This window comes from Pelophylax lessonae (genome assembly GCF_965119305.1).
Source record: "Pelophylax lessonae genome assembly, chromosome: 1".
In the NCBI taxonomy this organism is placed as follows: domain Eukaryota; kingdom Metazoa; phylum Chordata; class Amphibia; order Anura; family Ranidae; genus Pelophylax; species Pelophylax lessonae.
Window position 1 is genome coordinate 888,032,240 of NC_138768.1, and position 144,179 is coordinate 888,176,418.

The 144,179-nt window shown below is 45.2% G+C and overlaps 1 protein-coding gene across 1 annotated transcript; it reads left to right on the forward strand.

Annotated features, from left to right (window-relative positions):
• Positions 1–63,692: 63,692 nt before the first annotated feature.
• LOC309544689 (killer cell lectin-like receptor subfamily B member 1B allele A) lies at positions 63,693–116,419 on the forward strand. The gene is made up of 6 exons (XM_082243601.1): positions 63,693–63,759; positions 80,426–80,641; positions 88,592–88,708; positions 100,005–100,153; positions 107,335–107,435; positions 116,250–116,419. Exons 1-6 carry the CDS (start codon positions 63,714–63,716, stop codon positions 116,353–116,355), a joined length of 735 nt encoding a protein of 244 aa, XP_082099727.1. The 5' UTR covers positions 63,693–63,713; the 3' UTR covers positions 116,356–116,419.
• Positions 116,420–144,179: the final 27,760 nt, after the last annotated feature.

The window sequence follows — 144,179 nt, forward strand, 5'->3', positions numbered from 1 at the left end:
ACATTGCGGCGAGCATATCGGACCCCTAACTGACATTTTTGACACTTTTGGGGGGACCAGTGACATTACTACAGTAATCAGTGCTAAAAATATGCACTGTCACTGTACTTATCACACTGGCAGGGAAGGGGTTAACCCTGTGGGTGATCAATGGGTTAAATGTGAGCCTAGGGGAGTGTTTCTAACTGTGGGGGGGTGGGGCTACTGAAATGATCATAAAGACATGTAATCCTATATAGAAGGATCACAGGCGCTCTGTGATCATTCCAGGAAGAAGAACCGTCAGCTGTGTTTACAATAGCCAACCGTCCTTCTCTTTCAGCGGGGAACGATCGTGGGTGTCAGGCGGCAATCGGAGCCGCCTGCCCACTGCATCGGCTTCCCCACTGATGAATGGGGGTGGGAGCGCGCTGGCAGCAGCGCGCGCTCGCCCCCTGGCCTCCTGCGAGCGCCGTACAGTTACGGCGATCCGCGCAGGAGCGGCTGCCTGCCGCAGTACATCTGCGGTGGGCAGTCGTAAACAAGTTAAGTGAACCTTAGCTGAGCGCCCAGCCACCGTCATGAGGGGGAGGAGCCTATCGGCACGCACGTAGGACGGAGGGGGAGAGGGCTACCTCCTGCTGAATGGAAGCACCAGGGATCCTGACCGCTCCCGACCCACCTCCGGCCAGGCTCTGAATGCCTAAGCTCCCGGGGATGAGCGCGGGCACTGCGAGCGGTGAACCTTGCTGACCCCCCCCCCACCCTCCCTGACGTCTCCCTCCACAGTTTGTAGCTACGACTCCACGCAGCATCAACACTCGAAGGAGTACTGCACGCCTACAGCAAACGGAGTCGGCGCTGGAGAGCCCTGTCTCCTGCACGGGAACGCAGGTGAGCAGCCATAGCGGAGACAGGAGAGACCTCCTTGCTAACCGCCAGCGCGGGGGGCCGGACACGGTCGGTAAACGTCCGTGGGTGAGCAGGTACCGAGGGAGCGGACCCCAAGAGAGCTGCCAGGCCCATCTGAGCCCACCCATCCGGAGACGCTGATGTCCTGATACCTGAGGGCTGGAAGCTAAGGAGACAGGAGAGTACACAGTCTAAAGACGAACGGAAAAAAACTTTTAAAAAGGGACAGTCTACAAAACCGTGAGTCATAGAGGAGTAAACCCTCTTTCTATATTATACCTACTGTCATTTTACTGTTCATTAGAAGGACTTATAAGACTTCCTAGAGACATATATCAAAGCAGTGTGGTAAAATATCAATGTCAGCACACCTGAGACTGACTCAGCTGCTCCCTGTTTAAACCAGCTACCTCATATAAAGTGTTTCTTAGTGGATTAATAGCCACAACAGTCTTTCAACACCTCAAATCAGCTCATGTTTATTCCACACGGTTCCTCAGCAACCGTACACAGAGACTTATAAGAAGATCACAGGTATAAATAAAGACATTGGGGCTATATAAAATATATAAAATGATTAACACTTTCTCTGTGAAATAACACCTGACATTACCCAAACACCTTGTTATGACATACAGTCTGAGTTTCTCCCTTGCTCTATTGTTTTTTTTCCCTCCCACTTCTTAAACATTTAAGGACGAGAGCCACCCTAGCCTGTATAAGGACCTGAGCAGGGAGGTGGGAGGCTGGAAGTGCCCCATGCCTCATACCTCTATAGCCGCCTGTGAACATTGATTCAAAATAGAGGCTACCCGGCTTGTCTGTGTCTCCCTTTGGCTTGAAGGTAGACAAAATCTTTTTCTGATTATCAATACGGTATACCTAATTTTTGGAGCACCATCATAGGAGGTTGCGAGACTTTATATAGGAACTGTGGAACAACTCTCTACATAATGAGGGGTAAATCTACAAGAGGAGGAGCCATTGCAAAATCACCAAGGGTGTCCTCAAGCCCTAACACAATAAGGAAATTTATGACACAAGAAAATGCCTTAGAAAAAAACATCCCAGGGAAAACAACAAGGAACAGACAAGAAGAAAGTAGAGAAAAATCAAAAAGCTGAAGTAGCTAAATCACCAATCAGTCCAGCAAATTCAGAATTAAGCATAAGGATTGAAAACGACGAGGAAGAAGAGGAAGAGCGGGGAGAAACAAAAGAACACGCCCCCACAAAAGGTGAAATGCGAGAAATGTTCGCAGGATTGGAAAAATCTTTAAAAATCGAATTGGTTAAAATCCACACCGACCTAGGACGGGTCCAGATGGACCTGGGACACGCCCTGGGACGGGTAGAAGAACTAGAAAAAAAACAAGAGGACCAAAGAAAAATAATACAGGGAATGAGAAAGGAAATAAATGAGACCAAGAAAAAAGCCAGAGATCTAGCTTACAAACTAGAGGATCAAGAAAACAGAGCTAGACGAAAAAATCTGAGGATCCGAGGATTAAGTGATACAACACAGGAAGAAAATTTAGGAGAAAAACTTCAAAAAATCCTAAACCCAGTATTAGGTAGAAGGGAAGAAGATCAATTGCTGATCGACAGAGTCCATCGCATAAGAAAACCGACAGGAGCCCCAGCAGAATCACCTAGAGATGTGATAATCAGGTTTCAAAACTACACAGATAAAGCACAAATATGGGAAAACCTAAAGAAGAATAAATCATTATTAAATGCAGTAAATACAGAAAATGACAAGATACAGATATTTACAGATCTGGCACCGGAAACACTGAGGAGGAGAAGAATTTTAAAACCCCTGACAGAAGAAATGCAAAAACAAGGAATCAGATATAATTGGGGGTTTCCAGCCAGTTTAATAGGAAAAAGAGATGGGCGATCAGCAAAACTCACTTTTCCAGAGGAAACTCAAGAATTTTGCAAAAAACTTGATATACAGGAACCAAACCTGCCTGGATGGTATGAAGGTGACAGGGAAGATGAACTGGGAAGAAACTCACAGACGGAAGAACAGCAATGGACATTGGCTAGAAAAAACAAAAGATAAAATATGTGGAAACACTGCCCAAATAATGCAAATCGGGAAAGAACCCCCCCCCCTTTTTTTTTTTTTTTCCCCTCTCCCGCTTTGCGTGGAGTGGCCTCTCTTACTGATGTGAACTGTGCGGGGGGACTGGGGGAGGGGGGGTCGGGGGGCGGGGGGAGGAGGGAGGGAGAGGGAGGGGAAGGGAGGTAAGCTATACAAAGGAAGCAGGATAGCCCCCCCCCCAAAGCCGGAACGTCCTTCCATTTGAGGAGGGAGGTATATCGTGCTAACCCACTAGAGCACCACCCCAAAGGAATGGGTATCAGGGAGAATGACCCAAAGAAACAACTAAATACCCTAAGATCAAAAATTGATCAAGAAAATATCAACATAAGACGGAAGGAGACGGAGGTGGGGGGGAGGGGAGGGGGGGGAGGGTGAGAGAGGGGGGGAAGGGTAGGGATAGGGAAACTCTCCATTGCCAAAAAAGAAAAGAAATCTTAAAAGCCTGCCACATTAACAACATTGGTAATATGCTGTCAGTAGAATTTAAATTGATCCGGTGCCCCCGTGTTCAAGGAGGAACTGGATCAAGTAGGAAAAAAAAAAATGAAAGATGAACAACTAAAAATAATAACGTACAATGTAAGAGGATTAAACTCCCATACAAAAAGGTATAAAATATTGGAAGAGCTGAGGAGAGAAGCAGCAAATATTGCTTTTCTACAGGAAACGCACATCTCTCTCCACTCGAATTTAAAACTTTTTTCTAAACACTTTCCTAAATGGTATTACGGAGACTCACCAATAGAACGTGCAAGAGGAGTAGCAATAGGAATAGCTGGAAATACAGAATTCTCCTTAGAAGAAATGAAAACAGACCCGAATGGTCGATACATTTTCCTTAAGGGACAAATAAGGGGGATGGAGCTGACATTGGCCAATATCTATAACCCAAACAAAAAACCAAGTGAATATCTGGGGAGAATCCTGTACGACCTAGAGAGCTTTAAAAAAGGCTACCTGATAATGGCAGGAGATATAAATTTTTGTTTAGATCCAAACGTCGACAGTACATCGGGAGTAAGGACGCTAGGAGACAAAAAACTGAGGAAAATTAGGGTAAAGTTACACCAGAGCCAATTAGTAGATGCATGGAGGGTTCAACATCCAAAAAAAAGAGACTATACTTACTACTCCTCAATACACTCGATGTACTCAAGACTGGATTACTTTTTTATTGACCATCGCCTGTTGGAATTGATAGGAACTACAGAAATAGGTACAATCACACTGTCAGACCATGCCCCCCTAACCCTAACAATCAAGACACCGACACACCACAAAAGTATGGGAATATGGAGGTTAAATGAAGAACTAATTCTAGATGAAGAAATAGGAAACAGACTAGAAAAAGAACTAGAGCTATACTTTCAAAAGAATGATACGCCAGAAATATCATCCGCTACACTCTGGGAAGCACACAAAGCGTATATCCGAGGAATATTAATAGCCAGTGCCTCAAAAAAAAAGAAAGAGAGGTCCAATCAAATCAATACACTCATAAGAGAAATATATGATCTAGAACAAAAACATAAAAAAGAATTTAAAAAAGAAATAGAGGAAAACCTTATAATTAAAAGAGATGAATTAAAAGATTTATTGGAAGAAGAATCTAGAAATTACTTCAATAAGATAGCTAGATACAGATACAACTTTGGAAATAAACCAGGGAAATCCCTAGCAAGATTACTGAGGAAGGAAAAATCAAAAAATTACATAGAAAAAATTAAAAACAGTAAAAATGAAACAGTAAACCCAACTACAGAAATAGCTAAAGCGTTCCATGCCTTCTATAGTACGTTATATAACGTCCGGAAGGAAGAAACCTCAAAAACAAGGCAGGAAAGAATAATAAACATCCAAAAATATATTAAGGAAGCAAACCTGCCCAAGATCCCAGAAGATAAATTGGAACTTCTTGAAGCGCCAATTACTGAAAATGAAATAAGAGAAGCATTAAAAACCACTCAAAATGGAAGGAGTCCAGGCCCGGATGGATACACAATAAAGTATTATAAAAGATTTAAAGATATATTAATACCAAAAATGCAAGAATATCTGAATAAAATAGGGAAGGAAGAACTAAGAGAAGAATCTCTAATGGCATATATAACGGTCATACCGAAAGAAGGGAAAGATCAAACCCTATGTTCTAGTTATAGGCCAATCGCGTTATTAAATACAGATACAAAATTATTCGCGAAAATTTTGGCAACGAGATTAAAAGATTTATTAAAAATGTGGATCCATCCGGACCAGACTGAAATCGTTCCAGGTCGAGAAGGTAAGGATAATGTTATACGCACCTTGCTACTCCTACAAAAAACAACAAAACATGAGGCCCCCTCCATCCTATTATCAATTGATGCCGAAAAGGCTTTTGATAGGGTAGATTGGGACTTCATGAAAGAAACAATAAAAAGTTTAGGGATTGGGCTAAGAATGAGGCAATGGATAGAAGCATTATATAACAACCCCACAGCAAAAATAAAAATAAACGGAAGCTTATCAGAGAAATTTGGAATGAGTAATGGGACAAGACAGGGGTGTCCCCTATCACCCCTATTGTTCGTGTTAACCCTGGAACCATTACTGGCAAAAATTAGACAAAATGTAGACATAAAAGGAGTGAAGGTAAATCAAGAAGAACACAAAGTCGCAGCATACGCTGACGACCTGCTATTCATTGTCACAAATCCAAGGATTACTCTCCCAAATATTCAAAAGGAGCTAAAAGATTATGGAAAGTTGTCAAACTTTAAAATAAATCCAATAAAATCAGAGATTCTGAATATAAGGTTAAATACTCAGGAAGAACAAAGTATAAAAACACACTTCCCATATACGTGGACAAAAGAAAAATTAAAATACTTAGGGATATATTTAACACCTCAAACTGAAAAATTATACCAAGCTAATTATATACCGTTACTGAACGAAATAAAAACAGAAATAAGAAAGAAATCAAATGGTCAAATCTCATGGATTGGAAGAAACAATGTTGTTAAGATGTTTATCTTGCCAAAAATCTTATATACTTTCTCTCTATTGCCAATAAACATCCCCGCAATTTTTTTTAGGGTAATTACAACCTTACTGACAAAGTATATATGGCAGTGGAAAAAACCCAGAGTACAGTACAAGACCCTGACAAGAAGCAAAGCACAGGGAGGATTAGCCACCCCAGACATAGAGAGGTACTATAAGGCGGTAATTATTTCACGAATGGTGGACTGGACAAAAATAGAAAAGAGAGAAAAAAGATGGGTAGAGATAGAATGTACACAAAATAATAATCAGTTACACAAAACAATTTGGATTCCACCAAAATATAGGGAAACGCAGGGAGCACATGAATTGACAAAGGTAGTTTATAAAATATGGGATGGAATAAATAAACATCTGAAATGGGAATACAACTCACCAATGATAGCATTAAATGGCACTAAATACTTCCCACCCGGGGAGGAAGAACAGGGGGGAAACTGGATAGGGAACACTCAATTAAAAGATATTTTACACAAAGGGCACATAAAAACACTTCAGAAATTAAAACAAGAAAATAATAATATTAAAATAGATAATTGGAGATATCTCCAGCTGAAACATTTTGTCAGCTCATTACCACAGCCGATTAGGTCGGAAAAAAATCTTAACAATATCGAGAAACTGAGTTACTCTCCTATGCAAAGGCATGGAGTGTCTCAGATTTACAAAATGCTGACGGAATGGCACAGTATGGAAAAACCTCCATATATAGGAAAATGGGAGAAAGAAATAGGAACACATTTGCAAGGACAGGAGCTTGGGACTGTACTAGGGATGGCTGGATCCACAGCCATAGATGTTAGTACTACAGAATTAAACTATAAATGTCTATATAGGTGGTACATCACCCCAGAAGTGATAAATAAATACCAACCAGGCAAGACAGATAAATGCTGGCGGGATTGCGGCAACATAGGTACAATTTATCATTTATTTTGGGATTGTCCCAAAATAAGAGATTTTTGGCTAGAGGTAAGACAACTGATTGAAGATATCACCGAAATAAAAGTGCCGGACGATCCATGGGCATGCCTATTTCACAAAACAACAATACCCTTAAAAAAATATAAAATGACTCTGGTCCCAACCATGCTGAATACAGCAAAAGGAACCATACCAAAAAAGTGGAGAGAAAAGGAGAGCCCGAAAATAAAGGAATGGTGTAAAAAGATAAATAATAACTATAATATGGAATACCTATGTAATACACAAGAGGAGATTCCAAGAAATATGAAAAGAAAATGGGGGAAATGGAAAGAATTTAAAAAATCAACTAAATATATTGAATTAAACAATTAAGCATATCTACCATGGGGAGGCATTCTGGAGTGAAACGGCTGGCAAGAAGGGGAGGAATCCTGGGAGGAAGGGGGAGGGTGGGAAGGGAAAAAATGTATGAAACTTAATGTAATTTTTTTTTTTTGCGTGCCTTTCTGATGCATAATTTAACTATGTAATTTGCGAATTTAAATCAAACTGGTGAATTTCTGTTATATTGAGATTTTATATGCAAATAAAAATAAAGTAAAAAAAAAAAAAAAAAGTGAACCTTAGCTGATGCTGTTGTTTTGTTATATAGAGTGATGAACTCAAACTCCAGATGAAGCACATATGCGAAACATGTTGAGTGTTCTAGCCCCAACTACATTAACCATATGTTCCTGCGATGGCCACACGTACAGATCCCTTCGGAGGACAGTTTTACCCATCTGCTCCCTCTGATGGATCCTTGTGATGTGGATCACATCACAGATAATTATCCATCTTTATTTGTGTGTTTATGTAATAATGTATTGTATCTTTGTTGTGTCTCTCACCAATTACACAACTGTTGGCATATTATGGCCTTATAGTTGGTGTTTTTGTTTTTAAACTTGTGACGGGACCCTTGCTCGCTCGCTTCCGCTCTCCCAACACTCCTCTGTTTCTAGTGAGTCAGCTTGCAGATCGTAACATCTGATGGTTCGGTCAACCAAGGATCCGGGATCCGAACTACAGCTATGTGCCGCCCGGAATCCATTAGAACAAACACCAAGCAGGCTGTATGTAAGTTCAAACAGGAAGACAATTTATTGGAAGAACACAGCACACTTTTATACAGAATTTGGAACATCCTGCCCCCAACAACCGCCCTCCCATTGGTCAATTGCAAAGTACCTGCAGTTCCCCTTCCGGTCCTCTCCAGCCATGCAAATGAGGACTTGAAAATGAGTCAGCAGGGATTGGTCAGATAACTTGAGTAGAAGGACTGTTATGTGTAATGAGACAGAAGCCCCAGGGGGCAATCAATTTACACAATAGCCAGAAACAGAACAATGGTTCCCTAATGAGCCCCCAATACACATTACTCTGAGTGTCAATACATCCCTTAGCAGACAGCAGGTGAGTTCATTAGCACACCCGACAATAGGTGAATGGAAAGCCACCTCAGACAAAAGCAACATTGTTTAGACAGTCCGTCTCCACATTGAACTTCCTGGAATGACCATATTAGGAGTTGTACTTCCTGGCCAGAGACCTCATGGTAAATGGGAACAAATGACCTTGCTGACAAATATGAAGCAATTCAAACCATCACCCATCTGCCCTTAAATTCCAGTGATGGTGAACACCGTCACAAAACTGTACAACAATAAAATGTTTATTTTTTTACTATATCCCTGTGCCAACAAAGTCCATGTTTTTTTGATTGGTATTTCTAGCTATTATAATAGGATGTGGCACGTTTTTACAATTTACATGCACCCAGTGAGCCACCACCTGGTAGTGCATTCCTCTATAGAGATAGGACAATGCTGAAAGAATACCACAATTAATGGAAGATGATGCAATGATCCTCAAATTCGGGCAATGGAGTATACTGAGTTGTAATTAGTTTCAATGATTCCTTAATAGCATTTTATGTTTAGTAATCCATTTGCCAAGTGCCCAGAGCTTCTCTTTAACATTATTCTTTGCTGTCTGCAGGTGCAAGGAAAGATGGATTTGTCACCAGTAACTTCTCCAATCTACATAGAAGTCTGCTGGAGGAAGAACTGGAGAAATGTCTCAAATTCCTCCTCGAGACCAATCAGACAAAACTAGGTAAAATGGACAATCTAACATTTCTAACTGACATTTGTTGCATCTTGCTGAGGATTCCAGCTGGACTCTGTTGAGAGCTGAGGATGGTTCGAGATCAGAATTAGATGATTGTTCTGCAATGTCTGCATTATCCAGCCTTTCAAACACCAACCAGAAGCAATCCTTCTTCCCCATCACCAAGCAGAAATCATTCTCCCTTCCCATCACCAAAGAGAAATCCTCCTCCCTTCCTATCACCAACCATAAATCATCCTCCCTTCCAATCACCCACCAGAAATCATCCTCCCTTCCCATCACCAACCATAAATCATCATCCCTTCTTATCACTAACCAGAAATCATCCTCCCTTCTTATCACCAACCAGAAATCATCATCCCTTCTTATCACCAACCAGAAATCATCCTCCCGTCTTATCTCCAACCAGAAATCATCCTCCCTTCCCATCACCTACCAGAAATCATTCTTCCTTCCCAATACCAACCAGAAATAATCCTTCCTTCCAATCACCAACCAGAAATCATTCCTCCTTCCCATCACCAACCAGAAATCATCCTCCCTTCCAATCACCAACCAGAAATCATCCTCCCTTTCCCGTCACCAACCAGAAATCATCCTCCCTTTGTATTACCAACCAGAAATCATCCTCCCTTCCCATCACCAAACAGAAATCATCCTCCCTTCCCGTCATCAACCAGAAATCATCCTCCCTTCTATTTACCAACCAGAAATCCTCCTCCCTTCTTATCACCAATCAGAAATCATCCTCCCTTCCCATCACCAACCAGAAATCCTCCTCCCTTCCCATCACCAACCAGAAATCATCCTCCCTTTTTATCACCAACCAGAAATCATCCTCCCTTCCCATCACCAACCAGAAAGCATAGTCCCTTCCCATCACCAATGAGAAATCATCCTCCCTTCTCATCACCAATGAGAAATCATCCTCCCTTCTTTTTACCAACCAGAAATCATCCTCCGTTCCCATCACCAACCAGAAATCATCCGTCCTTCCCAATACCAGCCAGAATTAAGCCTTCCTTCCAATAACCAACCAGAAATCATCCTTCCTTCCCATTACCAACCAGAAATCATCCTCCCTTCCCATCACCAACCAAAAATCATCCTCCCTTCCCGTCATCAACCAGAAATCATCCTCCCTTCCAATCACCAACCAGAAATCATCCTCCCTTCCCATCACCAACCAGAAATCACGCTCCCTTCCCATCACCAAGCAGGAATCCTTCTCCCTTCCAATCACCAACCAGAAATCATCCACCCTGCTTATCACCAACCAGAAATCATCCTCCCTTCTTATCACCAACCAGAAATCATTCTCCCTTATCACCAACCAGAAATCATTCTCCCTTATCACCAACCAGAAACCATCCTCCCTTCCCATCACCAACCAGAAATCATCCTCCCTTCTTATCACCAAACAGATATCATCCTCCCTTCTTATCACCAACCAGAAATCATCCTTCCTTCTTATCACCAACCAGATATCATCCTCCCTTCTCATTACCAACCAGAAATCATCCTTCCTTCCCATTACCAACCAGAAATCATCCTTCCTTCCCATTACCAACCAGAAATCATCCTCCCTTCCCATCACCAACCAGAAATCATCCTCCCTTCCAGTCACCAACCAGAAATCATCCTCCCTTCCAATCACCAACCAGATATCATCCTCCCTTCCCATCACCAACCAGAAATCACCCTCCCTTCCCATCACCAACCAAAAATCACCCTCCCTTCCCATCACCAAGCAGGAATCATTCTCCCTTCTTATAACCAACCAGAAATCATCCTCCCTTCCAATCACCAACCAGAAATCATCCACCCTGCTTATCACCAACCAAAAATCATCCTCCCTTCTTATCACCAACCAGAAATCATTCTCCCTTCTTATCACCAACCAGAAATCATCCTCCCTTCCCATCAACAACCAGAAATCATCCTCCCTTCTTATCACCAAACAGATATCATCCTCCCTTCTTATCACCAACCAGAAATCATCCTTCCTTCTTAACACTAACCAGAAATCATCCTTCCTTCCCAATACCAGCTAGAAAAAAATCCTTCCTTCCAATCACCAGCCAGAAATTATCATTCCTTCCCATTACCAACCAGAAATCATCCTCCCTTCCCATCACCAATCAGAAATCATCCTCCCTTCTCATCACCAACCAGAAATCACCCTCCCTTCCCATAATCAAGCAGGAATCCTTCTCCCTTCCAATCACCAACCAGAAATCATCCACCCTGCTTATCACCAACCAGAAATCATCCTCCCTTCTTATCACCAACCAGAAATCATTCTCCCTTATCACCAACCAGAAATAATTCTCCCTTCCCATCACCAACCAGAAATCATTCTCCCTTATCACCAACCAGAAATCATCCTCCCTTCCCATCACCAACCAGAAATCATCCTCCCTTCTTATCACCAAACAGATATCATCCTCCCTTCTTATCACCAACCAGAAATCATCCTTCCTTCTTATCACCAACCAGATATCATCCTCCCTTCTCATTACCAACCAGAAATCATCCTTCCTTCCCATTACCAACCAGAAATCATCCTTCCTTCCCATTACCAACCAGAAATCATCCTCCCTTCCCATCACCAACCAGAAATCATCCTCCCTTCCCATCACCAACCAGAAATCATCCTCCCTTCCAATCACCAACCAGAAATCATTCTCCCTTCCCATCACCAACCAGAAATCACCCTCCCTTCCCATCACCAACCAGAAATCACCCTCCCTTCCCATCACCAAGCAGGAATCATTCTCCCTTCTTATAACCAACCAGAAATCATCCTCCCTTCCAATCACCAACCAGAAATCATCCACCCTGCTTATCACCAACCAAAAATCATCCTCCCTTCTTATCACCAACCAGAAATCATTCTCCCTTCTTATCACCAACAAGAAATCATCCTCCCTTCCCATCAACAACCAGAAATCATCCTCCCTTCTTATCACCAAACAGATATCATCCTCCCTTCTTATCACCAACCAGAAATCATCCTTCCTTCTTATCACTAACCAGAAATCATCCTTCCTTCCCAATACCAGCTAGAAAAAATCCTTCCTTCCAATCACCAGCCAGAAATCATCATACCTTCCCATTACCAACCAGAAATCATCCTCCCTTCTCATCACCAACCAGAAATCATCCTCCTTTCCTATCACCAAGCAGAATTCATCCTCCCTTCTTATCGCCAACCAGAAATCATCCTCCCTTCCCATCACCAAGCAGAAATAATCCTCCCTTCCCATCACCAACCAAAAATCCTCCTCCCTTCTTATCACCAACCAGAAATCATCCTTCCTTCTCATCACCACCCAGAAATCATTCTCCCTTCTTATCACCAACCAGAAATCATCCTCCCTTCCCTTCTTATCACCAACCAGAAATCATTCTCCCTTCTTATCACCAACCAGAAATCATCCTCCCTTCCCATCACCAACCAGAAATCATCCTCCTTTCCAATCATCTACCAGAAATTTTCCTCCCTTCCTGACACCAACCAGAAATCATCCTCCCTTCCCATCACCAACCAGAAATCTTCCTCCCTTCTTATCACCAACCAGAAATCATCCTTCCTTCCCAATACCAACCAGAAATAAGCCTTCCATCCAATCACAGACCAGAAATCATCCTTCCTTCCCATTACCAACCAGAAATCATCCTCCCTTCCCATCACCAACCAGAAATCATCCTCCCTTCCAATCACCAACCAGAAATCATCCTTCCTTCCCATTACCAACCAGAAATCATCCTCCCTTCTCGTCACCAACTAGAAATCATCTTCCCTTTCTATCACCAACTAGAAATCATCTTCCCTTGTTATCACCAACCAGAAATCATCCTCCCTTGCCATCACCAACCAGAAATCATGCTTCCTTCCCATTACCAACCAGAAATCATCCTCCCTTCCCATCACTAACCAGAAATCATCCTCCCTTCTTATCACCAACCAGAAATCATCCTCCCTTCCCATCACCAACCAGAAATCATCCTTCCTTCTTATCACTAAACAGAAATCATCCTTCCTTCCCAATACCAGCTAGAAAAAATCCTTCCTTCCAATCACCAGCCAGAAATCATCATTCCTTCCCATTGCCAACCAGAAATCATCCTCCCTTCCCATCACCAATCAGAAATCATCCTCCCTTCTCATCACCAACCAGAAATCACCCTCCCTTCCCATCACCAAGCAGGAATCCTTCTCCCTTCCAATCACCAACCAGAAATCATCCACCCTGCTTATCACCAACCAGAAATCATCCTCCCTTCTTATCACCAACCAGAAATCATTCTCCCTTCCTATCACCAACCAGAAATCATTCTCCCTTATCACCAACCAGAAATCATCCTCCCTTCCTATCACCAACCAGAAATCATCCTCCCTTCTTTTCACCAAACAGATATCATCCTCCCTTCTTATCACCAACCAGAAATCATCCTTCCTTCTTATCACCAACCAGATATCATCCTCCCTTCTCATTACCAACCAGAAATCATCCTTCCTTCCCATTACCAACCAGAAATCATCCTTCCTTCCCATTACCAACCAGAAATCATCCTCCCTTCCCATCACCAACCAGAAATCATCCTCCCTTCCCATCACCAACCAGAAATCATCCTCCCTTCCAATCACCAACCAGAAATCATTCTCCCTTCCCATCACCAACCAGAAATCACCCTCCCTTCCCATCACCAACCAGAAATCACCCTCCCTTCCCATCACCAAGCAGGAATCATTCTCCCTTCTTATAACCAACCAGAAATCATCCTCCCTTCCAATCACCAACCAGAAATCATCCACCCTGCTTATCACCAACCAAAAATCATCCTCCTTTCCTATCACCAAGCAGAATTCATCCTCCCTTCTTATCGCCAACCAGAAATCATCCTCCCTTCCCATCACCAAGCAGAAATAATCCTCCCTTCCCATCACCAACCAAAAATCCTCCTCCCTTCTTATCACCAACCAGAAATCATCCTTCCTTCTCATCACCACCCAGAAATCATTCTCCCTTCTTATCACCAACCAGAAATCATCCTCCCTTCCCTTCTTATCACCAACCAGAAATCATTCTCCCTTCTTATCACCAACCAGAAATCATCCTCCCTTCCCATCACCAACCAGAAATCATCCTCCTTTCCAATCATCTACCAGAAATTTTCCTCCCTTCCTGACACCAACCAGAAATCATCCTCCCTTCCCATCACCAACCAGAAATCTTCCTCCCTTCTTATCACCAACCAGAAATCATCCTTCCTTCCCAATACCAACCAGAAATAAGCCTTCCATCCAATCACAGACCAGAAATCATCCTTCCTTCCCATTACCAACCAGAAATCATCCTCCCTTCCCATCACCAACCAGAAATCATCCTCCCTTCCAATCACCAACCAGAAATCATCCTTCCTTCCCATTACCAACCAGAAATCATCCTCCCTTCTCGTCACCAACTAGAAATCATCTTCCCTTTCTATCACCAACTAGAAATCATCTTCCCTTGTTATCACCAACCAGAAATCATCCTCCCTTGCCATCACCAACCAGAAATCATCCTTCCTTCCCATTACCAACCAGAAATCATCCTCCCTTCCCATCACTAACCAGAAATCATCCTCCCTTCTTATCACCAACCAGAAATCATCCTCCCTTCCCATCACCAACCAGAAATCATCCTTCCTTCTTATCACTAAACAGAAATCATCCTTCCTTCCCAATACCAGCTAGAAAAAATCCTTCCTTCCAATCACCAGCCAGAAATCATCATTCCTTCCCATTGCCAACCAGAAATCATCCTCCCTTCCCATCACCAATCAGAAATCATCCTCCCTTCTCATCACCAACCAGAAATCACCCTCCCTTCCCATCACCAAGCAGGAATCCTTCTCCCTTCCAATCACCAACCAGAAATCATCCACCCTGCTTATCACCAACCAGAAATCATCCTCTCTTCTTATCACCAACCAGAAATCATTCTCCCTTCCTATCACCAACCAGAAATCATTCTCCCTTATCACCAACCAGAAATCATCCTCCCTTCCTATCACCAACCAGAAATCATCCTCCCTTCTTTTCACCAAACAGATATCATCCTCCCTTCTTATCACCAACCAGAAATCATCCTTCCTTCTTATCACCAACCAGATATCATCCTCCCTTCTCATTACCAACCAGAAATCATCCTTCCTTCCCATTACCAACCAGAAATCATCCTTCCTTCCCATTACCAACCAGAAATCATCCTCCCTTCCCATCACCAACCAGAAATCATCCTCCCTTCCCATCACCAACCAGAAATCATCCTCCCTTCCAATCACCAACCAGAAATCATTCTCCCTTCCCATCACCAACCAGAAATCACCCTCCCTTCCCATCACCAACCAGAAATCACCCTCCCTTCCCATCACCAAGCAGGAATCATTCTCCCTTCTTATAACCAACCAGAAATCATCCTCCCTTCCAATCACCAACCAGAAATCATCCACCCTGCTTATCACCAACCAAAAATCATCCTCCCTTCTTATCACCAACCAGAAATCATTCTCCCTTCTTATCACCAACCAGAAATCATCCTCCCTTCCCATCAACAACCAGAAATCATCCTCCCTTCTTATCACCAAACAGATATCATCCTCCCTTCTTATCACCAACCAGAAATCATCCTTCCTTCTTATCACTAACCAGAAATCATCCTTCCTTCCCAATACCAGCTAGAAAAAATCCTTCCTTCCAATCACCAGCCAGAAATCATCATTCCTTCCCATTACCAACCAGAAATCATCCTCCCTTCTCATCACCAACCAGAAATCATCCTCCTTTCCTATCACCAAGCAGAATTCATCCTCCCTTCTTATCGCCAACCAGAAATCATCCTCCCTTCCCATCACCAAGCAGAAATAATCCTCCCTTCCCATCACCAACCAAAAATCCTCCTCCCTTCTTATCACCAACCAGAAATCATCCTTCCTTCTCATCACCACCCAGAAATCATTCTCCCTTCTTATCACCAACCAGAAATCATCCTCCCTTCCCTTCTTATCACCAACCAGAAATCATCCTCCCTTCCCATCACCAACCAGAAATCATCCTCCTTTCCAATCATCTACCAGAAATTTTCCTCCCTTCCTGACACCATCCAGAAATCATCCTTCCTTCCCATTACCAACCAGAAATCCTCCTCCCTTCCCATCACCAACCAGAAATCATCCTCCCTTCCCGTCACCAACCAGAAATCATCCTCCCTTCCAATCACCAACCAGAAATCATCCTCCCTTCCCATCACCAACCAGAAATCATCCTCCCTTCCCATCACCAACCAGAAATCACCCTCCCTTCCCATCACCAACCAGAAATCATTCTCCCTTCCCGTCACCAAGCAGGAATCATTCTCCCTTCTTATAACCAACCAGAAATCATCCTCCCTTCCAATCACCAACCAGAAATCATCCACCCTGCTTATCACCAACCAAAAATCATCCTCCCTTCTTATCACCAACCAGAAATCATTCTCCCTTCTTATCACCAACCAGAAATCATCCTCCCTTCCCATCAACAACCAGAAATCATCCTCCCTTCTTATCACCAAACAGATATCATCCTCCCTTCTTATCACCAACCAGAAATCATCCTTCCTTCTTATCACTAACCAGAAATCATCCTTCCTTCCCAATACCAGCTAGAAAAAATCCTTCCTTCCAATCACCAGCCAGAAATCATCATTCCTTCCCATTACCAAGCAGAAATAATCCTCCCTTCCCATCACCAACCAAAAATCCTCCTCCCTTCTTATCACCAACCAGAAATCATCCTTCCTTCTCATCACCACCCAGAAATCATTCTCCCTTCTTATCACCAACCAGAAATCATCCTCCCTTCCCTTCTTATCACCAACCAGAAATCATTCTCCCTTCTTATCACCAACCAGAAATCATCCTCCCTTCCCATCACCAACCAGAAATCATCCTCCTTTCCAATCATCTACCAGAAATTTTCCTCCCTTCCTGACACCAACCAGAAATCATCCTTCCTTCCCATCACCAACCAGAAATCATCCTCCCTTCCCGTCACCAACCAGAAATCATCCTCCCTTCCAATCACCAACCAGAAATCATCCTCCCTTCCCATCACCAACCAGAAATCATCCTCCCTTCCCATCACCAACCAGAAATCACCCTCCCTTCCCATCACCAACCAGAAATCATTCTCCCTTCCCGTCACCAAGCAGGAATCATTCTCCCTTCTTATAACCAACCAGAAATCATCCTCCCTTCCAATCACCAACCAGAAATCATCCACCCTGCTTATCACCAACCAAAAATCCTCCTCCCTTCTTATCACCAACCAGAAATCATTCTCCCTTCTTATCACCAACCAGAAATCATCCTCCCTTCCCATCAACAACCAGAAATCATCCTCCCTTCTTATCACCAAACAGATATCATCCTCCCTTCTTATCACCAACCAGAAATCATCCTTCCTTCTTATCACTAACCAGAAATCATCCTTCCTTCCCAATACCAGCTAGAAAAAATCCTTCCTTCCAATCACCAGCCAGAAATCATCATTCCTTCCCATTACCAACCAGAAATCATCCTCCCTTCCCATCACCAATCAGAAATCATCCTCCCTTCTCATCACCAACCAGAAATCATCCTCCTTTCCTATCACCAAGCAGAATTCATACTCCCTTCTTATCACCAACCAGAAATCATCCTCCCTTCCCATCACCAAGCAGAAATAATCCTCCCTTCCCATCACCAACCAAAAATCATCCTCCCTTCTCATCACCAACCAGAAATCATTCTCCCTTCTTATCACCACCCAGAAATCATTCTCCCTTCTTATCACCAACCAGAAATCATCCTCCCTTCCCTTCTTATCACCAACCAGAAATCATTCTCCCTTCTTATCACCAACCAGAAATCATCCTCCCTTCCCATCACTAACCAGAAATCATCCTCCCTTCCAATCACCTACCAGAAATTTTCCTCCCTTCCTGACACCAACCAGAAATCATCCTCCCTTCCCATCACCAACCAGAAATCTTCCTCCCTTCTTATCACCAACCAGAAATCATCCTTCCTTCCCAATACCAACCAGAAATAAGCCTTCCTTCCAATCACAGACCAGAAATCATCCTTCCTTCCCATTACCAACCAGAAATCATCCTCCCTTCCCATCACCAACCAGAAATCATCCTCCCTTCCAATCACCAACCAGAAATCATCCTTCCTTCCCATTACCAACCAGAAATCATCCTCCCTTCTCGTCACCAACTAGAAATCATCTTCCCTTTCTATCACCAACTAGAAATCATCTTCCCTTGTTATCACCAACCAGAAATCATCTTCCCTTGTTATCACCAACCAGAAATCATCCTCCCTTGCCATCACCAACCAGAAATCATCCTTCCTTCCCATTGCCAACCAGAAATCATCCTCCCTTCCCATCACCAACCAGAAATCATCCTCCCTTCTTATCACCAACCAGAAATCATCCTCCCTTCCCATCACCAACCAGAAATCATCCTCCCTTCCCATTACCAACCAGAAATCATCCTCCCTTCTCGTCACTAACTAGAAATCATCTTCCCTTTCTATCACCAACTAGAAATCATCCTCCCTTCTTATCACCAACCAAAAATCATTCTCCCTTCCCATCACCAACCAGAAATCATCCTCCCTTCCCATCACCAACCACAAATCATCCTCCCTGCTTATCCCCAACCAGAAATCGTCCTCCCTTTTTATCATCAACCAGAAATCATTCTCCCTTCCCATCACCAACCAGAAATCATCCTCCCTTCTTATCACCAACCAGAAATCATCCTCCCTTCTTATCACCAACCAGAAATAAGCCTTCCTTCCAATCACCAACCAGAAATAAGCCTTCCTTCCAATCACCAACCAGAAATCATTCTCCCTTATCACCAACCAGAAATCATTCTCCCTTCCCATCACCAACCAGAAATCATCCTCCCTTCTTATCACCAAACAGATATCATCCTCCCTTCTTATCACCAACCAGATATCATCCTCCCTTCTCATTACCAACCAGAAATCATCCTTCCTTCTTATCACCAACCAGAAATCATTCTCCCTTATCACCAACCATACATCATCCTCCCTTCCCATCACCAACCAGAAATCATCCTTCCTTCTTATCACCAACCAGATATCATCCTCCCTTCTCATTACCAACCAGAAATCCTCCTCCCTTCCCATCACCAACCAGAAATCATCCTCCCTTCCCGTCACCAACCAGAAATCATCCTCCCTTCCAATCAACAACCAGAAATCATCCTCCTTTCCCATCACCAACCAGAAATCATCCTCCCTTCCCATCACCAACCAGAAATCATCCTCCCTTCCCATCACCAACCAGAAATCATCCTCCCTTCCCATTACCAACCAGAAATCATCCTCCCTTCTCTTCACCAACTAGAAATCATCTTCCCTTTCTATCACCAACTAGAAATCATCCTCCCTTCTTATCACCAACCAAAAATCATTCTCCCTTCCCATCACCAACCAGAAATCATCCTCCCTTCTTATCACCAACCAGAAATCATCCTCCCTGCTTATCCCCAACCAGAAAGCGTCCTCCCTTTTTATCACCAACCAGAAATCATCCTCTCTTCTTATCACCAACCAGAAATAAGCCTTCCTTCCAATCACCAACCAGAAATAAGCCTTCCTTCCAATCACCAACCAGAAATAAGCCTTCCTTCCAATCACCAACCAGAAATAAGCCTTCCTTCTAATCACCAACCAGAAATCATCCTCCCTTCTCATTACCAACCAGAAATCATCCTTCCTTCCCAATACCAACCTGAAATAAGCCTTCTTTCCAATCACCATTCAGAAATCATCCTCCCTTCCCATTACCAACCAGAAATCATCCTCCCTTCCCATCACCAACCAGATATCATCCTCCCTTCTCATTACCAACCAGAAATCATCCTTCCTTCCCAATACCAACCTGAAATCATCCTTCCTTCCCATTACCAACCAGAAAATATCCTCCCTTCCAATCACCAACCAAAAATCATCCTCCATTCCAATTACCATGCAAAAATAATTTGCCCTTCCTACTACTATAGATAGAGAACATACCCCGGTTCGGTTCACACCAAACCTCCTAAACATGTAAAAAGTTTAGACCCGATCCGTGAACCCTATCTATCTATAACACCCAAACTTGTAAAAACAAAAGTGCCCATTTTAAAGGTCTATATGCAAGTTATTGACTGTAAAAAAATGGGTATGAGGACCGGGTACTTCCCGGGGGACACGTATCAATGCAAGAAATGTTTTTAAAAACAATCGTTTTTCAGGAGCAGTGATTTTAATGATGCTTAAAATGCAACGATAAAAATGAAAAATACCTTTAGTGTCTCGTGGGGGGGTCCCCTTAGGCCCCTTTCACACGGGCGTTCCGTATATCACCCCATCCGTTTGCGGGTGATATATACGGACATAACACATGTCAATGGGATTTGAACAAATCAGATTTGAACAAATGAAACAAATGTCATCCGTGCCCGTGAAAAAAAAAAAGTGCCGGAGCGGATCGCAATACGGTCCGCTCCGTGTGAAAGGAGCCTTAGTCTGCCTGAAAAGTGGCACATCTGTATTGTGTAAAGAACCTGTTGCAGCAAAAGTTACATTTAAATAGAAAAAGAATTTACATTTAAATTGCCTGCAATATAATACCTTTGCCAGGAACATAAAAAATGTTTTAAAAAAAAAAAAAAAAGGCGTGGGGGGTCCCCCGCAATCCATTCCAGGCTCTATGGGTCTGGTATGGATTTTAAGGGGGAACCAATGGCAGGCAAAATTAAACACCCCCCAAAATGCATAGCAGAACCTTATTCGAGCATGCAGCCTGGCAGGTCAGGAAAGGGGGAATGCGCGAGTGGAACCTCCCCTCCTTAACCATACCTGGCCACATGCTCTCAACATGGGGGGTGCTTTGGGCTTGGGGGGGTGCTGCGGTGCTTTGGTGTTATGGGGGTCTGTGGGCAGGGGGCTTATCAGAATCTGGAACCCCTCTTTAACAAGGGGGCTCCCAGATCCTACTCCCCCTCCCTATGTGAATGAGAATAGGGAACATGGTACCCCTACCCATTCACCAATAAAGTGTCAAAAAGCAAAAAAAACACAGACACAGTTTTTGGCAAGTCCTTTATTAAAAATAAAAACCATTGTCCATCGATGTACTGTGTATCCACCATCAATCACAATGCTTGCCGCCACCGCCGGTCCTGAAAAACAAAAATCACTCTTCTGTCGACTTAGGAAAACCGCAGAATGCCTGCTCCGCCATTTGACAGTTTTTATATAGGTAAGGGACGGGGCCACCTGTTGATGTCACCTGGTGGCACTGCCCCCTTGTGACATCACTGACCGGTGCATGCTGGATGGGTGATGTCACAAGGAGGCAGTGCCACCAGGTGACCTCACCAGGTGGCCCTGGCCCTTACCTATAAAAGAGCTGTCAAACAGTGGAGTAGGCATTTGCGGTTTGTGTTAGTCGACGCCGGAGCGTTCTTATTTTTTCAGGTCCTGCGGTGGCGGCGGGCACTATGATTGACGATATGGATCTACATCTGGGACATTGTTCTTTTACTTTTTAAAAGGAATTGTCAAAAATGTTGTCTATTTTTATTGCTTCTTGACACTTTTTTTGGTCAATGGGTAATGGTACAATGTACCCCATACCCATTCACATAGGGGGGCCCAGGATCTGGGGGCCCCCTTCTTAATGGGGGCTTCCAGATTCTGATAAGCCCCCTGGCCCCAGACCCCCACAACTACCGCCCAGGATTGTCAGGAAGAGGCTTGCTCGTCCCACCCTTTCCTGGGCTGTCAGGCTCCATGCATGGATAAGGGCCTGGTATTGATTAGGGGGAACCCCATGCCATTTTTTAAAACATATTTCTATTGCTGGAAAATCGGCAATGGCTTTTTTAAAATTCAGCTGTCAATGTGGAAGCCCGTTTACAGCTGATGACTCATCCGTTGTTAAGGATGCCGCTGCCGGCTTCTCAGTCAGGGCTTAGAATGCAACTTTTGCTTGGCCCGAACTGTTACCCCAACTCTACCCATTACCAACCAGAAATTGTCCTCCCTTCTCATCACCAACCAGAAATCATCCTCCCTTCCCATCACAATCCAGAAATCATCCCCCCTTCCAATCACCAACTAGAAATCATCCTCCCTTCCAATCACCAACCAGAAATCATCCTCCCTTCCAATCACCAACCAGAAATCATCCTCCCTTTCAATCACAATCCAGAAATCATCCCCCCTTCCAATCACCAACTAGAAATCATCCTCCCTTCCAATCACCAACTAGAAATCATCCTCCCTTCCAATCACCAACTAGAAATCATCCTCCCTTCCAATCACCAACTAGAAATCATCCTCCCTTCCAATCACCAACCAGAAATCATCCTCCCTTTCTAATCACCAACCAGAAATCATCCTCCCTTCCAATCACAATCCAGAAATCATCCCCCCTTCCAATCACCAACTAGAAATCATCCTCCCTTCCAATCACCAACTAGAAATCATCCTCCCTTCCCATCACAATCCAGAACTCATCCTTCCCTCCCATCACCATCTAGAAATCATCTTTCCCTTCCCATCACAATCCAGAAAGTCTAAAGGCAAGCTAGGTCATACACAGGTAAGCAGAAACAACTGATCAGGTCTCAGGAACACAGGAACAAGCTGAAGACAATTTAGCCCATCAATACAGCCTCACCAGTGTCCATCAATGCAGCCTCACCAGTGCCCATCAATGTAGCCTAATCAGTGCCCATCAATGCAATCTGATCATTGCCCATCAATGCACCCTCACCAGTGCCCATCAATGCAGCCTGATCAGTGCCCATCAATGCAGCCTCACCAGTGCCCATCAATGCAGCCTCATCAGTGCCCATCAGCTCAGCCTCATTAGTGCCCATCAATGCAGCCTGATCAGTGCCCATCAATGCAGCCTCACCAGTGCCCATCAATGCAGCCTCACCAGTGCTCATCGGTGCAGCCTATTAGTGCCCATCAGTGACCTTCAGTGCTGCCTATTAGTGCCCATCAGTGCCGCCTATCAGTGCCACATATCAGTGCAGCTTCATCAGTGCTGCCACATCCTCTGCCCTGCTAACCCCGTCCTATGTCCCACTGACTCCATCCTCTGCCCTCATGTCTCAGGGTCTGATGAGGAAGCTGTAGCCGTTTACTGTGAACAGCTGTGGCTTCCTCATCAGACCCTGAGAACATGAACAGTATACTGCGGCTGGGGTGGGACAAATTTAGATGGGGGGATGCCTAATTTTAGTCTTGCCAAGGGCAGCACAAAAATAAAATACACCACTGGCCACTTACGCATTAGTGACCAGTGGCAGTGATTAACCCCTTTGTGCTGCATTAGTGGCACCAGTGTCAGTGTTTATAAACCATTTCATGCTGCACCATACAAGGGTTAAATAACACTGCCACTGTTGCCACTGCCACTAATGCAGCACAAAGGGGTTATTTACTGCCACTGGCCACTAATGCATCAGTGGCAGTATATTAACCCCCTCCGTGCTGCATATTACAAATAGCATTGTAAATAAACCCCTCCCCCCCAAAGAGTCAATCCCTTCAGCCAGTTCACACAGCTAAGGCACTGACATAACAGTGCCTTGGGTAAGGACAGGTTATTAGCCTCTGCAAACTCACTTGCACGGGACTTCACTGGCTCCTCACAGGTCTTAGCAGCAGCACTCTGTACTTTCTTGCCTCCTCCCGGTCTCTGAATGACATCACCCTGGGCCGGGACTAGGAAGCTTCTGTTGGGCGGATATCACTCCACCTGACGGGAAAGTGACTGTGCCAGGTGCAGGAGCGCACACAGCATACAGTACTTGCACCACTCCCCTGCAGCTCTGCAAGTACAACACAATGTAGCGGCGGCCCGGCGGGTGACATGCCTGTCTGCAGTGGTGGAAGCGGTGTGGAGCAAGCAGCCTTTTTATGAGGCATCAGAGTGGCCTGGAGGGCAATCACCTCCCTGCCCCCCGGGCCAGTCTGCCCGTGCCCCAGGGGGACTGTCTCCAGGATCTTCCCCATCCTAATGCATCATAACTAGGGAAGAATTCTAGCAGAGTACCAGGCTTGTTGCTGCTCGCAGCTTTGACCAGAGCACAGTGATCAGAGAGACTGATGTGACTGTGGGGGGACATTAGAGCAATGTGCATAGTTATTACAACATGGTTTCTCCGGTGTCTGTCTGTCTCTTCATCATTACTGACTGTCTCTATTATCCCGCATTACAGGAAGGTCTCTCCTGTGTCCGGCTGTCTCTTCATCATTACTGACTGTCTCTATTATTCCATATTACAGGACAGTCTCTCCGGTGTCTGTCTGTCTCTTCATCATTACTGACTGTCTCTATTATCCCACATTACAGGACGGTCTCTCCTGTGTCCGTCTGTCTCTCTATTATTACTGACTGTCTCTATTATCCCACATTACAGGAAGGTCTCTCCTGTGTCAGGCTATCTCTTCATCATTACTGAATGTCTCTATTGTTCCATATTACAGGACGGTCTCTCCTGTGTCCGTCTGTCTCTTCATCATTACTGAATGTCTCTATTGTTCCATATTATAGGACGGTCTCTCCTGTGTCCGGCTGTCTCTCTATCATTACTGACTGTCTCTAATATTCCATATTACAGGATGGTCTCTCCTGTGTCCGGCTGTCTCTTTATCAGTACTAACTGTCTCTATTATTCCATATTACAGGACGGTCTCTCCTGTGTCCAGCTGTCTCTCTATCATTACTGACTGTCTCTATTATTCCATATTACAGGACGGTCTCTCCTGTGTCCGTCTGTCTCTCTATCATTACTGACTGTCTCTATTATTCCATATTACAGGACGGTCTCTCCTGTGTCCAGCTGTCTCTCTATCATTACTGACTGTCTCTATTATTCCATATTACAGGACGGTCTCTCCTGTGTCAGGCTATCTCTTCATCATTACCGACTGTCTCTATTATTCCATATTACAGGACGGTCTCTCCTGTGTCCGTCTGTCTCTTCATCATTACTGAATGTCTCTATTGTTCCATATTATAGGACGGTCTCTCCTGTGTCCGGCTGTCTCTCTATCATTACTGACTGTCTCTATTATTCCATATTACAGGACGGTCTCTCCAGTGTCCGTCTGTCTCTCTATCATTACTGACTGTCTCTATTATTCCATATTACAGGACGGTCTCTCCTGTGTCCAGCTGTCTCTCTATCATTACTGACTGTCTCTATTATTCCATATTACAGGACGGTCTCTCTTGTGTCAGGCTATCTCTTCATCATTACCGACTGTCTCTATTATTCCATATTACAGGACGGTCTCTCCTGTGTCCGGGTGTCTCTCTATCATTACTGACTGTCTCTATTATTCCATATTACAGGACGGTCTCTCCTGTGTCCGGCTGTCTCTTCATCATTACTGACTGTCTCTATTATTCCATATTACAGGACGGTCTCTCCTGTGTCCGTCTGTCTCTCTATCATTACTGACTGTTTCTATTATTCCATATTACAGGACGGTCTCTCCTGTGTCCGGCTGTCTTTTCATCATTACTGACTGTTTCTATTATTCCATATTACAGGATGGTCTCTCCTGTGTCCGTCTGTCTCTTCATCATTACTGAATGTCTCTATTGTTCCATATTATAGGACAGTCTCTCCTGTGTCCGTCTGTCTCTCTATTATTACTGACTGTCTCTATTATTCCATATTACAGGACGGTCTCTCCAGTGTCCATCTGTCTCTCTATCATTACTGACTGTCTCTATTATTCCATATTACAGGACGGTCTCACCTGTGTCCGGGTGTCTCTCTATCATTACTGACTGTCTCTATTATTCCATATTACAGGACGGTCTCTCCTGTGTCCAGCTGTCTCTCTATCATTACTGACTGTCTCTATTATTCCATATTACAGGATGGTCTCTCCTGTGTCCGTCTGTCTCTCTATTATTACTGACTGTCTCTATTATTCCATATTACAGGACGGTCTCACCTGTGTCCGGGTGTCTCTCTATCATTACTGACTGTCTCTATTATTCCATATTACAGGACGGTCTCACCTGTGTCCGGGTGTCTCTCTATCATTACTGACTGTCTCTATTATTCCATATTACAGGACGGTCTCTCCTGTGTCCAGCTGTCTCTCTATCATTACTGACTGTCTCTATTATTCCATATTACAGGACGGTCTCTCCAGTGTCCGTCTGTCTCTCTATCATTACTGACTGTCTCTATTATTCCATATTACAGGACGGTCTCACCTGTGTCTGGGTATCTCTCTATCATTACTGACTGTCTCTATTATTCCATATTACAGGACGGTCTCTCCTGTGTCCAGCTGTCTCTCTATCATTACTGACTGTCTCTATTATTCCATATTACAGGACGGTCTCTCCTGTGTCCGGCTGTCTCTTCATCATTACTGACTGTCTCTATTATTCCATATTACAGAACGGTCTCTCCTGTGTCCGGGTGTCTCTCTATCATTACTGACTGTCTCTATTATTCCATATTACAGGACGGTCTCTCCTGTGTCCGGCTGTCTCTTCATCATTACTGACTGTCTCTATTATTCCATATTACAGGACGGTCTCTCCTGTGTCCGGCTGTCTCTTCATCATTACTGACTGTCTCTATTATTCCATATTACAGGACGGCCTCTCCTGTGTCCGGCTGTCTCTTCATCATTACTGACTGTCTCTATTATTCCATATTACAGGATGGTCTCTCCTGTGTCCGGCTGTCTCTCTATCATTACTGACTGTCTCTATTATTCCATATTACAGGATGGTCTCTCCTGTGTCCGGCTGTCTCTCTATCATTACTGACTGTCTCTATTATTCCATATTACAGGATGGTCTCTCCTGTGTCCGGCTGTCTCTTCATCATTACTGACTGTCTCTATTATTCCATATTACAGGACGGTCTCTCCTGTGTCCGGCTGTCTCTCCATCATTACTGACTGTCTCTATTATTCCATATTACAGGACGGTCTCTCCTGTGTCCGGCTGTCTCTTCATCATTACTGACTGTCTCTATTATTCCATATTACAGAACTGTCTCTCCTGTGTCTGGCTGTCTCTCTATCATTACTGACTGTCTTTATTATTCCATATTACAGGACGGTCTCTTCTGTGTCTGTCTATCTCTCCATCATTACTGACTGTCTCTATTATTCTATATTACAGCACGGTCTCTCTTGTGTCCGTCTATCTCTCCATCATTACTGACTGTCTCTATTATTCTATATTACAGGACGGTCTCTCCTGTGTTTGGCTGTCTCTTCATCATTACTGACTGTCTCTATTATTCCATATTACAGGACGGTCTCTCCTGTGTTCGGCTGTCTCTCTATGATTACTGACTGTCTCTATTATTCCATATTACAGGACGGTCTCTCCTGTGTCCGGCTGTCTCTCTATGATTACTGACTGTCTCTATTATTCCATATTACAGGACGGTCTCTCCTGTGTCCGGCTGTCTCTTCATCATTACTGACTGTCTCTATTATTCCATATTACAGGACTGTGCTCTAGATGTCCAGACCTCTGGATCCCAATCCATGATAAATGTTATTTCTTCTCTGAAAACAAGAAGTCACATTCACTTAGTAATAAAGACTGTGGAGAACGTCACTCCAGACTGGCCACTGTGAAGAAGGAGACCATGCGGGTTAGTGTGGGGTCACTGGGTGTGGTGTGGGGTGGATATCACCTTGTGGTCCATATATTGGGCTCCTTTGTTGGAATAACTCTCCCTTATAAATTAGTGTTGCTCAGTCTATTCTATGGTGGGGTCCCAGGTATCAATGTGACTATTTTTCAGTACTTCTTGAACTACAGAAACACATTTTTACCAAAAACAAAAAAAAATTGGGGTCTGGACCAGTAGATTGTCCACTCCTGACCTAAATTACTGATAGAATAAAATTCATGAATTCATTCATCTCTGCTGCATATTGCTGAGACCTAAGTTCAGGGTGCAGACATCCAGAGCCACCTGGATGCAGAGCAGAAAGGGGACTATTAGCTGTGTGTGACTGTATGGTTAACTGCAATATCACTGGGACTGTTGGGCTGCTGCTGGGGAAATGTACTATCTGCAGATAGAGAGACTGAGACCTTAAAAAACAGACCATACAGCCTTATCGCTGCCTGTAGGCTTGACTGGGTCCATTCTCATGTGCACCAATGGTACAATTGGGCCCCAATGCTAACCGGCGGAAGAGTAAGGACTAAAGACTTCCCCTTTACAGCTGCTACACTGAGGCCTTCACCCATGGCTTATGCTAAGAGATACCCTTCAGGGGACATTGCACCATATCCTAGCCATGCTCCTAGAGTGCACTCTAGACTAGTTATATTATTGATGTTCACATTGCATCATTGTGTTCTCCTGGAAAAGATGGCTCCCCAAGTTCCCCACCCGGAGAACACAATAAACACACAGTAGGGATTGCCCCATCCACACTGACTGTGTTGATGGGGAAATAGAGCCATTCTCTTTCCTTTTCTTTGATTTGGTGGGGAGGGACAGAAGATGAAATTCCCATAGAGAGGTTCTACTCACAGAACACCCTGCTCTCACCACAGTGGAAAGAAAGAGCCAAAGTCCAGCTTCTGAGATATCTGGCAATGTTTTTGAGGAGAGATTTTTTTGTGGGGTGTGCAAATGTTTTTATGTGGGGCCAAGCACCAAATTTGTCTTCAGGAAGACACCCCATTCACAGAAAGAGCTTGACGGATTCCACTGAGTGATTTGGATGTTCTCTGTGAGCAACTGACAGAGGTGAAGAGGATGGGCATAATTTGAAAGTCACAAAGCCCTTATGCCTCCCCCATAGTGGTGGTAAGGAAGTATAAAAGGGGCACTTGGAAAATTACTTTAAATAGGACTGTGCTCAAAATATCAATACAGGAATGTATCGGGACGCATTCCTTCCTGATACGCGTATCGATACGGATGATTCTGTATTAATAGGGCAGAAAAACTGCACATGCCGGGATATTTACAATTATGTGCTGGGGGCTAGTTTCACCTCTAACACATGTGACTTAGGCAGACAGAAAATGTCATGTCCTTGTTCATACATGTATGAACAAGGACATGACATTTTATTATGACAGAACACAACTAGGTATTAAAAACATATTGCAACAGTTTACACACGCTAATGCACAGACCGATCATGTGAAAGGGGCCTAAGGCTGCTTTCACACGGATGCACTGGGGTTTACCTGCTGGCAGGTACTCCTGGCTGGTACTGCTGGTGGGTACTCCTGGCTGGTACTGCTGGTGGGTACTCCTGGCTGGTACTGCTGGGGGGTACTGCTGGCTGGTACTGCTGGTGGGCACTGCTGGTGGTTATTGCTGGCTGGTACTGCTGGTGGGAAATGCTGGCTCCTCTGAGACACATCAATGCCCGAGTATGGGGTGCGGCGCTGGAGGAAGCATGCAGAGCCGATGCTTCCTGTATCTCTCCTCTCACAGGCGGAGTGCATTTGATATCACTCCGTCTGTGACAGGACAGAGCCAGAATTATACAGGAAGCATCAGCTCGGGGATATGACTCGGGGATATGCTGACAGCTGTCAGGGAACCGCAGCCCAAATGTGGGAGACTCCTGCATCTCGCGGGAGACTTGGAATATGTGCCTTGACAAAAGGGCACTTTGGGCACCAAGGGGCAAAGGGGCAGGTGTTCAAGCACCCTCCACCCCCTCTGCATGTACCTGCATCTGGAAGACTGATAGAAGATAGCCTTCATCTGTCTGCTAGGGTTCCTCAAATTTAACAGAAAGCTCCAAGGTCTTTCAGGACTCCAGCAACCTTCCAGTTATTTATGGAGAAGACAGCAGGGCATTTGAACCCAATTGAAGTGTTGCTACTGTATACCTAGACGATATCCTTGTCTTTTGCGGAACCCTTGAAGATCATGAAGAGTGCCTGAAGAAGGTCCTGAAGAGACTACATGATGAGGGGTTGAAGCTGTTCCTAGAGAAGTGTCAGTTCTACTAGCCTGATGTCACTTAGCTTGGACATGTTGTCTCAGCTGAGGGACTGGCCACTGACCCCAAGAAACTGGAAGCTTTCACCCCCTGGCCAAGACCTACCAATGTGACCGAGGATAGGTTGTTCCTGGAATTCTACTCTTCAAACAAACTGGAGGACCCAGGAAGTCTTGGGAGTCAATCCAATACCAATGGACTGATCAGTGTGAGCAAGTCTTCAGTCATCTGAAGAGGAGCTTAACAATTGCCCCTCCAACCAAACTACTTGTCTATGCCAGTCAAGATGGGTTAGGCGGGGTGTTGTATCAAGAATATGATGGACACCTGTGGCCTGTTGCCTTGCCCCCATGGAGAACTATCCATCCCACAAGCTGAAGTTCCTTGCCCTGAAGTGAGCAATGGTGGATACATTGAAAGCTTACTTATGTGGTGCAGACTTCATGATCAAAACTAACAATAACCCGCTCACATATATAGTTACTACAGCCAAGCTGGAAGCGACTGGACATAGGTGGTTGGCCACCCTATTAGGGTTCCGCTTCACCCCGGCCACCCAAACTGCCTCTCAGAAATCACACCTAGTGACCAGGTCACAGTCTTTGCTACCAGGTGCAGACAAAAGAGAAATAAATGAGGAGGAAGATGTTTGCATAGACTGGTTGTGGCCATCTACAATGTCAAAGACTACTGATCCTCCTCTCAGTGAGACAAATACTGGAATCCTGAGGCCTGAGGCTCCAGAATTTATACCAACCCTTGCAAAATAAAGAAGACCCTCTAATTCCCTGACTGCAGAGGACACAGAATGTTTTTTTTTTTTTTCTTTAATTTTTTTTATCAACTTTATTGGTATCACAAGAAATGAACAACATCCCTTTTGATGTCTGGGCAGTAATAATGATGATATTAATGAAAAAACAAAAGTGCTCAAATAAACATAGATCTTACTTATTTATAAAGAGAAAACACTAATAAGTACACAAACAATTCTAAATGTTACAGAATAATTGCAATAAAGAAGCAAAGATAATAAAGTTATGTGGAACGTTAATCCTCTGATAGGACTTATCAGAAAGAGAGAAAAATTGCTGGGCTACTTCTTTTCTAACACACAATACACAGAGATGTTTCAACCACCTACAGAAACAGAGGGAGAGCCAGTTGGGGAAGGACCATCAGAGCTGAAAGAGCAAAGAGAAAAGCAAACTGTTCAGCCCCCCCAAAAGACTGACTTATGATATTTTACGTAAGGGGTTCTGAGGAAGCCATTGTCACTTCTCAAAGGACTAACAAAACTCCAACACTTCCTACTACATATTTAGTGAAAAGTGACTCAAACTTAACCCCTGGCACATCTAAGTGGGCAATCCCAATATTGGTGGCTTATGGACAAGATAACCTCGCTCCTTATGACAAATGTGGGAGGTTCCCCTGTCAAATACATATAATTATTAGAATTAATTGAGGATTTTGTATAAATGTTATCTTACATTTCATTTTAGTTTTTTATTTAGGTTAATCTAAAGTTTTGGAAATATGTGAATGGACCTTATGCCCCTCTTTTGGAGACCAAAGGTTCTCTGTCTGAAGTGTATAGCCAGGTGCTTGACTAAGAATGAGGGTGAGGGAGACACTGTGCTGCAGCTGCTCTCTATGCTTATACTAAACTGTTCATGCCTGACCGAACAACATTGTCTGCTTCCAGCCCATTGGGTGTGAGTGGGGGGGGGGGGGGGGGGCAGACAAGCCTAAATAATTTAAGAGATCTTGATGCTGACTGCAATATAATGAAGTTCTGCAAGGGAATAGAAGTTCAGGAAGGAGCCATGCTACGGATTTTTATGGACCATTGGACTCCAGTACCCAGAGAGATAGGTGGATAAAGCAGCTGTATTTCTCAGACTGGAGATTGAATCGCTCTCTCTCTGACCGAGAGGAAGATTTGTGAGTGCACATTGCTGTCTAGTGTGCACCATCACTGCTGCATATCGGCAGTCAGAACGGGATTAGGGATGCTGAATTTGAGGTGCAGACTCCCAGAGCTACCTGGGTGCAGAGCAGAGAGTGGACTAATTGCTGTTTGTAATCAGATGTTGAGCTGCAGCATCGCTGGGAGTGCTGAGCTGCTACTGTGGGGATTTACTATCTGCAGCTAGAGAGAATAAACCCTTTATGAACTGACCATACAGCCATCTAGCAGCTCAATTGCTGCCTACAGGCTTGGCTGGGACCATTCTCATGTGCATCACTGGTACGATTGGACCTCAACATTAGCCGGCTGAATACTTAGGACTAAAGACTGCCCTTTACAGATGCTACACTAAAACATTCACCTATTGCTTATGCTAAGAGTTACCTCTTAGGAAACATTGCGCCATATCCTAGCCATTCTCCTAGAGTGCACTCTAAATTAGTTATAGAATTCACATTGCAGTTATTGCTGCTATGTACTGCTTATTGTTGACTGTACACTGTACATACTGGTCATACATTTGTATCTCCAGGTGGAATACTGATGTCTGGATCCAGTGGTAGATGACTGGGGTAACGTTTATATTCTCTTGTGTATTGTTTTTTGTAGAGACTGGTGAACATCACAGGAAAGGAATTCTGGGTCGGATTTACCCGACATGACATCCATAGTACAGTGTGGACAGGAAAATGGACAGATGGCAGCACAGAGTAAGTATCACGGGACATTTATTTTTCCTAATCAGCAGACACGCACCACTCTAGTGTATGTAGGTATGATGTCATGCGTCTTTCTCCTTCCTCTTCCTCCACAAAGATTTGCAAACACTCTTACTGAATGACAAAACAGCTTCTTTCTCTTTACTGAACCCTGACAGCCAATGAGAAATTATTAGTACACATATTGTACGTAGGGGTATTAATTGTTAGCAGTTTAGAGGCATGACACATCTCCTACAGAGGAGCTCTTGTGGTAGCTCCCAAATGGCAACTTATACAAGACCTCCTATGACCTCTATCTTATGGCACCCCTTTTTTATCAACGCTCTTCTATTGCAGCTTTCTCCGATAGTTACTTTCTTAGGATAGCTCTCTGATGGTAGCTCCCTTTTGACATTCTTCCTAGGGCAGATCTCTAATCCTAGCTCTTTCATGTTATCTACCTTATGGCAGCTCTCCTATAGAAGCGCTCCTATGGCAAATCCCCTATGGAAGTCTTCTCATGCCAGGTCTCCTATGGCAGTTCTATTAGTGGGACTGTTATGGACACTGGTCACCCACCTGAAACAATCCTGTGACCCCATTCACCTGTAATGGGACTGGATATGTTATATCTGTGCAGTGTCCTTTATGGCACCTGATCACCAGACACTCAAGTGTAGCAGGCTGTGTGTGAACCAACACTACTACATAAGTAGAGGCCCATGGATATATTTTGTCCATGGTTTCCTCTATCGCCTTCCACCAACACCACTACATAAGTAGAGGCCCATGGATATATTTTGTCCATGGTTTCCTCTATCACCTTCCACCAAGACCACTACATAAGTAGAGGCCCATGGATATATTTTGTCCATGGTTTACTCTATCTCCTTCCACCAACACCACTACATAAGTAGAGGCCCATGGATATATTTTGTCCATGGTTTACTCTATCTCCTTCCACCAACACCACTACATAAGTAGAGGCCCATGGATATATTTTGCCCATGGTTTCCTCTATCTCCTTCCACCAACACCACTACATAAGTAGAGGCCCATGGATATATTTTGCCCATGGTTTCCTCTATCTCCTTCCACCAGCACCACTACATAAGTAGAGGCCCATGGATATATTTTGCCCATGGTTTCCTCTATCTCCTTCCACCAACACCACTACATAAGTAGAGGCCCATGGATATATTTTGTCCATGGTTTCCTCTATCTCCTTCCACCAACACCACTACATAAGTAGAGGCCCATGGATATATTTTGTCCATGGTTTCCTCTATCTCCTTCCACCAACACCACTACATAAGTAGAGGCCCATGGATATATTTTGTCCATGGTTTCCTCTATCGCCTTCCACCACCACTACATAAGTAGAGGCCCATGGATATATTTTGTCCATGGTTTACTCTATCTCCTTCCACCAACACCACTACATAAGTAGAGGCCCATGGATATATTTTGTCCATGGTTTCCTCTATCTCCTTCCACCAACACCACTACATAAGTAGAGGCCATGGATATATTTTGTGCATGGTTTCCTCTATCTCCTTCCACCAACACCACTACATAAGTAGAGGCCCATGGATATATTTTGTCCATGGTTTCCTCTATCTCCTTCCACCAACACCACTACATAAGTAGAGGCCCATGGATATATTTTGTCCATGGTTTCCTCTATCTCCTTCCACCAACACCACTACATAAGTAGAGGCCCATGGATATATTTTGTCCATGGTTTCCTCTATCTCCTTCCACCAACACCACTACATAAGTAGAGGCCCATGGATATATTTTGTCCATGGTTTACTCTATCTCCTTCCACCAACACCACTACATAAGTAGAGGCCCATGGATATATTTTGCCCATGGTTTCCTCTATCTCCTTCCACCAACACCACTACATAAGTAGAGGCCCATGGATATATTTTGCCCATGGTTTCCTCTATCTCCTTCCACCAGCACCACTACATAAGTAGAGGCCCATGGATATATTTTGCCCATGGTTTCCTCTATCTCCTTCCACCAACACCACTACATAAGTAGAGGCCCATGGATATATTTTGTCCATGGTTTCCTCTATCTCCTTCCACCAACACCACTACATAAGTAGAGGCCCATGGATATATTTTGTCCATGGTTTCCTCTATCTCCTTCCACCAACACCACTACATAAGTAGAGGCCCATGGATATATTTTGTCCATGGTTTCCTCTATCGCCTTCCACCACCACTACATAAGTAGAGGCCCATGGATATATTTTGTCCATGGTTTCCTCTATCTCCTTCCACCAACACCACTACATAAGTAGAGGCCATGGATATATTTTGTCCATGGTTTCCTCTATCTCCTTCCACCAACACCACTACATAAGTAGAGGCCCATGGATATATTTTGTCCATGGTTTCCTCTATCTCCTTCCACCAACACCACTACATAAGTAGAGGCCCATGGATATATTTTGTCCATGGTTTCCTCTATCTCCTTCCACCAACACCACTACATAAGTAGAGGCCCATGGATATATTTTGTCCATGGTTTCCTCTATCTCCTTCCACCAACACCACTACATAAGTAGAGGCCCATGGATATATTTTGTTCATGGTTTCCTCTATCGCCTTCCACCACCACTACATAAGTAGAGGCCCATGGATATATTTTGTTCATGGTCTTCTCTATATCCTTCCCTCCTCCCCTCCTTACTGCTCATCAACAATGTCTGTGGATATTCACTAACCTGATTGTATCCCTTATCTAGAACTCCCACTGAAGGCATTGGAAGCTGTGCCAAGCTTGGATCTCGTCTGAAATTGGAGAACTGTTATACCGAACTAAACTGGATCTGTGAGAGAGATGCTGTGTGACCGTATTGATCTGTGGAATGCCTCGTGAAGATTCTGGTCACTGAGATTATTCTGAACTGTAAATAAGATATATATTAAGTAATCAGAACCATCTATATGTACACCGACCAGCCATAACATTATGACCACTGACAGGTAAAGGGAATATCTTGTTACAATGGCATCTGAAAATTGTTGGGATATATTAGGCAGCAAGTGAACATGTTGTCCGTGAAGTTGATATGGTAAAAGTAGAAAAAAATAGGCATCGCAATTTGTTGTGTATGGTGCTGTGAAGCCCATGGTGACCCACGTCCACAGCCAAAAGTTTCTACAATGGTCACATGAACATCAGAACTGGACTACGGAGCAATGGAAGAAGGTGGCCTGGTCTGATGCATCACATTTTCTTTACATCATGTGGATGGCCGGGTGCGGGTGCGTCACTTACCTGGGGAAGAGATGCCAACATGATGTGGTATAAGAAGGCAAGTCGGCTGAGGCAGTGTGATGATTTGGGCAATGTTCTGCTGGAAAACCATTTTTTTTTATATATCTCTTTATTATATATAATAACAAAAAAAAAAAAAACATAACAACAACACATGCTGAGCATATCATATTAACCGCTTGCCGACTGCCGCACGACTATCTAAGGCGGCAGTCAGCCCCCTACAGGCAAAACGACGTAGTACTACGTCTAGTAAAGGGAGGATGACCAGCGCTATGGACTAAAGATATATGAGGGGACAAATAGATAAGTAAATAGAAGGTGTGAGCTGCCACCAATCAACCCTTAAGTGCAAGGGTGAAAGTGAAATATATTATGTGGCGATTGGTATCGGCGCTACCTTACAATATAAGACGTGACTTCCCCAAAGTGTAGGTGAAAAAATATATAAGGGTGTCAACAAAAAATGTTTTTTTGTGAGTAAATTAAATGAAATAAACAATCCGTGTGTTTATTGAATTTCAAATAAAAAACAAATATAGTGATACATGTGCAATATACATATCGAAATGGTGGAAAAAAAGGAAAATATTGGGGGGGGGAGGGGGGGGGAAAGGGGGGTGTTCCCACAACCACAAGTGTTATATCAGGTATATACTTTTTCTGATATAATTGTGCCACACAAGTATTGAAAATAAACAGGTGCTACTGTGCAGAGCTCGAAATGACCACAACCACAAGTGTTATATCAGGACTTTCCCTGATATATGTGCCACACATGTGCTAGAAATAAGCAAAAGCTGCTGTGCAGAGTCCAAAGTGTCCACTAGGTGGCGTCTGCAATACGACCTGTGCAGCTGTATGGGGGGTCTCTTCTTCGTATTTGGGGGAGCACTTCCGAGCCGGTGGTCTGGTGCCCTAAATGCTCATAACGAAAGAAGGCCCCAAAGTGAATAGATAATCCATACAATAGCGGCAAAAAAGCGCAGTACACTCACTGTTAAGATGATCTGGATCAGAGTAGACAAAAACAGTCCGCGCCGGGATGCTTCCGCGTTCCACGGCCGACAACCGGAAGTGACGTTGCACGTTCTAGACTCCGCCCTACGCGTTTCGTCAGAGGGACGTCAACTGGAGCGCCGCTCCAGTTGACGTCCCTCTGACGAAACGCGTAGGGCGGAGTCTAGAACGTGCAACGTCACTTCCGGTTGTCGGCCGTGGAACGCGGAAGCATCCCGGCGCGGACTGTTTTTGTCTACTCTGATCCAGATCATCTTAACAGTGAGTGTACTGCGCTTTTTTGCCGCTATTGTATGGATTATCTATTCACTTTGGGGCCTTCTTTCGTTATGAGCATTTAGGGCACCAGACCACCGGCTCGGAAGTGCTCCCCCAAATACGAAGAAGAGACCCCCCATACAGCTGCACAGGTCGTATTGCAGACGCCACCTAGTGGACACTTTGGACTCTGCACAGCAGCTTTTGCTTATTTCTAGCACATGTGTGGCACATATATCAGGGAAAGTCCTGATATAACACTTGTGGTTGTGGTCATTTCGAGCTCTGCACAGTAGCACCTGTTTATTTTCAATACTTGTGTGGCACAATTATATCAGAAAAAGTATATACCTGATATAACACTTGTGGTTGTGGGAACACCCCCCTTTCCCCCCCCCTCTCCCCCCCCCCCCCAATATTTTCCTTTTTTTCCACCATTTCGATATGTATATTGCACATGTATCACTATATTTGTTTTTTATTTGAAATTCAATAAACACACGGATTGTTTATTTCATTTAATTTACTCACAAAAAAACATTTTTTGTTGACACCCTTATATATTTTTTCACCTACACTTTGGGGAAGGCGTAGTACTACGTCGTTCGCCCACAAGCCTCTAGGGGACGAGCGCGCGCCGCCGGAGGTGCGCTCCCGCCCACGCTCGTTCCCTGCCTTCCCCGCGCGAGTGACCGGCGGCTCCAACGCCGGTCACTCGCGATCTCCCACTGGAGAGGGAGAAAGGCAGGCGGCTGATGTAAACAAAGCCGTCTGTCATTCTCCCTGATGTAACTGCAGAGATCATACGATCCTGCTATGTAGGATCATATGTCTCTGTGGTTACATAAAAAGACACGCCCCTTTACAGTTAGAATCACGCCCCTAGGGACACACTTAACCCCTTGATCTCTAATAAAGTTAACCCCTTCCCTGCCAGTGTCATTTTTACAGTAACAGTGCATATTTATAGCACTGATTACTGTAGTAATGTCACTGGTAACCCCAAAAGTGTCAAAAATGTCAGTCAAGGGTCCAATCTGTCTGCCGCAATGTCGCAGTCCCGCAAAAAAAATCGCAGATCGCCGCCATTACTAGTAAAAAAAAAAAACAATAAAAATTACATAAATCTTTCCCGTAGTTAGTAGACGCCATAACTTTTGCGCAAGCCAATCAAAATACGCTTATTGTGATTTTTTTTTACAAAACATATGTAGCAGAAAACAAATTGGCCTAAAATGTTAAAAAATTTGGATTTTTAAATTTTTTTGGGGGGAATTTCATATAAAAAAATGTGAAAAATATTGTTATTTTTTTCAAAATTGTCGCTCTTTTTTTGTTTATAGCGCAAAAAGTAAAAATCGCACAGGTGATAAAATACCACCAAAATAAAGCTCTGTTTGTGGGAAAAAAAAGACATCAATTTCATTTGGGTACAGCGTTGCACGACCGTGCAATTGTCCGTTAAAGTCACGCAGTGCCGAATTACAAAATAGGCCCTGGTCATTGAGCAGCCAAATCCTCCGGGGCTAAAGTGGTTAATGAGAAAACACATAGAGTTACAATTAGTACAGAACCATACATATAGTCAGATACCCGCTACACCATAACAAATATATTTCAATTCAATTCAAATCAAAAACATCATCCACTCTTAGGTAACGTCCTCTAAAAAATAAAATTGTTATGAGTTTGGATGTGTGGGGGTGCTCCAGGCCATAGAGGGCTCCGCCAACCATTTAGACCAAATCTTATTAAACTTACGAGGGCATCCCCTATTGGCATAGGTGTCCCTATATAATGGCAGGTTATTATTTTTCATTTGTTTCCACAATGCAAGTGGCGGAAGCGTAGGTTGTTTCCAATAGAGAGCAATGGCCTTTCTAGCGTAAAATAACGCAACATTTGCCAACAAATGCTCTGCCCATGTGGGCAAGATAGTATCTACCAACCCCAACAGGCATATAGACACCGAAACCTGCAAGGGGGGGGGGGTTCAAAAAGGCTACAACCTCCTCCCAAAATCCCACCACAAATGGACAAGTCCAAAAGATGCGTGAGAAATCCCCCCACCCCTCCAACACCCAGAAACACTGCTGGGAAACCTTGGGTCCTGCCATTCATGTGGATGGTACTTTGGTGTCCATGCCTCAATGGGTCAGGTCTATTTTAGCAAAAGGGGCCATACTCAATATTAGGTGGGTGGTCATAATGCTATGGCTGATCAGTGTATATTGTCTGGGTAGGCCCCATCATCCTTAAAATAACAATTGAGCAAAATAAAAATTCCTCAAACATAAAAAATTGTGCATATATCCAAAAGGAAAATTCCATCGCCCACCTAAAATTGTGTGAACAAGAATCGCCAAAGGGACGTTCCTTCAGGTTAACCCCTTGCCGGCCGCACGCCGCATATATACTGCGGCAGGCTGGCTCAGCAGTGTGAATCGCCGTACCTGTACGGCAATCCGCGGGAGTGCTCATGGGGGCGAGTGTGTGCCACCAGTGGCAGGCTGCCGACCCCACTAGACAGCGGGGATGCCGATCCACAGGACCGGCAGCACCGATTTCCACCGAGCACCCGAGATCGCTCCCCGCTGAGAGAGAGAAGGACAGTCAGCTGTTGTAAACTCCCACCCCTGCTTGACAGTGGGGACTCCGATGCATGGGGCAGGCGACTCCGATTGCCGCCGGGCACACACGATCGATCCCTACTGAGAGAGAAGGACGGTCAGCTATTGTAAACACAGCTGACCGTTGTTCTCTCTGAAATTATCACAAAGCGCCTGTGATCCTTCTACATAGGATCACAGGTCTCTATGGTCATTTCACAAGTCCCTCCCCCCACAGTTAGAAAACACCCTCTAGGCTCACAATTAACCCTTTGATCGCCCCTAGGTTAAAATGACCAGACCATTTTTTGCGATTTATTAACCTGAAGGGAGGCTGTGAAACATATTTATAAATCTCCATGCATTATATGTTTGCATTTAAAAAAAACGAAATGAAATCAGGAAAATATATGTTTTAATGTTTTACGAATGAAAAAAATAAAGAAATTTTACCAGTATCTATATAAATAAAAGCCCTGTGTCCCTGCGTCCGTCCGTATGTCCGTGGAAATGCACTACTGCGCATGTGCCCAGGGACAGCCGTTGGGACGCAGAGCCTTCGGGCGGCGCTGGGTGGGTGGGCGTGTACATGAGCGGATCCCTGCCCACCTTTCAGCATCCGCCTCAGGATTGGCGGATCTTCCGTTCCAGCTGGAGAGGGGGCGTAACTCTGTGGCGGAGAAGACCGCGGCTCCTGTCGGACTCGGACAATGCCTCCCGTGGTATGCAGTGTCAGCATGCCGGAGCCCGCACCGCCGACCGCACAGCCCGCCGGAGCCCGCACCGCCGACCGCACAGCCCGCCGGAGCCCTCACCGCCTACCGCACAGCCCGCCGGAGCCCGCACCGCCGACCGCACAGCCCGCCGGAGCCCGCACCGCCGACCGCACAGCCTGCCGGAGCCCGCACCGCCGACCGCACAGCCTGCCGGAGCCCGCACCGCCGACCGCACACTGAGCTGGAGACGGGACCCGGCTCCACCACAGGGACACTCCACATCGTTCTATGGGCTCCCAACTGACAGGCACCACCCGCACACAGGCTCACCTCCTCCTCAAAGACCGGCCATTTTACACCGTTTATTTCAATGCACAGTGACCAGCATGCACCCCTTTCAATGCACAGTGACCAGCGCTGCGTGCCCCCCTTTCAATGCACAGTGACCAGCGTGCCCCCTTTCAATGCACAGTGACCAGTGTGCCCCCTTTCAATGCACAGTGACCAGCATGCCCCCCTTTCAATGCACAGTGACCAGCGTGCCCCCCTTTCAATGCACAGTGACCAGCGTGCCCCCTTTCAATGCACAGTGACCAGCGTGCCCCCTTTCAATGCACAGTGACCAGCGTGCCCCCCTTTCAATGCACAGTGACCAGCGCTGCGTGCCCCCCTTTCAATGCACAGGGACCAGCGCTGCGTGCCCCCCTTTCAATGCACAGTGACCAGTGTGCCCCTGTTTCAATGCACAGTGACCAGTGTGCCCCCCTTTCAATGCACAGTGACCAGTGTGCCTCCCTTTCAATGCACAGTGACCAGCGTGCCCCCCTTTCAATACACAGTGACCAGCGTGCCCCCCTTTCAATGCACAGTGACCAGCGTGCCCCTTTCAATGCACAGTGACCAGCGTGCCCCCCTTTCAATGCACAGTGACCAGCATGTCCCCTTTGAATGCACAGTGACCAGTGCTGCGTGCCCCCCTTTCAATGTAGAGTAACCAGGGTGCCCCCTTTCAATGCACAGTGACCAGGATGCCCCCTTTCAATGCACAGTGACCAGCGTGCCCCCTTTCAATGCACAGTGACCAGCGTGCCCCCTTTCAATGCACAGTGACCAGCGTGCCCCCTTTCAATGCACAGTGACCAGCATGTCCCCTTTCAATGCACAGTGACCAGTGCTGCGTGCCCCCCTTTCAATGCACAGTGACCAGCGTGCCCCCCTTTTCAATGCACAGTGACCAGCGCTGCGTGCCTCCCTTTCAATGTAGAGTAACCAGCGTGCCCCCCTTTCAATGCACAGTGACCAGGGTGCCCCCTTTCAATGCACAGTGACCAGCGTGCCCCCCTTTCAATGCACAGTGATCAGCATGCCCCCCTTTCAATGCACAGTGACCAGCGTGCCCCCCTTTCAATGCACAGTGATGTTTTTTCATTTTTCACAGTATTCTTCTGTAACATTTCTAAAGAATAAATACAATAAGATATAAATCAACTGCATGGTTGTCCACTCTTTTTTGTACTGGAACAAGTCTGTTTTTACAAATGTTTGCCCACATATGTTCTAGCGCCCGTTAATTTAACGGGCTTAATGTCTAGTTGTATAAATATTGTTATAATAGGCACCTCTTAAGTCCCGCAAAAAAAGTTCCAAATGGTCCCCTGCATAGTGAGCTAATATGCATCGCATATTCAGATTTACCTTAGAACGAAGCCCTCCAGCAGCACACTATCACCGCTGCAGGGGCTTCCGTCTTCACCCGGTCTTCCTTTCGGGTTTGCGGGTTCGTTTGACTGGCCGAGCGGCGATGATGTCACTCCCAGACATGGCAGTAAGTCACACATGTGCAAGTCACAAGCAAGTCTCTAGTCTTAACCTTCAAGTCTCAAGCAAGTCCCAAGTTACTGTGGCGAAAAGCAAGCAAGTCGAGTCCCTGCTAGAAGTCAAGCAAGTCAAGTCATTTATTTTGGTCAAGTCACAAATCAAGTCAAAATACTGATCTACCCCAATTTTCACCTTTAAATCAGTTAACAGTCAGTGGTCAGGAAAGGTTTTGTTTTATTTTCAACATTAACAAAACTGCTTAGTGCTTTTTCCTTGGCATATTAAAGAAACACTTTGAATGCCCAAACAGCTCAAAATCCTTCATCCGGTCATCAACACCACAGTCAGTAAAAACATGTTAAAGTGGAGTTCCACCCATTTTAATAAGTTTAGATGTACGTAATCCCCTTTAAAAATACTTTTACCAATGGAAACTATTTTATTTATTTTTTGCAAGGAAATACCTTTTTTTGTTCTTTATTCGTCCGCACTTCCGGGTCTGGCCGCTTATAGGCGATTACGTCACTCGGCGATTCGCAAGGGCTGCTACGATGTATCCCAGCAGCCCTTGCGAATCGCCTAGTGACGAAATCTCGCATTATTACACCGGCACTAGCTGTACTCAGATGTATTGCATTGAGTCCGTGCTCCGCCCCGCCTCCGCCTCCTCTCAGTGAGCTCTACGGGATGTATTGCTTTGAGTCCGAGCTCTGCTCCACCTCCGCCCCACCTCCTCTCAGTAAGCGCGGACTGAAAGCATTACATCCCGTAGAGCTCACTGAGAGGAGGCGGGGCAGAGAACGGACTCAATGCAATACATCCCAGTACAGCTGGTGCCGGTGTAATAATGCGAGATTTAGTCACTAGGCAGCCCTTGCGAATTGCCGAGTGACGTAATCGCCTGTAGGCGGCCGGACCCGGAAGTGTGGATGAATAAAGAAAAAAGGGTATCTCCTTGAAAAAAAAAAAAAAAAAAAATAGTTTACATTGGTAAAAGTATTTTTAAAGGGGATTACATACATCTAAACTTATTAAAATGGGTGTAACTCCACTTTAAGTATTTCCATTGTTAAACAGCCAGTGTCCTAAAAATAAGAACACACTGAGGTGATTTAAGTGACTGTGGTGTCAGAAACATAACAGGCATTCATTTTGCTTTATCACATCTTGAGAAAATGCAAATATTTAATAACTTAAAAAGTAAAGTAATTTCGAGTCATATGTCTCAAGTCAAAGTCAAGTCTCAAGTCATGAATACCAAGTCAAAGTCAAGCCGAGTCTTTTATTAATTTTAGTCAAGCAAGTCTCAAGTCCTCAAGCTGGTGATTTAAGTCTGACTTAAGTCAAGTCATGTGACTCAAGTCCCCCACCTCTGGTCACTCCCACGTGCAGTCATGGCCGTGGCCCCGACCCTCTCAATGGAAGGCAGTGCACATGTGACGGTGACATCACCAGCTGATATTATAGCAAATATCTCCCAAATGATGCATGTTTAGGAGATATTTACTGTACCTACAGGTAAATCTTATTTTAGCCTTACCTGTAGAGTAAAATTAAACAAAAGGGACTCTACTACCACTTTAAGGAGATTTTTTTTTATACAGATGAAGTCAAAGTTGTATTTTGCTTTTTTTATGTTTATTTCTGTATTTCTCAAATAATAAACTGATTGATACCAGAATGTGTAGACAGTTATTTGTAAGATCAAATCTGGTTATAAATTGGAGTGGTTTCCATTTTTGTTTAGATTGCTGGAAATGGCTTGGGGTGACATTTAATGCCATCAGCTGCCTTCGTGCTCCGTAGGGTTTCCAGTGTGGTCCTTCAAATGTAATGAGGAATGGACTGACTCCAGTCATACCTACTCTCAATTTATCCATTGCCTTATATCAGGGGTCCTCAAACTTTTTAAACAGGGGGCCAGTTCATGGTCCCTCAGACACTGTTGGGGGCCGGACTATAGTTTGAAAAAAAATATGAAGGAATTCCAATGCGCATATTTTATTTGTAGTGCACAAAAAAACAGGAAAAACAATACAATATTTATTGTTTTATTTATATATATATATATATATATATATATATATATATATGACCACAGCGTGCCCCCTTTCAATGCAGAGTGACCACAGCGTGCCTCCATCAATGCAGAGTGACCACAGCGTGCCCCCTTTCAATGCAGAGTGACCACAGCCTGCCTCCATCAATGCAGAGTGACCACAGCGTGCCCCCTTTCAATGCAGAGTGACCACAGCCTGCCCCCTTTCAATGCAGCGAGACCACAGCGTGACCCCTTTCAATGCAGAGTGACCACAGCGTGCCCCTTTCAATGCAGGGTGACCACAGTGTGCCCCCATCAATGCAGAGTGACCACAGCGTGCCGTGCCCCCTTCAATGCAGAGTGACCACAGCGTGCCCCCTTTCAATGCAGAGTGACCACAGCGTGCCCCCTTTCAATGCAGAGTGACCACAGCGTGCCCCCTTTCAATGCAGAGTGACCACAGCGTGCCCCCTTTCAATGCAGAGTGACCACAGCGTGCCCTCTTTCAATGCAGAGTGACCACAGCGTGCCCTCTTTTAATGCAGAGTGACCACAGCGTGCCCCCTTCAATGCAGAGTGACCACAGCATGCCCCCTTTAAATGCCAGAGTAACCACAACATGCTCCCTTTCAATGCCAGAGTGACCCCCAGCGTGCCCCCTTTCAATGCCAGAGTAACCACAGCGTGCCCCCTTTCAATGCCAGAGTGACCCCAGCATGCCCCCTTTCAATGCCAGAGTAACCACAGCATGCTCCCTTTCAATGCCAGAGTGACCACAGCGTGCCCCCTTTCAATGCCAGAGTGACCACAGCATGCCCCTTTCAATGCCAGAGTAACCACAGTCTGCCCCCTTTCAATGCCAAAGTGACCACAGCGTGCCCCTTTCAATGCCAGAGTAACCACAGTGTGCCCCCTTTCAATGCAGAGTGGCCACAGCGTGCCCCCCCCCCCCCGAGCGGGCCGTAGTTTGAGGACCCCTGCCCTATATGCTTCAAAATAGGGACTCTAATAGATTAGAGAAGAATGTGAAGAGAGAGAAGAGGGGGTGGAAAGGAGGGAAGGATTGTGCTGGAACACTGGTGATGAGAGGAGAGAAAGTAGGAAGAAGGGAGATGAGGGGAAAAGGACGGGAGGGAAATGGAGAAGCGTAACGGGGTTGTGAGTGGAGAGATGGGGTGGGGATGGAACAAGAAGGTTATGAGAAAGGGTGTGGATAAGAAGGGAATGGTGGGAAAAAGACAAAAATGGTTGGGATGAGAGAGGGATGGTGGGGATAAGAGGGGGAATGGTGGGTATACAAGAGGGGGGTAATGACAAGAGGATAAAATAGTAATGGTGGGGATAATAGAAGAATAGTTTGAACAAGAGAAGAATGGTGGGGATAAGAGAGGAATGGTTGGAATAAACGAGCAATGGTGGGAATAAGAGAAGAATGGTTGCTATAAGAGAGGAATGCTGAAGATAAGAAATGAATGGTTGAAAAAAGAGAGGAATGGTGGGGATACAAGAAGAACGGTGGGGATACAAGAAGAATGGTATGGTGGGGATAAAAGAGGAATGGTCGTTATAATAGAATAAATGTGGGAGTAAAAGAAGAAAGGTGGTGATAAGAGAGGAATGGTTGGGATAAGAGAGGGATGGTTGGGATGAGAGAGGAATGGATAGGATGAGAGAGGAATGGTTGGCATAGGAGAGGAATGGTTGGCATAAGAGAAGAATGGTGTGGAGAAGAGAGGAATGGTTGGGATGAGAGAGGATTGGTTGGGATGAGAGAGGAATGGATGGGATGAGAGAGGAATGGTTGGAATAAAAGAAGAATGATGGTAGTAAAAAAAGAAAGGTGGGGGTAAAAGAAGAATGGAGGTGATAATAGTGAGAAAAATTGTGGTGATAAGAGAGGAATGGTTGGGATAGGAGAAGAATGGTTGGGATAGGAGAATAATTTTGGGGAAAAAAGAAGAATGGTATGGATGAAAGAGAAATGGTGGGGATAATAGAGGAATGGTGAGGATAAGAGAAGAAAGGTGGGGGTAAGGGAAGTAAGGTTGAGATAAGAGAAGAAAGGTGGGGGTAAGGGAAGTAAGGTTGAGATAAGAGAAGAAAGGTGGGGGTAAAAGAAGTAAGGTTGGGATAAGAGAAGAATAGTGGTGATAAGAGAGGAATAGTTGAGATAAGAGAGGAATGGTTGGGTTGGGATAGGAGAGGAATGGTTTAGATAAGAGAAGAAAGGTGGGGGTAAATTAAGTAAGGTGGGGATAAGAGAAGAATGGTAGTGTTAAGAGAGAAATAGTGGTAAAAAGAGAGGAATGGTTGGAATAGGAGAGGAATGGTGGGGATAAGAGAAGAATGGTTGGGATAAGAGAATAATGGTCAGGGGAGGACTGGCAAGGGGGGCAGGGTGGCAATTGCCCCCCAGGCCACTCTGAAAAGTGGTAAAAACTGGTAAAAAGGCCTCACTCAGGCCAGGGCTGGATTATTGTAGGGGCCAGACACTGTATACAGCTGCAAGTCCGAAACCAGGTGGGCATGGATGGTAAGCTGATTCGATGGTTCAAAGGGCCACTTGACTAGACTTGCCCCCCAGACCTAAGGCTGCCAGCCCTCCCCTGATAATGGTGGTGGTAAAAAAAGGAAAGGTGGAGATAAAAGAAGAATGATGAGAATAAGAGAAGAATGATGGTGATGACAGAGGAATAATGGGGATAAGAGCGGAATAGTAGGGATAAGAGAGGAATGGTTGGGATAAGAGAGGAATGGTTGGGATAAGAGAGGAATGGTTGGGATAAGAGAGGAATGGTTGGGATAAGAGAAAAATGGTGAGGAAAAGAGAGGAATGGTGGGGGTGAAAAACAAATGGTGGGGATAAGAGACGAACGGTGGGGATACAACAAGCGTGGTAGGGATAAGAGAGGAATGGTGTGTTACAATATTCATCAAGTTTTCTAACAAGATTAATTTTTTAACTATACGAATAAAGTTATAACATTTTAACTTTTCTTGCTCACTTTTTTACTGGTACCGGTAAAATCCCATTCAAATTGGTTTGACCAAGCCCTCTCCCTCCCTTCTCATCTATACGAGTACTCTGCAATTCAGAGTTTTACTTTTACACAAGTTAGGGATGTTGGTACCGTAGTGCTAAGTCTTACTTATATTGAGTCTATCTTAGACACACCTTAAATTCATTCAATACTGTATGTGTGTGTATCTATGAACGCAAATGAACAATAACAAATAGGCTAAATTGGCGTGGGTAGCCCGAAAACTAATTAAATAGCCACTGACTTACTATGTAGGTGCTACTGCCAAGACACAAGGGAGGGAACACCACAAAGGCAAAGGAAAAGAACAAGGCGCAAACACTTCATAGTGTAGTATGTAAAAAATATGTACATGTTATTAAAAGGTAAAAAATGCCCTCACAGGTGCGACAATATCCAGGCAGGTGGGCATATTATTATTATTATTATTATTATACAGGACTTATATAGCACCAACAGTTTATGCAGCGCTTTACAATATAAAAGGGAGACAATACAGTTAAAATACAATAAAATACAAGAGGATTAAGAGGGCCCTGCTCAGAAGAGCTTACAATCTAATAGGGTGGGGCAGGTGGTACAAAAGGTTGTAACTGTGGGGAATGAGCTGATGGAAGAGATCAACGATTAGTTGGCGGTGTGATAGGCTTCCCTGAGTTTTCAGGGATCGCCTGAAGGCAGCTAGAGAAGGAGATAGCCGGACAGGTTGAGGTAGAGCGTTCCAGAGGATGGGAGAGGCTCTGGAGAAATCCTGGAGACAAGAATGGGAGGGGGAGACAAAGGAGCTTGGGAGTGGGAAGTCTTGAGAGGAGTGGAGAGGACGGTTTGGGTGATATTTGGAGAAAACATTGGTGATGTAGCTCAATGCAGAGTTGTGAATGGCTTTGTATGTTGTGATTAGTATTTTGAATTTAATTTGCTGGGCGATTGGATGCCAGTGTAGGGATTGGCGGAGAGGGGTGGCAGACACTGAGAAGTTGGTAAGGTAGATAAGCCTGGCAGCAACATTCAGGTAGGCCTATGAGAAGGGAGTTGCAATAGTGGAGGCGAGAGATAACAAGGGAGTGAATGAGTAGCTTGGTGGTTTCATTTGTTAAAAAGGGGCGAATTTTAGAGATGTTGCGGAGGTGAAGTCTACAAGCTTTTGACAATGATTGGATTGGGGCTGAAAGGACAGGTCAGAGTCCAGGATCACAACTAGTACCCTGGCATGAGGGGAGGGATTGATGGTTGCATTATTGATTTTGATGGAAAAGTCATGGAGGGGGGCACGGATGGGGGGGGGGGATATTAACAGCTCAGTTTTAGAGAGATTTAGTTTGAGGTGATTCAACATCCATGCTGATATGTCAGTTAGTAAGTTAGTAATGTGAGAGGAATAATGAGAGAGGTGAGGAGTAGACAGATAGATTTGGGTGTCATCGGCGTATAGCTGGTATTGGAAGTCGTGGGCGGTTATCAAGTGACCAAGGGAGGAGGTGTAGATAGAGAAGAGAAGGGGTCCAAGAACAGAGCCTTGGGGGACCCCCACAGAAATGGGCAATGGAGAGGAGGAGACAGAGTTATAGGTAAAAGGAGCGCTGTAATAGGTAGGAGGAGAACCAAGATAGAGCAGAATCTTGGAGGCCAAGGGAACAGTGTTTATTGAGAAGGGGTGGTCAACGGTATCAAAGACCACAGAGAGGTCAAGTAATAGGAGTATGGAGTAGTGGCCATTGGTTTTAGCAGTTAAAAAATTGTCAGTTAGTTTTAGTAAGGCAGTTTCTGTGGAGTGCTGCGAGCGAAAGCCAGACTGTAAGGCAAGGGTGTCAAACTCAATTTAATCGTGGGCCGCATCAGCGTTATGGTTGCCCTCAAAGGACCGGTCAAATCTATAAGATTAGATGTCTAGAGCACCCCGCACCCCCCTTACACCCTTACATGGGTTGTCAAGAGTCACCCACCCTTCCTTACATCACAATGCACCCCCTTACCTTCTGCTGCTGCCAGGAAGAAGATGCGGGTGGATCTGGGAAGAAGAAAGTGCAGGGACAGGAGGAGAACCACAGGAGAGCTGGAGTCAGCTTCCAGAGTCTGTTGAATGCTGAGACCAAGGGAGGCAGAGGCAAGGTGGTGTTGTGGCTGCAGAGAGGGGTGCAGGATCTGTAGGAGGAGTTCTGCCCTCCTCTCTGCTGTGGACTGCTGAGAAGGAGGGGGGAGACAAGCCTTTCTGCAGCTGCACAGAGGAGTGCAGGATCTGGCAAAGGAGTTCTGTCCTCTCTGCGCTGACTACTGAGACAAGGTGGGGGCATAGGCAAGGGGGGTGCTGCAGCTGTAGGAGAGGTGCGAGGGCCAGTTGAAATGGCCTGGGGGGCCGCATTCGGCCCACGGGCCTTGTGTTTGACACCTGTGTTGTAAGGGATCCAGAAGGTTTTTTTCACTGAGGTAGGAGCTAAGATGGTTGTAGACTAAGCGCTCTAGAAGTTTAGAGGTGGATGGAAGCAGTGGGATGGGTCTTAGGTTGTTCAGGTTGGTGGGGTCCAGTAAGGGCTTTTTAGGTATGGGAGGGATCTGTGCATGTTTTAGAGGGGAGGGGAAGGTGCCATTAGAGAGGGAGAGATTGAAGACGTGAGTAATGGGGCATAGAATAGAATAAGAGGGTGACCATAGTAGTTGTGAGGGAACAGGATCCAGGGAACAATTGGTTAGGTGGGCACCTGAGAAAAGTTGTATAACCTCTTCAGTAGTAGCCAGTTCAAAAGAGGAGAGTGTTGACTGTGCTGTTAGGCAAGGTATATTGAGTGGGGAAGAAGTGCGCACAGTGGAGGTCTCCTCACATGTTGCATAAATCTTGTCTTTGAAGTGATTGGCAATCTCTTGGGCAGGGAGTGAGTTAGTGGTTAGAGGGGGTGAGGGACATAGCAGAAAGTCAAAGGTTAAGAAGAGCCAACGGGAACTGGATGACAAGGTAATGATGAGAGAGACAAAGTAGGCTTGTTCGGCAGCATGGAGGCAGGAATATTAAAGAAGGTAACCAAAAGACCATCAGTGCGGCATCAGTAAACCCCAGTTTTGGCCATGGGCATGGGGAAAAAACAGGACTTGGAAATACTACCCCTAAGGCACTTCTCCAGAGACTGGTGTGACAGGTGTACAGAACCTGGAATCAAAGCCGCAATGAGAGGACCTCCTCCACCCAACGTCACCAGTGGCACATGTGCAGTTTGAATGCTTTTTGAAGGATTCACACATCTTCATCAGCCTGCAACTGCCTGGGCTACCCATTACTCCTATATACATGGGAAGTGTGCGAGAAGGGCCCCTGGCAGCAGAAAAAAGTACCCGGAGCCGAGAAGGGTATATTGTGGGTAGACGCAGCTTTAAAATGTGCCAAAGGGCCGGGGTCTATTACATTTTTAACATTCCTAGATTTCCTGAAAACTACCGTGGGACAACCAGGTAGTCGAGGGCCAAGTTTTGGATTGCACTTCAATATTTCAATGTTTCTGAAGAGTCTATATGACGGACAAATAACTCATATTCAACCGAGTGCTGAAGATCGGGTCAGTCAAACTTGAATATGCTTTACTGGCACTTTTCCACTGCAAGTACCGGCTCGGCTCTACTCAGCCCTGCTTGGCCCTGCTTGGCCCGGTTTGGTTTTCCACTGCATGGTACCGCATGGTACGGTGTTGGAACGGTTCGGTATGGTTTGGTATGATTTGCTTTTCCACTAAAGTAGTACTAAAGTAAGTGGGTGGGATAACAACGATTCCTTGACCAATCAGTGGGTAGTAGTGACTGCATGCAAAGGATTGTGGGATATGGTACTGGTATGGTACCTCTTGGAACCACAATTGAGGTGGTACTGTTTTAGAGAGCCGTACCGTTCGGTTCCATGTAGTGGAAAAGCGCCGCCGTACCGTACCGCATCGAACCGTTCCTACACCGTACCATGCGGTACCAGCAGTGGAAAAGCACAAAATCGAGCCGAATCGTTCGGTTCCATGCAGTGGAAAAGTGACTGCTGGTACCTTGGAATATTCATGGTACCTGGCAAGATATTTCTCAAAAGCTAGGACGATGGATTCATTGCTATACCCCTTCTGTAGAAATGTTTCTTTTAGGATCTGCCCTTGGACTCTATAGTCTACTTCCAATGTGCCAATCCCCTAAAGCCTACAGAACTGACTGGCAAGGAAATCCCAATTCCAGGCTGGATGATGGTAACTCTTTTGATGCAGGTATGAATTAGCTGCAGTTGCCTTGAAATCATTTCTGTAAACAAATCTTGCCTGAGTCATCATGGAAAAAATCCACATCCGAGAAGGATAGTACTTTTTTATGTATAACCAAAGTGAATTGTATTCCAAAGGGGGGTTATTGTTGCAAAATTTGATGAACCGACATAGCGACTCTTTACATAATTGCCAGAGAATAATCAAATTGTCAATTTATCGGCATTACAGGACAATATGTTCAGCATTAGGATTATTGGACCGTATATAAACATCCTCCCAATACCCCATAAATGTATTGGCAAGTTGTAAACAATACTTGCCCCCATAGCTGTGCATACTGTCTGGCGGAACAGGTCACCCAGAAAGTTGAAGTAATTATGGTGGAGTACGAACTGCACTATAAAACTGGCCTGGAGACTGTGACGGTATCACTGTATCTCACCGCCTTGTAATTCCTTAATCCCCAATAGTTGAAGAATCCCCCAATTCGCCAAATAAGAAATCGCTGGTATCGCTGAATAATTCCACACATGAGCCAAAGCTGAATGCTGGAACAAGACTTTAATGGAAGCAACGACAACCATTCAAAAGAAAAACAATTTATTTTATGCCCTGCTCCCATGCAAGGGAGACACCCACAACAAATACACATTAACCAATAACACAAAGGTTACAACCCACATAAAATCCCCCCCCCCCCCTCTGTCTGTGATATAATTCTGGTACCCAATGGTTAACATAATTATCACAGGCAGGAAAAATGCAGTTTTACCTGAATGCTGTAACTTAAAAACTATACATCCAATCTTTATACAAATACATATTCACAATCAATCCATTCAGGGGAACAACATATTAAAAAATGGCACAAATCAGACCAGGGGTTCAAAAGTTAGTAAAAGTCTCTTTGGCCTGGCTGGACTCATGGCTTTTCTGCCCAAAACCGGTTCTACACAGTCTTTTGTTCTGGAGACAATTGAGAAGTGATCCACTCATCTCCCAAGGACAGAGGCAAGACTCCATTAGCCACATGGTAGCAAAAGACAGCAAAATACATGGAACTATATAACTATGCGGCTATTGCATAAAACAGGTACATTCGACATATCCCCAGATAGCTTAGATCTGAGCGCACATTATTACTGAATGGCGCTCAGATCACATACGTACAGATGCAACAGCAGGGGAAGAACAAGTGTTTCAACATGGGACCATAATCTCATGGTAAGAGGCTGGCAAGTAGTCCTCTCCAAGTACTCGTGGCAACTCAAAAGAGGGGAGTTTGTCACAGACATATAAACGAATACTCAATGTAGTCTTTTAAGCAGGGAGAGGAAACATGCGAACAGACATAGAAGGGCATCCTTCACAGAGACTATTAAAATCATTGTTCTTAGCCAGAAAGTTCCATAAAGCCCTTAGACCCACCTCATAAGGTTTGGAGGTGTAAATTGACATGAAATTGAGAGACACCCAACAATAATCAGGTTTCTATTGATACTAAGCAAGAATGTTCAATATGTAACCCATGTCTTTGATGCAAGCAGGTAGAGCTTTGAGGACTGATCGCAAAAAGAAGTCGACATAATCAGATAAACCACTTGTCAAACTATCCATCGAAGTCTTGATGGGACGGCCTATAGGGGTGGTCTTTTTGTGTCTTTTGGCAGGTGAAAATGTACACAGTGTTATAGTGATCACGGTATAATAAAGCTTTCTCCTTCTTTGAAAGGATGCTGTCAAAGGCTGCCTGATTGATAATGCTCCCAGGTTCCTACCTAAAGGTGAGTAAAAGATCCTTAAATAGTGGAGCATCCCCTAGGAGCCTCCCATAGATAGTCTTGATGGTCTTTAGCTACTACTCTGCCGCCCTTATCTGCTTGCCTAATGATAAGATCTTTCTGATGTTGAAGGACAGACAAGGCCTGTAGCTCTTTGGTGACCAGTACTGATGGTGCGACCTGGATTGACATATCTTTATCAGGTCTCTATACACCAGTTGATAGCAGGCTACAATGTAGGCTATGTACAATGTCATGCCTTTGACAATGTCCCTTTGGTGACGAAACGCATCAGGCATGCCCGCACGTCGACACGCCCATCTTGGCTCTTCTGTTATTCTATGCGCTGTCATATGGTTGGAATTGTGAGTTGCCAATTTATTTATCTTTTATTACTTAATAAAGAAGTTATACTATGCCATTGGAGTCTCCTCTTTATCTTTAAAGGTACATGGTTTATTTAAGCTGAGCACCTATTGGAGCTTTGGAATCGCTACCTGCATATACTCAAGTGACCGCTACTTTGGTGATTGGCCTGTTCCTGGGGATAACCATTTGGAAATACACCTGTTTTGACCTTCCTTAACCGGTGGTCAATATGTTTTGGTAAGCGGACATCTTTATCGATGCACGTGGTGATCCTCTTCTCCCTTTTTTGATCCCATTTTGGTGTTGGACTTCCCGGTTCTCTGCCTTTTGGGGTTCATAATATCATCCTTTTGTGGGACTCTTATATTGACCTGAATTGGACTTTTCTCACATTTAATGTTTGATATACTGTATGTTGGCGCTGTACTTTTTCTATTTTACAATGTAGGGACATTGAGCCTGATAGGGGTAGAAAATGGATTTTGGTTGAAAGGAAGTGTGGACTACCACATGATCATATATTCCAAAGGCATCCATATCTATCAATAAAAGATGACCAGAGTGATTGTTGACTCCGTAACAACAGAGTGCCTCCGGACCCATCTTATCCTCCTTATCCCAAGAAGGACTATCCATATGGGCTCCCTCTATCTGCGGAGTACGCACTTCTAATGCTCTCCTGCACCCATTGTTGATTTATTTGTCAACATAAACCCAGAGTGCCAGAGTGGGCCAGAGTGAGTGGTGATAGGTCCCCAAATTGTGTCCCCAGGTCATAAGGACCAGAAGTGAGAGGAGCCTAAAGAAGGTCAGTGGATGGTATAATTGTGACCTGCTCTGTCCTCCTCAATCCTCCCCACTGATAACTTATCCAGGGAAGGGCAACACTTCTCCTGTTGGTGTTGTTCAGTCATTTAGTCATGTCCGACTCTTCGTTAACCTCATGAGCTATAGCGCACAAGGCTTTTCTGTCCTCCACTGACTGCTTTTTCTGTCCTCTACTTAACTTCCTGTTCATTGTTTTGATGATGCTATCTATCCATCTAATTTTCTGTCATCCTCTTCTCCTTTTTCCTTCCATGTTTCCCAGCATCAGGGTCTTTTCCAATGAGTCCTCCCTTCGCATTAGGTGGCCAAAGTATTCAAGTTTCAGCTTCATGATCTGTCCTTCCAGTTAATATTCAGGGTTAATTTCCATCAGGATTGACTGGTTTGATCTTCTTGCCGTCCAAGTTCAAGAGGACCCACCTCTTTTTTCCTCCATGTCAGTTATCCTTTATGTCACTATGAAAGGGCTGTAAAAGGAGGGTAAACTTCCTTTTTTTTTATAAATCAGGCAATCAGAATTATAATGATAAAAATTTTGAAAGAGAAGAATCAATATTTTCAGTTGCAAAACTACAAAAAACTATTTCATAATTCAGTGAAATACGGACGTAATAAGGGTGGCAGAAAAAAGTATTAATATAGGGATGAAATGAGCTACCTGACCCCCAGGATCTTGTTCTATTAAGGTGATGGAGGCCCACAGCTCTGCTCTTTGCCTGGGCTCGGCAAAGTCTCAAAGTGTCCCCGACTATTACAATACAGACCCCCACATTGCTTTTTCCACTCATTGAAGGTGGCAGCTCCAAATCTTTATCTCACCAAGTATGGCGCAGGAGAATGATGAACACAGAGAATTACATTGCCCCTGATTTACTGAGGCTGATGTGTGGTGCGTCAGTCATGCAAGTCCTATCCTCAGAGTACTTACCTCCTGCAATGTACACACAGACTCCAGTATATGTACAGTGTGGTCTTCTATGGAGTGTATACCTCAGTGTGTGGACTGGATAAGTGGGGGTCTATGTGAACACTATTGTGCGATTTGTCTCTTTTTTTGTGTTTAGTTTATTTTATTTTCAAGTAAAATGTTGACTTGTTCCTTAGCAGAATAATGAGTAGTAGCCCCTCATAAAGTTAGAGGACATAAAAGCAGCATTATGTTCTACACACAGCAAACTAGGACCACTCCGTACACATTGGACATCAATGTACGAACGGCTCAGGGACGGATCCAGGGGGGGGGGGGGCAATGGGAAATTGCTCCCCCGAGAAAATATTACTGACTCCCCTGCTCTGGGATGGTGGGTCGGTAAGCCCAGGCTGCAGGTTCCTGACATGCCGTCCCTGAGCATTAGTGTGATCTGTGAAGAATGGAGCCGGCACTAGAGGAAGCAGAGCCAATGCTTCCAGTATAGCACCATCTCCTGTCCAAATGTACTCCGCCTCCGGCTGTGACAGGAGCTATACAGGAAGCATCGGCTCTGTTCTCTACTGCAGCCGCATGCTTCTTCCAGCGCCGCTCCTGTCACACTGATGCTCAGGAAGGGTGGGTCAGGAACCCACCAACAGTATCCGTCAGCACCAGCCAGCAATACCCACCAACAGTACCCACCAGCAGTACCCGCCAACAGTACCCACCAGCAGTACCCGCCAACAGTACCCCCCAGCAGTACCCGCCAGCACCAGTCAGCAGTACCCATCAGCAGTACCCACCAGCAGTACCCACCAGCACCAGCCTGCAGTACCCACCAACAGTACCCACCAGCAGTACTCGCCAACAGTACCCACCAGCACCAGCCAGCAGTATCCACCAAACAGTACCCGCCAGCAGTACTCATCAGCAGTACCCACCAGCAATACCCACCAGCAGTACCTGCCATCAGTACTCGACAGCAGTATCCACCAGCAGTTCCAGCTAGCAGTACCCTCCAGTAGTATCAGCCAGCAGTACCCACCAGTACCAGCCAGCAGTTACCACCAGCAGTACCAGCCAGCAGTACCCCCCAGCACCAGCCAACAGTACCCATCAGCAGTACCCACCAGCAGTACCTGCCAGCAGTACCCACCAGCACCAGCCAGCAGTACCCACCAACAGTACCTGCCAGCAGTACCCACCAGCCAGCAGTACCCACCAACAGTCCCCACCAGCACCAGCCAGAAGTGCCTGCCAGCAGTACCCACCAGCACCAGCCAGCAGTACCCACCAACAGTACCTGCCAGCAGTATCCACCAGCAGTACCCACCAGCACCAGCCAGCAGTACCCACCAGAAGTACCAACCAGCACCAGCCAGCAGTACCCACCAGGAGTAACCACCAGCAGTACCCACCAACAGTACCCACTAGCACCAGCCAGCAGTACCCACCAACAGTTACCGCCAGCAGTACCCACCAACAGTACCCGCCAGCAGTACCCACCAGCACCTACCAGAAATACCCACCAGCAGTACCCGCCAGCAGTACCCACCAGCACCAGCCAGCAGTACCCACCAGCAGCACTCACCAGCACCAGCCAGCAGTATCCACTAAGAGTACCCGCCAGCAGTACCCACCAGCAGTACCCACCAGAAGTACCTGCCAGCAGTATCAGCCAGCAGTACCCACAAGTACCAGTAAGAAGTACCCACCAGCAGTACCAGCCAGCAGTACCCACCAGCATCAGCCAGCAGTACCTGCCAACAATACCCACCAGCCACCAGCCAGCAGTACCCGCCAGCAGAACCCACCAGCAGTAAAAGCCAGCAGTACCCGCTAGCAGTACCAGCCAGCAGTACCCACCAGCACCAGCTAGCAGTACTCACCAGCAGTACCAGCGAGGAGAACCCACTATTAATACCAGTCAGCAGTACCCACCAGCAGTAAAAGCCAGCGGTACCCACTAGCAGTACTGGCCAGCAGTACCCACCAGTGCCAGCCAGAAGTACCCGCCAGCAGTACCAGCCAGCAGTACCCACCAGCAGTACCCACCAGCACCAGCCAGCAGTACCCACCAGCAGTACCCGTCAGTAGTACCGACCAGCCGTACCAGCAAGGAGAACCCACCAGCAATACCAGCCAGCAGTACCCACCAGCAGTACCAGCCAGCAGAATTCACCAGCAGTACCAGCCAGCAGAACCCACCAGCAGTACCAATCAGCAGTACCCACCAGAAGTACCCGCCAGCAGTACCCACCAGCACCCTCCAGCAGTACCCACCAGAAGTACCTGCCAACAGTATCAGCTAGCAGTACCCACCAGTGCCAAACAGAAGTAACCGCCAGAAGTACCGGCCAGCAGTACCCACCAGCAGTACCCACCAGCACCAGCCAGCAATACCCACCAGCAGTACCCACCAGCCACCAGCACAAGCCAGCAGAACCCACCAGCAGTAAAAGCCAGCAGTACCCGCTAGCAGTACCAACAGCAGTACCCATCAGCACCAGCCAGCAGTACTCACCAGCGGTACCAGCCAGGAGAACCCTAGCAATACCAGCCAGCAGGACCAGCCAGTAGTACCCACCAGCAGTACCAGCCAGAAGAATCCACCAGCAGTAGCAGCCAGAAGTACCAGCCAGTGGAACCCACCAGCAGTACCCACCAGTAGTACAAGCCAGCAGTACCCTCCAGCACCAGTCAGCTGTACCCACTATCACCAGCCAGCAGTACCCACCAGCAGTACCCACCAGTAGTACCGACCAGCAGTACCCACCAGCAGTACCCACCAGCACCAGCCAGCAGTACCAACCAACAGTACCCACCGGCAGTACCCACCAGCACCAGCCATCAGTACCCACCAACAGTACCCACCAGCACCAGCCAGCAGTACCCACCAACAGTACCCACCAGCAGTACCCACCAGCAGTAACCACCAGCACCAGCACCCACCAGCAGTACCTGCCAGCAGTTCCCACAAGCAGTACCAACCAGCAGTACCCGCCAGCAGTACCTGCCAGCAGTACCCACCAGCACCAGCCAGCAGTATCCACCAAGAGTATCCACCAGCAGTACCCACAAGCAGTACCCACCAATAGTACCTGTCAGCAGTACCCTCCAGCACCAGCCAGCAGTACCCACTAGCACCAGCCAGCAGTATCCACCAAGAGTACCCGCCAGCAGTACTCACCAGCAGTACTCACCAGCAGTACCCACCAGCACCAGCCAGAAGTACCAACCAATGGTACCCGCCAGCAGTACCCACTAGCACCAGCCATCAGTACCCACCAACAGTACCCACCAGCACCAGCCAGCAGTACCCACCAACAGTACCCACCAGCAGTACACACCAGCAATACTCACCAGCATTACCTGCCAGCAGTTCCCACAAGCAGTACCAGCCAGCAGTACCCACCAGCAGTACCCACCAGCAGTACCCACCAGCACCAGCCAGCAGTATCCACCAAGAGTATCCACCAGCAGTACCCACCAGCACCAGCCAGCAGTATCCACCAAGATTATCCACCAGCAGTACCTGTCAGCAGTACCCACCAGCACCAGCCAGCAGTACCCACCAGCAGTACCCACTAGCACCAGCAAGCAGTATCCACCAAGAGTACCCGCCAGCAGTACTCACCAACAGTACGCACCAGCAGTATCAGCCAGCAGTACTCACCAGTACCAGCCAGCAGTACCCACCAGCAGTACCCTCCATCAATACCCACCAGCACCAGCCAGCAGTACCCACCAGCAGTACCTTCCAGCAGTACCCACCAGCCACCAGCACCAGCCAGCAGTACCCACCAGCAGTACCCACCAACAGTACCCACCAGCAGTAACCACCAGCACCAGCACCCACCAGCAGTACCTGCCAGCAGTTCCCACAAGCAGTACCAGTCATCAGTACCCGCCAGCAGTACCTGCCAGCAGTACCCACCAGCACCAGCCAGCAGCATCCACCAAGAGTATCCACCAGCAGTACCCACCAGCAGTACCCACCAATAGTACCTGTCAGCAGTACCCTCCAGCACCAGCCAGCAGTACCCACTAGCACCAGCCAGCAGTATCCACCAAGAGTACCCGCCAGCAGTACTCACCAGCAGTACCCACCAGCACCAGCCAGAAGTACCAATCAATGGTACCCACCAGCAGTACCCACTAGCAGCAGCCATCAGTACCCACCAACAGTACCCACCAGCACCAGCCAGCAGTACCCACCAACAGTACCCACCAGCAGTACCCACCAGCAGTACTCACCAGCATTACCTGCCAGCAGTTCCCACAAGCAGTACCAGCCAGCAGTACCCACCAGCACCAGCCAGCAGTACCCACCAGCAGTACCCACCAGCATCCACCAAGAGTATCCACCAGCAGTACCCACCAGCACCAGCCAGCAGTATCCACCAAGATTATCCACCAGCAGTACCCACCAGCAGTACCCACCAGCAGTACCCACCAGCAGTACCTGTCAGCAGTACCCACCAGCACCAGCCAGCAGTACCCACCAGCAATACCCACTAGCACCAGCAAGCAGTATCCACCAAGAGTACCCGCCAGCAGTACTCACCAACAGTACGCACCAGCAGTATCAGCCAGCAGTACTCACCAGTACCAGCCAGCAGTACCCACCAGCAGTACCCTCCATCAATACCCACCAGCACCAGCCAGCAGTACCCACCAGAAGTACCTTCCAGCAGTACCCACCAGCCACCAGCACCAGACAGCAGTACAAGCCAGCAGTACCAGCCAGCAGAACCCACCAGCAGTACCAGCTAGCAGTACCTGCCAGCAGTACCAGCCAGGAGAACCCACCAGCAGTACCAGCCAGCAGGACCAGCCAGCAGTACCCACCAGCAGTACCAGCCAGCATAATCCACCAGCAGTACCATCCAGCAGTACTCGCCAGCAGTACCAGCCAGAAAAACCCACCAGCAGTACCTGCCAGCAGTACCCATCAGAAGTACCTGCCAGCAGTACCCACCAGCATCAGCCAGCAGTACTTACCAGCAGTACCAGCCAGCAATACCCACCAGCAGTACCAGCTAGCAGTACCAGCAAGCAGTACCCACAAGCAGTACCAGCCAGCAGTACTCACCAGCAGCACTAGCCAGCAGTATCCACCAGCAGTACCAGCCATGTAGGACAGCCAGCAGCAGCCACCAGCCATACTCGCCTGGGGGACAACAGCAGCCAGCGAACCCTTCAGGAATCCTAAGAAAGAAGTGAAGATTGAGGTCAGTTGAGGTGCAGGTAAACGGCAGTGCAACCATGTGAAAGCAGCCTTAGGCCCCTTTAACACAATCGGTCTAATTGGGTCCGCCTGTCTGTTTTCTCAGGTGGACCAAATTGGACTCTCCATTCACCTCTATAGTGGGTAAGATGTAAACGGACTTCTGTCCATTTACACCCGCCTATCTCCAATCCGATCCACTTAAAACACAGAAGGGGATCTGTCCCTTTCTGTCTGGGCGGATCAGATCAGGGGCCCATAGAGTAGATAGGGCTTTGTCCGTGTCTGCTCTGCATATGCTAAGTGGACACACACATGCCATCGGTCCGCTCTGCTTATTGTGGCCCACGACTGGTTACCAAGGCGCTAAAATGGCCCTCTCGCCTCAAAAGGTTGGGCACCCCTGCTGTAGGGGCATGAGTCCTGGGTGCAGAGATGCGCTGTAACAGCCTTCCCCCTTAGTTTTCCCACGGTGTGTGGAGGAGGAAAGTGTTCCCGGATGGAGAGGTGCCCTGTACTGTAGTGCAGTGCCCCTCCCGAGACTAGACTCTGGATCCACTCCTGGATGGCTAGATAGATTCAGTATAATGATTAATAGTTACATAGTTACACAGTTAGTCTGGTTAAAAAAAGACACAAGTCCATCTACTTTAACCAACAAAAATGATAATTCCCCGTGTCTCTTCTACATTTCTTGACCAGCACAGAGATCAAACTCTACCTGACCATTATCCCACTCCACCATTCTATAGCCCACCAAAGAAAACAGACTGCTCTATAGTGGAGTTAATATGGCCACAGCAGCCTTTTATTATAAATAGGGATGGGCGAACGGATCGACCCGAGCATGAGTTTGGGTCGAACATTTGTCTGTTTAGCCATTTGCAGAACACCCGAATTTACAGGATGTTTGCTGGGTGTTCAAACACCCTGCAATACACTTAGCGCTGCACAATCAGGGTGCACTGTAAGCTGGTTGTTAAGGAGCGGGGCCAGGAATCGGTTGACAGTTGAATAAATAAAAAAAAGTGCTGGTTAAAAAAAATAAAGAAAAAAATAGCGTGGGGTCCCCCCCCCCGTATGGATTTGGAAGGGAACCCCATGCCAAAATTTAAAAAAATAAATGGCGTGGTGCCCCCCCAAAAAAACCCATACCAGACCCCTATCCGGGCATGCAGCCTGGCAGGTCAGGAAAGGGGGAGGACGAGCAAGAGCCCCCACCCCCTCCTCCTGATCCATACCAGGGCACGTGCACTCTGCCCTCCCCACCCCAAAGCACCTTGTCCCCATGTTAGGGACAAGGTCCTCTTCCCGATAACCCTGGGCTATGGTAGTCGGGAGCCGGCAGGCAGGGTATCGGGTACATAGTACCCCTACCCATTCACCAAAAAAGTATACAAAGTAACAAACTGCACGAGACATTTTATGACACATTCCTTTATTGAAAAACCCGGTGGCACCACCACTTCTGTCAATATGAATATTTGATCCCACTTTACACTGTAAGACCTATAGACTGTTGCCATGAAGTCTGTGACACCTAAATAATCAAAGCAATGCTCAGAAGTGTATTCCATGTACTTCAATGTAGGAGACGGACAGACTGTCATTGGCAGGCTCTCCCTATTGTCTATCTATTGAGGTGTGATGTGGATTGTGATAAGTCTATCTGTTTCATTGTTAAATGTTAATGAACTCACATTGTTTCTGTCCAGATGGCTAGATAATTAGTTCAGGTTAATTCTATTTCTGTATACAATTTCATCTGCATATGATAATGTAATCAGGCAACCCCTGACTTGTGTGTGGTAATCTGATCAGGAGGGGGAGATCCATGCTGTATATAAATTCTGTGTGACTGTTTAATAAAGAGGACATTCCAGTACAAGCTAAGTTGTCGGCTAGCTTTGTATGGGGTGGCTGGGAAAATCTGATATCTATGTTCACGACTGGGAGGAAGCCGTATACTGATGGAAGTCCACAAGTTCAGCGTGGGTTGAGGTTCCGTTACATAAATAACATATTTAATTTTTACATAACATTATGATGAATCCTATCAGGTTGCAGGTGCTTGCAGGCACCATAAACCTTCTGTCCCTGACACCATCTCAGCTCACTTCAGACGTATACTACTGTCTACAACTACTCAGTCACTATGAGTTGATCAGACCAATTAGAGGACACCCCACCAAATATGGACCCCCCCCCCCCTTTTTCCAAAATCACCAAATTTAAACAACCCCTAAACTGCCACCTATTACTACAACCTAAATACAGACCATCCAGAGCTGGCAAATATGGTGGGAGGAAGCGACACTCACACAAAGTGAGCCCACTTCTTGTGACTAATCCAGTAAGTGCCTTTACTTATATATAATGTTTAAACAAATTAACTCCACACTGCCTGGTTCCCCTTCCGCCCAGTCATGTAGGCACTGTGCTCAATCCACTTCCCTCATAGCTCCAGGCCTGTCTTTAGTAAATCAGCCCCATTGTCTCTAATAGACGTCACACTCTTGTTTTTCCTGTCTCCATACATGGCTGACCACAATCTGACCGAGGAGCTCTCAGGTCTCACTACCTCTTCTCCTTCAGATGCAGAAACCACAGAACATCATATGAGAGCAGAGACAACATGGAGGAGGACGCCGAGTCTGCCCAGAGGAGCGCTCAGAAAGCAGGTAACCCGGGGAGGGATGGGGGAGAACACTGTGGGTACAGAGGACCCACAGCTGTATTGTATGATAGGGGACAATGATGTACTGAGCCCCAGAGTGACCAATCACAGATCAGCTACTGGGAGAGTTGAGTAGTTGATGAAGGTAATTGCTGAAGGTCATCTCTTCTACTTGTACTGTGCTATAACCAGAATTCTACTACTAGAGACTTTATATAAGCAAGAATTTATGTATACTTAATATCTGACCATCAAATTATTCAATTCTTTTCTGGGAATGCTGGATGTGAGGATTAAACTGAGTTTATAATTATTATCGTTTTTATAGTACTTTGGTATTAGGGTTAATTCTGATTTTGGGTAATGTTGGAGAAAGCGGTGTACTATTTGCATTTTGGGGAGTTTGATTTTCTGTTATTTTTCAATCCGTGTAATTTATTCTATTCTGCATTTTTATAGTATGGATGATTTATCTGAGTAAAGATTTAATTTAGATTTATTTGGTACTAACCCCTGTTATTGGTTTGTGTCATTGTATCTTGTTCCATTCATTATTGTGATCTTTTGTTGTCTTTGTTGAGTGTAACTGTATCTTAATAATTTCCTTTTGGGATTAATAAAGTAGTCTGAATCTGAATTGCAGAGGAACTAAAGGGAGGCACTTTCCTCTGTATGCTGGGCTTCATCCATCTACAATGGCCAGCTTGGGATGACGCACGGGCAGTAACTGGTCGTCCAGGGATACAGGATTGGCGTGGCCACTGTAAGCTGAGCTGCACATGCTCAGCTCAGTTTACAGTCCGGGGGATCACTGTGAGCAGGCAGGAAGGTATTATCACATACCTGGTGGAGACCAAGCTGTAGAGAGGGCTTCTCTTGCACCTCCTGTCCAACACCCCTGGTAGAAATGACAGGCGGTGTAGGACACAGAGTGGCACAAGGGCCGGTATATCAGGTGGTGCCTTGACAGGAGAATGATAGCTGTGGATCACCGGATGAGCACCTGGAACTGGAACTTGGTGATGCTGGATGAGAAGGCAGGAGCGAAGCCGGAACACAAGCCAAGGTGTCGTCAATAGCCGGGCAGCGCGAGTACAGGAACGTGAGACGGAAGAGGAGTCAGGAGACAAGCTGAAGTCGGTACACAGTCTGGCAGCGAGGTACAAAGGCATAAAGACAGGAGCAGGGTCAAACACAGGCCGGGGTCACAGGTAGGGATGATCGAACGGTTCGGGTCGACCATCGGTTCGACCCGAACATTGGCTGTTCGAAATTCGGCCGAATTCCGAACTTTTCGGCCACCAGAACCGCCCAAAATGCAATGGGACAGGAACTGGGCTTTAAAAGCCCGTGATTGGCCCAGAAACATCAGTCTAAGCCAATTGATGGGGCACGAGTCTGCTAAGAATGTGATTGGAGTGACTACGGGGTCCAGAGGCCAATCAGGAGTGAATACGCCCCCCCAGCATATAACATAGCCCCGCCAAATCGCTAGCACTGTAATACAGGGGCTGTGGAAGAGAGTGGAAGCATTTCTGTTACTCCTGCTGTATGGAACTGTTCTTTTAGTGTGAGGAAAGGGATATCTAGTGTAGTTAGGGTACTATATATCACAATAGTTAGATTCAATAATCTAGTTTCTGTAGGGATACCTGTAAGTGTCAGGGTGACCGTAGTGTAGTTTAGGTGACCTGACATGGCCGGGGTGACCATGTAAGGCTGCCCGTAATGAAGTTTAGCCTGCCATACCAGGGTGACCAAACTCTTCTATGTCAGGCTGACCCCACTATGCAGATTTTGGGTTAGGGGTATACATATATATATATATATATATATATATATAGGAAGAGCTGCGCTAGATTGATAATAGGCTAGGGTCAACCAGCATACAAAATAATATTATATCAGTATACTAGCATATATATTAGAGTACACCAACAATGATTAGGTGGTCATACATCCTGCAAGCATAAATATCAACATCAGCAGTGATCATATGGTTGTATATCTTGCAGGCATAGATTAAAGTCCATCAAAAAAAAGTCCATAAAGGAATAAGGGGGTGTCCAGTGAGAAGAGGAAACACACACCACTTCAACGTGCCTATTCCACAAACGGTGCCGCATGCAAAGAGCTCAAGTTAGGCTTACCAGAGCTCACTGGATTATGAGCATAATACACATATATCCACTAATCGGCCCTCCAGTCTCCAACGTGTAGTACCGCACTGCCACCACTGTATTGCTGAACAGATGACCCCGAGCAGATGTAAAGGCCCCTTGTAAAGTGTTGGAGAAGACTCTTGAAAGTCCCTTGGATGGCAAGAAGATCAAACCAGTCACTCCAGAAGGAAATCAACCCTGATTATTCACTGGAAGGACAGATCCTGAAGCTGAAACTTGAATACTTTGGCCACCTGTTAATATTAAGAAATCCTTGTGTGTTTGTCTGTGTCCGTCTGTATCCATGTGGTAAGGTAATCTCATTAGATTAGTATACTGATATAATATTTTTTTGTATGCTGGTTGACCCTAGCCTATTATCAATCTAGCGCAGCTCTTCCTATACATAATTTATCTAGTGATTCCCACTACAGCTGCTGCTTATTTCTTTGGCTTAGCGCGGTTATTTACTTTTATATATATATATATATATATATATATATATATATATATATATATATATATACCCCTATACAGAAGTTCAGATGTCATGCCTGCCTCCAAACGCCCAAAAAACGCCCAGGTGTGAAAGGAGGGTAACACCATCCCTGCACTACTGAAATTCTAAGAAAAATAATCTTTTTTTTTCTGGTTCTGGACATGCTACAGAGCTGAAACTTCACAGGCACACTTTTTAGACCCCCCAGATACTAAATCCAAAGAAATCTCATTTTTTTTTTTTAATAATTTTTTTTTAATAATTGGCTCTCTATCAAAAAACGACAATGGTTAAGAACTTTTTTTTGCCTGATTCATAGTCCATGGGGCATGACCCAGAACCCTAGGCAATTTTTAGGGGCATTTATTGGGTTTTAGGGCTTCAAAATTGTGTTTTTTTATTCCAGAAGTTCGGGTCCCATTAATTTCAGGATTTCTGGAATCCGAACCGAACATTCGGGAAGTTCGGGTGTTCTGGCCGAACCGAACTTTTCAAAAGTCCGATCATCCCTAGTCACAGGTAGGCAGGCAGGAATCCAGAGGAGAGTCAGAGGCAAGCCGGGTCGGTATGGGTAATCCAGAAGAAGGCCAGGGCACAGGCTAAACAGGAACAAGCTGAAAGACCACTCAGCAATATGCTCCTGTCACTGCTCAGTTTAAATAGGCCGTTTGGCAGCAAATACGTGCACACATTGCGTACGCGCACAAGCGCATACGCACATTTCTTCCTGTGTGCCTGGGCATGCGCACAAACGCCTGTTTGGGTCCAGCTAAACGTCTCCTACAGGTATTTTGCATTGCAGAAGTGACATTGCATATCTCTTTTGTATCTATTTTGTATCTCTTATAGTGTATCATAGTGGAACTTAACCACTTGCCGAATGGTTACCGCATATTTACTGCGGCAGTGTGGCTCTCCCTGGCAAACCAACGTAGGTCTACGTTGGTCACTTGGTGGCAGCTAGGGGGCTCCTACGAGCCACCGCTGGCACGCTCCCACTCCTGATCGTCAGCAGGGAAGCCGATGCATGGGTCAGGCCACTCAGATTGCCGCCTGACACCCGCGGTCACTCCCCGCTGAGAGAGAAGGACGGTTGGATGTTGTATACACAGCTGATCGTTCTTCTCCCTGGAATGATCACAGAGCCCATGTGATCCTTCTATATAGGATCACATGTCTCTATGGTCATTCCACAAGCCACGCCCCCCCACAGTTAAAAACATGCCCCTAGGTACCACAGTTAAAAACACGCCCCTAGGTACACATTTAACCCCTTGATCACCTATACTGTTAGCCCCTTCCCTGCCAGTGTCATTATTACAGTAACAGTTCATATTTTTAGCACTGATTACTGTAGTAATGTCTTTGGTCCCCCCCAAAAGTGTCAAAAATGTCAGTTAGGGGTCCGATCTGTCCACCGCAATGTCGCAGTCCCGCAAAAAAATTGCAGATCGCCACCATTACTAGTAAAAAAAAAAACAATAAAAATGACATAAATCTTTTCTGTAGTTAGTAGACGCAATAACATTTGCGCAAACCAATCAAAATACGCTTATTGCGATTTTTTTTTTAACAAAAATATGTAGCAGAAAACAAATTGGCCTAAAATGTTAAAAAATTTTGATTTTTAATTTTTTTTTTTTTTTTTTGGGGGGGGGGGGGGGGGGGAATGTTATATAGCAGAATGTGAAAAATATTGTTTTTTTTTTTTTCAGAATTGTCGCTCTTTTTTTGTTTCTAGCGTAAAAAATAAAAATCGCACAGGTGATCAAATGCCACCAAAAGAAATCTCTGTTTGTGGGGAAAAAAGGACATCAATTTTATTTGGATACAGCATCGCACGACCGCGCAATTGTCCGTTAAAGTAACGCAGTGCCGAATCGCAAAATAGGGCCTGGTCATTAAGGGGGCAAATCCTTCCGGTCTTGAAGTGGTTAAAATCCCACTATGAACGAGACTATCTGCAATCACCAGCAATCCCCATCACTTATATCATATGAGATCAGAGCAGCCGTATCTAGTATTCCTATAAGAACTGAAATACTCACAGAGATTTTTTTATTCCTTACACACTCAGCAATTTTAATATAATTTTACAGTGAAAAAAAAATACAGTAAAACCTTGGATTGCGAGCATAATTAGTTCCGGAAGCATGCTTGTAATCCAAAGCACTCTTATATCAAAGCGAATTTCCCCATAAGAAATAATGGGAACTCAGATGATTCGTTCCACAACCATTTATTCATAAGTCCTTCAGTCTATAGTCCATATAAAAAGATTCTAGCAATGTGATTGGTTGTGTAACCATAAAATGTCCATCCAAAAATGGCGCCTCCACAAAGATTAGAAGCAAAATCCAGCAGGAGCTCCAGAGTATAAAAGACAAGAGGGGTGCCTCTAAGTGTAGCAATATGGTTACATTTAATGAAGGTTAAACATTTATTAACTCACATGGTTATTAAAACAGACATATTTAAGTATGCAGACATCTGGAGTAAAGCTGTCCACATAGACCGCTCTCCTCACCGCCGGCTCTCACCACTGTCAGTCTGCAGTCGTGACCGGGAAGACTATCCTGCAGTAGAGTGATCTGAAAGCCAGGCTTGAAGTGCTCATGGAGCACAGCGTTAAAAGGATGACGTTGATGGTGGTGCGAAGGACGGTCTATGTGGACAGCTTTACCCCAGATGCCTGCATACTTAGATATGCCTATTTTAATCATCAACCATGTGAGTTGCTAAATGTTGAACCTTCATTAAATGTAACCATATTGCTACACTTAGAGGCTCCTCTCATCTCTCTTATACTCAGTTGTGACATGACTCTACCTGTATATCAAGACATTGATTGTTTATCAAGTCAAAATTTTTTTTAAAAAATGCTTGTCTTGCAAAAACGATCTCAAACCAAGTTACTCTCAATCCAAGGTTTTACTGTACATAATAACATATACTGTCTATATAAAACATCAACAAAGATATGAGTCCAATGTTTTTTTGTTTTTTTTTCTCTTCTTAGTAAAAAGAAGGTAAATGCAGTTCTAATATTTGTTAACATAAAAAAAAAAAAAAAAAATTCAATACTAGGTTGGATAGCGGTAGATTAACTTTTTATTTATTTATTTATTTTTTTTATTTACAATTTATTCAATTATAAATAATTTAACTATAAACTATAACTATAAATTATAGTTTTATATATATATATATATATATATATATCATAATATATTATTATAATTATATATTATATATAATTTATACATTTTTTCATTTATAATTTATAATTTATTTAATTATAAATAATTTAACTATAAATTATAATTATTATTTATAATTATATATATATATATATATATATATATATATATATATATATATATATATATATATATATATATATATATTATATATTATATTATTATAATTATTATATATTATATTAGAATTATTATTATAATTATTATTATTATATATATTATTATATATTATTTATACATATATATATATATATATATATATATATATATATATATATACATAAAAATTATAATTAAAAATTATTTAATTTATAATTTGTTTTATAATTTCATGCAGAGGGAAAATATCCTAAATGTTTTTTTGGATTTATATGTGATGTAATCCAAACACCATAAAAACCCTCACACATCACCTCAACCAATCAAAAGCCCTCATTGAATCCAACTATTTAGCCCTAAACACCATCATCCAGCCCAACATGCTCCCACTTTTCAGGTTTAGCTGAACTGCCTTGGGTTTAGTTCAAATGGGGGTTCGGCAAGCTTCAAAGAAGTTTGGATACCGGAGCACGAACGGCATTGAAGTTAACGGAAGCAGAATATGAAAAATCATAAATTTCAGTTTTCTTGGCCAATAGGCCAGGGGGGCGTCAAAACAATAGCACTGCCATGGGGACTGCTTTGTAATTTGGAAAAGAAAAACAAAAAGTTTGGGGGTACTCCTAAAAAATCTATACCACACACTTCATCTATGCAGCCTAGCTGGCCAGGAAAGGGGGGCATGCACCCCTCAAAACCCACCCAAGCCACATGCCCTCAGCATAGGGGTTGAGGGGCACCCTGGCAAAGCACCTTGTCCCCATGTTGATTCCCCACAACCCTGGCCAGGCTAGTTGAGGTGATTTGCGGGCAGTGGGCTTTTGGGAATCTGGAAGACCCCTTTAAAAATCAGCCAAAGCCAGATACCCCCCCCCACCCCCGTGTGAATGAGAAGGGGGTAAATAATAAAAAAAACTGTAACCTAGATATAAAGACACCCAAAAATTTGACAAGTCCTTTAATTAACCACTTTAAGGCCTATTTTTGACACATGGTATTTACAAGCTAAATCAGTTTTTTTTTTTTGCTAGAAAACTACTTAGAACCCCCAAACATTATATATTTTTTTTTAGCAGAGACCCTGGAGAATAAAATGGAGATCATTGCAATATTTGTTATCACACTGTATTCGTGCAGTGGTCTTCCAAACGCAATTTCTTTGGAAAAATTCACATTTTTTAATAAAAAAAAAAAAAAAACAGTAAAGTTAGCCCAATTTTTTTCCATAATGTGAAAGTATAATGTTATGCCGAGTAAACAGATACCTAACATGTCATGCTTAAAAATTACGCACACTCGTAGAATGGCGACAAACTATAATACTTAAAAATCCCCATAGGTGACAATTTAAAATTTTCTACAGGTTACCAGCTTAGAGTTACAGAGGAGGTCTAGGACTCAGATTATTGCTCTCACTCTAATGATCGCGGCAACACCTCACATGTCTGGTTTGAACACCGTTTACGTATGTGGGCGGGACTTGCCTATGTGTTTGCTTCTGCACGCGAGCTAACGGGTACAGGGAGTTTTCATTTTTATTTTTTTTCCTATTTATTTTATTTATTATTTTTTATTTTTACAGTTTTTTTTTTTTTATTTTGATCATTTTTATTCCTATTATTCCTATTTTATTCCTATTACAAGGAATGTAAACATCCCTTTAATAGAAATAAGCAGGACAGGACCTCTTTAACCACTTTACCACCGGAGGATTTTGCTGTCTTACGTCTGGGCCACTTTTTGTGATTCGGCACTGTGCGACTTTAACTGACAATTGCGCGGTCGTGCGACGCCGTACCCAAACGAAATTTACGTCCTTTTTTACCCACAAACAGAGCTTTCTTTTGGTGGTATTTGATCACCTGTTCGATTTTAATTTTTTTTGCGATATTAATAAAAAATTTGACAATTTTGAAAAAATAACAATATTTTTCTACTTTGACAGTTAAAAAATATCCAATATATTCAACTTTTGTCATATATTTAGGCCAAAATGTATTTAGCTCCATGTCTTTGACAAAAAAATTCTCAATGAGCGTATTTTTAACCGCTTTAAGTCCGGAAGATTTTACCCCATTCCTGACCTGGCTGTATTTTGCGATTCGGCACTGTGTTACTTTAACGGACCATTGCGCGGTCGTGCAAGGCTGTACCCAAATTAAATTTATGTAATTGTTTTCCCCACAAATAGAGCTTTATTTTGGTGGTATTTGATCACCTGTGCGATTTTTACTTTTTGCGCTATAAACAAAAAAAGAGCGAAAATTTTGAAAAAATAACAATATTTTTCACATTTTTTATATGAACCCCCCCCCCCCCAAAAAAAAAATGTAAAAATCAAAATCTTTTAACATTTTAGGCCAATTTGTTTTCTGCTACATATTTTTTGTAAAAAAAATCGCAATAAGTGTATTTTGATTGGTTTGAGCAAAAATTATCGCAGCTACAAACTACAGGAAATTTATGTCATTTTTATTTATTTTTTTTAACTAGTAATGGCGGCGATCTGCGATTTTTTTTTTGCGGTACTGCGACATTGGGGCGGACAGATCGGACCCTTGACTGACATTTTTGACACTTTTGGGGGTACCAGTGACATTACTACAGTAATCAGTGCTATACATATGCACTGTTACTGTAATAGTGACACTGGCAGGGAAAGGGTTAAATTTATTGGTGATCAAGGGGTTAATGTATGCCTGGTGCTTACTGACATGTGTGGGGGGAGGGGACTGAGTGACACAGGGACAGATCGGATGTTGAGCTATGCTGAACCCTGCAATCTGTCCCTGCCTGTCACTTAGGAGATCCACCTGCTTTGTTTACACAAGCGGGCGGATCTCCACACTCAATCCCCGATGATCGGGGAAGAGCAGCGGCGATCGCCATTGCTCCTCCCCTGGCCCGACTCCCGCTGTGACTGAATACAGCGGGAGCAAGTCCCCGGCGGCGCGCGCGTGCCACCCATGAGGGGAGGAGTCCAGCGACGTAGGTCTACGTCGCTGGACGATAACGAACCCCTTTGCCGCAGTAGGCTCAACGTGAGCGGTCGGCAAGTGGTTAATGTGAGATCTGGGCTCAAAAAGACCTCAGACCTCACAACTACACTAAAAAAAAAAAAAAAATTGTTGAAAAAAAATCGGTGGGTTCCGGTAAGCGAGGAAAACGGGACGGGACGCGGCGGGGGCACCTCTTCCGCCGCACTGTAAGGGTGATCCCGCGTTGAATCCGCCACTGGGACCACCCTTATCTGAAAGCCAATCGCCCGCCATTTTCAAAAATAATGGGGTTATGTTATAAGCTATCTGCTGCCATAACCCCGGTATTTTGAGTCAAACGACCGGCGGGCGGGCGGTAAGCGGTTAAAAGAATAAAAAATTAAAAGAAAAAATTCCTCATTGTGATGCTCACAGCCCAGCAACTCCCTGGGATTTAGAACCCAACAGACTTGTTGCACACAAATCTACTCTGTTAGCTGTCATCAGCTACATAAGGGAAGGGGTAGGGATAGTCATGACATCATTGGCCAAATATGGATAGGCCACCTGTCCCTTTTCTTACAGGGCCGGGGATACCTAGCCATGTAAGTCAGTGGTGTCAGTGACATCAGCAGTTGCTAGGGACACAAGAAGTACCACCACCTGCCACTTCCTTATCTACCATGGACAGTAGGAAGCTATCATATACGACTGCAGTAGAAATATTGCTTGTTTACATGATGTTCGGCTCCTGCAGTACAGTAGGTGGAACGGCAGAAGTTCAGTTGGTGTTCTGAATGCCCAAACAGCCAAAATTCAGTCTGCTGGCTCATATCCCTACTCACACAACTAAAATCTTGCACCAGGCCAAACTCCCTCATCCAAACCATAATCCTCACTCAAATTAAATTCCTCATCCTCATCCAAAGCTCTTAAACCCTCTTTACCAGTATAAATTAATCATCCATCACCACCTAACTCAAATCTTGTATTCGAGACTCCCTTATCCAAGCCAAACCTTTTCTCCAAGGCACCCTGACTCAAATATTATCCAAGGGACTCTTACCTAGCCCAGCCTCTGTCAGTCCAAACCATGTTCTCATCTCAAACACCGATATTTAACATCTGATTCAAAGAAAGTCACAATTATTCAATCTTCATGGCTTACACAACCAAATCTCCCCAACAAACTTACTGTAGCTGCCTCATTCAAACCACAGTCAGTTAAACCCATGTGAGCTAATTTTTGGGGCCTATACTGGCCGACACTTACTTCTGTATCCTGTGAACGCCTACTGTACCTCTAGCCATCAAATACACTACATTCTTAGCTGTCAGTTAAACCCATGTGGGCTAATTTTTGGGGCCTAATGTGTCAAATGTTTTTGTTATTTCTCCGGGTTATGGCTATTTTGCTGTTGCCTGCCTGTGCATTTTAACAACCCCAATACCGGACACTTTCCCCCCCTTCTTGCCCAGGCCAATTTTCAGTCCCACTTTGAATGTCAATTACTCAGTCATGCAAAACTGTACCCATATCAAATTGTTATATATATATTTTTTTTTTTAAGGCAGATAGAGCCATTATTTGGTAGTATTTAATAATCTTTTTATTTTTTTTTATTTTTTTTGCTAAATAAATGAAAAAGTCTAAAATTTTTAAAAGAAAATATGTTTTTCTTCGTTTCTGTTATATAATGTTGCAAATAAATAATCTTTCTTCATACATTAAGTGTCGGTTCACACTATGGCGACACGACTTCGGGGTGACTTAATGAAGTCGGCATGCACCACGACTTCGGCGCGACTTGCACTGACTTCACATAATGGAAGTCAATGCAAGTCGCTCCGACTTTGTCCAAAAGTAGTGCAGGAACCTTTTTCTAAGTCGGAGCGACTTGAATCGCTCCTATTAGAACGGTTCCAATTGCACAGCACGGTCCACGACTTGTCAGGCGAACAAGTCGCCTGACAAGTGGGAACAGTGTGAACCGGCACTTAGGCCACAATGTAATCTGCTACATTTCTTTGGTAAAAATAACCAAAATCAGTGTATATTATTGTAGCACCCTCCTGGATAGGTGCTAGTGTAGGTGTTTATAGTTTTTGGCTTCTCTGCTCAACAGGGAGATAGCCAGATAAATCTAGGAGCTATCTGCTTAACAGAGAGCTGTGATTGTTGGATAGAACCTACTCAGTGTGCTCTGATGTTGCTTATCCTGGCTTGATGTTTCACACTGATCCAATAATGATACAGTATATTGGACAGTGGGAGGAAACCAGGCAGATGAGAGCAGAGGATATCTGTACAGCACTGCCCAAGAGGCATGGGAGGTGCTCTGGTGCATGCTGGGTGTCTGTACTTATATCTGGGGCACTGGGGACTCCTGGTCTTCCGCTGGAGATTGAGTTCCAGGTGGGGAGGGGGCTGCTGCCTCTTTCCAGCAAAGGATGCCATGCGGCCTCAGGTGGTCAACCTGAGGACCAGAAACAGAGGTGTTGAAACCCAGGGATTCTTTTGAGAGCTGACTGAGGGAGGATGTCCATAGATCTTGTCTGATATCACAGAGGAAGGTGACCTGCAACCAGGGCCTTGTTAATACAGACTTTCCACAGGGATCCTAGAGACTGTTGCGGTTAAAATCCCCCCTCTGGGTGCTAGAAAGTCAGTGTGCTGGGTGTAAGCTAAAGAGGATACTGGCTGGTGTCCTGAAGAATCAGAGATCACTGAGTTAACACAAGCAAAGAACTTTTTCTTCCCATACAAGTGCTGTATGGTTCAGCAGAAGATCTGCTATTCAGTTCCACTAAGTGAGGCCAAGTAAGAGTTGTCCTCACCTGTACAAAGTTGAATTTGCAGTATTCCACCATTCCCTTCTCCTATCCAAGTTCTCCAATTAAACTACCAAAAACAAATCCCTTGGAGACAATGAGCCTAAGAGTGTGTGAGCACCTGGCAGTGTGTGAAAATTCCCGGTATCTGGCAACAGGATAATCAGAGGGAGACCCAAGTTGGATCTATGCTCAGAAACCCCTATGGGGGCAGTGCTACATTATTTAGTCTGTGTTAAAGTTATAGAGTCAACAAACTATGGGATATACAGTATATCTAATAATTAATCAATCCTGATGTATTGATTTTTTTTTGTTTACATACTGCGACCGCAGCAATACAGTGTTACCATAGTAACAATGTTCTATCCTGGGGAGGTGATCAGGATTTTATTTATTTTTTGCACAATATGATTGCTTATAACAATCAATGCTATAAGTAACCATTTTTAATGAATGAAATACATTCATTCAGTGTGTACTATTATGATTAGCTGTGATTGGCCACAGTTAGACACATGGTACAGATGTAATTGGCCCTGCCTTTATCATGTGACCACTGTGACCAACGACAGAGATCAACGCAATAGTACACAATGAATGCCATGAATGTAAGCCATCTATTGTGTACAATTGTGATGTGATCTGCTATGATTGGTCACAGCGATCACATGGTACTGGCAGCGGCCCAGTACACTGATCTGCCATCCGCTGTCATCTGTGACAGATTGAGCAGTAGCGTGGCTTGTGGAACGCATGCAAGGCACCAATGAGAGAGCTCCTGCCTGGCCCATTGTAATGTGATGGCAGGGAGGGAGCTCTCTCGTTCTCATTAAGCAGTTCAAGTACGGTTATTGTGTTGTTATTTGTGGTGGCCATGCTGAGGTGGTGGATCCTGAGAGGCAAGGGTTAATTCTCCTGGATAGGTTTTCCTGTGCTTTTGGGGTAATACCTCCCTCTGCAGATGTCACGTACCTGGTCTGAGGCCAATTTGACTAGAGGGCTTCCCTTGCGGCTAAGTGCCAAGCATCCCTGAAGGTGGCAACAGGGAGTGCCAGATTAAAAGAAGCACGGGTGACGTTTAGGTAGATCCACTGGAAGCTGTTTTCAGCAGAGGACTGGATAGCTGTCAGCTGGTCTGTCATGGCAGAAGGCAGGACCTCTGTAGCACTAGGTGTGTAGCTAAACTAGGGCAGTGACCACAGGCAAGGTGGCACCCGAAGAAGAAGTAGGAGCAGGCTGGCAGGACAGAACTGAAGAGGCGAAGTCAGGATGAGAGCCAAAGTCATACACAGGAAGGCAAGCCAGAGAGTGTGCAAAAGGGCAGTTAGGAGGAAGCCAAGGTCATACACGGTAAAGCAGGAGAAGCAGAGTCCTTAGAGCAAGTCAGGGTCAAAACCAGGGATCAGGCAGCAGAAGTCCAAAGGTAAGCCGGGTCGGTAACGAGTAATCCAAGAATACAAGAAACACAAGAGCGAGTAGAACTGGTAGCTGAAGATCATCCAGCCAAGTCTAAGTGTAGCCACTGACCTTATATAGGGTGCTTGGCACCAATTATGGCAGCAGGTGTGCGTGAACGTGTGCCAGTGTGAATGTTCATGTGCATGCGCGCAATTCTATGCAAACGAGCTTGGCCATATAAACTATTGGCAACTATGCCAGGTCTTTTCTTCAGCACTTGCACATCTTTATTCTTCTGATTCCTTTTCAGCACCTGCTCATTCTTATTTAGATTAGCACTTTCACAGCAGGTCACACTGCAGCGGCCGTCCCGATGGAAAGAGGGGTTTCGCCGCCAGAGATCTTCTCTTCCCCCTAGTGGGAGGGATGCTGTAGAGTAGAGCAGAAACCGCTCTTACCAGAGCTAGGGATTTAGCGATCCAAGCAGAAGAGAGATAGAGCTGGTATAGCCTTCTCCCACAAACATGAGATGAGACTCTATGTTGAGGGTAAGCAAGAAGAACTCTTTACTGAACCAACACACACACATTATATACGCTACCAGGTAAGGTGAGTCTGATTGCATTAGCATATGCAGATAGATTTGTATACAGAATAACCCTAAACTAATTATCTATCCACCTGGTCAGAACAATGTGGGGTCATTACCATTTAACAATGGGACAGGCAGACTTATCACAATCCACATTCCATCTCAAAACACAGACAGTATTAGCATATTTAACAATGTGTGGACGACAAGTGGCTGAGCCAATGACATTAGCAGTCTGCCATGAGTCTGACTGAGAAGATGAATAAAGTGAACATAAAATGAAATAAAAGGCAATGTCCCGAACTCATAGGAAAATGAAACAAAGGGGTTTACCATCCAGGGACAGGGTGATCCGTCACACAGACCTCATGGCAATTGTCTAGAACAGTCTAAGTCTCCCAGTGTAGGATTAAATCTTCACATCTCTATATGAAGACATTGCTGACATTGCAGTACAATACACGTTAGCATCACTTGTAAATACAGGCCCCATTTGAAGCAATCCAAACCAACAAGTATCTGATTTTTTTAAATCGTAATGATGGTTAGTACCGTCACACACACCATATAAATAGTCCTAGAGGTTTGGTTGGTCAAGATGCAGCCATCACCCTGCCGCTCAACGTCCCTTGCAAGAGCCCAGTAAATGCTGCACACTTGGAGAGGGGTAAAGTCTAACAGAAGTGTACATGTAGTGCACATGTATCCATGGATTACAAAGAGTTAACAATGCTCTCTCCGAGGAGACTTACTTTTAATCTAGAGTGCTGCTTTAACATTGAGTTCATGTGACCGTAGCCTTTACCCACCACTGGGGACAATAGCAGGATCTTTCTTCAGTTCCCCAACTGAATGTATTAAGCCCCATCCATAGCTGAACTATCCCACATGCTTTCATCAGCCAAGACATCCTCACAAACCCAACCTAAGCCTATCAGCGAGCAAATGTCATCCCTCAACTACTCATTCCCTATAACCATGTCAAAGCAATGGAATGTTATTGTAAAGATGGCAAGCAGAGCTCATTATTAGATCATTCTCATTGCTCTATGCTAAGTTCATTACAATATTCTTCTCAATGCTCCACCTACAGTGCCTTGTGAAAGTATTCGGCCCCCTTGAACTTTGTGACCTTTTGCCACATTTCAGGCTTCAAACATAAAGATATAAAACTGTATTTTTTTGTGAAGAATCAACAACAAGTGGGACACAATCATGAAATGGAACAAAATTTATTGGATATTTCAAACTTTGTTAACAAATAAAAAACTGAAAAATTGGGCGTGCAAAATTCTTCAGCCCCTTTATGTTCAGTGCAGCAAACTCTCTCCAGAAGTTCAGTGAGGATCTCTGAATGATCCAATGTTGACCTAAATGACTAATGATGATAAATAGAATCTACCTGTGTGTAATCAAGTCTCTGTATAAATGCACCTGCACTGTGATAGTCTCAGAGGTCCGTTTAAAGCGCAGAGAGCATCATGAAGAACAAGGAACACACCAGGCAGGTCCGAGATACTGTTGTGGAGAAGTTTAAAGCCGGATATGGATACAAAAAGATTTCCCAAGCTTTAAACATCCCAAGGAGCACTGTGCAAGCGATAATATTGAAATGGAAGGAGTATCAGACCACTGCAAATCTACGAAGACCTGGCCGTCCCTCTAAACTTTCAGCTCATACAAGGAGAAGACTGATCAGAGATGCAGCCAAGAGGCCCATGATCACTCTGCATGAACTGCAGAGATCTACAGCTGAGGTGGGAGACTCTGTCCATAGGACAACAATCAGTCGTATACTGCATAAATCTGGCCTTTATGGAAGAGTGGCAAGAAGAAAGACATTTCTTAAAGATATCCATAAAAAGGATATCTTTAAGAAATGGCTTAAAAGCAACACAACTCATCACCCTGAACACACCATCCCCACTGTCAAACATGGTGGTGGCAGCATCATGGTTTGGGCCTGCTTTTCTTCAGCAGGGACAGGGAAGATGGATGGAGCCAAATACAGGACCATTCTGGAAGAAAACCTGATGGAGTCTGCAAAAGACCTGAGACTGGGACGGAGATTTGTCTTCCAACAAGACAATGATCCAAAACATAAAGCAAAATCTACAATGGAATGGTTCACAAATAAACATATCCAGGTGTTAGAATGGCCAAGTCAAAGTCCAGACCGGAATACAATTGAGAATCTGTGGAAAGAACTGAAAACTGCTGTTCACAAACGCTCTCCATCCAACCTCACTGAGCTCGAGCTGTTTTGCAAGGAGGAATGGGCAAAAATGTCAGTCTCTCGATGTGCAAAACTGATAGAGACATACCCCAAGCGACTTACAGCTGTAATCGCAGCAAAAGGTGGCGCTACAAAGTATTAACTTAAGGGGGCTGAATAATTTTGCACGCCCAATTTTTCAGTTTTTTATTTGTTAAAAAAGTTTGAAATATCCAATAAATTTCGTTCAACTTCATGATTGTGTCCCACTCGTTTTTGATTCTTCACAAAAAAATTACAGTTCTATATCTTTATGTTTGAAGCCTGAAATGTGGCAAAAGGTCAAATAGTTCAAGGGGGCCGAATACTTTCGCAAGGCACTGTATTTGAGACATTATATGGATGTGGCTCTTGGTGATGTTGAGAATTCCCGGAAATGACCACTACTCTCCATCACTGTGAAATACTTCCACACAAGGCAGATCTCCATATTGTCTATAGTTGTTCATTGCTCCCAACTGACTTTTACAATACTATAAATAGAGGATTTGGAAAGATCCATAACCTAACATACATGTTCAGAATGTATCATGACCATCATTCACAGTTCTATGTTCTCTGTGTATTTCCAGGACCTTCTTCTGGGCTCGTGACCCCTGATATTTCCAGCTGCCACCAGGAGGCTCCAAAGGAATCAAATTTTTTGCATTTTGGCCCTACATCATCCCGAGATAAGAATGTGGCCCCTGGACTATCCTACAGTAATTGCCTAGTCCCTGCGCTGCTCATGGCATTGCTGTTGATGTGTGCCACTCTGCAGTCAGCATTGATAATTCTCAGAGTCTCAGGTAAAGGACTCCTCGGGGGTGGGGCTATTGTATATACTGTCTATATTGAAAGAGGCCATTGGGTAAAAATTCAGAGACCTTGGGCTGTAAATATAACCCAATCTTGGATAATAGATTTCTGTTGGCTCTCATAGCTCATTTCAGAAATTAGAAATCAGTTTATCACAAACCCCTTTACAGTTTGCAGATTTCATGCTGCACTTATTTTAGTGTTCATGTTTTTTTTTTTTTTAATCTGATTGGAAGTGTTTTAGCAAATGTAACTTTATGCAAATTTGCTGGTATTTTGAGAATGGCTGGTACATAATGGCAATCTCATCAGGTGAACCATGGAGGAGACAGGGACTTCCAGGAACATTTCAGGTAGCTTGGTCCTGCACTTTAACTCAGCTAGAAAGCAAACTAGGATAGAAAAAGAGGGAGACTATGAGAGGCAGGGGGCTTTAAAGGTACGATAAAGTAAAGATATCAGATCATAAAAACATGGAAATGTATTAAATCAAATTCATAAAAAAGAGAAGCACAAATACAAATACATATAATGGTACATTAAAAGCAAACATAACTTGAATAACAGACTCTCATGCTACCACTATCAACATAATGTGTAGGTCTTGCCCAACATGTTTAGCGGTATTTCTAAAGCTGGTGCAGCTATGAACCAAGCGACGTGCATATTAAAAAAGAATAGCGCACACATGCAAAAGAAATGACTATAAAATATGAAGACAATCCATAAATAAAAATGGGGATTTGGTCCCACCATATGGCCATATCGTGCTCAAGCCCACCACTGCGTCAAAGTACCCCATTATCAGTGGGTCCTACACTATCCATAAAAAAGGGGTGAATCCAGCCTCTCTAACCCTTGGAGACCACAATCCTTGCTGGGAAAGATGTGTTAATGCACTACAAGGGACTCCTCCTATATCTACTTGATAGTGGACACTGATAGAGTACAGGTGTGTGTGGGGTGCTCGACCCCAGAAGTCTGGTCAGACCGAATACATAATAAACAAGCAAAAAGTTGGGGGAGCAAACCCTGAACATGTATTTCTACATGCATAGTCAAAAAGAATAGCGCACACATGCAAAAGAACTGACTATCAAATATGAAGACAATCCATAAATAAAAATGGGGATTTGGTCCCTCCTTTTTTTTATGGATAGTGTAGGACCCACTGACAATGGGGTACTTTGACGTAGTGGTGGGCTTGAGCTTCATATTTTATAGTCATTTCTTTTGCATGTGTGCGCTATTCTTTTTTAATATGCATGTTTCGCGGTATGTCGTCCGCTTCTTCAGGGGTCTTATCCTGACAGAGAGTTTGTTTCACAATTATAGAGAACTTGTGTTCATATCTATTAAGAAGAGATATAATCATAAATACAATAAGAGGCGTTTTTTGATATTCATCTAGGCTAAACCAGAAGGCTCATCTCCCCATTTCACCTCTGGGACCAATCTGGCCATCTGGGAAAACTGTGGATACCAGGATCATCTTTAGGCTATGTATGTATCTAATACATAACAATATTTGGCCGGAGATCCTTTCCTCCTTGGCCGCTGAACCTCTTTTGTCTTATATATATTATTGTATTTATGATTATATCTCTTCTTAATAGATATGAACACAAGTTCTCTATAATTGTGAAACAAACTCTCTGTCAGTATAAGAACCCTGAAGAAGCGGACAACATACCGCAAAACATGTTGGGCAAGACCTACACATTATGTTGATAGTGGTAGCATGAGAGTCTGTTATTCAAGTTATGCTTGATGTTAACCGCTTGCCGACCGCTGCACGACTATTTACGTCGGCGGTCAGCCCCTCACAGGCAAAGCGACGTAGGGCTATGTCGCTAGCCTGTGAGGCTCTAGGGAGCGAGCACGCACCGCCGAAAGGCACGCTCCCGCGCATTCACAGACCCCCCCGCGCGTGTGCCCAGCGGACCCGATGTCTGCTGGGCACTCGCGATCTTCCGTTACACCGGAAGAAAGGCAGGCGGCTAATGTAAACAAAGCCGCCTGTCATTCTCCCCTGTGTAAGAATGGAGATCATACAGTTCTACTATGTAGGACCATTGCTCTCTGTTCTTACACTAGTAGCCACAGCCAATCACAGTTAGAAACACGCCCCTAGGACACACTTAACCTCCCTCTCCATTAAAGTTAACTCCTTCCCTGCCAGTGTCATTTTTACAGTAACAGTGCATATGTATAGCACTGATTATTGTAGTAATGTCGCTGGTAACCCCAAAAGTGTCAAGAATGTCAGTCAAGGGTCCGATCTGTCCGCCGCAATGTCGCAGTCCTGCAAAAAAAAATTGCAGATTGCCGCCATTACGCGTAAAAAAAAAAAACAACAAAAATGACAAAAAATTTTCCCTTTGTTAGAAAACGCAATAACATTTGCGCAAACCAATCAAAATACACTTTTTGCGATTTTTTTTTACCAAACATATGGTAAAAAAAAAAAAATTGGCCCAAAATGTTAAAAAAAATTTATTTTTAAATTTTTTTGGGGGGGAATTTCATATAAAAAAATTTGAAAAATATTGTTATTTTTGCAAAATTGTCGCTCTTTTTTTGTTTATAGCGCATGATCAAAAAAGCGCACAGGTGATCAAATACCACCAAAAGAAAGCTCTGTTTGTGGGAAAAAAAGGACGTCAAATTCGTTTAGGTACAGTGTCGCACGACCGCGCAATTGTCCGTTAAAGTCACGCAGTGGCGAATCGCAAAATACCCCCTGGTCAGGAAGGGGGTAAAATCTTCCGGGGCTTAAGTGGTTAATGTACCATTATATGTATTTGTATTTGTGCTTCTCTTTTTTATGAATTTGATTAATAAATTTCTATGTTTTTATGATCTGATATCTTTACTTTATCGTACCTTCAAAGTCCCCCTGCCTCTCATAGTCTCCCTCTTTTTCTATCCAATTTATTTGGGACGGGGGTACACTTCTTTATTTGTTATCAATACTGACACCCCAACCATTAATTTAGAAAGCAAACTAACACATTTCCAATGCAGGGGGGCAATGTACAAGTCCAGAAAAAATACAAACAACACCTGATCATCTGAGATACTAATTAACTCACAAACATTAAATTGGCCAGGTATTTCTGAAGACACCTTTTCATTTTTTTTCTCTGGTGATACTTTAGGGTCCATCTGTGCTAAGAGAGCCTTGCAGGCCTTACAGGGTTGTGTTAGGTTAAGCACTTAAGCCCCGGAAGATTTTACCCCCTTCCTGACCAGGGGGTATTTTGCGATTCGGCACTGCGTGACTTTAACGGACAATTGCGCGGTCGTGCGACGCTGTACCCAAACAAATTTGACGTCCTTTTTTTCCCACAAACAGAGCTTTCTTTTGGTGGTATTTGATCTCCTGTGCGATTTTTTGATCATGCGATATGATCAAAAAAAGAGCGACAATTTTGCAAAAATAACAATATTTTTCACATTTTTTATATGAAATTTCCCCCCCCCCCCCCAAAAAAAAATGTAAAAATCAAAATGTTTTTAAATTTTTGGCCAATTTGTTTTCTGCTACATATGTCTGGTAAAAAAAAAATCACAATAAGCGTATTTTGATTGGTTTTCGCAAAAGTTATCGCGTTTACTAACTAAGGGAAAGATTTTTGTCATTTTTGTTGTTTTTTTTTTATAACGAGTAATGGCGGCGATCTGCGTTTTTTTTTTTTTTGCGGGACTGCAACATTGCGGCGGACAGATCGGACCCTTGACTGACATTTTTGACACTTTTGGGGGTACCAGTGACATTACTGCAGTAATCAGTGCTATACATATGCACTGTTACTATAAAAATGACACTGGCAGGGAAGGGGTTAACTTTTTTGGGGAAGGAGGGGTTAAGTGTGTCCCTGGGGGCGTGTTTCTAACTGTGATTGGACATGGCTACTGGTGTAAGAACAGAGATCAACGGTCCTACATAGTAGAACCGTGTGATCTCCATTTTTACACAGGGGAGAATGACAGGCGGCTTTGTTTACATTAGCCGCCTGCCTTTCTCCCTTCACGGTGGACGATCGCGAGTGACCGGCGGACATCGGGTCCACCGGTCACACGCACGGACTTCTTAGGGAACGAGCCGGGGCGGGAGCGCGCCTCCGCCTGCTATTGGCTCACAAGCTAGTGACAGGCTAGTGACGTACCCCTACGTCACTTTGCCTGGCCGGGGCTGACCGCCGCAGTAAGTAGTCGTGCGGCGGTCGGCAACCGGTTAACATTGTATATTTGGGGAAGTATTCTCTGATCGGACTTGTATTCTTTCTAATCTCATAGAGACCTCCCCACTTTGCCAGAAATGTACTCTCTACACAGTGAGCACCAAAACTTAGACATCATCTCCTTGGTCAATGGTTCTGATCTAGCAGAGTGGTCATAAGCTACTTTGCTGAGGGTAATTAGGATCTGGCTACCAGATATGATGTGGACCTAGAACTGCAGGCTTTTTCTACCTAAAGCTCTATAAAGCCTCTGCACTCCAGGACTCAGAAGTGAACTTATTGAGATCTGATTTTTTTTGTTAATTTCAGTCACAAATCCTGGATCCCTTTACCATGTGTAGGTGAGAAATCTAGTTGACACATACTGTATACATTGTGCATAGTCCTGCCAGCCAGTGGCTTACAATGGATACACAAACCCAGACAATTCAAATCTTGCCTGATTTATGTCTTCATCACTAGGGATGGGTGAACGGTTCCACCCAAGTATGAGTTCGGGCCAAACATTTGCCTGTTCAGCCGTTCACCGAACACCTGAATTTGCAGGGTGTTCGCCCCGACAAACACCCTGCAATGCACTGAGTACTGCACAGTGCATTCTGAACCCTGATTGGGCAAAGCTTTGCCCAATCAGGGTGCAGTGTAAGCTGGTTGTTAAGGAGCAGGACCGGGAAGCTGGCCGCGGCGTTCTTTCAGCGGAGTTCCACCCAAAAGCGGAACTTCCGCTTTATATACACCTGACCCCCTGACATGCCACATTTGGCATGTCATTTTTTTGGGGGGGAGTGAGTACCTAGATTTGACAGGTACCCGCACCCACTTATGCTCAGGCCGCCTAGGCAGTTCGAGTGGAATTTCTCCTCTCCCCCTCCCTCCCTGCAATCTTCTGGGACACGTCTGTGAAGCCGCTGTCACAGCCGGGTGCCCACACTAGAGATGCTGGCACCGCCGAGAGGAGAGGGAGAGGATTGAGGCTTCGGGCGGCTGCATCGCTGGATCATGGAACAGGTGAGTGTGTGTTTATTAAAAGTCAGCAGCTACACTTTTTTGTAGCTGCTGACTTTTAATGAACACAAAAATGAGTGGAACACCGCTTTAACAAATGATGAATCATCAGCTGTCAATGGGGTTTCCCTCTGACAGCTAAATGAAAAAAAGAAAAGACAGCATGCCAAAATTAAAAAGAAAAAAATGGCATAGGGTCCCCCCAAAATCCATACCAGACCCTTATCCGAGCATGCAGCCTTGCAGGTCAGGAAAGGGGAGGGAAAGAGCGAGCGAACTCCCCTCCTTAACCATATCAGGCCAGGGCACATGCCCTCAACATGGGGGGTGGGTGCTTTGGGGGGGAAACATGTTGATGGGGACAAGGGCCTCTTCCAGGCAACCCTGGACTGTGGTTGTGAGGGTCTGTGGGCAGGGGGCTTATCAGAATCTGGAAGCTCCCTTTAACAAGGGGGCCCCCAGATCCCGGCCCCCCCTATGTGAATCGGTATTGGGTTCATCATGCCCCTACCCGTTCACCAAAAAAGTGTCAAAAAGTAATAACCACAAGAAACAGATTTTGACAAATCCTTTATTAAAAAATAACAAAATAGTGTCCCTCGATGTAAATTCATCTTCAATCACGACGTCCGCCAGATCTGAAAAAGTCACGTGATGTCAAAAGGGGCAGTGCCACTGGGTGACTTAGGCTCCTCCCCATGCCCGTATAAGAACTGTCAAAGCGCAGAGCAGGCAGGCGGTGGGAGGCCTCCCAAGAGACAAGAGCATTTTTAATTTTTTCATTTTTCTGGTCTGGCAGGCGTCATGATTGACGATGAATTTACATCGAGAGACACTATTTTTTAATTTTTTAATAAAGGACTTGTCAAAAACAGTTTCTTGTGGTTATTACTTTTTGACACTTTACGATATACCAGATACCCATTCACATAGAGGGGGGAGCGGGATCTGGGGGCCCCCTTTTTAAAAGGGACTTCAAGATTCCAATAAGCCCCCTGCCCGCAGACCCCGACAACCACAGCCCAGGGTTGTCGGGAAAAGGGCCCTTGTCCCCATCAACATGGGGAAAAGATGCTTTGGAGTGGGGGGGGCAGAGCCCCCCCCCCGCCCCAAAGCGCTCATCCCCCATATTGAGGACATGTGACCTGGTATGGTTTAGGAGTAGGGGGCAGCTCGCTCGTGCCCTCCCCTTTCCTGACCTGCCAGGCTGCGTGCTCGGATAAGGGTTTGGTATGGATTTTGGGGGGGGAACCCCATTCTGTTTATTTCTTTATTTTTTTTAATTGCTGAGTGCCAGTAATTGTAACTGCAAGTCATTTTAAATGGGATTTGATTCCTTTTTTTTTTTTCTTGAGAAATCTCATTTTTGCTGTAGGATGTTTTATGCATGTTACAGATGCACCACTTTAAATACTATATTTAAAGGAATTTTTCATTTTTTGTGTGGTCCTGTAAGTATAATTAAAATCACTGCTTTTAATTTTTGACCCCCATATCACTCTTATGGCCAATTACTTGCATATAAGCCTTCAAAATGGGCACTTTTGATTTTTCCTGTTCGGCTCCCATAGACTTCAATGGGGTTTGGGACTTCTGCTGCGAACCAATGGGGTGCTCGGCCCATCTCTATTCATTACCTGCACTTTTTACTCCAGGTTTGTATTAACTGAATAGCTTGTCTTTTGCTGGGGATACTGGAGATGCTGCCTGTCCGGGACTCACTAACCGTCGAACGCCTATGCGCATGCGCTGATGCTACCATGGGTAGTTCATGGCTATCTTGCGTTTGCGCGAATGCGCATGCGCACGCAATCCGCTTTTGCCGCCAAACGGCCTATTTAAAGCCAGTGATCACTCTGAGTCATTGCTGTGTGATCATCAGCTCTCCTGTACCCTGTGTCTGTTTATTATCTGTTGTTCCTGTTTGCCTGACCCGGCTTGTCTTTGGATTCTGATTACCTGCTGCCCGCCCTGACCTTGGCTTGTCCTGACTATTCTCCTGCCTTATCCTGATCTGTTTATCTGCCACCGGCTATTGGTCCAGGACCTGCTCCTGGCTCAACCAGGGAATCCAGGTGACCATGACCTGGTGTTAGCAAGCAGCCAAGTCCATTCCCACCATCTGGGGCCCTGGTGAAAACTGGCTAACACTTAGACTCTGCGCCTCTGGTGAACCTGTGCCACGCCAGTTACCCGGTAAGCCACTCCTCTTACGTCAGGCTCTGCCACGTTACCCCGTGACAGTATCACACAGCAATGACTCAGAGTGATCACTGGCTATAAATAGGTCATTTGGCGCCAAAAGCGGATTGCGTGCGCGTTCACGCGAACGCAAGATAGCTGCGAACTACCCATGGTAGCCTCAGCGCATGCGCATAGGCGTTCGCCGGTTAGCGGCGCCAGTGCGCCTGCGCGGGGTATTGAGTCCCTGACACTGCCACACAGGAAAAGACAGGGTTGGGGGCATTTGCTACCTCGGCCAGTCTTATGATTAAGTTGGGCTAGTAGCCTTTTAGTAGATATACTTCATTATTCTGACATCAATCACATTGGGACCCAAAATCAGTGGATATGGGGGAGCTGTCCCCAAGCACTAACTTCCTTTGTAGCACTTCATGTGGTTGAATGAAGTGGCCAGAGTTGCTTTTTAAATGTATTATTTTTAACATTATTGTATACTGTCTGCAGGTACAAGGGAAGATGGATTTGTCACCAGTAACTTCTCCGATCTGCAAAAAAGTTTGTCGATGAAAGAATGGAAGAAATGTCTTGAATTCCTCCTCGTAACCAATCAGACAAAACTAGGTAAAAAATGGCAAGATTTACCTTTAATATTTCTGACTGAAGCCTGTAGTATCTGGTGATGATTCTAGCAGGGTGAGAACTGAGGAGGGTTAGAGATCAGTATCAGAAGAATGTTCCACAATGTCCTCATCATCCTCCCTTCCCATCATCAACCAGAAATCATCCATCTATCCCATCAGCAACCAGAAATCATCCTCCCTTCCCATCACTAACCATAAATCATCCTCCCCTCCCACCACCAACCAGAAATCATCCATCCATTCCACCACCAACCAACCAGAAATCATCCATCCATCCAGTGGTGGGATTCAAAAATTTTAGTAACCAGTTCCGACTTTCCCAGCAGAATGACCAGCGTGCCCCCTTTCAATGCACAGTGACCAGCGTGCCACCTTTTAATGCAGAATGACCAGCGTGCCCCTTTTCAATGCACAGTGACCAGCGTGCCCCCCTTTCAATGCAGAGAGACCAGCGTGCCCCCTTTCAATGTACAGTGACCAGCGTGCCCCCTTTCAATGCACAGTGACCAGTGTGCCCCCTTTTAATGCAGAATGACCAGCGTGCCCCCTTTCAATGCACAGTGACCAGCGTGCCCCCCTTTCAATGCAGAGACCAGCGTGCCCCCTTTCAATGTACAGTGACCAGCATGCCCCTTTTTAATGCAGAATGACCAGCGTGCCCCCTTTCAATGCACAGTGACCAGCGTGCCCCCCTTTCAATGCACAGTGACCAGCGTGCCCCCCTTTCAATGCAGAGAGACCAGCGTGCCCCCCTTTCAATGCAGAGAGACCAGCGTGCCCCCTTTCAATGCACAGTGACCAGCATGCCCCACTTCCAATGCACAGTGACCAGCGCTGCGTGCCCCCCTTTCAAGGCACAGTGAACAGCGTGCCCCCCTTTCAATGCACAGTGACCAGCGTAACCCCCTTTCAATGCAGAGAGACCAGCGTGCCCCCCTTTCAATGCACAGTGACCACAGCATTGCCCCCAATCATTGCAGAGTGCCACAGCATTGCCCCCAATCATTGCAGAGCGCCACAGCATTGCCCCCAATCATTGCAAAGTGCCCAAAGCATTGTCCCCAATGATCATTGCAGAGCGCCACAGCATTGCCCCCAATCATTGCAGAGCGCCACAGCATTTCCCCCAATCATTGCAGAGCGCCACAGCATTGCCCCCAATCATTGCAGAGTGCCACAGCATTGCCCCCAATAATTGCAGAGCGCCACAGCATTGCCCCCAATAATTGCAGAGCGCCACAGAATTGTCCCCAATCACTGCAGAGCGCCACAGCATTACCCGGAATCATTGCAGAGTGCCACAGCGTTGCCCCCAATAATTGCAGAGCGCCACAGCATTGCCCCCAATGATCATTGCAGAGCGCCCACAGCATTGCCCGGAATCATTGCAGAGTGCCAGCGATCCCCCCGTGAGACCCATTTACTTACCTCACAGACAGTCATCACTGCAGCTTCTCTTCAGTCCCGGCTCCCCGTGTCTCCTCAGTCCTCCCGCCTCCTCGGCCAATGGCACAGAGTTTGCCTTTCGGCCAATCAGGAAGCGGGAGGACCCGCTCCCTGATTGGCCAGGAGGAGGATCCTTGTGACAATAACGAATTTTCATTCCCTATTGTCACAGAATGGGCGGGCTCGGGCTCGGGGCGTACTGCTCTGCTGCTCCCCGGCCGCCAGCTTAGAGGGATCAGCCGGTTCTGCAAACTTGCAGAAAGTTTGCAACAGTTCCATAGAACCGGTGCGAACCGGCTGAATCCCACCACTGCATCCATCCTATTAGCAACCAAAAATCATCCTCCCTTCCCATCACCAACCAGAAATCATCCTCCCTTCCCATCACCAATAGAGATGTACCGAACTGTTCGCCGGCGGACAGTTCCCGGCGAACTTAGCATGTTCGCGTTCGCCGCTGCGGGCGAACATATGCGATGTTCGGTCCGCCCCCCATAATACATCATTGAGGCAAACTTTGACCCTGAACTTTACAGTCAGAAGGCACATTTCCAGCCAATCAGCATACCTCCCTCCCACACCCTCCCACCTCCTATAAATAAGCAAGGGCAGCATCCATCTTAGATCATTCTGAAGCAGTGTGTGTAGTGAGAGTAGGGAGAGCTGCTGCTGCTGCTGCTGCTGCTGTTAAGCTAGGGACAGTTAGTCAGTGTTCCTGGTCTTGCAGTGTTCTTGGTCCACTACTGCTGTAAGGACAGCACCCCAAAAAGTCCTTCTAAGGGCTGGTATTTGTGTAATTTTTATATATATATATATATATATATATATATATCTAGCGTCCCCAAAAGCCCTTTTAAGGGCTGGTAAGGTAATAGAGTTTTTTCTTTATATATATATATATATATCTATTGTACACTGTGACTGCAGTTGCCTGCCCGCTGTGTGTGAGAGGCCACAGACCTACCACAGACTGTACTGTGTGCACACCACACTCATTTCGGGTGGCACAGGCACAGTACCTTGCATTTTAAAAAATATTTTTTTTCCTCTGTCATAATTGCAGTGAGTGCTGTGTCAGGTCCACAGAGTGCACTGTACCCACTGCAGTGCACTGCCCACCACTGATATATATACGGTGGCACAGCATCTTGTTGCAATAAATTGAAAAAAAAAATATTTTTTATTATTGCAGTTGCCTGGGCTGCCAGTGACTGTCAGGTCCACAGAGTGTACTGTGTCCACTGCAGTGCCACTGTGTGCCCACCCACCACTGATATATAAGGTGGCACAGCAGCTTGCAAAGTAAAAAAATATATATATTTTTTAAATTGCAGTTGCCTGGGTGCCAGTGACTGCTGTCAGGTCCACAGAGAGTGTACTGTGCCACTGCCCACCCACCACTGATATATAAGGTGGCACAGCACCTTGCACTCATAGTACAACAGTAACAACACATTAAAAAAAAAAATGACAGGCAGAAGCAGGCCACCCCGCAAGGGCCGTCGTGGTCGTGGTGCTGTGATTTCCTTAGGCCCTAGAATAATGCCCAGTGTTCAGAGGCCACCACAGACCCTGAACTCAAAAAATTCTGAGGCCATAGTTGACTGGCTTACATAGGACACCCAATCGTCTACAGCTTCCGCTCGGAACCTTAATGCACCATCCTCCTCCAGCTCAGCTTCGGGCACCTCTCAATTTACCACTCGCCAGCCCGCCGGCACCACCACCAACACTAGCACCACAGCCGCTTCACTTGATCCGTCAGAGGAGTTATTTTCACATCAGTTGGAAGAAATAAGTGATGCGCAACTATTAGTGCCAGAGGATGTAGATAACGGGGATATGTCTCAGTCAGGCAGCATTATACACATGGACGTACATTGTGATGATGATGATGTTGTACCTGCTGCTGCTGCCTTTGCTGAGTTGTCAAGTGAAGCGGCTGATGATGACGATGTGTCTGTGGATGTCACCTGGGTGCCTGCTCGAAGAGCAGAAGAAGAGGAGGAAAGTTCAGATGGGGAGACAGAGAGGAGGAGGAGGAGACGAGTTGGAAGCAGGGGGAGGAGGTCATCGCAAGGAGCTAGTAGCGCAGTCAGACAGCATGTAGATTCGGCACCCGGGGTCAGCCAGACAGCACGCCAATCAACGCAAGCTGTTGCCACCACCAGAATGCCGTCCTTGCAAAGCTCAGCAGTGTGGCATTTTTTTTGTGTGTCTGCCTCTGATATCAGCGATGCCATTTGTAACCTGTGCCAAAAGAAACTGAGTCATGGGAAGTCCAACACCCACCTAGGTACAACTGCTTTGCGAAGGCACATGATCTCACATCACAAACGCCTATGGGATCAACACATGAGTAAAAGCAGCACACAAACTGAAAGCCACCATCCTCCTCCTTTTCCAGCATCTTCAGCCACGTCAACCACTGCTGTCCTCCATGCCCCCTATCAACAACCCGCCCCTCCGCCTCTCACCTTCAGCAGTTCCTGCTCACCTGCCCACAGTCAGGTGTCTGTCAAGGAAATGTTTAAGCGTAAGAAGTCAATCTCACAGAGTCACCCCCTTTCCCCTGCGTCTGACAGCTGGCTTGTCGGAACTCTTAGTAGCCCGCCAGCTTTTACCATACAAGCTGGTGGAGTCCAGTGGCGTACCTAGAGCATTTGGCACCCGGGGCGGATCCTATATCTGGCACCCCCCCCCCCCCCCCGACTTTAAAATGTAAAAACACCCACAAAAAAATGTAATGTTTTCAAGAATATTTTTTGCACAAATTTCACAGCCCCCATCACAGTGCCCCTTGTGGTCTGCCCTCCGTCTCTCTAATCACAGTTCCCCCTTTTGCACTCTCTGCCTCCCCTGCACAGTCCTACCTTCAGCATAGATAGATAGCTAATATTATTAGCAATGTGTTTAAGTTTGAGTAAGAGATTGTAGACTTGATAAAGGAGATATTCAGAGACTACAGACATGATACAGTAGATGATCAGAGATTGAAGACATGATACAGGAGATGGTCAGAGACTACAGTCATGATACAAGAGATGGTCAGAGACTACAGTCATGATACAAGAGATGGTCAGAGACTACAGTCATGATACAAGAGATGGTCAGAGGCTGCAGACAGGATACAGTAGATGGTCAGAGACTGCAGACAGGATACAGGAGATGTTCAGAGACTGCAGACATGATAAAGTAGATGGTTAGAGACTGAGGTCATGATACAGTAGATGGTCAGACTGCAGACGTGATACAGGAGATGGTCAGAGACTGCAGACGTGATACAGAAGATGGCCAGAGACTGCAGACATGATACAGGAGATGCTCAGAGACTGCAGACATGATACAGGAGATGGTCAGAGACTGAGGACATGATACAGTAGATGATCAGAGATTGAAGACATGATACAGTAGATGGTCAGAGACTACAGACATGATACAGGAGATGGTCAGAGACTGCAGACATGATACAGGAGATGGTCAGAGACTGAGGACATTAAACAGTAGATGATCAGAGACTGAAGACATGATACAGGAGATGGTCAGAGACTGCAGACATGATACAGGATATTTTCAGAGACTGCGGACATGATACAGGAGATGGTCAGAGACTGAGGGCATGATACAGTAGATGGTCAGAGACTACAGACATGATACAGGAGATGCTCAGAGACTGAGGACATGATAGAAGATAGAAGAGCACTAGGGGGGCCGGAGAGCACAGACGAAGCAGAGAGCACTGGAGGTGCTGAAGGGCACGGTGGGGGGGGGGGACTGGAGAGAATTAAGAGGGGGTTTGGAAAGCATTGTAGGGGGGTTGGAAGGTGCAGGGGTGGATTGCACTGGGGGGGACAGGGAGCACTTGGGGGGCGAGCAGGGAAAACCAGGGGGGTGGAGAGCACTGGGGGGGACAGGGAGCACTTAGGGGGGTGGGCAAGGAAAATCGGGGGGTGGAGAGCACTGGGGGGGACAGGGAGTACATGGGGAGCAAGCAGGGAAAATCAGGGGGGTGAAGAGCACTGGGGGGGACAGGGAACACTTGGGGGGGTGGGCAGGGAAAATCAGGGGGGTGGAGAGCACTGGGGGGACAGGGAGCACTTGGGGGGCGGGCAGGGAAAACCAGGGGGGTGGAGAGCACTAGGGGGGACAGGGAGAACTTGGGGGGTGGGCAGGGAAAATCAGGGGGTTGGAGAGCACTGGGGGGGACAGGGAGCACTTGGGGGGCGGGCAGGGAAAACCAGGGGGGTGGAGAGCACTGGAGGGGGGCAGGGAGCACTTGGGGGGCGGGCAGGGAAAACCAGGGGGGTGGAGAGCACTGGGGGCAGACAGGGAGCACTTGGTGGGCAGGCAAGGAAAACCAGGGGGTGGAGAGCACTGGGGGGGGACAGGGAGCACTTGGGGGGCGGGCAGGGAAAACCAGGGGGTGGAGAGCACAGGGGGGGACAGGGAGCACTGGGTGGGGGACAGGGAGCACTGGATGGGGGACAGGGAGCACTTGGGGGCGGGCAGGGAAAACCAGGGGGTGGAGAGCACAGGGGGGGACAGGGAGCACTGGGTGGGGGACAGGGAGCACTGGGTGGGGGACAGGGAGCACTTGGGGGCGGGCAGGGAAAACCAGGGGGTGGAGAGCACAGGGGGGGGACAGGGAGCACTGGGTGGGGGACAGGGAGCACTTGGGGGCGGGCAGGGAAAACCAGGGGGGTGGAGAGCACTGGGGGGGGCAGCGAGCACTTGGGGGGAGGGAGAAAGCACTGTGGGGAGCTGAAGAGCATGGGGGGGCTAAAGAACAGGGGGGGTCTAGTGCACTGGGGGTGGGGCTAAAAGCACTGAGGGAGGGATTAGGAGCACTGGAGGAGGTTAAGAACTTTGGGGGGCCAGCAAAAGAAGTTGTATAGGAGGGGATGGGGCAGCTGCATATAGATGAGTTGATCTTTCCCTATTCTTCCTGCAGGAGGGAGAGGAGGAGAATCAGTTATTCAGCAGGAAGCTGCAGGAAGAATAGAGAAAGATAAATTCCTCTATATGCAGCAGCCCCATCCCCCTATCCAGCACACACTTTTGCAAATTGCAATGGGCACTCACCTTCTTCCCGCCGAGGCTCCGTCCCTTCTTCCCGCCGAGGCTCCGCCCCTTTATTCCCGCCGAGGCCCCGCCCCCTTATTCCCCCCGCGGCTCCGCACGGACTGAAGGAGCTGCCACTGCAGCTGCCTTCACACTGCGGGATCTGTCTGAACACACCGGCTGACACCCCCCAGTGAGTGGCACCCGGGGCGGGCCGCCCCCCCGCCCCCCCCATTGGTACGCCACTGGTGGAGTCTGAGGCCTTCAAAAAATTTGTTGCTATTGGGACACCGCAGTGGAAGGTACCCGGCCGAAATTATTTTTCACAAAAGGCAATCCCAAACCTGTACTCTATTGTGGAAAAGGAAGTCATGTCATGTCTGGCACACAGTGTTGGGGCAAGGGTCCATCTGACCACTGATAGCTGGTCTGCAAAGCACGGTCAGGGCAGGTATATAACTTACACTGCGCATTGGGTAAACCTGCTGGCGGCTGCCAAGCATGGAATGCGTGGCTCTGCTGCAGAGGAGTTGGTGACACCGCCACGACTTGCAGGCAGGCCTGCTGCCACCTCCTCTACTCCTCCTACTCCATCCTCTTTGCTAACCTCCTCGGCTGAGTCCTCTTCTGCTGTTGCGTCTTGCTCCACACCAACTGCACCCCCCCAGCTCCCCAGGGGCTATTCCACATGCCGGATACGACAGTGTCACGCTGTCTTGGGGTTGACTTGCCTGAAAGCAGAGAGTCACACCGGACCAGCACTACTGTCCGCCCTGAACGCACAGGTGGATCAGTGGCTGACCCCACACCAACTGGAGATTGGCAAAGTGGTGTGTGACAACGGCAGCAATTTGTTGGCGGCATTGAATTTGGGCAAGTTGACACATGTGCCGTGCATGGCACATGTGTTGAATCTGATTGTGCAACGTTTTGTGCAGAAGTACCAAGGCTTACAAGACGTCCTCAAGCAGGCCAGGAAGGTGTGTGGCCATTTCAGGCGTTCCTACATGGCCATGGCGCACTTTTCAGATATTCAGCGGCGAAACAACATGCCTGTGAGGTGCTTGATTTGCGACAGCCCGACACGTTGGAATTCAACACTGCTAATGTTCGACCGCCTGCTCCAACAAGAAAAAGCGGTCAACCGGTATTTGTATGACCGGGGTGCTAGGACAGCCTCTGCGGAGCTGGGTATTTTTTTGCCACGTTACTGGACGCTCATGCGCAATGCCTGTAGGCTCATGCATCCTTTTGAGGAGGTGACAAACCTAGTGAGTCGCACCGAAGGCACCATCAGCGACATCATCCCATATGTTTTTTTCCTGGAGCGTGCCCTGCGAAGAGTGCTGGATCAGGCCGTAGATGAGCGTGAAGAGGAAGAGTTGTGGTCACCATCACCACCAGAAACAGCCTTACCATCGCTTGCTGGACCTGCGGCAACACTGGAAGAGGAGTGTGAGGAAGAGGAGTCAGAGGAGGAATGTGGCTTTAAGGAGGAGGAACACCAACCACAGCAGGCATCCCAGGGTGCTCGTTGTCACCTATCTAGTACCCGTGGTGTTGTACGTGGCTGGGGGGAAGAACACACCTTCAATGACATCAGTGAGGATGAGGAATTGGACATGAGTAGCTCGGCATCCAACCTTGTGCAAATGGGGTCTTTCATGCTCTCATGCCTGTTGAGGGACCCTCGTATAAAAAGGCTGAAGGAGAACGACCTGTACTGGGTGGTTACGCTACTAGACCCCCGGTATAAGCAGAAAGTCTCTGATATGTTACCCAATTGCCGGCAGTCGCAAAGGATGCAGCAGCTACAAAATAAGTTGAAAAGTATGCTTTACACAGCATATAAGGGTGATGTCACAGCACAACGGGAATCCAACAGGGGAAGAGGTGAAAGTAATCCTCCTCCTACCACCACAACCACGCCGGCAAGGACAGGACGCTTTACAGACGTCTTGTTGATGGAGGACATGCGGAGCTTTTTTAGTCCTATGCATCGCCACAGCCCTTCGGGGTCCACCCTCAGAGAACGACTCGACCAACAGGTAGCAGACTACCTTGCCTTAACTGCAGATATCGACACTCTGAGGAGCGATGAACCCCTTGACTACTGGGTGTGCAGGCTTGACCTGTGGCCTGAGCTATCCCAATTTGCCATTGAACTTCTGGCCTGCCCCGTTTCAAGTGTGCTGTCAGAAAGGACCTTCGGCGCAGCAGAAGGTATTGTCACTGAGAAGAGAAGTCGCCTAGGTCAAAAAAGTCTTGATTACCTCACGTTTATTAAGATGAATGAGGCATGGATCCCGAAGGGACTGACAGTGGGGGATGCATTTGACTAAAAAAGGCCTGGTGATGACTGAGATGCCTTGGCCTAAAAATGGTCCACACGCTGCTGTATATAATCATTCTCTGCATGCCGGATGACTTACGTGACGTCTCCGCCACCAACTACGGTTCAAGCCGCAATGTTTTAGTGCACTTTCTGCCTTGAAAACCTCAATTTTTCAGGCCGCTGCTACAGCAGTGGCTGCAACAATATCTACTTTTTCATGCATGTGTACATGCTTAATTTTTCTGGCCTCTGGTGCTACACTGTGGCTGCAAAAAAAACAAAAAACAAAAAAAAAAAGGCACATACATGTGTCAATTCCCCTTCGTGATCGTTACCTTGTCGTGGTGAAGGGGCTTGCGTATCACAATGAAGCGATCACCTCTAGGATTGTGTTGGCACACCCCAGATGATAAGGTCGTTGCTTCATTGTGTACAGACCAAAAGCGATCCGCAGGATAATTTTTCATAGAAAAAACATTCATTTTCTTTCATTCTTTCTGCGGAGCTGGGTATTTTTTGGCCGCATTACTGAATGCTCATGAACAATGGCTGTAGGCTCATGCGTCCTTTCCTTTTGCGGAGGTGACAACCCTGGTGGTCAGTCGAACCCAAGGCAACATCATCGACCTCATCCCATATGCGTTTTTTCTGGAGCGTGCCCTGCGAAGAGTACTGGATCAGGCTGTAGATGAGCATGAAGAGGAAGAGTTGTGGTCCACTCCCCACCACCAGAAGCAGCCTTGTCGTTGTCAATTGCTGGACCTGTGGCAACGCAGAGAGAGGAGTCTGAAGAAGAGAAGTCAGAGGAGGAAGGTGGCTTTGAGGAGGTGGAATACCAGCCACAGCAGGCGTCCCAGGGGGCTTGTTCTCACCTTTCGGGGACCCTTGGTGTTGTACGTGGCTGGGTGGAGGAAGAGACCTTCAATGATGTCAGTGAGGACAAGGAACGGGACATGGCTAGCTTGGTATCCAACCTTGTGCAAATGGGGAGTTTGCGGTTGTGCAAATGGACTGACTGACAGTTGTTAAACGGGGAGTTTGGTCTGTCAGAGTTTGGTCTGTCACTGTGAAGCGGGCGTAACCCTTACACTACTTGACCGATAAAACATCATACCTGATCGTATTCACACACTGGATGTTTTAAAGCACGTTATTCCAAACAATTTAGGAATGTTAGGTGATTTATGCCCTTTATGGATCAAAACCCGACTCTGCGTCAACTACGTAATTTTCCATGGGAGTTTTGCCATGGATCCCCCTCCGGCATGCCACAGTCCAGGTGTTAGTCCCCTTGAAACAACTTTTCCATCACTATTGTGGCCAGAAAGAGTCCCTGTGTGTTTTAAAATTCGCCTGCCTATTGAACTCTATGGTGGTTCGCCCGGTTCGCGAACATTTGCCGATGTTCGCGTTCGCCGTTCGCGAACGGCGAATTTTAGGTTCGCGACATCACTAATCACCAACCAGATATCATTCTCCCTTCCCATCACCATCCAGAAATCATCCTCCCTTCCCATCACCAACCAGATATCATTCTCCCTTCCCATCACCAACCAGAAACCATCCTCCCTTCCCATCACCAACCAGAAACCATCCTTCCTTCCCATCACCATCCAGATATCATTCTCCCTTCCCATCACCAACCAGATATCATTCTCCCTTCCCATCACCAACCAGATATCATTCTCCCTTCCCATCACCAACCAGAAATCATCCTCACCTTAGGTCCCCATCCAGGAATTGCCCTTCTCATCATCATGCAAAAATGTCCCTCATTTCCCATAAGCATAACCAACCAGAAACTATTCTCCCATCCCATTATCAACCAGGAATCATCTTCTCGTCACTATCCCAAAATGTTCCTCCCTTCCCATCACCAAACAGAAATTGTTTTCCCTTCTAATCATCAACTAGAAATTGTCCTCCTATTCCATTACCAGTGGCAAATAATCCTCCCATCATTGTCCCATCCAATCAGCATCCAGAAATCATCCTCCCTTCTCAATACCATCCAGACTGAAAGACCAGATAATTATTGTCCTTGTGATAGACAGAGCCCAGATATGTTGAGTAAAAAAAAATAAAAGCAAATAGAAATACCTGCAGAAAGAAGAGGAAACATACTTACCATTCTGGCCACCTACACTTATTCTGTCCCCATATACTGTATATACAGTGCCAGTGGGAGGAACGAATGCTTGTTTGATAAGGGAAAAGGGTAATCACTTCGTCCACCCAGTCAAATACTTTTAGTGGATAGATGAGCAGCATTGCAGCAGTATTTCAGGACATAGACCCCCACTATACAAAGTTTATTGCCTCCACTTTTTGCTGATATTTTCTTTTAACTTTGTTGTGATAAAGATTTTATTTGTCTGAAGATCTATACAGTTTGGTTACTCAGTGACGGCACACTCTCTATTCCATGTCACAGGAACGTCACCTAGATGTCCAGATCTTTGGATCAGCATTGATGATAAGTGTTATTTCTTCTCTGAGAACCAGAAATACCATGAAGACAGCATTAAAGACTGCGCAGAACGTGGGTCCAGACTGGCTCAAGTGAGGGAGAAAAACATACGGGTCAGTGTCTATTGGGTTGTGGGGTGGAGAACTGTTGATGGCATCAAGCAATCAATATATATACATACATATACTATATATTGTGAAAAGTATTGGGACGCCTGCCTTTACACGCACATGAACTTTAATGGCATCCCAGTCTTAGTCCGTAGGGTTCAATATTGGGTTGGCCCACCCTTTGCAGCTATAACAGCTTCAACTCTTCTGGGAAGGCTGTCCACAAGGTTTAAGAGTGTGTGACAAGACCAATCTCGCCACTGGGCGTTGGAGAAGCCTGGTTGCTCGCCTCCTGCAATGTGACTATGGACCCTCTCATCAGCCCATGCTAAACGTAAACCCCATGGCGATTTTACTGTGTTTGTGGCATCTGAGCGCTGTTTGGATATGTTGAGCGCTCAGATCCAGGCTATCCGGGGATGGGTTGAATGTGGGCGTTCTGTTCAGTAGACTGGGAGTTATGCATTTTTGTGTCTTTTTGTGTTTCTTTAACCATGTGGCTAATGGAGTCTTGCCTCTATCCTGGAAGCTAAACCTAATTATATTTTCCATTGTCTCCAGGATAGAGGTCTCTGTGAAAACTAGTTTGAGGCAGAGGGGAGGACTTTGTGTGGGTTGTAACCATTGTTTGATTGGACCGTGTTATCTGTATGTGATTGGTTAATGCAGCAGTCCAGGGGCTGTCCCTCTGGGTAATAAAAAGAGTCTGTATGTGCTTGCACGGGCGGACTACTGCTTGAACCTCAACACGGAGCCTTGTCTCATTATTGGGGGGGATTTATTGTATGCTGTTCCAGTTTGACTGCTAGGAGTGTAAACCCTTCATATGGTTTTTCCTATTCAGTTGTATGCAGCATTCCTGTGGTTCCAGCTACACTGTTTGCATCCTTCCTTGGTTTCCAGTTCGGGAGTTTGGTGTCCTGCAAGTAGCTATGCCTGTAGCTCAGGAAGGGAAAGATCTCCTAAACGGTTTTAACCCTTTTGTGTCCGGGGTGCCGTAACAGAGTGTCTATGGGAATGTTTCACCATTTTTCCAGAAGCACATTTTTGATGTGAGGCACTAATGTTGGCCTGGCTCGCAGTCTCCGCTCTAATTCATACCAAAGGTGTTCTATCGGGTTGAGGTCAGGACTCTGTGCAGGCCAGTCAAGTTCCTCCACCCCAAACTCGCTCATCCATGTCTTTATGGACCTTGCTTTGTGCACTGGTCATGTTGGAACAGGAGGGGGCTGTCCCTAAACTGTTCCCACAAAGTTGGGAGCATGAAATTGTCCAAAATGTCTTGGTATGCTGATACCTTAATAATTCCCTTCACTGGAACTAAGGGGCCAAGCCCAACCCCTGAAAAAAACAACCCCACACCATATGATTTGGACCAGTGCACAAAGCAAGGTCCATAAAGATATAGATGAGTGAGTTTGGGGTGGAGGAACTTGACTGGCCTGCACAGAGTCCTGACCTCAACCCTGCAGGGGTATCCAAAACATTGGATCATCAATCTCCTGGCTTACACATACATCACTGCAACTCTGATCTTACCCTTCAGGTCCTTGTCTATCTCCCACAGACCATCTTATCAAAAACTCTTCATCCAAACCCTTAGGAGCCACTTGCTGCTCTGGCTCCCACCTCTCTCCTAGGTGGAGCTCTCCTGACTGCTTGGCACTGATCTCCTCTACCAGCCCAGCCCAGGCACCGTCCCAAATCTTTGTTGGATCTCTGAGCTTCAGGTTTCCAATTTCCTCTTAATGACACATACACCCTGCAACCCCTTAACTCAGTGGTCCTCAACCCTTGTCCACTAACAGGCCAGGTTTGCAAGATAACTAAATTACATCACAGGTGATCTCATTTGCTGCTCAGTGATTGCAGTATTCTAGTCTGCATCTCCCCAAGGTAATACTTAAAACCTGGCCTGTTAGTGGGCCCCGAGGACCGGAGTTGAGGACCACTGCCTTAACTTGCCTGGGTGAGAATCCTGGCTGATACCAAACCCTTCGTACACCATGGCAGGGCACAGCACTGTCGCAATATATAAACTTTTATTTATCGTAATATTATTGATGCCCCAAAATATTAGATGCCCCATGATTCTGACCCTAGTTCAGCTACAAGATTAGAAGCAGCATCAGAACCATAGCAGGAATGATCCCCCATAGCTGCAATGGGACCACAGATAAAGGAGCTGATTGCGAAAATTGGGCTTGGCAGAGAAGTGGATAATTTTCCAGGTACTGGATGTACATGAATCTTTTAGTCTGATCTAGCTTAGATCTGGTGGAAGATAAGCACCTGTTGTTTTGGTGAATTGAAGAAATTCCGTCAGACTGACTACAGCTTCTTGCTTTAAGTCAGGGGTGTCAAACCCATATTCATTGCGGGCCGCATCGGCATTATGGTTGCCCTCAAGGGGCCGGTTAGATCTGTAAGAATAGATGTCCAGAGCACCCCACACCCCCTTACACCCTTACATGAGATGTCAAGAGCCCCCCCCCACCATCAGAAGTCAAGAGTCACTCACCCTTCCTTACATCACAATGCACCCCCTTACCTTGTGCTGCTGCCAGGAAGAAGTTGTGGGTGGATCTGGGAAGAAGTACAGGGTCTGGAGGAGAACCAGGGGAGGGCTGGAGTCAGCTTCCAGAGTCTGGTGAATGCTGAGACCAGGGGAGGCAGAGGCAAGGTGGTGTTGCGGCTGCACAGAGAGGTGCAGGATCTGTAGGAGGAGTTCTGCCCTCCTCTCTGCTGCTGACTGCTGAAAAGAGGGCGTGGGCAAAGACGAGCCTTTCTTCAGCTGCACAGAGGAGTGCCAGATCTGGCAAAGGAGTTCTGTCCTCTCTGCTGCTGACTACAGAGACAAGGTGGGGGCAGAGATGAGTGGGGGGGTGCCGCAGCTGCGGGGGAGGTGCGAGGGCCACATGAAATGGCCTGGGGAGCCGCATTCGGCCCGCGGGCCTTGTGTTTGACACCTGTGCTTTAAGTTGATGTCGCTTGAGTCCTGTTAGTTTTCACCAATGGCAGGGTCTCAAGTGGGACATGGGCCTTGGACTACAGTTGCCTCATACATAAATAGGGGTTTAGTATAGGCCATCCGTTACTGGTTTGGGGGCCTATTAAAAATGTTTGCTTAATGAATCCTAGATACACTTCTGGTAAGAAAGTGTCATCCAGGTCACAGAACACAGGCAGGTGGAAAATTCTATTGAGTTCTGCTACAATCTGAATAGCATAGGCCTCCTCTACATGAACTCCTGAGGCTATGGAATATAAATTCTGGGGTTCTTCCCCATTCAGATAGCCCAGGCACTGCATACAGGTACTGCATACAGCCTCCCATAGATAAAAATAGAAGTGTGTTCATACGTACTAGAGCCATACCTGCCAACTGTTCCGTTTTTCCCGGGACAATACCGGCAAATAGGAGCCTGTCCCGGGTGTTTTAGAGTGTCCCTGTTAATCAGGGACATTGTAAATCATTTTTTTTTTTAATTTTGTGCCACACAGTGTCGCTCTCACCCCAGGAAGGAGTTGTAGTTCTGGCAGCAGGTTGTCTCTCTCTCTGTGCCCACTCACTCTTCCCGCCTGTCGCAAATTTATCGTGTCACCGAAGGCAGGGTGTCAGCATGGTGCACTTTCCAAAATCCGCCAGCAGGGGGAGGCAGAGCACCTTCCGACAAGCTGGAGGCCTCACACTCCATTAATTACTACTATCAATAATGTTTTTTTATAGATATAATTTATACACCTGTTAATTGATACATATATATAGTTTTCTAGCTCTAGATAAATGTGTGTACATATCCGTGTATGTGTATGTGTGTGCATATATATATATATATATATATATATATATATTGCTCAAAAAAATGAAAACAGACCTCAATCCTAATTGGTAAAAATCTCATGCTGGATATCTATACTGGTATGGACTTGGTATGTGTTAGGATCTATACTGGTATGGACTGGGTAATGTGTTAGGATCTATACTGGTGTGAACTGGGTAATGTGTTAGGATCTATACTGGTATGGACTGGGTAATGTGTAGGATGATATGGACTGGGTAATGTGTTAGGATCTATACTGGTATGGACTGGGTAATGTGTTAGGATCTATACTGGTGTGAACTGGGTAATGTGTTAGGATCTATACTGGTATGGACTGGGTAATGTGTAGGATGATATGGACTGGGTAATGTGTTAGGATCTATACTGGTGTGAACTGGGTATTGTGTTAGGATCTATACTGGTATGGACTGGGTAATGTGTTAGGATCTATACTGGTATGGACTGGGTAATGTGTTAGAATCTATACTGGTATGGACTGGATAATGTGTTAGAATCTATACTGGTATGGACTGGGTAATGTGTTAGAATCTATACTGGTATGGACTGGGTAATGTGTTAGAATCTATACTGGTATGGACTGGGTAATGTGTTAGAATCTATACTGGTATGGACTGGGTAATGTGTTAGGAAGGAAAGGATGCCACATTGTTTTATGTAAATGAAAATTATCACCCTACGGAGGGCTGAATTCAAAGACAGGTGAATAAAGTGTGAAATGTGCTTATTATATAATATTAATATATTAGGATGTGACTTGCCTCCGCTATGAAGATGAGGTCTGAGTATGGAACTGCATATGGAAACAATGTAACCCATATAGAAGTCCAGGTTAAGGACACAGGGATGTAGATGATATAAATAGCAGATAACTGGGATTATGGGAAAAAAAGCAATAGCCTTCTATCAGTTTATCATGTACAGTGCATCCAGAAGATATTTACAGCACTTCGCTTCTTCCACATTTTGTTATGTTACAGCCTTATTCCAAAAATGGATTCAATTCATTATTTTCCTCAAAATTCTACAAATAATACCTCGCAATGAAAACGTGAAAAAATGTTTGTTTGTAATCTTTGCAAATTTATTAAAAATAAAAAAAAATAAAAAAATCCCATGTACATACATAAGTATTCACACCCTTTGCTCAATACTTTGGTGAAGCTCCTTTGGCACCAATTACAGCCTCCAGTATTTCTGAGTATGATGCTACAAGCTTGGCACATCAATTTTTTGGCAGTTTCTCCCATTCTTCTTTTGTAGGACCTCTCAAGCTTCATCAGATTGGATGGGGAGCGTCGGAGCACAGCCATTTTCAGATCTCTCCAGAGATGTTCAATCGGGTTCAAGTCTGGGCTCTGGCTGGGCCACTCAAGCACATTCACAGAATTATCCTTTAGCCACTCCTTTGTTATCTTGGCTGTGTGGGTCTTAGGGTCGTTGTCCTGTTGGAAGATGAACCTTCGCCCCAGTCTGAGGTCCAGAGCGTTCTGGAGAAGGTTTTCATCAATGATGTCTCTGTACATTGTTGCATTCATCTTTTCCTTGAATCTGACTAGTGTTCCAGTTCCTGCCACTGAAAAACCCCTACAGCATGATGCTGCCACCACCATGCTTCACAGTAAGGATGGTATTGGCCAGGTGATGGGCGGTGCCTGGTTTCCTCCAGACATGACGCTTGCCGTTCAGGCCAAAGAGTTCAAACTTAGTTTCATCAGAGCAGAGAATTTTATTTCTCATGGTCTGAGAGTTCTTCAGATGCCTTTTGGCAAACCCCAGGCGGGCTGTTATGTGCCTTTTACTGAGGAGTGGCTTCCGTCTGGCCACTCTACCCATGCAGGCCTGATTGGTGGAGTGCTGCAGAGTTGGTTGTTCTTCTTGAAGGTTCTCCTTTCTCCACAGAGAAACTCTGGAGCTCTGTCAGAATGACCATTGGTTTCTTGGTCACTTCCCTGACTAAGGCCATTCTCCTCGAATTGCTCAGTTTGGCCGGGTGCCCCACTCTAGGAGAGTCCTGGTGGTTCCAAACTTCTTACATTTACGGATGATGGAGGCCACTGTGCTCATTGGGAAATTTTTCTGTACCCTTCCCCAGATCTGTGTCTTGATACATTCCTATCTCAGAGGTCTACAGACAATTCCTTGGACTTCATGGCTTGGTTTGTGCTCTGACATGCACTGTTAACTGTGGGACTTTGGAACTGTGCCTTTCTAAATCATGTCCAATAACCTGAATTTACCACAGGTGGACTCCAATCAAGTTGAAGAAACATCTCAAGGATGATCAGTGGAAACAGGACGCACCTGAGCTCAATATTGAGTGTCATGGCAAAGGCTGTGAATACTGTATTTACATGAAATATTTTTATTTTTTTTTTATTTTTATTAAATGTGCAAAGATTTCAAACAAACTTCTTTCACATTGTCATTATGGGGGATTGTTTGTAGAATTTTGAGGATATTAACCACTTTAGGACCGGAGGATTTTCCTGCTTTACCTCCAGGCCACTTTTTGCGATTCGGCACTGTGCAACTTTAACTGACAATTGCGCGGTCCTGCAACGCCGTACCCAAACTAAATTTGCGTCCTTTTTTTCCCCACAAACAGAGCTTTCTTTTGGTGGTATTTGATCACCTGTGCGATTTTGCGATATTAATAAAAAAATGCGACAATTTTGAAAAAATAACAATATTTTTCTGCTTTGACAGTTAAAAAATATCCAATATATTCAATTTTTGTCATATATTTAGACCAAAATGTATTTAGCTGCATGTCTTTGACAAAAAAATTCTCAATGAGCATATTTTTAACCACTTTAAGACTGGAAGATTTTACCCCATTCCTGACTAGGCCATATTTTGCTATTCGGCACTGCGTTATTTTAACGAAAAATTGCGCGGTCGTGCAATGCTGTACCTAAATTAAATTTATGTCCTTTTTTCCCCACAAATGGAGCTTTCTTTTGGTGGTATTTGATCACCTGTGCGATTTTTACTTTTTGCGCTATAAACAAAAGAACCGCAACAATTTTGAAAAAATAACAATATTTTTCAAATTTTTTTTTTTTTTTTTCAATCAATAGTTTTTATTAAGATTCAAATATAGATGAGAAACAAAAAAATCACATTAACAGAATGTGAAATAAGACAGGTTTATTGTCCCAACCTGTTTAAGACATGTAAAGGCTGTAACATAAAATGTGGAAAAAGTGAGGCGCTGTGAATACTTTCCGGATGCCCTGTATATCTCCAGCTGGTACACTGTTGGCTGAAGCCAGTAGAGGATTCTGGGAGTACAGATGATCAGATGCTGAATAATCTGTTGTATTTTGTCTTATTCAGAGACTGGTGACCATCATAGGAAAGGAATTCTGGATTGGATTAGCCCAATATAACACCCATGGTGCAGTGTGGGTAGGAAGGTGGGCAGACGGCACTACAGTGTAAGTAGAATTCTTCTTGTAGTAAATATCCTCAAAAGATATTTTGGTTTTCAAAATAGAACAAAGAAATAACACAAAGAAACATAACAATAACAAAATAACAAAGAAATAGAACAAAAAAAAAAAAAAGAAATAAAGCATCAGAAGAAGTCTCTGTCGCTGGCGAGAATATCTCACTTGGATAATGCAGGCATCTAATTGACATCATCAAACCAGTTTAGGTGATCCAGGAATCTGCCTTCATCAGGGGCTTCCTCTTGATGTTGGTTCCCATGACCTGCTCCTGGTGTTCCTTGATAGTGTAGCCACCCTGTCATCAGAGGTGTGTAGTAAGATTAGTTCTCCTGGGTAGTAGTTTCCCTAGGGCAGTGATGGCGAACCTTGGCACCTCAGTTGTTTTGGAACTTCATTTCCCATGATGCTCAACTACACTGTAGAGTGCGTGAGCATCATGGGAAATGTAGTTCCAAAACAACTGGGGTGCCAAGGTTCGCCATCACTGCCCTAGGGGATATTTGTTGTCTTTTCACATTTGGCTTCTCCCCTAGGTTAACCACTTGCCGACTGCCGCACGACTATTTACGTCGGCAGTCAGCCCCTCACAGGCAGAGCGACGTAGGGCTACGTCGCTAGCCTGTGAGGGTCTAGGGAGTGAGCGTGCGCCGCCGGAGGCGCACTCCCGCGTGGTCACGGACCCCCCTGCGCGTGTGACCGGCGGACCCGATGTCCGCCGGTCACTCGCCGATCGTCGGTGCAGAGGGAGAAAGGCAGGCGGCTAATGTAAACAAGCCGCCTGTCATTCTCCCCTGTGTAAGAATGGTGATCATACAGTTCTACTATGTAGGACCGTTGATCACTGTTCCTACATCTCAAGCCACAGCCAATCACAGTTAGAAGCACGCCCCTAGGGACACACATAACCCCTCCCTCTCAAAAAAAGTTAACCCCTTCACTGCCAGTGTAATTTTACAGTAACAGTGCATATGTATAGCACTGATTACTGTAGTAATGTCACTGGTAACCCCCAAAGTGTCAAAAATGTCAGTCAAGGGTCCAATCTGTCCACCGCAATGTCGCAGTCCCGCAAAAAACATCGCAGATCGCTGCCATTACGCGTTAAAAAAAAAACAACAAAAATGACAGAAATCTTTCCCTTAGTTAGTAAACGCGATAACTTTTGCGCAAACCAATCAAAATACGCTTTTGTGATTTTTTTTTTACCAAACATATGGTAAAAAAAAAAAAATTGGCCAAAAATGTTAAAAAATTTAGATTTTTACTTTTTTTGGGGGGGGAATTTCATATAAAAAAATGTAAAAATATTGTTATTTTTGCAAAATTGACGCTCTTTTTTTGCTTATAGCGCATGATCAAAAAAATCGCACAGGTGATCAAATACCACCAAAAGAAAGCTCTGTTTGTGGGGAAAAAAAGGACATCAAATTAGTTTAGGTACAGCGTCGCACGACCGCGTAATTGTCCGTTAAAGTCACGCAATGCAGAATCGCAAAATAGGCCTTGGTCAGGAAGGGGGTAAAATCTTCCGGGGCTTAAGTGGTTAAGGTTGCTGTGTTTCCCTGTTTCTACCACTGGGTGTCACTGGCACCCAGGGCAGTAGTCATTGGGGCAGTGACAACCCCCCTGAACATTTATGACCCTCCTGCATGCTGGGGGAAAATATAAATGCTTGGGGTGGCCTAGTGACACCCCCCTCCCCCTCCCCCCGGGCTGCAGCCTAGGAAAGTGTGTTCAGTGATTTGCGCTGAGAAGGCCGCAACCCTATTGGGGGCCTAGCACAGATTTTCTCAAGCTACCTGGTCAAGGAAGGTACAGCACCCAAGGGGGATGATAATCTTGCTGGCAGGGAGATGGTGTCCACCCTCAGAGTATCCCGGCACTCCCTTGGAAGGAGGAGAAGTCTGGCAGAATCTGGATCCTTGTTGCCCGAGAAGGCAAAGACCCCAACCCTCCCTCTCTGTGAACCAAAGCAATAACCTTAACAAAGAATAAAGTGACTGGAACCCTTCATTGTTGTGACCATGGCTTTTTTTCAGCTGGAACTTGGTGGAATTCAGTTCCACCACCTCTGGCTCAGGCCCTCAGCAACCTGCTCACCACTATCACTATTAAACACAGAAGTGCAGGATGGGGGCAAGAGAGATGCAGGTGCATTTTTGTCTAGGGTGCATTTTGGATTTTGATGATCTCCCTGCAAGTGAGAGAGGCAGAGCCACCTACAGTGGGGAGGTACGAGAGCCAGTTGGGTGTTTTAGCTTAATACAGCAACAAAAGTAAGATATGTGGAAGATGGTGGAGCTTTTAAGGGGGGGGCAGTGGAGGGGGGTTCATATGCAGAGGTCAGAGCTGAAGAGGGGTGAAAGTGAGATGTGGATGGGGGTTACAGAGGTAAGCAGCTGTGGATGAAGGCTGAACTCTGCACTCTGTGTGTAGCGCACCCCCAAACTCTGCACTCTGTGTGTAGCACACCCCCAAACTCTGCACTCTTTACGTAATGCCTTCCTGGTATTTAATACCCCTTTAAGACCCTCACACTGGTTGTGAAATTTGAACACACCCACTATCTGATTGGTTTGGGGGGGGGTGTAAAGAGGAGAAACGGGTTTTGGGGGGGGTCGTGGTTGAGTTCCTGCACCTATTTTCTGAGGAAAAAAGCCCTGGTTGTGACTATCTCTACTGTGGCTTGGATCCACGCTGGGGTAACTCATCCCTCTCCCTACATTGGAGGCATGTTTGCCTTGCTTCCAGCCAGGAGGGGCATTACATTAGATATTCCTATATTACACATACTGCCTTCTCTTTCAGGATAGGGATTGTGTCATCCGACCATTCCCTTGTATGTACCCAGGAACTTGGTGGCTTTTGGCTGGAAAGGCCAGCTACTCATATGGTTTACTGGCTATTTTCAAGCTAAATGTCCAGTTTGCTGTATATTTTGCATGCTGTATAGATAAGAAGGGCAAGGCAGGGTGTGGTGAATGCAGCGATTCCTTCCTTCAGGGGCCACCCAGAAACATATCCTAGAATTCCCCATGATGGCAGTTGCAGCTCTATTACCCTGGAGATCTAAGAATAGGACCCAATCAGGTGAGAAAACAGAGGTCAGCCAACCTTAGATAGCCAAACAAGACAGAGTACACAGTGTAGGTAAACTCTGGGGAGCCAATAGAAAATCAGGATGGAGGATTTTGAAAACCCATTGGGTGAGAGACCAGTAGAGCTCAAGGCACACATAGACTGTGGGGCAGAGAAATGAAATGCGTAGTGAGTGCAGCCAATCAGGAGAGAGTTGGGAGAGCAAACAAGAGGGGCAAGTAAATGCTGAACTTCCACTTTTATCCCCTTTCTCAATCATCCTCATCCTCTGTGTACTTGGCTGTCCCACGGGATGAGATTGGAGTGTCAATTAGAGTGTCTGTGCTGGGAGCTGGGTGTCAGGTCACCTGTGGCCAGGTGACAACTGCACCCTGTAGGAGGCAGGGGTGCAGCGCAAGGTAGTGAACCCTATAGCAGACTGCTGCAGATGGACCAGAACATGAGCCCAAGATTCCCCAGGGCGCGGAGTCTAAGACCCAGCAGGTGTTCACCAGAGCCTCTAGTGGTGTGGATGGACATGGCTGCAGCTGGGCCCAGGTCGCGGCCCCTGGGGTCCCTCGGGTCACGCTCCGTAGGGAGAGAGGGGAAGCAGCCAGTCAGGACACATGGAATGGTGATGGGTAAGCCGAGGTCGGGGAAACAGGCAGACGAGGGTAACCAAGGGACAGGCCGAAGGTCAGGGTCACAGGCAAACAGGAATAGTCAGAGATAAGCCAAAGTCGGTACACAGAAAGGTAGATCACGCACATGGCAGACAGGAAGACAACTAACAAGCGATGTTGAACAGCAAAGCAGACCTGCAGTGCACTGGTTAATATAGACTTCCTGTGATGACCTGGGGTGGGGCTGAACAGGGAGGAGAGGTGATAAAAAGGAACCAGAAGTGAAGTCTGGCCTCTAATACAGACATGAAGGAACAGGTAAGCTGCCAAACACTATCGCAAGTCCATGACACTGGGTGTCCACCTGTGTCAGTATGACATGATGGTATGCTGCCTTTTCTGCCTCACCACCACCATCCACCTCTCCATCAATGTTAATCTCAGACATACAAAAGCTCCCGGGTATGCCCAGGTAGAGCATTGCATAGTGCTGCATTCCCACCCTCTACATGTAGCTGGACACTTCAGCAATAATGTGAATATAAAGACAAAATGCCCTTAATCCCTTTAACAAAATACAAAAATAACATGATGCGACTGTCCCTTAAAGAGTGCCACAAGTGACGAATTAAAAAAGCCGAATATGATGACACTGGTCTCAGCTCAACGTGTTTCGCACACTAGCGTCTTCATGAAGCACACTGATGACCTTTCCTTCCTTTACTCCTTGAGGTGGTGCAGAAGAAGACACATTTACTTCATCACTATTGGCCCGGTGTTGGGATGTGACTTATTAAAGCATAAACATAAGTAAATTTGTTAAACTCTTTGAAAAGTTTCATGTTTAAATATATGTATCTGAAGATTTGTAGCCAATTTGAATGTTGACATTGTACAATGCATCCAGAAAGTATTCACAGCGTCTCACTTCTTCCACATTTTGCTATGTTACAGCCTTATTCCAAAATGGATTAACCACTTAAGCCCTGGAAGATTTTACCCCCATTCCGAACAGGTTTTTTTTTGTGATTCGGCACTGCGTGATTTTAACGGACAATTGCGCGGTCGTGCAACGCTGTACCAAAACGAATTTGATGTCCTTTTTTTCCCACAAACAGAGCTTTCTTTTGGTGGTATTTGATCACCTGTGCGATTTTTACTTTTTGTGCTATGAACAAAAAAAGAGCGTCAATTTTGCAAAAATAACAATATTTTTCACATTTTTTTATATGAAATTCCCCAAAAAAATGTAAAAATCAAAATTTTTTAACATTTCTGGCCAATTTGTTTTCTGCTACATATGTTTGGTAAAAAAAACCCTCAATAAGCGTATTCTGATTGGTTTGCGCAAAAGTTATTGCGTTTACTAACTAAGGGAAAGATTTTTGTCATTTTTATTGTTTTTTTTAACTAGTAATGGCGGAGATCTTTGATTTTTTTTTTTTTTGCGGGACTGCGACATTGTGGCAGACAGATTGGACCCTTGACTGATATTTTTGACACTTTTGGGGTTACCAGTGACATTACTACAGTAATCAGTGCTATAAATATGCACTGTTACTGTAAAAATTACACTGGCAGGGAAGGGGTTAACTTTATTAGAGAGCAAGGGGTTAAGTGTGTCCCTAGGGGCGTGCTTCTAACTGTAAAGGGGCATGGCTAGTGATGTAACCACAGAGACATACGATCCTACATATGTTTTGTAAAAAAAAATCGCAAAAAGCGTATTTTGATTGGTTTGCGCAAAAGTTATCGCGTTTACTAACAAAGGGAAAGATTTTTGTCATTTTTGTTGTTTTTTTTTTTAACGCGTAATGGCGGCGATCTGCGATTTTTTTGCGGTACTGCGACATTTCGGCGGACAGATCGGACCCTTGACTGACATTTTTGACACTTTTGGGGTTACCAGTGACATTACTGCAGTAATCAGTGCTATACATATGCACTGTTACTGTAAAATTACACTGGCAGTGAAGGGGTTAACTTTTTTTGAGAGGAAGGGGTGGTGTGTGTCCCTAGGGGCGTGATTCTAACTGTGATTGGCTGTGGCTTGAGGTGTAGGAACAATGATCAACGGTCCTACATAGTAGAACTGTATGATCACTGTTCCTACACAGGGGAGAATGACAGGCGGCTTGTTTACATCAGCCGCCTGTCATAGAACATACTACACTATCGGAGTTTCCTTATCTTTTTTTCCCATACCATACCACCCTGGAAATACTTGGAGTTCCTTGTGCGAGCTGAGCCATATTAAGGGACCTGAAGGATAGCTTGGAGGCATTTTGTGGACCTTATATGCTGTTTTAGACCCCCTGTAATTAAGGGGTCCACCAGCTTCGGTAAGAAGTATTTACCCTGAGCACTGGGTGGAGAAAGTCCCTATGGTGGAGGTCCCTCACTTGAAGCTAAAGTGATTTTCAGTCATTGCTGAGAGATCCGTATTGCACTGGGCACTTTAAGGACTGTTGATATATTTCACTAAGGACTTTTTCACAACATATATTTATTTATCTATCTATTTATTCATATATATTTATTCACTAGTATATATTTATTTATTTATTTATATGTTTATGCACACAAGCACTTTTTTTGGTTGTGTTTTAAGTGTTTAAGCGCAATATATTCACCCTTTTTCACTGTTTACATCAGCCGCCTGCCTTTCTCCCTCTGCACCGACAATCGCCGAGTCACACGCGCGGGGGGGGGGGTCCGTGACTGCGGGGGAGCGCGCCTCCGGCGTCACGCACTCGCTCCCTAGACCCTCACAGGCTAGCGTCGTAGTACTACGTTGCTCTGCCTGTGAGGGGCTGACCGCCACAGTAAATAGTCGTGCGGCGGTCGGCAAGCGGTTAAATTCATTATTTTCCTCAAAATTCTACAAACAATCCCCCATAATGACAACATGAAAGAAGTTTGTTTAAAATCTTTGAAAATATAATAAAAATATAAAAAAAAAATGAAAAAATCCCGTGTACATAAGTCTTCACAGCCTTTGCCATGACACTCAAAATTGAGCTCAGGTGCATCCTGTCTCCACTGATCCTCCTTGAGATGTTTCTAAGATTGATAGGAATCCACCTGTGGTAAATTCAGTTGATTGGACATGATTAGGAAAGGCACACACCTGTCTATATAAGGTTCCACAATTAACAATGCATGTCAGAGCACAAACCAAGCCATGAACTCCAAGGATATGTCTGTAGACCTCTGAGACAGGATTGTATCAAGACACAGATCTGGGGAAGGGTACAGAAAAATGTCTGCGTCATTGAAGCACAGTGGCCTCCATCATCTGTCAATGGAAGAATTTTGGAACCACCAGGACTCTTCCTAGAGCGGGTCACCCGACCAAACTGAGCGACCGGGGGAGAAGGGCCTTAGTCAGGGTGGTGATCAAGAACCTAATGGTCACTCTGACAGAGCTCCAGCGTTTCTCTGTGGAGAGAGGAGAACCTTCCAGAAGAACAACCATCTCTGTAACACTCCATCAATCAGGCCTGTATGGTAGAGTGGCCAGACGGAAGCCACTCCTCAGTAAAAGTCACATGACAGCCCGCCTGGAGTTTGCCAAAAGGCATCTGAAGGACTCTCAGACCATGAGAAACAAAATTCTCTGGTCTGATGAAACAAAGATTGAACTTTTTGGCCTGAATGGACAGCGTCATATCTGGAAGAAACCAGGCACCGCTCATCACCTAGCCAATACCATCCCTACAGTGAAGCATGGTGGTGGCAGCATTATGCTTACCAGCAGTTGTATATGTATTACCATTATATCATTATGTGTACACTGGCCACACCTCATACAAACTCCCAAGTTTTTAGTTTGAACACCACGTGTTCCCCATGCTTTATGTTTATCATATTAGGGATGGAGACTCCATTGCACGGGTCTGATATAAAGTCCCATCCCCCCTTCTTTTTCCCTATTGTCCAATCCCCTTCCCTTCCCATCTTTTCCATTTATCCCCTTTAATATCATGCTGTAGCGGATGTTTTTTAGTGGGAGGAACTGGGAGACTAGTCAGGATCGAGGGAAAGGTTTATCTTCCAACAGAACAACAACCCTAAACACACAGCCAAGATAACAAAGAAGTAGCTATGGGACAACTCTGTGAATGTCCTTGAATGGCCCAGCCAGAACCCAGACTTGAACCTGATTGAACATTTCTAGAGAGATCTGAAAATGGCTGAGCACCGACGATCCCCATCCAACCTGATGGAGCTTGAGAGGTCCTACAAAGAAGAATGGGAGAAATTGCCCAAAAATAAGTGTGCCAAGCTTGTAGCATCATACTCAAAAAGACTTCATTTTGTTATTGGTGAAAAAGGTACATGTGATTTTTTTTTTCATTTTATATTTTTAATAAATATGCAAAAATTTCAAACAAATTTCTTCTATGTTGTCATTATGGGGGATTGTTTTTAGAATTTTGAGGAAAATAATGAATTTAATCCATTTTGGAATAAGGCTGTAACATAACGAAATGTGGAAAAAGTGAAGTGCTGTGAATACTTTCCGGGTGCGCTGTATGTACATTAACAGAGTTGTTTGTCGCCTTACTTTTTTAATTATTCACTTCAGTAATAATAATAATAATAATAATAATAATATTCGTCTTCATTTTGTAATTATTATTATTATTGTTATTAATATTATCATCATCCTCTTCTAATAAAGATAAAAGTAGTAATAATAATCATCATTATCTTCATCATCATCATCATCACCATCATCATAACAACATTTTTATTGATGTTATTGTTATTCATCTTCTTTTAAAAATAATAAATATAATAATTAATTGAAAAAAAAAATTATATTATTATTATTTTTGAAAGAAGAAAAATAACAACAACATCAACAAAACTGTTGTTATAATGATGATGATAATTATTATTACTATTTTTATTATTATTATTATTAGAAGATGATGTTGATGATAATAACAATCTTTTTTCTTATTATTATTCCTATCATCTTCTACTTCTATTATTACTGCTACTGCTATTAATTATTCATAATATGAATATTTATGTTGTTATTATTGTTGCTGGTAATATTATTCATTTGGTTTTATCTCTTATCCAGAAATGTTACAGAAGGAACTGGAAGCTGTGCCAAGCTTGGATCGACATTTATCTGGGAGAACTGTTATACTGCACTGAGCTGGATCTGTGAGAGAGAAGCTTTCTGACTGCACTGATCTGGAGAATGCTGTGTGACTGTTCTGATCCTTGTATGATTATTCTAAATTGTAAAAAAAAAAATATATATATATATATACAACCCCGATTCCAAAAAAGTTGGGACACTGTACAAATTGTGAATAAAAACAGAATGCAATGATGTGGAAGTTTCAGATTTCAATATTTTATTCAGAATACAACATAGATGACATCAAATGTTTAAACTGAAAAAATGTATTGTTTTAAGGGAAAAATAAATTGATTTTAAATTTTATGGCATCAACACATCTCAAAAAAGTTGGGACAAGGCCATGTTTACCACTGTGTGGCCTCCCCTTTTCTTTTTATAACAGTCTGCAAACGTCTGGGGACTGAGGAGAAGTTGCTCAAGTTTAGGAATAGGAATGTTGTCCCATTCTTGTCTAATACAGGCTTCTAGTTGCTCAACTGTCTTAGGTCTTCTTTGTTGCGTTTTCCTCTTTATGATGCGCCAAATGTTTTCTATAGGTGAAAGGTCTGGACTGCAGGCTGGCCATTTCAGTACCCGGATCCTTCTTCTACGCAGCCATGATGTTGTAATTGATGCAGTATGTGGTCTGGCATTGTCATGTTGGAAAATGCAAGGTTTTCCCTGAAAGAGACGACGTCTGGATGGGAGCATATGATGTTCTAGAACTTGGATATACCTTTCAGCATTGATGGTGCCTTTCCAGATGTGTAAGCTGCCCATGCCACACGCACTCATGCACAGGGCCGGTGCAAGGATTTTTGCCGCCCTAGGCAAAATAAAAATTGCCGCCCCCCCCCCCCCCCCATATGACCTACCTTCACTACATCAGCCAAGAGCCAGAAGATCTCTGCATTACGCAAGTGTGAGCGCAGTGGTTGATGTAGTGAGGTGGGAAGCAGTTTAAAGGAACACTGATGGGGGGTAATTTCTGCTGTGACCTGTGTACAGTCCCCACCAACCTCAGCTTCTCCTCCCGGTTGGTGGTTGGTAATAATGCAGCTTCACCGCCATCCATGTGAATAAGGTCATGGAGACAGCCAATCACAGATCACCATCAGTCAGACGAGGTCAGCATTTGGGTAGACGGGGACACTGTCCATTATACACAGCCCCCCCATATCACACAATACAGCCCCCCCCCCCATATAATACAGCACACCTCCCATATCACACAATACAGCCTACACAAAACAACCTCCCCATATCATACAATACAGCCCCTCCATATCATACAATACAGCCCCCCCATGATACAATGCAGCCCCTTCAATATGATACAATGCAGCCCCCTCCATATGATATATGGAAGGGGCTGCATTGTATGATATGGAGGGGGCTGCATTGTATGATATGGAGGGGGCTGCATTGTATGATATGGAAGGGGCTGCATTGTATCATATGGAGGGGGCTGTATTGTATGATATGGAAGGGGCTGCATTGTATCATATGGAGGGGGCTGCATTGTATCATGGGGGGGGGCTGTATTGTATGATATAGAGGGGGCTGCTATGATACAATGCAGCCCCCTCCATATGATACAATGCAGCCCCCTCCATATGATACAATGCAGCCCCCTCCATATGATACAATGCAGCCCCCTCCATATGATACAATGCAGCCCCCCCCATGATACAATGCAGGCAGCCCCCTCCATATCATACAATACAGCCCCCCCCATGATACAATGCAGGCAGCCCCCTCCATATCATACAATACAGCCCCCCCCCATGACACAATGCAGGCAGCCCCCTCCATATCATACAATACAGCCCCCCCCCCCATGATACAATGCAGGCAGCCCCCTCCATATCATACAATACAGCCCCCCCCCATGATACAATGCAGGCAGCCCCCTCCATATCATACAATACAGCCCCCCCCCCATGATACAATGCAGGCAGCCCCCTCTATATCATACAATACAGCCCCCCCCCCATGATACAATGCAGGCAGCCCCCTCCATATCATACAATACAGCCCCCCCATGATACAATGCAGGCAGCCCCCTCTATATCATACAATACAGCCCCCCCCCCCATGATACAATGCAGGCAGCCCCTCCATATCATACAATACAGCCCCCCCATGATACAATGCAGGCAGCCCCCTCTATATCATACAATACAGCCCCCCCCCCCATGATACAATGCAGGCAGCCCCCTCCATATCATACAATACAGCCCCCCCCCTCCATGATACAATGCAGGCAGCCCCCTTTATATCATACAATACAGCCCCCCCCCATGATACAATGCAGGCAGCCCCCTCCATATCATACAATACAGCCCCCCCCCCCCCATGATACAATGCAGGCAGCCCCCTCCATATCATACAATACAGCCCCCCCCTCCATGATACAATGCAGGCAGCCCCCTCTATATCATACAATACAGCCCCCCCCCCCATGATACAATGCAGGCAGCCCCCTCCATATCATACAATACAGCCCCCCCCCTCCATGATACAATGCAGGCAGCCCCCTCTATATCATACAATACAGCCCCCCCCCATGATACAATGCAGGCAGCCCCCTCCATATCATACAATACAGCCCCCCCCCTCCATGATACAATGCAGGCAGCCCCCTCTATATCATACAATACAGCCCCCCCCCATGATACAATGCAGGCAGCCCCCTCCATATCATACAATACAGCCCCCCCCCCTCCATGATACAATGCAGGCAGCCCCCTCCATATCATACAATACAGCCCCCCCCATGATACAATGCAGGCAGCCCCCTCCATATCATACAATACAGCCCCCCCCCTCCATGATACAATGCAGGCAGCCCCCTCTATATCATACAATACAGCCCCCCCCCCCATGATACAATGCAGGCAGCCCCCTCCATATCATACAATACAGCCCCCCCCCCCAATATCATACAATGCAGCCCCCCATGTATGAAGAGTGAGGCCAGTGTCCGGGTGGGGGAGTGTACTGTGTTGTCTGTGTGAGGGGTGGGAGAGGACGGGACACACATCATCTCACCTTGCATGCTGTCCTCGGCATGTGATGGGGGATGGGAGACTGTCCGGTGTCCAGCAATCTGCTTCTGCCAGAAGTTGAACACGGAGCAGAGGGGGGGGGGCGTCTGGAGAGGCACAAGCCCAGCTCCCTGAGTGTGATTGGAGATCGGCTCCTGATCTTCTTCAAGCAGAAATCAGCTGGAGGGGCGGAGACCGGAGGGCAGTGAGCGCCGAGCTGGATCCCCAGGATTCTATGGAGGGCACTTCTGGCGCCCCGACTATTCTAATGTGCGCTCTAGACAAGTGGTGTGTGCTGCCTGGGGCTCGCTTGCTGTAGCGCTCAGGCGGCACAGCATGAGGAGTGCCACACCGGCCGGTCCACTACTGATTCGGGGTGCAGAATGGCGGCGCCCCCTGTTAAGCTGCGCCCTAGGCAGCTGCCTTAGTCGCCTTACTGGTAGCGCCGGCCCTGCTCATGCAACCCCATACCATCAGAGATGCAGGCTTCTGAACTCAGCGCTGATAACAACTTAGGTTGTCCTTGTCCTCTTCAGTCCGGATGACATGGCGTCCCAGTTTTCCACAAATAACTTCAAATTTTGATTCGTCTGACCACAGAACAGTTTTCCACTTTGCCACAGTCCGTTTTAAATGAGCCTTGGCCCAGAGAAAACGCCTGCGCTTCTGGATTGTGTTTAGATATGGCTTCTTTTTTGGCCTATAGAGTTTTAGACGGCAACAGTGAATGGCACGGTGGATTGTGTTCACCAACAATGTTTTCTGGAAGTATTCCTGAGCCCATGTTATGATTTCCATTACAGTAGCATTCCTGTATGTGATGCAGTGCCGTCTAAAGCCTCATACACACGCATCGATAATTGGCCGTGAATTTTCGAGCAACGTCCAATCGGCCGATTTTCGGCTTGTTAGTATGATGCTTCCGACAACCGACTCCGACTTTTCGGCCGAAAAAAATCTGGTGTGCAGACTATAAAATTTTTGTTGGCCGTTAACAAAACGGCCGATTTTTGGTCAGTCAGTACAGATTTCGGCAGACAAAAATCTGATGAGCAAGACTGGGCATGCTCAGAGAAGAAAAAACACACGGAAAGTAAACCAGCACATGACATCACTTCTGAAGTAGATTTTTGTTGGCCGAGAAAATTTGTGTGCAGTCTAGGCACATTCCAACCAACAAAACACCACTCTGGACAAAAGTCGGACGATCGGTCGGCCGATAATCGTTACGTGTATACGAGGCATAAGGGCCCAAAGATCACCGCCATCCAGTATGGTTTTCCGGCCTTGGCCCTTACACACCGAGATTGTTCCAGATTCTTGGAATCTTTGGATGATATTATGTACTGTAGATGATGAGAACTCCAAACTCTTTGCAATTTTTCTCTGAGAAACTCCTTTCTGATATTGCTCCACTATTTTTCGCCGCAGCATTGGGGGAATTGGTGATCCTCTGCCCATCTTGACTTCTGAGGGACACTGCCATTCTGAGAGGCTCTTTTTATACCCAATCATGTTGCCAATTGACCTAATAGGTTGCAAATTGGTCCTCCAGCTGTTCCTTATATGTACATTTAATTTTTCCGGTCTCTTATTGCTGCCTGTCCCAACTTTTTTGGAATGTGTAGCTCTCATGAAATCCAAAATGAACCAATATTTGACATGACGTTTCAAAATGTCTCATTTTCAATATTTAATATCTTATCTGTATTATATTGTGAATAAAATATAAGATTATGAGATTTGTAAAATAGTCCATTCCTTTTTTACTCACAATTTGTACAGTGTCCCAACTTTTTTGCATTCGGGTTTGTATATTGATTCAATCATAGTTGTATTTTGCTGTTTCATGTTTATTTCTGTATGTGTTGAGTAATAAAATGATTGATACCAATATGTGTATACTGATTACTGTAAGATTAAGGGATAAGGACCTTTTTCTCTCAGCTGTCTCTTCAGAGTAAGGGTGCTTGTAATAGGGTACAATGGAATGGAGCTCCTCAGAGGAGGGATGAGAGGAGAGCAGAGAAGGGAAGGGAAGGGAGAAGTTGTCAGAAAAGAGGAAGGGAAAGGGAAATAGTATGTGATTCTCGCAATAAGCAAAAATCATACTCCTAGACCAATGTGCCTTGAATGCACAGAGAGTCACAGTCATATTCCTGACATATTGGTCTGGGGCAGGGGGCTCAAACTGGTGGCCCTCCAGCTGTTTCAGGACTACAACCCCATGAGGCATTGCAAGGCTGACCATTAAAAACATGACTCCCATAGGCAGAGGTATGATGCCACTTGTAGTTCTGCAACAGCAGAAAAGCCACCAGTTTGAGACCGATGGTCTAGGGGCACGATTGTCCTTTCGGGTACAAGATGAAAGTGCCTTGACCGGGACCAGGAAGAAGATGGAAAATCAGGCCTTTTGCCTATAACTTGGGATTGTCTGGGATTTGAACCCGGGACCTCTTGCACCCAAAGCAAGAATCATACCCCTAGAGCAATGAGCCAAAAGCTATCTGGCTGGCTGCCTTTGTTGGCCTGCTTCCCTGACTAGGCTGAGCAGTGGACAAGGGCACTGCAAAAGTTGAAGCATAGCATAAAGGTGCCTTGACCGGGACCAGGAAGAAGATGGAAAACCAGGCCTTTTGCCTATAACTTGGGCTCTTCTGGGATTTGAGACCTCTCGCACCCAATGCAAGAATCATACCCCTAGACCAACAAGCCGAAAGCTGGTTGCTCTCCTTGGCCGACTTCCCGGCTAGGCTGAGTAGTAGACAAGGGCACTGCAAAATTTCAAGCATAGCATAAAAACGCCTTGACTGGGACCAAGAAGACGATGTGAATCAGGCCTTTTGCCTAAAGCTTCGGCTCGTCCGGGATTTGAACCCGAGACCTCTCACGCCCGAAGCGAGAATCATACCCCTAGACCGACGAGCCAAGAATGTCAACTCAGCTGAAGAATTTTTTTTTTCCCAAGAAATAGTCTTCTCCTCTGCAAAAAGTCTTCTTCCTTGGATGAAAGAAGTTTAAAATCTTTGCCTATTTCGAAAATATCGAAAGCCAAGGAGAAGTTTGGTCAGGGCAAAATCACCCCCTTTCTACAAGTAGGGTCTGGAAAAAAACTCATGGTCTGGCTTCTGAGAAATTGCCGATAGGTGACGCTTGGGTTCTGCCTCCTTCAGTCAAGGGGTAATTATCCACCTTTTGGTGCAGGAGGTCCAAGCTGCCAGACCATGAGTTTGTTTCCAGACCCTACTGGTAGAAAGTGGGTGATTTTGCTCTGAACAAATTTCTCCTTGGCTTTTGATATTTTCGAAATAGGCAAAGATTTTAAACTTCTTTCATCCAAGGAAGAAGACTTTTTGCAGAGGAGAAGACTATATCTTGGGAAAAAAAATTCTTCAGCTATGGTGACATTCTTGGCTCGTTGGTTTAGGGGTATGATTCTTGCTTCGGGTGCGAGAGGTCCCGGGTTAAAAATCCCGGACGAGCCCAAGTTATAGGCAAAAGGCCTGATTTTCCATATTCTTCCTGGTCCCAGTAAAGGCACCTTTATGCTATGCTTCAACTTTTGTAGTGCCCTTGTCCACTGCTCAGCCTAGTCCGGGCAGCAGGCCAACAAATGCAGCCCGCTTTCGGCTCCTTGGTCTAGGGGTATGATCCTCACTATGGGTGCGAGAGGTCCCGGGTTCAAATCCCGGACGAGCCCAAGCTTTAGGCAAAAGGCCTGATTTCACATCGTCTTCTTGGTCCCAGTCAAGGCGTTTTTATGCTATGCTTGAACTTTTGCAGTGCCCTTGTCTACTACTCAGCCTAGCCCGGGAAGCCGGCCAAAGAGGGCAACCAGCTTTCGGCTCGTTGGTCTAGGGGTATGAGTCTCGCTTTGGGTGCGAGAGGTCCCGGGTTCAAATCCCAGACGAGCCCAAGTTATAGGCAGAAGGCCCGATTTTCCATCTTCGTCCCGGTCAAGGCACCTTTACGCTATGCTTCAACTTTTGTAGTGCCCTTGTCCACTGCTCAGCCTAGTCCGGGAAGCAGGCCAACAAAGGCAGCCAGCTTTCGGCTCGTTGGTCTAGGGGTATGATTCTCGCTTTGGGTGCGAGAGCTCCCGGGTTCAAATCCCGGACGAGCCCATGTGGAGTTCATTTTCACATCTGAGGAAGCCGTCAGCACAGAGATGATTTTACCGTCACTTGCAGGTATCAGTCATCGCCTAACCCTTTCTCACGGCAGTCAGTGGAGACCTACATCCAGATGGTTTTCACCTTTATTTGACAAACAGTGTACTTGACCCTAGAAAATATATTTTTTTTAGCAAAATATGCAGATGGCACTGCGCAGGCAAAAGTGCTTAATGGCTCTTGCATCTCCAAAGTGTGGGAAAAGCGGCTTCTGAGAAATTGCCGATAGGTGACGCTTGGGTTCTGCCTCCTTCAGTCAAGGGGTAATTATCCACCTTTGGGTACAGGAGGTTCAAGCTGCCAGACCATGAGTTTGTTTCCAGACCCTACTGGTAGAAAGGGGGTGATTTTGCCCTGACCAAACTTCTCCTTGGCTTTCGATATTTTCGAAATAGGCAAAGATTTTAAACTTCTTTCATCCAAGGAAGAAGACTTTTTGCAGAGGAGAAGACTATTTCTTGGGAAAAAAAAAATTCTTCAGCTAAGGTGACATTCTTGGCTCGTTGGTCTAGGGGTATGATTCTCGCTTCGGGTGCGAGAGGTCCCGGGTTCAAATCCCGGACGAGCCCAAGCTTTAGGCAAAAGGCCTGATTTCACATCGTCTTCTTGGTCCCAGTCAAGGCGTTTTTATGCTATGCTTGAACTTTTGCAGTGCCCTTGTCTACTACTCAGCCTAGCCCGGGAAGCCGGCCAAAGAGGGCAACCAGCTTTCGGGACGTTGGTCTAGGGGTATGATTCTCGCTTTGGGTGCGAGAGGTCCCGGGTTCAAATCCCCGACGAGCCCAAGTTATAGGGAGAAGGCCCTATTTTCCATCTTCGTCCCGGTCAAGGCACCTTTACGCTATGCTTCAACTTTTGTAGTGCCCTTGTCCACTGCTCAGCCTAGTCCGGGAAGCAGGCCAACAAAGGCAGCCAGCTTTCGGCTCGTTGGTCTAGGGGTATGATTCTCGCTTTGGGTGCGAGAGGTCCGGGGTTCAAATCCCGGACGAGCCCATGGGGAGTTAATTTTCACATCTGAGGAAGCCGTCAGCACAGAGATGATTTTACCGTCACTTGCAGGTATCAGTCATCGCCTAACCCTTTCTCACGGCAGTCAGTTGAGACCTACATCCAGATGGTTTTCACCTTTATTTGACAAATAGTGTACTTGACCCTAGAAAATATATTTTTTTAGCAAAATATGCAGATGGCACTGCGCAGGCAAAAGTGCTTAATGGCTCTTGCATCTCCAAAGTGTGGGAAAAGCGGCTTCTGAGAAATTGCCGATAGGTGACGCTTGGGTTCTGCCTCCTTCAGTCAAGGGGTAATTATCCACCTTTGGGTACAGGAGGTTCAAGCTGCCAGACCATGAGTTTGTTTCCAGACCCTACTGGTAGAAAGGGGTTGATTTTGCCCTGACCAAACTTCTCCTTGGCTTTCGATATTTTCGAAATAGGCAAAGATTTTAATCTTCTTTCATCCAAGGAAGAAGACTTTTTGCAGAGGAGAAGACTATTTCTTGGGAAAAAAAAAATTCTTCAGCTAAGGTGACATTCTTGGCTCGTTGGTCTAGGGGTATGATTCTCGCTTCGGGTGCGAGAGGTCCCGGGTTCAAATCCCGGACGAGCCCGAGCTTTAGGAAAAAGGCCTGATTTCACATCGTCTTCTTGGTCCCAGTCAAGGCGTTTTTATGCTATGCTTGAACTTTTGCAGTGCCCTTGTCTACTACTCAGCCTAGCCCGGGAAGCCGGCTAAAGAGGGCAACCAGCTTTCGGCTCGTTGGTCTAGGGGTATGATTCTCGCTTTGGGTGCGATAGGTCCCGGGTTCAAATCCAAGACGAGCCCAAGTTATAGGCAGAAGGCCCGATTTTCCATCTTCGTCCCGGTCAAGGCACCTTATGAAATTAAACCCAGAAAGTGCACGTGCTAAAATGTGATTAACCTTCAGTGATAAATAAATATTAAATAAATTGTAAGGTATAAACATTAGACTCCAAATGTGATGTGTCTTCCACTAAATTACAAGTGCAAACTTGAGAAATAGTGCAAACATATGACTTAAAAATGAATGAAAATAGACATAAAAAATTCCATAAAATTTTCAATAAATATACATCAGAGGATAGTCCGTGGAAAGTTCTTTAAAGTGCAATAAACGTGCTCAAAAACAGTCTCTATTGTGCTGGATAGGGATCGTGCGTGCCGGTGATTCTTACAGGTTCTACCACTCTGTGCCGGGTGAAGTAAGGTATCACACTTACCGGACGGTGTGGATTCCAATGGCGTACGCCTAATGGAATCTAAAGCGCTTATTGCTGCTGCTCCTCTATATGGATACCAAGGTGGACGTTCTCTTTATGGATGAAGGATGGACACTCAGCATGGAAGAAAGAAAGATATGCTTCTCATAGTGCAAAAAGGTTTTCCTTTAATTGAACTTGCATAAAAATCTCACATCAATCCTCACAAACACTGTCCATGTAAAAACACCATAAAAAGTCCCCCGATCAAAAGCTGCAGCTGATGCTAAAACTCCCAAATGGTAAAAAACACTCCAAATAAAACACTCCAAATAAAACGTAGGTGACACAGCAAAAAAAAAAAACAGCACCAATGATCCCCAACAAGTGTACCGGGGTAAAGTGCAAAAGGATAGATCGCTATTGAGCTCCTAGTTCCGCCTTACGGCTGGGTAACCATAGGCGCTGGTTCTCTCCGCTCTCCTCGCCGAACCCGGAAGTAAGAGTCTCGGCGTGCGGTCCAGCTCCTAGCTCAAAGCGAGGCAACGTGCGTGCCAACTTGACGCGTTTCGTCAGAGTGTGACGTCTTCGGAAGTGGCACGTACGTTGCGTTCCAGCTTGGTTATATACACGGATATGGACTCATTTCCGCTCTTTTACATCTGCTGGTTTGTCCTATTCATTACCCCAGCGATACCGGAAGCAATTCACTGAGTACATGGCCTGTTATTGCGCAGTGGTCTCTTTGCAAAAAATATATTGTAACAATATATTTTGTATAACTATAAATCGCCAATTGATTATTGTTCCATAGATTCAATTTAAATATTATAATGTAAAAAGTGTGTAATCGGTCATCAGTCAATTAATTTTGTTTTTATTCCCAAGTGTCATTCCTTCTCACTTTAGGAAGATACACTGCGCTAAAATTAAGATGCTATTTTCTGTGCAGTTTTGGAAAATTATATGGCCGATAAAGATAAACAAACCAGCTGCATATTAATGCAGCTAAATTGTTGCCATATTATATGATGCCTGAAAAAATATATATTACCTTAATGATGTTATAATATACAGAACCATGAACTGATGTTTTACTTCCATAGAGCTTGTATACCCTCAATGAGGTGCATACCATTAGATTTATTAACCCCTTACTATGTATAATAGTAATAATAATTTGATCAGAATCCAAATATTTTTGGATTCTAGTATCTCACCACATAATAATCATATTAAAATGAACATATTACAAACCTATAAGAAACCTCCAGGTAATAAATAAAAAATATTAAAAATAAAAAAATATAAACATAATTAAGCCAATAATCAATAGTTGGTTAAGAAACAATTAATATCCAAATCTTTGTTCATTCCCCTCGGCTGTAGTGTATCTAATTCACATATCCAAAAGGTTTCGTTCTTTGATATAGCTATTTTTCTGTTTCCCCCTCTCCAATGTGGTTCAACTGTGTCTATGCCACAAAATTGTGCTAATGTGGGGTCTCTGTTGTGATGGGTTCTAAAGTGCATAGAGAGGCTGTGTTTTTTATAGCCCTTTCTGATATTATTTAAATGTTCCCCTATTCTGATACTCAATTTTCTGGTTGTGCGGCCCACATATTGCAGGCCGCATGGACAAGAAATAATATATGTTACATGTGTGGTGGCACATGTGATGAGTTTTTTAATTGAATATTCTTTAGATGTAGTATGGGATTTAAAAGATGTCAATTTTCTATTTTTTATTTTTACTGTATTGCATGCTTTGCATTTTTTGCATGCATAAAAACCTTTAAAATCTAGAAATGTTGAGCCCAACGTCTTTGGAGGGTCTGGGATATTGTGAACTAATTTATCTCTTAGATTTGGTACTCTACGGTAGATGAAGACAGGTTTTGGGGGCATTATTGATTTGAGAGTGTTATCTCTCATCAATATATGCCAATGTCGTTTGATTATTTTCTCTAATTGTTTATGGTTTCTATGAAATTGTGTGATAAATGCTAAATTAAAGTGACTGGTGCTGGATTGAGTGCTCTTGACTTTATCTGCTAGTATTATTGTTCTATCCATATGTGCAATGTTGTCTCTCAATTTCACTAACGCTTTATTGTTATACCCCTTATCTACAAATCTTTCTATTAGTGTGTTGGCTTGTTGCACGTAATCCTTATCATCTCGGCAGTTTCTCCGCATTCTCAGCAGCTGTCCCTTTGGAATAGCATTTATCCATCTGGGGTGGTGACAGCTGTGAGTGGGTATGTACCCATTGCGGTCTGTGCCTTTAAAAAAGCTCTTAGTGTAAAATTTTCCCTCTTTAAAATTGATGGTGAGGTCTAAAAAGTTTACTTCATTTTTGTCATAAGTCCCCGTAAAATTAATTTTGTAATTATTAATATTCATATCCTGCATAAAAACTTTGAGGGCTTCCTCTGTTCCTGACCAAATAATAAAAATGTCGTCAATATACCTTTTATAGACAACTAAATCTTTGATGTTTTTTTGAAAAATTTCTTCTTCTTCCCATTTACTGAGGAATATGTTGGCTACACTGGGGGCATACTTAGCCCCCATAGCTACGCCTCTGTGTTGTCTATAATAATAGCCCTCGTGCCAGAAGTAATTACTTCCCATGGCAAGGTCCAACATTTCACCTAGCAGGATTTGTTGGTCATGTTTTAAGTCCGTTTTTTCTTTTAAAGCCCACATGGCAGCTCGTAGGGCATCTGTTTGGTCGATGTTGGTATATAGCGACTCGACATCTATTGTAGCCATCATTAAGTTGGGGGTGCCTTGTATTTCATTTAAAATGTTAATTAATTGTTTGCTATCTCTCAAATAGGCCGGATAGGTCTGTGCTAGAGGCTGTAGATGGAAATCCAAGTACTCGCCTATTCTAGAGAAAATGGAATCTATTCCATTAATGATGGGTCTGCCTGGTGGTGCTGTGGCACTCTTATGTATTTTGGGGACTTGATAGATAACGGGAAGTCTGGGGTGGTCAGGGATAAGATATCTGTATTCTTTTTTATTCAAAATTCCTCTTTTATGTGCCTTTTTCAATAGTAGTTTGCATTTACTTCTGTATTTAGTAGTGGGGTTACTTTTTAATTTCTCATATGTCGCTGTGTCCTGCACCAGTCTATTTAGCTCCTGTTTGTACATATCTTTGGTTAAAATAACTATCCCTCCCCCCTTATCCGCAGGACGGATAACTATGTTTTTTCTTTCCTCTATTGATTTAATACCTTCCCAGATGTCTTTTTTGGTTCTACCTTTTATTTTTACTACATCTTTTAGGTCTTGGGCCACCATATTCTTAAAGGTTTCACTGGAGGGGGTAGGTATGGAATTTAGGTCTGGGGTTGGGTCATTTTCTTTCAAATGGTAATGTTTTTTAATATTAATCTTTCTTATAAACTTTTGCAAGTCTATAAAAGTTTGGAACTCGTTGAATTTATTGTCTGGGGCAAATTTTAGTCCTTGGTCCAGAACCATGAGCTCTTTCTCAGTAAAGGTTTCACTGGTCAGGTTAAAAATTCCCTGTCCTAGTGTTCCCTTTTTCTTTTTGAGGCGGCTCCCCCTGCATCCTCTCCTTCTGTGTAAACTTTTTAGACCTCACCATCAATTTTAAAGAGGGAAAATTTTACACTAAGAGCTTTTTTAAAGGCACAGACCGCAATGGGTACATACCCACTCACAGCTGTCACCACCCCAGATGGATAAATGCTATTCCGAAGGGACAGCTGCTGAGAATGCGGAGAAACTGCCGAGATGATAAGGATTACGTGCAACAAGCCAACACACTAATAGAAAGATTTGTAGATAAGGGGTATAACAATAAAGCGTTAGTGAAATTGAGAGACAACATTGCACATATGGATAGAACAATAATACTAGCAGATAAAGTCAAGAGCACTCAATCCAGCACCAGTCACTTTAATTTAGCATTTATCATCACACAATTTCATAGAAACCATAAACAATTAGAGAAAATAATCAAACGACATTGGCATATATTGATGAGAGATAACACTCTCAAATCAATAATGCCCCCAAAACCTGTCTTCATCTACCGTAGAGTACCAAATCTAAGAGATAAATTAGTTCACAATATCCCAGACCCTCCAAAGACGTTGGGCTCAACATTTCTAGATTTTAAAGGTTTTTATGCATGCAAAAAATGCAAAGCATGCAATACAGTAAAAATAAAAAATTGAAAATTGACATCTTTTAAATCCTATACTACATCTAAAGAATATTCAATTAAAAAACTCATCACATGTGCCACCACACATGTAACATATATTATTTCTTGTCCATGCGGCCTGCAATATGTGGGCCGCACAACCAGAAAATTGAGTATCAGAATAGGGGAACATTTAAATAATATCAGAAAGGGCTATAAAAAACACAGCCTCTCTATGCACTTTAGAACCCATCACAACAGAGACCCCACATTAGCACAATTTTGTGGCATAGACACAGTTGAACCACATTGGAGAGGGGGAAACAGAAAAATAGCTATATCAAAGAACGAAACCTTTTGGATATGTGAATTAGATACACTACAGCCGAGGGGAATGAACAAAGATTTGGATATTAATTGTTTCTTAACCAACTATTGATTATTGGCTTAATTATGTTTATATTTTTTTATTTTTAATATTTTTTATTTATTACCTGGAGGTTTCTTATAGGTTTGTAATATGTTCATTTTAATATGATTATTATGTGGTGAGATACTAGAATCCAAAAATATTTGGATTCTGATCAAATTATTATTACTATTATACATAGTAAGGGGTTAATAAATCTAATGGTATGCACCTCATTGAGGGTATACAAGCTCTATGGAAGTAAAACATCAGTTCATGGTTCTGTATATTATAACATCATTAAGGTAATATATATTTTTTCAGGCATCATATAATATGGCAACAATTTAGCTGCATTAATATGCAGCTGGTTTGTTTATCTTTATCGGCCATATAATTTTCCAAAACTGCACAGAAAATAGCATCTTAATTTTAGCGCAGTGTATCTTCCTAAAGTGAGAAGGAATGACACTTGGGAATAAAAACAAAATTAATTGACTGATGACCGATTACACACTTTTTACATTATAATATTTAAATTGAATCTATGGAACAATAATCAATTGGCGATTTATAGTTATACAAAATATATTGTTACAATATATTTTTTGCAAAGAGACCACTGCGCAATAACAGGCCATGTACTCAGTGAATTGCTTCCGGTATCGCTGGGGTAATGAATAGGACAAACAAGCAGATGTAAAAGAGCGGAAATTAGTCCATATCCGTGTATATAACCAAGCTGGAACGCAACGTACGTGCCACTTCCGAAGACGTCACACTCTGACGAAACGCGTCAAGTTGGCACGCACGTTGCCTCGCTTTGAGCTAGGAGCTGGACCGCACGCCGAGACTCTTACTTCCGGGTTCGGCGAGGAGAGCGGAGAGAACCAGCGCCTATGGTTACCCAGCCGTAAGGCGGAACTAGGAGCTCAATAGCGATCTATCCTTTTGCACTCTACCCCGGTACACTTGTTGGGGATCATTGGTGCTGTTTTTTTTTGTTGCTGTGTCACCTACGTTTTATTTGGAGTGTTTTATTTGGAGTGTTTTTTACCATTTGGGAGTTTTAGCATCAGCTGCAGCTTTTGATCGGGGGACTTTTTATGGTGTTTTTACATGGACAGTGTTTGTGAGGATTGATGTGAGATTTTTATGCAAGTTCAATTAAAGGAAAACCTTTTTGCACTATGAGAAGCATATCTTTCTTTCTTCCATGCTGAGTGTCCATCCTTCATCCATAAAGAGAACGTCCACCTTGGTATCCATATAGAGGAGCAGCAGCAATAAGCGCTTTAGATTCCATTAGGCGTACGCCATTGGAATCCACACCGTCCGGTAAGTGTGATACCTTACTTCACCCGGCACAGAGTGGTAGAACCTGTAAGAATCACCGGCACGCACGATCCCTATCCAGCACAATAGAGACTGTTTTTGTGCACGTTTATTGCACTTTAAAGAACTTTCCACGGACTATCCTCTGATGTATATTTATTGAAAATTTTATGGAATTTTTTATGTCTATTTTCATTCATTTTTAAGTCATATGTTTGCACTATTTCTCAAGTTTGCACTTGTAATTTAGTGGAAGACACATCACATTTGGAGTCTAATGTTTATACCTTACAATTTATTTAATATTTAATATTTATTTATCACTGAAGGTTAATCACATTTTAGCACGTGCACTTTCTGGGTTTAATTTCATAAGGTTAGCGCAGTATATACACCCATTCACCTATCAATTTTGAGACTACTACCTGTTTAGTTAGTGTCTTTGAATACTTGCAGCTTTCCCATATCTGACCTTTTACATCTTGGCGCGAGTAATTATATCACACACCTTTACGCTATGCTTCAACTTTTGTAGTGCCCTTGTCCACTGCTCAGCCTAGTCCGGGAAGCAGGCCAACAAAGGCAGCCAGCTTTCGGCTCGTTGGTCTAGGGGTATGATTCTCGCTTTGGGTGCGAGAGGTCCCGGGTTCAAATCCCGGACGAGCCCATGTGGAGTTCATTTTCACATCTGAGGAAGCCGTCAGCACAGAGATGATTTTACCGTCACTTGCAGGTATCAGTCATCGCCTAACCCTTTCTCACGGCAGTCAGTTGAGACCTACATCCAGATGGTTTTCACCTTTATTTGACAAATAGTGTACTTGACCCTAGAAAATATATTTTTTTAGCAAAATATGCAGATGGCATTGACGGAGGCACTTGGCTTGGGCTATCAAAAGGCACTTGTTGGACTTAAAAAAAAAAAAAAAAAAAAAAAAAATCTCCATGTGTATCCAAGGCTTGTTGGTCTAGGGGTATGATTCTCGCTTAGGGTGCGAGAGGTCCTGGGTTCAAATCCCGGACGAGCCCATTGTTTAGCATTTGAATTTGCATTCTAACTTGCAGCTTTGATTATACCATGGCTGAATCTGCGCAGGCAAAAGTGCTTAATGGCTCTTGCATCTCCAAAGTGTGGGAAAAGCGGCTTCTGAGAAATTGCCGATAGGTGACGCTTGGGTTCTGCCTCCTTCAGTCAAGGGGTAATTATCCACCTTTGGGTACAGGAGGTTCAAGCTGCCAGACCATGAGTTTGTTTCCAGACCCTACTGGTAGAAAGGGGGTGATTTTGCCCTGACCAAACTTCTCCTTGGCTTTCGATATTTTCGAAATAGGCAAAGATTTTAAACTTCAAGGGGTAATTATCCACCTTTGGGTACAGGAGGTTCAAGCTGCCAGACCATGAGTTTGTTTCCAGACCCTACTGGTAGAAAGGGGGTGATTTTGCCCTGACCAAACTTCTCCTTGGCTTTCGATATTTTCGAAATAGGCAAAGATTTTAAACTTCTTTCATCCAAGGAAGAAGACTTTTTGCAGAGGAGAAGACTATTTCTTGGGAAAAAAAAAATTCTTCAGCTAAGGTGACATTCTTGGCTCGTTGGTCTAGGGGTATGATTCTCGCTTCGGGTGCGAGAGGTCCCGGGTTCAAATCCCGGACGAGCCCATTGTTTAGCATTTGAATTTGCATTCTAACTTGCAGCTTTGATTATACCATGGCTGAATCTGCGCAGGCAAAAGTGCTTAATGGCTCTTGCATCTCCAAAGTGTGGGAAAAGCGGCTTCTGAGAAATTGCCGATAGGTGACGCTTGGGTTCTGCCTCCTTCAGTCAAGGGGTAATTATCCACCTTTGGGTACAGGAGGTTCAAGCTGCCAGACCATGAGTTTGTTTCCAGACCCTACTGGTAGAAAGGGGGTGATTTTGCCCTGACCAAACTTCTCCTTGGCTTTCGATATTTTCGAAATAGGCAAAGATTTTAAACTTCTTTCATCCAAGGAAGAAGACTTTTTGCAGAGGAGAAGACTATTTCTTGGGAAAAAAAAAATTCTTCAGCTAAGGTGACATTCTTGGCTCGTTGGTCTAGGGGTATGATTCTCGCTTCGGGTGCGAGAGGTCCCGGGTTCAAATCCCGGACGAGCCCAAGCTTTAGGCAAAAGGCCTGATTTCACATCGTCTTCTTGGTCCCAGTAAAAGGCGTTTTTATGCTATGCTTGAACTTTTGCAGTGCCCTTGGCTACTACTCAGCCTAGCCCGGGAAGCCAGCCAAAGAGGGCAACCAGCTTTCGGCTCGTTGGTCTAGGGGTATGATTCTCGCTTTGGGTGCGAGAGGTCCCGGGTTCAAATCCCGGACGAGCCCAAGTTATAGGCAGAAGGCCCGATTTTCCATCTTCGTCCCGGTCAAGGCACCTTTACGCTATGCTTCAACTTTTGTAGTGCCCTTGTCCACTGCTCAGCCTAGTCCGGGAAGCAGGCCAACAAAGGCAGCCAGCTTTCGGCTCGTTGGTCTAGGGGTATGATTCTCGCTTTGGGTGCGAGAGGTCCCGGGTTCAAATCCCGGACGAGCCCATGTGGAGTTCATTTTCACATCTGAGGAAGCCGTCAGCACAGAGATGATTTTACCGTCACTTGCAGGTATCAGTCATCGCCTAACCCTTTCTCACGGCAGTCAGTTGAGACCTACATCCAGATGGTTTTCACCTTTATTTGACAAATAGTGTACTTGACCCTAGAAAATATATTTTTTTAGCAAAATATGCAGATGGCATTGACGGAGGCACTTGGCTTGGGCTATCAAAAGGCACTTGTTGGACTTAAAAAAAAAAAAAAAAAAAAAAAAAAAAATCTCAATGTGTATCCAAGGCTCGTTGGTCTAGGGGTATGATTCTCGCTTTGGGTGCGAGAGGTCCCGGGTTCAAATCCTTAATGGCTCTTGCATTTCCAAAGTGTGGGAAAAGCGGCATCTGAGAAATAGCCGATAGGTGACGCTTGGGTTCTGCCTCCTTCAGTCAAGGGGTAATTATCCACCTTTGGGTACAGGAGGTTCAAGCTGCCAGACCATGAGTTTGTTTCCAGACCCTACTGGTAGAAAGGGGGGTGATTTTGCCCTGACAAAACTTCTCCTTGGCTTTCGATATTTTCGAAATAGGCAAAGATTTTAAACTTCTTTTATCCTAGGAAGAAGATTTTTGCAGAGGAGAAGACTATTTCTTGGAAAAAAAAAAATTCTTCAGCTAAGGTGACATTCTTGGCTCGTTGGTCTAGGGGTATGATTCTCGCTTCGGGTGCGAGAGGTCCCGGGTTCAAATCCCGGACGAGCCCACGTGGAGTTCATTTTCACATCTGAGGAAGCCGTCAGCACAGAGATGATTTTACCGTCACTTGCAGGTATCAGTCATCGCCTAACCCTTTCTCACGGCAGTCAGTTGAGACCTACATCCAGATGGTTTTCACCTTTATTTGACAAATAGTGTACTTGACCCCAGAAAATATATTTTTTTAGCAAAATATGCAGATGGCATTGACGGAGGCACAAATTCTTCAGCTAAGGAGACATTCTTGGCTCGTTGGTCTAGGGGTATGATTCTCAATTCGGGTGCGAGAGGTCCCGGGTTCAAATCCCGGACGAGCCCAAGCTTTAGGCAAAAGGCCTGATTTCACATCGTCTTCTTGGTCCCAGTAAAAGGCGTTTTTATGCTATGCTTGAACTTTTGCAGTGCCCTTGTCTACTACTCAGCCTAGCCCGGGAAGCCGGCCAAAGAGGGCAACCAGCTTTCGGCTCGTTGGTCTAGGGGTATGATTCTCGCTTTGGGTGCGAGAGGTCACGGGTTCAAATACCGGACGAGCCCAAGTTATAGGCAGAAGGCCCGATTTTCCATCTTCGTCCCGGTCAAGGCACCTTTACGCTATGCTTCAACTTTTGTAGTGCCCTTGTCCACTGCTCAGCCTAGTCTACCAGACCCTACTGGTAGAAAGGGGGTGATTTTGCCCTGACCAAACTTCTCCTTGGCTTTCGATATTTTCGAAATAGGCAAAGATTTTAAACTTTTTTCATCCAAGGAAGAAGACTTTTTGCAGAGGAGAAGACTATTTCTTGGGAAAAAAAAAAATTCTTCAGCTAAGGTGACATTCTTGGCTCGTTGGTCTAGGGGTATGATTCTCGCATCGGGTGCGAGAGGTCCCGGGTTCAAATCCCGGACGAGCCCAAGCTTTAGGCAAAAGGCCTGATTTCACATCGTCTTCTTGGTCCCAGTAAAAGGCGTTTTTATGCTATGCTTGAACTTTTGCAGTGCCCTTGTCTACTACTCAGCCTAGCCCGGGAAGCCGGACAAAGAGGGCAACCACCTTTTGGCTCGTTGGTCTAGGGGTATGATTCTCGCTTTGGGTGCGAGAGGTCCCGGGTTCAAATCCCGGACGAGCCCAAGTTATAGGCAGAAGGCCCGATTTTCCATCTTCGTCCCGGTCAAGGCACCTTTACGCTATGCTTCAACTTTTGTAGTGCCCTTGTCCACTGCTCAGCCTAGTCCGGGAAGCAGGCCAACAAAGGCAGCCAGCTTTCGGCTCGTTGGTCTAGGGGTATGATTCTTGCTTTGGGTGTGAGAGGTCCCGGGTTCAAATCCCGGACGAGCCCATGTGGAGTTCATTTTCACATCTGATGAAGCCGTCAGCACAGAGATGATTTTACCGTCACTTGCAGGTATCAGTCATCGCCTAACCCTTTCTCACGGCAGTCAGTTGAGACCTACATCCAGATGGTTTTCACCTTTATTTGACAAATAGTGTACTTGACCCTAGAAAATATATTTTTTTAGCAAAATATGCAGATGGCATTGACGGAGGCACTTGGCTTGGGCTATCAAAAGGCACTTGTTGGACTTAAAAAAAAAAAAAAAAAAAAAAAAATCTCCATGTGTATCCAAGGCTTGTTGGTCTAGGGGTATGATTCTCGCTTAGGGTGCGAGAGGTCCCGGGTTCAAATCCCGGACGAGCCCATTGTTTAGCATTTGAATTTGCATTCTAACTTGCAGCTTTGATTATACCATGGCTGAATCTGCGCAGGCAAAAGTGCTTAATGGCTCTTGCATCTCCAAAGTGTGGGAAAAGCGGCTTCTGAGAAATTGCCGATAGGTGACGCTTGGGTTCTGCCTCCTTCAGTCAAGGGGTAATTATCCACCTTTGGGTACAGGAGGTTCAAGCTGCCAGACCATGAGTTTGTTTCCAGACCCTACTGGTAGAAAGGGGGTGATTTTGCCCTGACCAAACTTCTCCTTGGCTTTCGATATTTTCGAAATAGGCAAAGATTTTAAACTTCAAGGGGTAATTATCCACCTTTGGGTACAGGAGGTTCAAGCTGCCAGACCATGAGTTTGTTTCCAGACCCTACTGGTAGAAAGGGGGTGATTTTGCCCTGACCAAACTTCTCCTTGGCTTTCGATATTTTCGAAATAGGCAAAGATTTTAAACTTCTTTCATCCAAGGAAGAAGACTTTTTGCAGAGGAGAAGACTATTTCTTGGGAAAAAAAAAATTCTTCAGCTAAGGTGACATTCTTGGCTCGTTGGTCTAGGGGTATGATTCTCGCTTCGGGTGCGAGAGGTCCCGGGTTCAAATCCCGGACGAGCCCATTGTTTAGCATTTGAATTTGCATTCTAACTTGCAGCTTTGATTATACCATGGCTGAATCTGCGCAGGCAAAAGTGCTTAATGGCTCTTGCATCTCCAAAGTGTGGGAAAAGCGGCTTCTGAGAAATTGCCGATAGGTGACGCTTGGGTTCTGCCTCCTTCAGTCAAGGGGTAATTATCCACCTTTGGGTACAGGAGGTTCAAGCTGCCAGACCATGAGTTTGTTTCCAGACCCTACTGGTAGAAAGGGGGTGATTTTGCCCTGACCAAACTTCTCCTTGGCTTTCGATATTTTCGAAATAGGCAAAGATTTTAAACTTCTTTCATCCAAGGAAGAAGACTTTTTGCAGAGGAGAAGACTATTTCTTGGGAAAAAAAAAATTCTTCAGCTAAGGTGACATTCTTGGCTCGTTGGTCTAGGGGTATGATTCTCGCTTCGGGTGCGAGAGGTCCCGGGTTCAAATCCCGGACGAGCCCATTGTTTAGCATTTGAATTTGCATTCTAACTTGCAGCTTTGATTATACCATGGCTGAATCTGCGCAGGCAAAAGTGCTTAATGGCTCTTGCATCTCCAAAGTGTGGGAAAAGCGGCTTCTGAGAAATTGCCGATAGGTGACGCTTGGGTTCTGCCTCCTTCAGTCAAGGGGTAATTATCCACCTTTGGGTACAGGAGGTTCAAGCTGCCAGACCATGAGTTTGTTTCCAGACCCTACTGGTAGAAAGGGGGTGATTTTGCCCTGACCAAACTTCTCCTTGGCTTTCGATATTTTCGAAATAGGCAAAGATTTTAAACTTCTTTCATCCAAGGAAGAAGACTTTTTGCAGAGGAGAAGACTATTTCTTGGGAAAAAAAAAATTCTTCAGCTAAGGTGACATTCTTGGCTCGTTGGTCTAGGGGTATGATTCTCGCTTCGGGTGCGAGAGGTCCCGGGTTCAAATCCCGGACGAGCCCAAGCTTTAGGCAAAAGGCCTGATTTCACATCGTCTTCTTGGTCCCAGTAAAAGGCGTTTTTATGCTATGCTTGAACTTTTGCAGTGCCCTTGGCTACTACTCAGCCTAGCCCGGGAAGCCAGCCAAAGAGGGCAACCAGCTTTCGGCTCGTTGGTCTAGGGGTATGATTCTCGCTTTGGGTGCGAGAGGTCCCGGGTTCAAATCCCGGACGAGCCCAAGTTATAGGCAGAAGGCCCGATTTTCCATCTTCGTCCCGGTCAAGGCACCTTTACGCTATGCTTCAACTTTTGTAGTGCCCTTGTCCACTGCTCAGCCTAGTCCGGGAAGCAGGCCAACAAAGGCAGCCAGCTTTCGGCTCGTTGGTCTAGGGGTGTGATTCTCGCTTTGGGTGCGAGAGGTCCCGGGTTCAAATCCCGGACGAGCCCATGTGGAGTTCATTTTCACATCTGAGGAAGCCGTCAGCACAGAGATGATTTTACCGTCACTTGCAGGTATCAGTCATCGCCTAACCCTTTCTCACGGCAGTCAGTTGAGACCTACATCCAGATGGTTTTCACCTTTATTTGACAAATAGTGTACTTGACCCTAGAAAATATATTTTTTTAGCAAAATATGCAGATGGCATTGACGGAGGCACTTGGCTTGGGCTATCAAAAGGCACTTGTTGGACTTAAAAAAAAAAAAAAAAAAAAAAAAAAAAAAATCTCAATGTGTATCCAAGGCTCGTTGGTCTAGGGGTATGATTCTCGCTTTGGGTGCGAGAGGTCCCGGGTTCAAATCCTTAATGGCTCTTGCATTTCCAAAGTGTGGGAAAAGCGGCATCTGAGAAATAGCCGATAGGTGACGCTTGGGTTCTGCCTCCTTCAGTCAAGGGGTAATTATCCACCTTTGGGTACAGGAGGTTCAAGCTGCCAGACCATGAGTTTGTTTCCAGACCCTACTGGTAGAAAGGGGGGTGATTTTGCCCTGACAAAACTTCTCCTTGGCTTTCGATATTTTCGAAATAGGCAAAGATTTTAAACTTCTTTTATCCTAGGAAGAAGATTTTTGCAGAGGAGAAGACTATTTCTTGGAAAAAAAAAAATTCTTCAGCTAAGGTGACATTCTTGGCTCGTTGGTCTAGGGGTATGATTCTCGCTTCGGGTGCGAGAGGTCCCGGGTTCAAATCCCGGACGAGCCCACGTGGAGTTCATTTTCACATCTGAGGAAGCCGTCAGCACAGAGATGATTTTACCGTCACTTGCAGGTATCAGTCATCGCCTAACCCTTTCTCACGGCAGTCAGTTGAGACCTACATCCAGATGGTTTTCACCTTTATTTGACAAATAGTGTACTTGACCCCAGAAAATATATTTTTTTAGCAAAATATGCAGATGGCATTGACGGAGGCACAAATTCTTCAGCTAAGGAGACATTCTTGGCTCGTTGGTCTAGGGGTATGATTCTCAATTCGGGTGCGAGAGGTCCCGGGTTCAAATCCCGGACGAGCCCAAGCTTTAGGCAAAAGGCCTGATTTCACATCGTCTTCTTGGTCCCAGTAAAAGGCGTTTTTATGCTATGCTTGAACTTTTGCAGTGCCCTTGTCTACTACTCAGCCTAGCCCGGGAAGCCGGCCAAAGAGGGCAACCAGCTTTCGGCTCGTTGGTCTAGGGGTATGATTCTCGCTTTGGGTGCGAGAGGTCACGGGTTCAAATACCGGACGAGCCCAAGTTATAGGCAGAAGGCCCGATTTTCCATCTTCGTCCCGGTCAAGGCACCTTTACGCTATGCTTCAACTTTTGTAGTGCCCTTGTCCACTGCTCAGCCTAGTCTACCAGACCCTACTGGTAGAAAGGGGGTGATTTTGCCCTGACCAAACTTCTCCTTGGCTTTCGATATTTTCGAAATAGGCAAAGATTTTAAACTTTTTTCATCCAAGGAAGAAGACTTTTTGCAGAGGAGAAGACTATTTCTTGGGAAAAAAAAAAATTCTTCAGCTAAGGTGACATTCTTGGCTCGTTGGTCTAGGGGTATGATTCTCGCATCGGGTGCGAGAGGTCCCGGGTTCAAATCCCGGACGAGCCCAAGCTTTAGGCAAAAGGCCTGATTTCACATCGTCTTCTTGGTCCCAGTAAAAGGCGTTTTTATGCTATGCTTGAACTTTTGCAGTGCCCTTGTCTACTACTCAGCCTAGCCCGGGAAGCCGGACAAAGAGGGCAACCACCTTTTGGCTCGTTGGTCTAGGGGTATGATTCTCGCTTTGGGTGCGAGAGGTCCCGGGTTCAAATCCCGGACGAGCCCAAGTTATAGGCAGAAGGCCCGATTTTCCATCTTCGTCCCGGTCAAGGCACCTTTACGCTATGCTTCAACTTTTGTAGTGCCCTTGTCCACTGCTCAGCCTAGTCCGGGAAGCAGGCCAACAAAGGCAGCCAGCTTTCGGCTCGTTGGTCTAGGGGTATGATTCTTGCTTTGGGTGTGAGAGGTCCCGGGTTCAAATCCCGGACGAGCCCATGTGGAGTTCATTTTCACATCTGATGAAGCCGTCAGCACAGAGATGATTTTACCGTCACTTGCAGGTATCAGTCATCGCCTAACCCTTTCTCACGGCAGTCAGTTGAGACCTACATCCAGATGGTTTTCACCTTTATTTGACAAATAGTGTACTTGACCCTAGAAAATATATTTTTTTAGCAAAATATGCAGATGGCATTGACGGAGGCACTTGGCTTGGGCTATCAAAAGGCACTTGTTGGACTTAAAAAAAAAAAAAAAAAAAAAAATCTCCATGTGTATCCAAGGCTTGTTGGTCTAGGGGTATGATTCTCGCTTAGGGTGCGAGAGGTCCCGGGTTCAAATCCCGGACGAGCCCATTGTTTAGCATTTGAATTTGCATTCTAACTTGCAGCTTTGATTATACCATGGCTGAATCTGCGCAGGCAAAAGTGCTTAATGGCTCTTGCATCTCCAAAGTGTGGGAAAAGCGGCTTCTGAGAAATTGCCGATAGGTGACGCTTGGGTTCTGCCTCCTTCAGTCAAGGGGTAATTATCCACCTTTGGGTACAGGAGGTTCAAGCTGCCAGACCATGAGTTTGTTTCCAGACCCTACTGGTAGAAAGGGGGTGATTTTGCCCTGACCAAACTTCTCCTTGGCTTTCGATATTTTCGAAATAGGCAAAGATTTTAAACTTCAAGGGGTAATTATCCACCTTTGGGTACAGGAGGTTCAAGCTGCCAGACCATGAGTTTGTTTCCAGACCCTACTGGTAGAAAGGGGGTGATTTTGCCCTGACCAAACTTCTCCTTGGCTTTCGATATTTTCGAAATAGGCAAAGATTTTAAACTTCTTTCATCCAAGGAAGAAGACTTTTTGCAGAGGAGAAGACTATTTCTTGGGAAAAAAAAAATTCTTCAGCTAAGGTGACATTCTTGGCTCGTTGGTCTAGGGGTATGATTCTCGCTTCGGGTGCGAGAGGTCCCGGGTTCAAATCCCGGACGAGCCCATTGTTTAGCATTTGAATTTGCATTCTAACTTGCAGCTTTGATTATACCATGGCTGAATCTGCGCAGGCAAAAGTGCTTAATGGCTCTTGCATCTCCAAAGTGTGGGAAAAGCGGCTTCTGAGAAATTGCCGATAGGTGACGCTTGGGTTCTGCCTCCTTCAGTCAAGGGGTAATTATCCACCTTTGGGTACAGGAGGTTCAAGCTGCCAGACCATGAGTTTGTTTCCAGACCCTACTGGTAGAAAGGGGGTGATTTTGCCCTGACCAAACTTCTCCTTGGCTTTCGATATTTTCGAAATAGGCAAAGATTTTAAACTTCTTTCATCCAAGGAAGAAGACTTTTTGCAGAGGAGAAGACTATTTCTTGGGAAAAAAAAAATTCTTCAGCTAAGGTGACATTCTTGGCTCGTTGGTCTAGGGGTATGATTCTCGCTTCGGGTGCGAGAGGTCCCGGGTTCAAATCCCGGACGAGCCCAAGCTTTAGGCAAAAGGCCTGATTTCACATCGTCTTCTTGGTCCCAGTAAAAGGCGTTTTTATGCTATGCTTGAACTTTTGCAGTGCCCTTGGCTACTACTCAGCCTAGCCCGGGAAGCCAGCCAAAGAGGGCAACCAGCTCTCGGCTCGTTGGTCTAGGGGTATGATTCTCACTTTGGGTGCGAGAGGTCCCGGGTTCAAATCCCGGACGAGCCCAAGTTATAGGCAGAAGGCCCGATTTTCCATCTTCGTCCCGGTCAAGGCACCTTTACGCTATGCTTCAACTTTTGTAGTGCCCTTGTCCACTGCTCAGCCTAGTCCGGGAAGCAGGCCAACAAAGGCAGCCAGCTTTCGGCTCGTTGGTCTAGGGGTATGATTCTCGCTTTGGGTGCAAGAGGTCCCGGGTTCAAATCCCGGACGAGCCCATGTGGAGTTCATATTCACATCTGAGGAAGCCGTCAGCACAGAGATGATTTTACCGTCACTTGCAGGTATCAGTCATCGCCTAACCCTTTCTCACGGCAGTCAGTTGAGACCTACATCCAGATGGTTTTCACCTTTATTTGACAAATAGTGTACTTGACCCTAGAAAATATATTTTTTTAGCAAAATATGCAGATGGCATTGACGGAGGCACTTGGCTTGGGCTATCAAAAGGCACTTGTTGGACTTAAAAAAAAAAAAAAAAAAAAATCTCAATGTGTATCCAAGGCTCGTTGGTCTAGGGGTATGATTCTCGCTTTGGGTGCGAGAGGTCCCGGGTTCAAATCCTTAATGGCTCTTGCATTTCCAAAGTGTGGGAAAAGCGGCATCTGAGAAATAGCCGATAGGTGACGCTTGGGTTCTGCCTCCTTCAGTCAAGGGGTAATTATCCACCTTTGGGTACAGGAGGTTCAAGCTGCCAAACCATGAGTTTGTTTCCAGACCCTACTGGTAGAAAGGGGGGTGATTTTGCCCTGACCAAACTTCTCCTTGGCTTTCGATATTTTCGAAATAGGCAAAGATTTTAAACTTCTTTTATCCAAGGAAGAAGACTTTTGCAGAGGAGAAGACTATTTCTTGGAAAAAAAAAAATTCTTCAGCTAAGGTGACATTCTTGGCTCGTTGGTCTAGGGGTATGATTCTCGCTTCGGGTGCGAGAGGTCCCGGGTTCAAATCCCGGACGAGCCCACGTGGAGTTCATTTTCACATCTGAGGAAGCCGTCAGCACAGAGATGATTTTACCGTCACTTGCAGGTATCAGTCATCGCCTAACCCTTTCTCACGGCAGTCAGTTGAGACCTACATCCAGATGGTTTTCACCTTTATTTGACAAATAGTGTACTTGACCCCAGAAAATATATTTTTTTAGCAAAATATGCAGATGGCATTGACGGAGGCACAAATTCTTCAGCTAAGGAGACATTCTTGGCTCGTTGGTCTAGGGGTATGATTCTCAATTCGGGTGCGAGAGGTCCCGGGTTCAAATCCCGGACGAGCCCAAGCTTTAGGCAAAAGGCCTGATTTCACATCGTCTTCTTGGTCCCAGTAAAAGGCGTTTTTATGCTATGCTTGAACTTTTGCAGTGCCCTTGTCTACTACTCAGCCTAGCCCGGGAAGCCGGCCAAAGAGGGCAACCAGCTTTCGGCTCGTTGGTCTAGGGGTATGATTCTCGCTTTGGGTGCGAGTGGTCACGGGTTCAAATACCGGACGAGCCCAAGTTATAGGCAGAAGGCCCGATTTTCCATCTTCGTCCCGGTCAAGGCACCTTTACGCTATGCTTCAACTTTTGTAGTGCCCTTGTCCACTGCTCAGCCTAGTCTACCAGACCCTACTGGTAGAAAGGGGGTGATTTTGCCCTGACCAAACTTCTCCTTGGCTTTCGATATTTTCGAAATAGGCAAAGATTTTAAACTTTTTTCATCCAAGGAAGAAGACTTTTTGCAGAGGAGAAGACTATTTCTTGGGAAAAAAAAAAATTCTTCAGCTAAGGTGACATTC

Coding starts and splice junctions, on each gene's coding strand:
- LOC309544689 (XM_082243601.1), top strand. CDS start 63,714: ATGGAGGAGGACGCCGAGTCTGCCCAGAGGAGCGCTCAGAAAGCAG. Junction 80,642..88,591: donor GATAATTCTCAGAGTCTCAG/GTAAAGGACTCC, acceptor TACTGTCTGCAG/GTACAAGGGAAGATGGATTT. Junction 107,436..116,249: donor TGGGCAGACGGCACTACAGT/GTAAGTAGAATT, acceptor TCTCTTATCCAG/AAATGTTACAGAAGGAACTG.